Source organism: Thalassophryne amazonica, chromosome 3, assembly GCF_902500255.1.
Source record: "Thalassophryne amazonica chromosome 3, fThaAma1.1, whole genome shotgun sequence".
In the NCBI taxonomy this organism is placed as follows: domain Eukaryota; kingdom Metazoa; phylum Chordata; class Actinopteri; order Batrachoidiformes; family Batrachoididae; genus Thalassophryne; species Thalassophryne amazonica.
The window spans coordinates 148495734-148639912 of record NC_047105.1 but is presented as its reverse complement, the minus strand read 5'-3'; the positions used below and the strand labels follow the sequence as shown (position 1 = coordinate 148639912).

General features: G+C 42.6%; 1 protein-coding gene across 1 annotated transcript; it reads left to right on the top strand.

Annotated features, from left to right (window-relative positions):
- The first annotated feature begins 80829 nt into the window (after positions 1–80829).
- Positions 80830–140485, top strand: usp48 (ubiquitin specific peptidase 48). The gene is made up of 5 exons (XM_034167508.1): positions 80830–81183; positions 91610–91730; positions 106530–106671; positions 108560–108687; positions 140331–140485. The coding sequence occupies exons 1-5, from the start codon at positions 81056–81058 to the stop codon at positions 140457–140459; spliced, it is 648 nt and encodes a 215-aa protein (XP_034023399.1). The 5' UTR covers positions 80830–81055; the 3' UTR covers positions 140460–140485.
- The last annotated feature ends 3694 nt before the right edge of the window (positions 140486–144179 follow it).

Here is a 144179-nt window from a genome sequence, read left to right as displayed (position 1 = left end):
GGTGAGGAGCTCGGTCACTCGGGAGCAGCTTGGAGTCGAGCCGCTGCTCCTCCACATCGAAAGGAGTCAATTGAGGTGGCTCAGGCATCTTTTCTGGATGCCCCCTGGATGCCTTGCTGGAGAGGTGTTCCGGGCACGTCCCATTGGGAGGAGACCCCGGGGAAGACCCAGGACATGCTGGAGGGACTACATCTCTCGGCTGGCTTGGGAACGCCTTGGGGTTTCCCCGGAGGAGCTGGGGGAGGTGTGTGTGGATTGGGAGGTCTGGGCGGCTTTGCTTGAGCTGCTGCCCCCGTGACCCGACTCCGGATAAAGCGGAAGAAAATGGATGGATGGATGGATGGATGGATGGATGGATGGATGGATGGATGGATGGATGGATGGATGGATGGATGGATGGATGGATGGATGGATGGATGGATGGATGGATGGATGGAGAGTTCTGTAAGTTTTATCGTAGGTTCACTTCAGCTGTGAGAGACAGAATCTAAAAAATCACATTATCCGATTTTTAAATAATTCATTTGCATTTTATTGCATGAAATAAGTATTTGATCCACAAGAATCAGAATCAGAATCACCTTTATTGTCATTGTAATTTGCATTACAACGAGATTTGAGTGCAACTCCAAAAAGGTGCTTTCCGTGGTGCGAGTAATTTTTAGCCAAATAAAAGATAATGAATTTAAAGGTAAATTATTCAGAGTATATGTACAACTAATATAAACATAAGGTAAAATAAAATAAAATAAAATGAAATGTGGACTAAGTAATGTAAAACGAGAATTATATACAACTATGGAATCATATTGCACTGGAATATTGCACATGGTTTACAGATATTGCACAAGAAACTTGAAAGGTGCGGATTAGAGTGATTTGTTATTGTTCAGTGCAGTGATCGCTCTGGGGAGAAAGCTGTCTCTGAGTCTGTTTGTCCTAGTTTTGATTGACCTATACCGTCGGCCGGAGGGTAGTAGGTCAAACAGGTGGTTGCTGGGGTGGGATGTGTCTTTGCTGATGCTGGCAGCTCTGCTGAGGTAGCGAGAGCTGGCAATGTCTTCCAGGCTGGCAGAGAGCAGAGAGAAAACAGACCTTAATATTTGGTACAGAAACCTTTGTTTGAAACTATAGAGTTCAGATGTTTCCTTCTTTTTCCTGTTGTTCTTGTTCTTCTAGTTCTGGTTTTTGACCAAGTTTGCACACTGCAGCAGGGATTTTGGTCCACTCCTCCATACGGATCTTCTCCAGATCTTTCAGGTTTGGAGTTTCAGCTCCCTCCAAAGATTTTCTATTGAGTTCAGGTCTGGAGACTGGCCAGGCCACTCCAGGACCTTGAAATGCTTCTTGCGGAGCCCCTCCTTAGTTGCCCTAGCTGTGTGTTTGGGGTCATTGTCATGCTGGAAGACCCAGCGATGACCCATCTTCAATGCTCTTACTGAGGGACGGAGGTTGTTTGCCAAAATCTCACAATACATGACCCCATCCATCCTCCCTTCAATACGGTGCAGTCGTCCTGTCCCCTTTGCAGAAGAGCACCCCAGAGCATGATGTTTCCACCCCCATGCTTCACGGTTGGGATGGTTTTCTTGGGGTTGTTCTCATCCTCTAAACATGGTAAGTGGAGTTGATTCCAAAAAGCTCTATTCTGGTCTCATCTGACCACATGACCTTCTCCCATGCCTCCTCTGGATCATCCAGATGGTCACTGGTGAACTTCAAACAGGCCTGGACATGTGCTGGCCTGGACCTTGCTGCCCTGCAGGATTTTAAACCATGACAGCATCATATGTTACTAATGTAATCTTTGTGACTGTGGTCCCAGCTCTCTTCAGATCATTGACCAGGTCCTCCTGTGTAGTTCTGAGCTGTCTCAGAATCATCCTTAGCCCACAAAGTGAGATCTTGCATGGAATCCCAGACCGAGGGAGATTGACAGTCATCTTGTGTTTCTTCCACTTTCTAATAAATAATCATAACAGTTGTTGTTTTCTACCAAGCTGCTTGCCTGTTGTCCTTTAGTCCATCCCAGCCTTGTGCAGGTCTACAGTTTTGTCCCTGGTGTCCTTAGACAGCTCTTTGGTCTTGGCTATGGTGGACAGGTTGGAGTATGATTGATTGAGTTTGTGGACAGGTGTCTTTTATACAGGTAACAAGTAGTTCAAACAGGTGAAATTAAAGGTGCAGGTAAAGAGTGCAGAACAGGTCTGTGAGAGACAGAATTCTTGCTGGTTGGTAGGTGATCAAATACTTATTTCATGCATTAAAATGCAAATTAATTGTTTAACAATCAAACTGTAATTTTTCAGAATTTATTTTTTTTAGAGTTTTGTCTCTCACAGTTGAAGTGTACCTACAATAAATCTTACAGACCTCTCCATTCTTTGTTGGTGGGAAAACTTGTAAAATCAACAGTGAATCAAATAGTTATTTGCCGCACTGTACGTAAAACCCAAAGGATTCCCAAACTTTTGCCACTGTACCAGGTGATGGTGTATTTGAGTACAGGATCATAGTGAGGCAGGCTCTGCGTGAAAAAGGCCTCTTCAGCGTGACGGCTGGCATGCTCGTCTTGAAAACAAATGGATCTATCCGGTCCCTGGGTAAAATAAAGAGCAAGAAAGAAACATTAAGGATCTTTATGTGGTGTATAACAGCTCAAGATCACTCTCGCATTTGGTTTACCATCTTACAGAGGGTATGCATGCATGTTTGCGCATGTGCATGAATGTTTATGACTTCGATCACTGAGAAGCTGGGGAGAGCTGACATTTGCTGTTTGGTATGCTTATGTATCTTGGGTCAAGGATGAATGCTGTGGAAACAGAAAGTTGATCGGACTAATATTTTTGGAGAAATTAGGGATGGCAATGCACCATGAGAGTTCAGGTTTTAGGGTTTTAAATGTTATTGTGGGTGATGTTAGTTTAACAGTGTTGTTAGTGTTATTGATTTATTGTGTTTTTGTAGTTCAAATGGTTTAGTCAGTTTAGTTAAGTGTCATGTTGCTGTCACCATAAGTGAGATGTGTAGTGCGTTTGATGTCTTCTGCCACCATCTCTGTTTGTGGGTGTATAAAAATAAAAGCACCTGCTTGTGACAGAATTCAGAAAAGACAAAAAGCTCTGGCTCAATTTTAATTCTTCCACGCAGCTTGCCACAATATATTAAAAGATAAGTGGCCTGTGTATACACACACACACACACACACACACACACACACACACACACACACACACACTACAGATTATGGACACTGCTGTGTTCATTGGGACCTTCAAAGCAGCAAAAATGTTTCTGAATTTACCCCAGGTGGAGTCCAATCAAGCTGTAGAAACATCTGTAGGCTGATTTGTGGAAAAAGGAGGCACCTGAGCTCAATGTACATGGGATTTCTCAGTTTTTTTTTTGTTTTGTTTTTTTAATTTCAAAAATCTAAAAAAAAAAAATCACATTGTTGTTAGGGGGTATTGTGTGCAGAATGTTGAGGGGAAAATGAATTTCATCCATTTTGGAATAAGGTTGTAATAAAGTTGAATACTTTCTGGATGCACTGTATCTCTACAATCTGCACTAGAGGGTGATTCTAATCTTAGTGACAACTTCCTCAAACTGTCAGTTTTGTCCTGTTGAATATGAGTTTGTGTGCTAAAATGTTCTGTTTTGTCTTTTTTGTCTGATTTCATGTTTTTTCTCCTCTGGAATATCAGTAAATCCATTTAGAAAGAAAGAAAAAGAAGGACCTACCCTTCAATGATCTCAAACGGGGGAAGCTCCACTGGCTCCAAAGCTGTGTGCTGGTCATCATCTACTGCATCGCTGGTTCCTGCTCCTTCCTCAGGAACCTTCTCATTCTTCAGGACAGGACCGTCTTTCTCCTTGCTGTCTTTCTTATGTTTTAGCGTATGAGTTTGTTCAGCCATGGTGAAAGAAAACAGACAAACTGAGGTGGCAAATGAGAAAAGACAAGGCAAAAAGGAGGTAGAGTGATAAGGCGGGAAGGAGCCGTGGAGTACTGAGCAGAGTCAGGAGGTGTGTGTGTGTGTGTGTGTGTGTGTGTGTGTGTGTGTGTGTGTGTGTGTGTGTGTGTGTGTGTGTGTGTGTGTGTGTGTGTGTGTGTGTGTGTGTGTGTGTGTAGATTAGATAGAACTTTATTGAGTCCTTGGGAAGATTCCCTCAGGGAAATTGAGGTTCCAGCAGCACACAGGGTAAGAAGTACACAGTATTGGTGAAAAATTGTTGTTCCCCCACTCCTGTGGACTGGGTCAGGGTCATCCATCGCCTGCTCGCCTGTGTTGATAGAACAGGTTGTGTTTCTCTGAGTCCACAACATAACATCTGACTGTGTCCCAGACTAACTGAAGGCCACGTCTGTATTATGGATTTGTTTTACTAAGGCAGGGGTCCTTAAAACAGCTCTCTGAGTAGCTAAGACCAGAAGAATCTGTGTATTACGTTTGCTTGCATATCCGTCGGGGGTCTCCTCGACATGCATCTGTTAATGTGCTTCAACTGCAATTAAATCCTCTCTGCATCGTACATATGAGTCACTGTTGCTTTGCTTGTGCGCCTCATTTCTTGCTGACATCATCACGAAAATTCCACAACACATGGCGTCACGAACAACATCTCAAGATAACAAAGCTGGTATGTTGCTTAGATGTTATGGGCACGCCAGATGAGGTTAGTGTTGCGCCAGCTAGCGTGCCCATTAGCATCAGCCTACAAAACGCCAACTGTGGAGGACAGCTTTCGGGCTGTGGCTACATAGAGGAAGCCCCGTAATGCTTGGTGCCCGGTTCTGGTACCCCAGTCACACTCACCACTGCAAACTGTGAATCGGTTCTCCCACTTGGATTTACCTGATGTGAATTCTCTGAGCCCACGAGTGACTTCCACTCCTGTCTCCAGGCCAAAACACCGCACTTTAGTGATAGGGGATTCTATCACCTGCAAAGTCAGGTTACAAATGCCGGGTGATGTTAAATGTATTCCTGGGGCCAGAGCTCCCGACAATGCATCCCATCTTAGGGTGCTGACACTGCAGAAGGGAAGACAGACTAAGGAGCATAACATGAGATATGTCACATAATTCACGTCGGCACCAATGATGTCAGGATGAAGCACTCAGAGGTCACAAAAATGGACATAGAGAGGACTTGTGACCTTGCCAGAGAGATGTGTCAGCATCAATTTAGTCTCTGGTCCCCTCCCCTCTCGGGGTAATGATGAGGCGTTTAGCAGGCTGACATCGTTAAATAGGTGGCTGGTGCAATTTTGTAGACAGCAAGCCATTAGCTTTATTGATAACTGGCCTTTGTTCTCGGGCCGCCGTGGCTTGCTGATGCCGGACAGCCTCCACCCTACTGGGGAAGGCACCGCCATCTTAACTGCAAACATAAATAGAGAGGGTAACATTAGGAATTTATAGCAGGCCATGGAGCAGGTGATTAGAGACCTTGTAAGGTTTATGACAAATGTGGGTGTGGAATCCATGAGCTTAGTGGGGAAATCAGTGCAGAAAATCCACTATGGTGATAGTGCAGTTTATCTGCCAGGGAGGGAAATTCAACAAGTTGAGACTGTGGCCTGCTTCTGTAGATGTGTCCATAAAAATCATAGCGGGTGTCAGATCCCGCTTTTTAGATACACGGCACACGCTCACCCTCCGATGAGTGTGTTTGTGTAAAAAACCAGCTCTCCGTCTCTGGGGTCCGACCTTCGTTTCTCAACGGGTATTACCCGACAGGGCTGCACAAAGGCTGTTCAAGCTGGTGGCGAGGAGATTCGTCTAGCTGCTCACTGCCTCCATCCAGACGTCCACCCCGCTGAAGCTGATCTCGCACCCCGGTCGAATAGCCTTCTCAGGAACCAGGATACGAACCGGCCACGCCCGTTAATGGCAGCTCTCCTCTTATGGATCAGGGCTCTTGGAATGTTGTTACATTTTAAAATTTAGTGACTCGTACAGCAAGTCCCCAGGATGTGTTATTTTCAGTAAAAAACCAGACTAACCTTTTAGAGCCTTTTGATGTTGTACACCCAATAAACTTTAACTTTTACACCTTAAGAAGCATCAATAATCCAATGTCCGAGCCTTAACACTTTAACTGCATGCTTGGAAATTTATTGCAGGTTTTGCAAGTGCCAATAACATAATCAAAATAGGTTATATGGTGATAATTTCACAACAGTAATTCAAGTATAATTAGAATAATGATTGGCAGAGATTTTTGTTTTTAATTCAATAATTCTGACTGATCTTACTTTGACTGGGACTGGATTGACTTCTTAACAGTTTTTTCTAGGAGTGAGGGAAGGAGGTATTTGAGGTTAGGGTCCCCAACTCGATGAACTTGATTTCCTCTTCATCAGCTATTAATTGTTAGCTGACCACGATCCTTGTGTGATATTGTAATCCTTCAGGAAGTTAATCCACATAAGAATTTATTCCGTCTTCAATCAACCAAAAGTTGATCTAATCCATTCTGGTATGTTGTGATGTTCCTTGAGAGAGAAATCGTTGAACATTCCCCACTCAGACTTAAGGCCAGTGGTTATTCTCCATTGTTCTGCTACTCCGTGACTGGACGGCCTGAGTGGGAGTTGAAATCTCTCTCAAATGATCTTTTATGGCTCCAGTCCTCTCACTCCATGATTCCAACTGCTGCTCACAAGATGGTCAAGTCTTGTGATCTCCTCGTAGCAGGGGAGTAGTGGCAACAGCACCTCTCCCTGGAAGAATAACCCCGTTTACTGGTATTTCAACAAGTTATATATGTTCTTGACTCCAGTCGTCCTCAGATGAGCTTGGTTACCATGGGGACGCTGTTGACTCAAAACCTCCTCCCTTCTCCTTCTGCTTTACTGGAAATCCCCGCAGCCCCTACCAGTAACTTATTTCTCAAGTTCCTCTTTTCTGTTAACACTTCAGCTTTTCTGAGAATTCATTCTTTTAAATCATTTCTTTAGAATCACATTATCATATTCAATCATTTCATTACAACTCTCTTTCACATAAAAACAATTCATAGGATCATATACAAACATTTTCATTCCTTATTATTCATTTATTTTTTACCAACATCTTAATCATTTGATCAGTTGTTTAACATCAGCTTTTCTTGCCCTGCTTGCGACATCTTCTTCACTTCCTCTTTTTCTCTGACTCTGCACTCTTTATGAAAAACAACTCATATAATTATTCATTTCACTTATTTGTAACATACTTTTTCTAATCAACTCTTAATTTTAACACATTAATACTCCATTTGATCATACTTGTCATGTTAGAATCATTCTTAGACATATTCCCTCGTCTTCACCACCGAGTTCATTCCGTGGGCCTCCCCATTTACAATGGAAAAGTCAGGTATGGTCTCACTTACTCCTGGAAGGTACCAAACACTGTGCAGTTTAATCCAACAGCATGTATATTAATTCCATGGCACGTATTATATTCCAAGATGAAAACAAGCTGAAAGCAAGCTTAAAGTCATCTTTCCTGACACCCCCTCCATGACTTGAAGCTCCGATGATCTCTCTATACCTCCATAAAAACATTCTCGTCGTCGTCGACAGGATGAAGGGTGAGCACTTCTTTTTCATCCACCATCGGAGACAGAACAGGAGGAGCTGGAGTTGAACGACACTCATCCAGCACCACGTACTCTTCTCCGCCCACCTGTAGATTGCCATCGCCGTCAGAAACCTGCTCATCCAGTAGTGGTGATTCTGATGGTAATCCCAATGGAGACAGATTTGCCTCATATTCCTGAGATGATAATCCGTCAGGGAACGATGGTGCGAATGGTGAAGTGGGGGTGATGGGTGTATAACACGATGTAACTGGTGTAGATGGCGACGGTGATGTATCCTTCATTTGAGGTGAAGCTTCAGCAAGAATATCCTCAGGCTCGGGCTGTTGAAGGTGTTCATCCAGGAACACCTGCGTGAGGGCCTCCAAACACCAGTTCATGTCCTCGGTTTGCACCCCAACCTCCGCAGTGCGCTGTGGAGATGAACGTGGAACTGGTGGTAATGAAGGACCAATAGCCACGATCTGGCCATTGGCAAGATGAGCTGTGGAGAATCTTATTCCCGTAGGATACATCCACATTTTGGTAAACATGGGGCAATACATATATCCCTCTGGAGACACTATAGTGTCAGCTCGTATTTGATCAATCAAGAGAGAATGCCAGATCATGTCTGCCTCGATCTCAATTTTTAAGTATGCTTCTGATGGTACCTGGGGCAGAAAAGAAGTATCCTTCTGTCCCACTATTCCCTGTGCCACTTGAACAGGGAAGTTGTTGGCATAACACGTCGGGCACCACAGAGTCGGTGTTATCTCCCAGAAGTAGAGCGCTTGTTCCAGGGTGGCTTGACAATGAATACATCTTATATCCCCCTATAGTGCAAGAGGAAACATTAGTCTTTTAACTATTATATTGCAAGCAAGCAAAAGTGTTTGTTGGGATTATTCAGATGTATGCCAGAGCCGCCTCATGATGACCGTAGGAGAGTGGGACTGTGGTGACGTTACCATTCCCGCTGTAGCTGAAGGAGCCGTACGCGGAAAGCAAGCATCATAGGTCGTAAACCATAAGAGCAGAAGCAGTTGACTAACCATGGACAGCCAGTATAAAGCTGATAACATTCCCCATCCTAAGGCCCAAATTATGATAAGTCCAAGTTTGTAGAGCCAGGGTTTCTTGCGTTGTACGGCTCCAGTTAATGTAGCTATGTACGCCAATAGGGTCAAGGCCATCACAGCTTCGCACACAATGTCAGCTATCACTGCTGGGGCGTAAAAGATTGCTGTCATATCTATCACCGTCCAAATTGATGTGTACTGCCATATTCCCCAACAGTCAAACTGGAGAGTAAAGCGACCGAGGACGTGAGTGATGAATAAAGACAACCCTAAGTCACTCTAACCGTAGTGCAGATTGATAATCGCCAATCTGACACATCCATGTAGTAGCGTTACTATTCGCAGTGGTTGTCGTAAGTCCCAACGGCCGACACAGCAGTATAGCAGCCATACTAACAGTAGTGCAATAAACTCCACTCTACTCACTTTGAAGATGGTGTCATTTACGCCGCCAGTATTGTTGGACATTGTGCTCTCTTATTCTTTTTACTTATCTCCTTAAGTTTGTACGCTGTTATGTAGATGCTTCTTCTTCCTTCACTCCCCCAAGTCAGAATGAACAGGGCGTGTCTCGGCGTCGGGCTTTGTAGGCTTCATCGCTCCTCCCCTAATGGAGGAGGGGCTCCATATCACTGCGTTGCGTGCTCCTCCCACACAAGCGCAGGGTGGCTGCGAAACTTCCTTTTAACAAAACATATCCAATCACTGCAGCAATAATAAGTCCTGTTATGATTAACAGATAGGGCAAAAGATATCCAAACAAATGTCCAATCCAACCAGTCACCACTTCGAAACCTTCTTTAATGACTTCTCCAGTCTCTGCAGCAAAAGTGGTGATGATTCCTCCAGCTATTATTTGCGTTCTTTCCCACCAAGAACATTCATGCCGACCTCTTCCTTTTCCACAGCTCAACCAATGTTCTGCAGGCGATTCACACGAAGGCGTATCCTTCCTCAAGCATTATCAAAGCATCACCAACAAATGGCACTATGTGGCCTAGGACCTGCTTCCTTTTCGACATTCCATGTCCCAAGACAGCCTTGGCACATCCAACGTTGGGTGGAAAAGCTCTTATCCATACGCCAGCACCGTTCTTCTCCCAAACTGCTTGATGGTCGTAAGTGTCATACTCGCCGTCATAGTAAGCATCACAATATTCTTCCCAGCCAGGAACATTTTACAATTTTGGCAGGCAAGGCTTATCGTGCATGTGGTATTACGTCTATTACAAATCATTTTCCAGGGCCGTGGCGTAACATAAGGGTTTGGTCTCCAGAGTACACTGGACCAAGTAGCTCTGTCTCTGGAGTAGACCGTGGCGATGTATTGATATTTAATCAATCAATCAATTTTTTTATATAGCGCCAAATCACAACAAACAGTTGCCCCAAGGCGCTTTATATTGTAAGGCAAGGCCATACAATAATTATGTAAAACCCCAACGGTCAAAACGACCCCCTGTGAGCAAGCACTTGGCTACAGTGGGAAGGAAAAACTCCCTTTTAACAGAAGGAAACCTCCAGCAGAACCAGGCTCAGGGAGGGGCAGTCTTCTGCTGGGACTGGTTGGGGCTGAGGGAGAGAACCAGGAAAAAGACATGCTGTGGAGGGGAGCAGAGATCGATCACTAATGATTAAATGCAGAGTGGTGCATACAGAGCAAAAAGAGAAAGAAACAGTGCATCATGGGAACCCCCCAGCAGTCTACGTCTATAGCAGCATAACTAAGGGATGGTTCAGGGTCACCTGATCCAGCCCTAACTATAAGCTTTAGCAAAAAGGAAAGTTTTAAGCCTAATCTTAAAAGTAGAGAGGGTGTCTGTCTCCCTGATCTGAATTGGGAGCTGGTTCCACAGGAGAGGAGCCTGAAAGCTGAAGGCTCTGCCTCCCATTCTACTCTTACAAACCCTAGGAACTACAAGTAAGCCTGCAGTCTGAGAGCGAAGCGCTCTATTGGGGTGATATGGTACTACGAGGTCCCTAAGATAAGATGGGACCTGATTATTCAAAACCTTATAAGTAAGAAGAAGAATTTTAAATTCTATTCTAGAATTAACAGGAAGCCAATGAAGAGAGGCCAATATGGGTGAGATATGCTCTCTCCTTCTAGTCCCCGTCAGTACTCTAGCTGCAGCATTTTGAATTAACTGAAGGCTTTTTAGGGAACTTTTAGGACAACCTGATAATAATGAATTACAATAGTCCAGCCTAGAGGAAATAAATGCATGAATTAGTTTTTCAGCATCACTCTGAGACAAGACCTTTCTGATTTTAGAGATTTGCGTAAATGCAAAAAAGCAGTCCTACATATTTGTTTAATATGCGCTTTGAATGACATATCCTGATCAAAAATGACTCCAAGATTTCTCACAGTATTACTAGAGGTCAGGGTAATGCCATCCAGAGTAAGGATCTGGTTAGACACCATGTTTCTAAGATTTGTGGGGCCAAGTACAATAACTTCAGTTTTATCTGAGTTTAAAAGCAGGAAATTAGAGGTCATCCATGTCTTTATGTCTGTAAGACAATCCTGCAGTTTAGCTAATTGGTGTGTGTCCTCTGGCTTCATGGATAGATAAAGCTGGGTATCATCTGTGTAACAATGAAAATTTAAGTAATACTGTCTAATAATACTGCCTAAGGGAAGCATGTATAAAGTGAATAAAATTGGTCCTAGCACAGAACCTTGTGGAACTCCATAATTAACTTTAGTCTGTGAAGAAGATTCCCCATTTACATGAACAAATTGTAATCTATTAGACAAATATGATTCAAACCACCGCAGCGCAGTGCCTTTAATACCTATGGCATGCTCTAATCTCTGTAATAAAATTTTATGGTCAACAGTATCAAAAGCAGCACTGAGGTCTAACAGAACAAGCACAGAGATGAGTCCACTGTCCGAGGCCATAAGAAGATCATTTGTAACCTTCACTAATGCTGTTTCTGTACTATGATGAATTCTAAAACCTGACTGAAACTCTTCAAATAGACCATTCCTCTGCAGATGATCAGTTAGCTGTTTTACAACTACCCTTTCAAGAATTTTTGAGAGAAAAGGAAGGTTGGAGATTGGCCTATAATTAGCTCAGATAGCTGGGTCAAGTGATGGCTTTTTAAGTAATGGTTTAATTACTGCCACCTTAAAAGCCTGTGGTACATAGCCAACTAACAAAGATAGATTGATCATATTTAAGATCGAAGCATTAAATAATGGTAGGGCTTCCTTGAGCAGCCTGGTAGGAATGGGGTCTAATAAACATGTTGATGGTTTGGATGAAGTAACTAATGAAAATAACTCAGACAGAACAATCGGAGAGAAAGAGTCTAACCAAATACCGGCATCACTGAAAGCAGCCAAAGATAACGATACGTCTTTGGGATGGTTATGAGTAATTTTTTCTCTAATAGTTAAAATTTTGTTAGCAAAGAAAGTCATGAAGTCATTACTAGTTAAAGTTAATGGAATACTCAGCTCAATAGAGCTCTGACTCTTTGTCAGCCTGGCTACAGTGCTGAAAAGAAACCTGGGGTTGTTCTTATTTTCTTCAATTAGTGATGAGTAGAAAGATGTCCTAGCTTTACGGAGGGCTTTTTTATAGAGCAACAGACTCTTTTTCCAGGCTAAGTGAAGATCTTCTAAATTAGTGAGACGCCATTTCCTCTCCAACTTACGGGTTATCTGCTTTAAGCTACGAGTTTGTGAGTTATACCACGGAGTCAGACACTTCTGATTTAAAGCTGTCTTTTTCAGAGGAGCTACAGCATCCAAAGTTGTCTTCAATGAGGATGTAAAACTATTGACGAGATACTCTATCTCCCTTACATTGTTTAGGTAGCTACTCTGCACTGTGTTGGTATATGGCATTAGAGAACATAAAGAAGGAATCATATCCTTAAACCTAGTTACAGCGCTTTCTGAAAGACTTCTAGTGTAATGAAACTTATTCCCCACTGCTGGGTAGTCCATCAGAGTAAATGTAAATGTTATTAAGAAATGATCAGACAGAAGGGAGTTTTCAGGGAATACTGTTAAGTCTTCTATTTCCATACCATAAGTCAGAACAAGATCTAAGATATGATTAAAGTGGTGGGTGGACTCATTTACTTTTTGAGCAAAGCCAATAGAGTCTAATAATAGATTAAATGCAGTGTTGAGGCTGTCATTCTCAGCATCTGTGTGGATGTTAAAATCGCCCACTATAATTATCTTATCTGAGTTAAGCACTAAGTCAGACAAAAGGTCTGAAAATTCACAGAGAAACTCACAGTAACGACCAGGTGGATGATAGATAATAACAAATAAAACTGGTTTTTGGGACTTCCAATTTGGATGGACAAGACTAAGAGACAAGCTTTCAAATTAATTAAAGCTCTGTCTGGGTTTTTGATTAATTAATAAGCTGGAATGGAAGATTGCTGCTAATCCTCCGCCCCGGCCCGTGCTACGAGCATTCTGACAGTTAGTGTGACTCGGGGGTGTTGACTCATTTAAACTAACATATTCATCCTGCTGTAACCAGGTTTCTGTTAGGCAGAATAAATCAATATGTTGATCAATTATTATATCATTTACCAACAGGGACTTAGAAGAGAGAGACCTAATGTTTAATAGACCACATTTAACTGTTTTAGTCTGTGGTGCAGTTGAAGGTGCTATATTATTTTTTCTTTTTGAATTTTTATGCTTAAATAGATTTTTGCTGGTTATTGGTAGTCTGGGAGCAGGCACCGTCTCTACGGGGATGGGGTAATGAGGGGATGGCAGGGAGAGAGAAGCTGCAGAGAGGTGTGTAAGACTACAACTCTGCTTCCTGGTCCCAACCCTGGATAGTCACGGTTTGGAGGATTTAAGAAAATTGGCCAGATTTCTAGAAATGAGAGCTGCTCCATCCAAAGTGGGATGGATGCCGTCTCTCCTAACAAGACCAGGTTTTCCCCAGAAGCTTTGCCAATTATCTATGAAGCCCACCTCATATTTAACCCAATAATTATTACTTTGATCCAAACAGGGGAATACCCAATCTTCAACTTCATATTTCTCCATTCCCCAGCAGGTGACGTCCTTACTATGCCTAACTCCTTCCTGCCATGCTTGAAGGGTCCCCTTAATGGTTCGAATCTGTAAAAACTGTGTACAGTTATATACCCATCTTAGCCAATTCCTTGTCTTAATTTGGTCTATGGGACATCGGGGGGATTTACCAGAACCTTCAGCCAAATTATTATGGTATTCTGTCTCATGTAAGCTTCCATAAATTCTATTTGCCACGCATTGATCAATTTTGCTAAAATCTTGCTGAGGTACTGACCTTAGCTCATCAGGCTTTGGTAGTTTTTGCACATAGAATTTTGCTTTATGTGGACCCCGCAAACTATGCCCAGTCCACGTGTTTCCCTTTGGAAAATTCCCCTCAAAATGTATCAGTGGAATGCTCCAGACCCACGGAAAGGTGTCGTTAAGCCATTCATCATGTTTTGCCTCCTGTTTTTGTTTCCAAGTAATCCTGTCTATCAAATCGGAGACTGGTGCAAGCACCATGTAGTTTTGAAATTTACATCCAGTAGGTCGATTCCAATAACATCTATCTAATTTTGCTACTTTTTCTTTTACACAATAATCATGAATCTTCTTCCATCTTTTTTTTAGCCGCGTTATCAATACTTTTAACTTTTGGTTCTAATACTTGCTGGGTATCTTGTGTTGGCGATGTAGGGAGTGGTTTGGTTTTTCCCTGTGTTGGTGATATCTTTGTGGATCCCACCGATGCTGCTGGTGAGATGGTGGTTGGTTTGGAATATGGTATCCCTGCTACCATACCGGTAGTGTCGTTCAACGGAGGGACTATTGTAGATGTAGTATCCACTTTCGGCACTTTTCTGCGGGTGTTGTCACAGGTGAGGTTATAATTACCCCAATGTTTCCAGGTAGGCATTATCATTCTGCAAACATCATGTCTTGGTGATGCTGGAAAAACAGCTTCTTTCTCCCAATATCCTGCTTGATAGCCCAGCAGTACTCTGCATCCCCATGAGCAATACCAGGCTGGCTCGCCAGGTTCAGGTCTTATCCAAGTGCAGCCTACTTCTCTTCGCTCTCTTTGTTTTAACCGTAAGATGGTTGCCATGATAATCTCTTGATCCCTTACTTGTAGGTTTTGAAGGATGTCTGCTCCGGTGGTCAGGTTGCAATTGGTGGTGACAGTTGGAAATTCCCCACTGTCGTTCAAGTATTGCAGCCACTTATTCTTTAGCATCTGCTAGGTTAGGTTCTTCATCTTTGCCCATTTCTCTGTAGAATTCTGGTCCCATATCATGTAGATGTTTCTTGATTCAACTCCCCAACATGTCTGTTGGAAAGTTTTAGTTGTTGCGTACTGGACCCTGATATGGGTTAAGGTCCAGGGCGTACTACCATAGTGGTACAGGATAGCTAGAAGTACAGCAACGCCGACTAATAATGCTGTAATTCTGGCCATCCAACTCCAACATTGGAGGCACTTTTTCTTTTGCGGCTGGCTTTGTTGCTGCTGCTTTCTTCCAACATTTTCGTAGTAGAATTCACTTGGTACTGGTGGCAGCGGCTCCAGTCATTGCAGTAGTGGCATTTCTATGCCAAACTCCTCTTCTCTTGGTCTTTCGTTGGTTCTTTGAGGTTGCGTGGTGATCACGCTGTCTTCCTGTGGTTCTTCCATCTCGGAGATAGATGATCTTAGGTGCTGTTGTTTGTCTCGTGCTCCCAACAGAAACGCTTGATGCTCGTTGCTGAAGAAGGGTGACTAACAAGGGAGATGGCCATGGGAGTCTAATATCTAGTCCTTGCCACGCCCATTTCCAAGTGACAACTGTCACCTCCTTCATTTCAGGCGGTGGTCCCTGGGATGTGTAGAAACACTGTGAAGATGCAGGATTCAATTCTCTACGTAGGTGCAAGATATCCTCATAGGCGTCCCAATATGCCGCCCCACTGTAGACATACTGCGCCATCACAGAGTACAGAGGAGTCGATCTCCGAAATAATCCTCTTCCCGACTTTATGCCAAGTCGTATCAGTATAGCCCTTGGGGGTTGCCAAAGCCCCACTAGTACTCTGGTTCGCCATCCACTTCTAATAGGTGGCAGACTTCCACCTTTCTCGATGTCAAGGTACTGTACCGTCGTGTATGTGGATAAGAACATGGATTATAAAATAGTAGACAATATGACAACTGTGATTGATAACTTATTAGAATGTATAACTATTGAAATATGTGAAGAAAAAAGCAAAAATGTATTAGTCAGCTGTATATATAGAGCACCAGGATCTAGTATTGAAACATTCACTGACTGTATGGGAAAAATGTTCTCAAAAACTAATCAAAAAACTGTGTTCATTTGTGGTGACTTAAATATTGATCTGCTCAATCCAAATAAGCATAAAATAACAGATGAATTTATCAGTATAATGTACAGTATGAGTTTATATCCAAAAATCACCAGGCCAAGCAGAATTACATCCCATAGTGCCACCTTAATTGATAATATATTCAGCAATGATATTGAGAATAACACTGTGAGTGGATTATTAATCAATGACATTAGTGATCATCTACCAGTTTTCATCGTTTATAATAGAAACCATCGGCGGAATCAGCCAGAGGAGAAAATAAAATACAGGCGAGTGCGGACAGAGGAAAACATGAACACACTAAAGAAGGATTTACAGGAGCAAAACTGGGAAAAGGTATACAGTGAAAGTGATGTTGATAGTTGTTGGGTATTTTCTCCTCCAAACATTTTTAAAACCTTTAACAAGACAAACAGAGTCAAGAAACACCAGTGAGACAGAAAGTCAAATTTTACGCGCGGAGTGCAGTCAGGCTGTACACCAAGGCTACACTAAAGTCTGGCCTGCTTTTCCGCTCTTTTTATTAAGAGACGCCCTCATCACATAAACAAAAACTTGTCCTAAGGGTGGGGGTGATGACGCAAGACAAGTTTCTTCCCGTAACATAAACGCATACGTCAATAAGTGCAGCTGTAAGGAAGAACACTTTCTTTTACACAGGTCAGCACATCTCGTTCGTCTGTTGCAGTTATCAGCTGTTCTGCATCTGCCTGAAGTGTCCTGTCCTTCACACTCCTTCACACTAAGCACCACATCACAACAGTCAAAACGTTCTCTTACTCCCAGTCGTTAGAGGCTGCGAAAACAAAGTTATATTATAATAATAAGTACATCCAGCCCTTCATTCCCAGCTCAGATTGACCCCAGAGTGCTAAAACAAGGTTGAATAACACATACATTCTCGGGGTTAGGTGCAAACAGCACAACACCGTTTTCATAAGAAAGAAGACGAAGGTACAAATGTTTAACAGTGATAACATATATATATATATATAAAATCCTTAACAATAGTGCATATGAAACTTTTTTACAAATATTTACATCATTATATGATAAAAATTGTCCAATTAAACAAGACTACAGAAAACAAAAAATCCAAGCTCGACCATGGATGACGAAAGGGTTACGAAATGCATGTAATAAGAAAAATACACTGTATAGAGAATTCATAAAACTAAAGACTAAAGAGGCAGAAAATAGATATAAGAAATACAAAAATAGATTAACTAATATTATACGGGTATGTAGGAAGGAATATTATAGTAACATATTATATAATAACAAAAACAATATTAAAGGAATATGGGATATATTAAATAGCATTATCAAAAATGGTAATAAAAACAGAGTTACCCTCAGTATTTCATTGATAATAATGTCAAGAAGGAAAATAAGGATGAGGTAGTCAACGGTTTTAATAATTTTTTTGTAAATATTGGACCAAGCTTGGCAGAAAAAATTCCTGATTCCCAACCTGAGGATTGGGATAATAATCTCATAGAAAGAAATCCCTGTTCAATGTTCCTCACAGCAGTGGATGGAAATGAAATTATAGACATTGTGAATAATTGTAAATATAAAACATCTACCGATTTAAATTAAATTGATATGGTGGTGGTAAAACAGGTCATTGAATGGATTGTAGAACCATTAACATACATCTGTAACTTATCATTTCAAACCGGTAAATTTCCCAATCAAATGAAAATAGCTAAGGTTGTGCCGCTGTATAAGACTGGGGATAGACACCACTTCACAAATTATAGACCTGTTTCTTTGCTTCCACAATTTTCCAAATTATTAGAAAAGTTATTCAATAATAGATTAGACAAATTCATAAATAAACATAAATTACTTACTGATAGTCAATATGGATTCAGAGCACATAGTTCAACATCACTTGCATTAATAGAATCAGTTGAGGAGATAACAAACGCCATAGACCACAAATTACATTCAGTTGGAATATTTATAGACCTTAAAAAGGCTTTTGATACAATTAATCATGACATATTAATCAATAAACTTGAACAGTATGGGATTAGGGGGTTGGTGTTGCACTGGGTGAGAAGCTACTTAAGTAACAGAAAACAGTTTGTGAAGTTGGGGGAATATACATCATCATGCTTGGACAATGCTTGTGGCGTCCCACAGGGGTCAGTATTGGGTCCAAAACTGTTTCTAATTTATATAAATGATATTGTCAATGTTTCCAAAATATTAAAATTAGTATTATTTGCAGATGACACAAGCATTTTTTGTTCAGGGGGGGATTTGCAGGAGTTACTGAGGAGGATCAGTATAGAAATGGGAAAATTGAAAATATGGTTTGACAGAAATAAATTATCATTAAACTTAAGTAAAACAAAATACATGTTATTTGGCTATTGTAATACAGACATACAGGTTCAGTTACAAGTCGAGGGGGTAGATATTGAAAGGGTACATGAAAATAAGTTTCTGGGGGTGATAATAGATGATAAGATAAACTGGAAGACTCATATAAAACATATACAAAGTAAACTGTCAAGAAGCATTTCAGTTCTAAACAAAGCGAAACATATTCTGGACCACAACTCACTCCGCATTCTTTACTGCTCACTGGTTTTACCATATTTACAGTACTGTGCAGAGGTATGGGGTAATACTTATAAAGGTACAACACAATCACTATCAGTAATGCAGAAAAGAGCTATAAGAATTATTCATAATACTGGCTATAGAGATCATACAAATCCACTATTTTTACAATCCAAATTCTTAAAATTCACAAACTTGGTTCATTTTCAAACAGTACAAATTGTGTATAAAGCAATAAACAATTTACTTCCAGCAAATATTAAAAATATGTTTTTTAACAGATCAGGGGATTACAGTCTGAGGGGGAAATTTAATTTAAAGCATCAGTGGGCACGAACAACATTAAAAGGTTTCTGTATTTCTGTCTGTGGGGTGAGGATGTGGAACAGATTGGGAGTGGGACTCAAGCAATGTCCAAGCATGAACCAGTTCAAACAGCGGTACAAAAATATGGTTTTTTCTGGGTATAGGGAGGAGGAAGGGTAATGAGGGTTAGGGTGTTTTTGTTTTTTGCTTCGGCTTGTAAATATATAGTATTTTGTATGTAAGTAGGTATGTGTAGGTGTATATTTATGTTTGTGTATATATATGTGTATATATGTATATGTGTATGTATGTTGATGTGTATATGTATGTGTATGTGTATATATGTATATATATATATATTGATATCGGTTTAGGTGTGTAGGAATTTATGTGTATATGTGGCAAAGGGTATTACTGGTTGTGGGGAAGAAGGGGTAGGGATAAATAAGCTGATGCTTCACCCTACCCCTTTTCGGACATGTTGGGTACACAGTAGGAACTTTTTTGTTGTTGTCTTTACTGATCTATCTTGTAATTGTTGTTGTATCAAATGTTCGAAATAAACAGTTTTCATTCATTCATTCATTCATTCATTCATTCATTCATTCATTCGTGCATATTGGCAAAGTTTGGTTCTCAATCAAATAAAAAGTTGAACGTGCCTCTTGTAGTTGAAGTCTTTTAAACATATAGGGACTGCTGGTCCAAATCTGGAAAGATCCAAGCCAAATATCCACATACACTCCCTGTAATGGATCAACATAATTAGGTCCCCACCTTATTTTAAACCTGTAGCCCCGTTTCTGTACATGCACCACATTTAAGATGCAGGGATATGAGTCTGGACACCGGGGAATTGGGTAAAACTTCCATCCGACCCCAGGGCAATACCAGTGTTGTCCAACTTTGCTTCCAGAGGAGTGTATATTCCAGGCTCTGCAAGGTCAGCAGTCCTATAAACGCAACACTTTTGGTTTTGCTCCCATTTTGTATGAGATGGACTCAAAGATCTAAAACTTTTTCCACATACACAATATCACCATTTGCCTCAAATATTGCTCACAAACCAGTCTAAATCTGTGATAGTGAGCACTTCTCCTTTGCTGAGATAATCCATCCCACCTCACAGGTGTGCCATACCAAGATGCTGATTAGACACCATGATTAGTGCACAGGTGTGCCTTAGACTGCCCACAATAAAAGGCCACTCTGAAAGGTGCAGTTTTATCACACAGCACAATGCCACAGATGTCGCAAGATTTGAGGGAGCGTGCAATTGGCATGCTGACAGCAGGAATGTCAACCAGAGCTGTTGCTCGTGTATTGAATGTTCATTTCTCTACCATAAGCCGTCTCCAAAGGCGTTTCAGAGAATTTGGCAGTACATCCAACCAGCCTCACAACCGCAGACCACGTGTAACCACACCAGCCCAGGACCTCCACATCCAGCATGTCCACCTCCAAGATCATCTGAGACCAGCCACTCGGACAGCTGCTGGAACAATCGGTTTGCATAATCAAAGAATTTCTGCACAAACTGTCAGAAATCGTCTCAGGGAAGCTCATCTGCATGCTTGTCGTCCTCATCGGGGTCTCGACCTGACTCCAGTTCGCCGTCGTAACCGACTTGAGTGGGTAAATGCTCACATTCGCTGGCGTTTGGCACATTGGAGAGGTGTTCTCTTCACGGATGATGCGAAGGAGATGTGTTGCACTGCATGAGGCAAATGGTGGTCACACCAGATACTGACTGGTATCCCCCCCCCCCCCCCCAAATAAAACAAAACTGCACCTTTCAGAGTGGCCTTTTATTGTGGGCAGTCTAAGGCACACCTGTGCACTAATCATGGTGTCTAATCAGCATCTTGATATGGCACACCTGTGAGGTGGGATGGATTATCTCACCAAAGGAGAAGTGCTCACTATCACAGATTTAGACTGGTTTGTGAACAATATTTGAGGGAAATGGTGATATTGTGTATGTGGAAAAAGTTTTAGATCTTTGAGTTCATCTCATACAAAATGGGAGCAAAACCAAAAGTGTTGCGTTTATATTTTTGTTGAGTATATGAATCATTATCTACAAAGTATCCTCCTGTTCCCAGCAACCATTCTTTCTCTTTGTAATCCTTTTGTGGCCAGTTTAAACATATTTTCTTGTAGGGTAATTCCAAGTATGGTGTAAGTCCTCCATGCCCGGATCTTAGACTATTTACATTATTTTCATCCAGTTTGAAGGTCCGCAGCATGATTCAGAGTGAGCTGTCACTCCGCCATCGGTCTCCTTCTTTTTCTCCCAAGATGCACCACCATAGGGAATAGTCGTTGTCTCTTAAAGAGATGAGTGTAGATCGGAGATGGGTGCTTAAGTCCTGAATCCATTCCTTTCCACGCCCACTTCCACATTGTAACAATTATTCTGTCAGGTTTAGGGAGGGGTCCCTCAGGGATCCTCTGTACCTGATGTGGGGATACATAGTTCCATAGATCTTGCCAATGCTGCCAAAATGGTTTTCCAGAATACCTGGTTTGTGATAAGGCTAGATAAAGGGGAACTATAGGCTTCTCTTCTTGATCCTTAGGCTCAATTTGAAGCTGAATCTTTCTTGCTTGACAACAGTTCCAGACTCCTCTTTTGTACAGGTAGAAGAAGTCTTGATTTACAAAAATTGTTGGTATGGTTGGGGGTAGGCAGCTCATACAGGCCCGGTTGATGGATAACTCTCAAATTTAATGTCTGGTTATCTAATACGGGATATCTTGGGTCTTGCCGTCGTCTGTTCATTTGACGTCGCATGTTGGGGCTTGTCATCCAGATCAAGCACTGGTTAAGGTATAGTTCAACATAGACTCCTTGGAGTGGTTCAACGTAATTAATCCCCCATCTCAATGTGAATCTCAGGTCTTTGAGTTGTAGGTAAACCACATTTAATATCCAGGGGAAGGTATCTGGACATCTTGGAACCGATTGGGGTATTCTTCGGCGTCCTATTATGTACCAATGCCGCAGACTTTCCTCACTAAGCACTCGTTCAGCAAGTAATTTTTGTCCTGCTGTCTCTGTTAAGTCGGCATCTCTTTTATATTCATAATTTGAGACATAATATCCGTTAGATGCTAGTTCCCAGTCTTCTTCATCAAAATCTTTTTCTGGCCAATTTAAGTATAGTTTCTCAGCACCAATGCCACATTGTATATAGGGTCCAAGTCTTCCTCGATTATTAATAATGGGTACTCTATTTACATCTGGTCCTTGCGACATTTTGCAAACAGCCGCTTCTTTTTACTTCTTTCATATCCCACGGAAAACGGAGGGAAACATCCAGCGACTCTGAGACTTTCCTGATTTTTCCTCACCTTGAGTCGGTTGGTGTAACGACTGCTGCTGTTCCTCCAGGAGGTCAACATGTGCCCCGACAGAGTAAACCCCCACATAGGGGACCAACACCATCAGCACTGTGAGCCGCACCTTAATTGTTTGGTCCGGCCTACTAGGAGTGTCTGCTCTGCTAGCCACTCCCCCCAAAGATTGTATCCTCCTCTTTCTCACCCATTCTTCAGGTGTCACGTGGTACTCGGCTGACTTCTTCTTCGGTTTTGCTGCTTTATTTCCCCAGGCGTCTAGTCCAGTGGTAAAATAATGCATGAGGGTTTCTCTGCCCCCTTTGTCTTCTGGCACCTCTTCTGCATCTTCCAGTGGAATTTCTGGGTTTCTTAGAACTTCTTCTATCAATTTGGCCCAAATTGTCAGTTCCCAAGGGCCGATCCATCCTTCTTCTTGGGCTTTTTGCTGTTGATCATCGGTCAGTCCTCCCATCATGTCTGTATATCCGGGTCGCTCCGGATCTCTATACACTCTGAACACCAGTGGAATTTGCACTGTGTCTATTGGAGGGTCATAAGTTTGCCCATACTCTGGACCATGGGACCAACTTTAATGTATAGCTTCATGCAACAAAAACGGCTTTTGCTCACCACCTCCTGCAGCTTGGTCACTTCCTCCTGCTCTAGTTGTTTCTAACATCACATAGACACTTGGTGCCGTTGGACCCACGTCACCACTGCCTTGATTCCCTTCAGCTTGATCAAGTGCAACTGTTGCTGCAGGATTAGCCCAACAGGCTTCATCGGTGTGAAAGGTCCTCAGGGGGTCCAAAAACCTTCTCACTTGCCATCCTTCTGCTCTTGCCACATGCAGTAGTCTTCCCATATGAGTTCTTGCTTTACATACCAGGCAATACTCGATCGCATATCCATTCCAATAGCATGAACACACCTGCATATCCACATCGTCTCCACGTATGTCCCACTGGGTGTAAAAGACCATTCTTGGCAACTGGGCTAGTCGGCATAACCCACATACTAGTGCATCCAAAACCTTCACCGGCTTGTGAAGTATTTGCTTGAACTCATGTTTTGCCCCACTTGGAATTGGGGGTTTTCTAACCCCAGGTCTTGACCAATGGACCGTCAGCGGTACTTCTTCGCGGCAAATCACACAGTGATTCTCAACTTTTTTCCATTGTAATATCTCCATTTCATAAGATAAAAATCCTTTCTTTGCATGATATAATTTCTTCAGGGCTCTGCCTGCCCAGAGGTCATTTTTTGTTCTTCTTTAGGCAACCACCCCAATGACAGTGGCCATTCTGATGAAGGGTGGAAGATCTTGGGTGTTTTTGGCCATGTTTAGCTCCTGGTTTCATCTAGTTAGGAGTTGGCTTCAGCTGCTCCACTCCTTGGATTCCCTTCTTTCTTCAATTCTACTGTGTTGCTGTCCAGTATCTTCACTACTGTATCTGTGGTCTCATACTTAGGTTTAACAGCAGTGTTGGTTAGGTGATCTCGAGCTCTCACCCACACCTTCTGCCCAACCTTAAATGGGATCTTTGGTTCTGGTTCTCCATCTTTTTTAGTCTGACTCTGCCCCACTTCCGGTGTCGAAAATGGGCGTTGGTTCAGTTCTTGCGAAGGGGTGGGCCTGCCGGCACGATGGCGGTCATTCAGGGCCTGTCCAATTTCCAGGGCCTTAGTACTCCATTCCCTCGTGTTAGCATTTTTCCCAATCGACTTTTTCACCAGTCCAATAGCCCTTTCCACAACTCCATTTGCTTGAGGGGTGTATGGGGGCGAGTAAATTCTCATTACTCCATTTTGCTGGCACCACTGGTCGACCTGAACATTACGGAAATGTGTCCCATTGTCCGTTCTCAGCTCCCTAGGTATCCCCAGATTTGTGCACACTTGATCCAACATGCTGATTACACTGCTGCCGTTGGCTTTTCTCACAGGCTTAACAGTCACATAGCCCATGTCAGGAAAGATGACTTTAAGCTTGCTTTCAGCTTGTTTTCATCTTGGAATATAATACGTGCCATGGAATTAATATACATGCTGTTGGATTAAACTGCACAGTTTTTGGTACCTTCCAGGAGTAAGTGAGGTCATACCGGACTTTTCCATTGCAAATGGGGAGGCCCACGGAATGAACTCGGTGGTGAAGACGATGGAATATGTCTAAGAATGATTCTAACATGACAAGTATGATCAAATGAAGTATTAATGTGTTAAAATTAAGAGTTGATTAGAAAAAGTATGTTACAAATAAGTGAAATGAATGATTATATGAGTTGTTTTTCATAAAGAGTTCATAGTCAAAGAAAAAGAGGAAGTGAAGAAGATGTCGCAAGCAGGGCAAGAAAAGCTGATGTTAAACAACTGATCAAATGATTAAGATGTTGGTAAAAATTAAATGAATAATAAGGAATGAAAATGTTTGTATATGATCATATGAATTGTTTTTATGTAAAAGAGAGTTGTAATGAAATGATTGAATATGATTGATGTGATTTTGAAGAAATGATTTAAAAGAATGAATTCTCAGAAAAGCTGAAGTGTTAACAGAAAAGAGGAGCTTGAGAAATAAGTTACTGGTAAGGGCTGCAGGGATTTCCTGTAAAGTGGAAGGAGAAGGGAGGAGGTTTTGAGTCAACAGCGTCCCCATGGTAACCAAGATCATCTGAGGACAACAAGCGTCAAGCACATATATAAACGGTGAAACACCAGAACACGGGGTTATTCTTCTAGGGAGAGGTGCTGTTGCCACTACTCCCCTGCTACGAGAAGATCACAAGACTTGACCATCTTGTGAGCAGAAATTGGAATTGTGGAGTGAGAGGATTGGAGCCATAAAAGATCATTTGAGAGAGATTTCAACACCTACTCAGGCCGTCCAGTCACGGAGTAGCAGAACAACGGAGAGTAACCACTGGCCTTAAGTCTGAGTGGGGAATGTTCAACGATTTCTCTCTCAAGGAACATCACAGCATACCAGAATGGATTAGATCAACTTTTGGTTGATTGAAGATGGAATAAATTCTTATGTGGATTAACTTCCTGAAGGATTACAACATCACACAAGGATCATGGTCAGCTAACGATTAATAGCTGATGAAAAGGAAATAAAGTTCATCGAGCTGGGGACCCTAACCTCAAAAACCTCCTTCCCTCACTCCTAGAAAAAAAATTGTTAAGAAGTCAATCCAGTCCCAGTCAAAGTAAGATCAGTCAGAATTATTGAATTAAAAACAAAAATCTCTGCCAATCATTATTCTAATTATACTTGAATTACTATTGTGAAATTATCACCATATAATCTATGTTGATTATGTTATTGGCACTTGCAAAACCTGCAATAAATTTCCAAGCATGCAGTTAAAGTGTTAAGGCTCGGACATTGGATTATTGATGCTTCTTAAGGTGTAAAAGTTAAAGTTTATTGGGTGTACAACATCAAAAGGCTCTAAAAGGTTAGTCTGTTTTTTTACTGAAAATAACACATCCTGGGGACTCGCTGTACGAGTCACTAAATTCAAAATCTAGCAACATTCCAAGAGCCCTGATCCATAAGAGGAGAGCTGCCGTTAACGGGCGTGGCCGGTTCATATCCTGGTTCCAGAGAAGGCTATTCGACCGAGGTGTGAGATCAGCTTCAGCGGGGTGGACGTCCGGATGGAGGCAGTGAGCAGCTAGACGAATCTCCTCGCCACCAGCTTGAACAGCCTTTGTGCAGCCCTGCCGGGTAATACCCGTGGAGACACGAAGCTCAGACCCCAGAGACGGAGAGCTGGTTTAGTACACAAACACACTCATCGGAGGGTGAGCGTGTGCTGTGTATCTAAAAAGCGGGATCTGACACGTGGCGCCCCAACAGGGACCTGACAAAGTGTAGTCGGGTCCAAGGAAGAATCCTGGCCAAAGGAGAGTCTTTGCCGTTGGGTAGGTGGAAAGCCCCTGAGTGGATCACCAAAGGAGACAGTGTTGTGGAGAGTGTCGGCTGATGGCCTGTATAGGTCCAGTAACGGCTTGAAACATATCTGTCCTCCAGAGGTGTGAAAATTTCGAGGCGACCACCAGAAGGACGAAGTAAAGACAACAGGAGTAAGCATCCCAGGGAGCTGGGATCAAGGTCGAGAAGCAGACGTGTCACTGCTGGATCATCTGGACTGGGACGAGAAGCAGACGGGGATAGCCTGCTGGATCGTCACGAAACGACGAGGAAGGGAAGCAGGCGAGGGAGCCTGCTGGATCGGATCGTCAAGAGAGCAGGTATGAGAGTATACCGTGAGGTTCCTGAGGGGAGAAGCGGGAAAAGGAGCAGCTGATTTGGAGTTAACCTCTGGAATTAGCGCTGAATAGCCAAGTAGTCTGTCACTTATCCCTGACTCGAAGTGCTAAGAGATGCTTTAAGGGGCAGGCGACTCGAGACGACAAGGACCATAGCTGAAGTCAAGGAGACGACAGTGGTGGAATCGACAATCTCAGCAACCGAGAGAATAAAGGGAGGACAATCATTACGAAACAGTAAGTTTAGTATTAAGAACAAGTAGTGAAAATATGGCTGAAGGAGAGCCAGGACCCGTAGCAAACCCTGAATCCGAACATGAAGGGGCAAAAGAAGTGGATTTTCGGCCACACAGAGTGGTATTGTATGGACAAGGATATGATACTTGGGCAGAAACAGTTCAAAAATATGTCGTAGATCAAAGTGTGGAAACTGATGAAGAATGTTTCAAAGAAGATATGGCAGGAACTATACACACATTAGGGATATATTATCCAGGTAAGCATAAGGAGGGGCAGATCCTGGCCGTTTTGGGGAGCCCACCAGTCCCAAAGGACAAAATGGGGACCAGAGATTTGCTTGTATGGTGGTGTAAACTTCTCGAAGAAGAGTGGAAAAGAGGACAAATCACCACCTTAATAAGCCCCGAGAAAAGTTATGACTCTGTAGTAAAAATGACAGCTGGGTTGTTGGAAGTAGAGACAGTCCTGTTTGATGTTAAAGCAAAATCAGCGTCCGTATATGCTGAGTTTAAGTCCATGGCAGAACGGCTAAAAGGGTTAGGAAGAATGCTTAAGGAGCAATATCCTATAATGGAAGATATGAGTGGAAGTCAGATCCTCGATAATGAAGACGAGGGCAAGAGAGACTCCCAGGCTGAATCCGAACAAAGTGATGAGGAACACAAGCCAGAGGGAAGTGGAGATGAATCGATATCCCCGGGAGGTCTTAATCCTGGGGGAAAATGGTCAAGAATATAAAAGCCCGGACCAGCTTCACACAAGCTTTGACCCAGTGTGGCCAAATTTGCCCTTAGGAAGTGTGAGAGGAACAACCTCAACAGTTAGAAAACAGACAGAACGCCTGGTTGAGCAGGATAAAAGACGAAGAAGCCTTCAGGGAGTGTCTGGACAGATATTCCATCAATTGCCGTAACGTGGGCCCAGAAGCTTGGGACAGCTTAAAGCTGAAGAATGTGTTGCCGGACCGAGTTACCATATTAAAGAGGAAGGTCGTTCGCAGGAGATCTTTAGAAAATCTAAAGCAAAAACCCACCATGTATATGCTGAATCTGACTACATGGAGGAATTGGACCCTATGCCCGAAGAAACCAAAAAAATGGTGACCCAAGACGGAAGGCAGGCATATCATTATTTTGGCAGTCCTTGGGATATAGATGGAGATAGTCTCATTGTCTTCACAAATCCCAGACTGAAAATTGCCAACCGAAAATTTCGAGCAAAGCTCAAGAAGCGGGCAGGCAGAGTATACCAAGAAGAGCTTAAGAGTATAAAAGGGAGAGGTCTGGACAGAAAATCGATGGTGATAACAAGCGCACCACAAATGGCTTATCATGCACTCATACATGTGCCCTTTGAAAGCTACCCAGGGAGAGAAAATTCAATCGAATACATGGAGGAAATGCTGAAAACTCTGGGAACAGCTATTGATTTGGCCAAAGAACGCCAGCATCGGCGGATGGTGATATGTGTGGACGGATTACGATCTGGACATATGACATGGGAAGAGGCAGAAAAGGTTGCCATGGCAGCTGTGAACCTACACATGTGTACCCCAGGAGCATGGGGATCAATGAGAGAAATTGTGGTGGTCACTAGCAATGAGCAAGAGCAAGATCGAGTGAGAAGGGCACTTGAAGCGGTGAACCTAGGACCAAACAGAGCAGGTCCAAGGAAGGGTGCAGTTGGAGCTAGTGGAGTGGCAACTAGTCCCCCGCTAGTGATGCAGTCCATCCCCACGGTGACAAGTGATAAAAGATCAGTTCATGCTGTGGGAGTGCAGCAATTAAGGATTAGAACCCCATGACCAACATTAAAACGAGTTACAAGTGGGCTCAAGACTATCATACACCCCACAAGCTCCCAATCTCGGAGGAGAGAGCCTTTCCAGGCTCCTCCACCGGATAATGGAGAAGGGGATCCTATACTCATTCCTCTACCTGTCGGAAACACCAAAGCAACCGGGTCACCCCGAAGGTCAGAACAAAACAGGGACCCACAACCACAAGACCCACGTCCTTCCCATGAATCTGATATGGATGAGGACCAGGAAAGAGAGTCTGAAGAGGAGATCAATCCACAAGACTCGGAAGAGGATGAACCGCTATCTGTGGTAGGGGATAGAGAAGTCTCACACCCAGAACTATGAAATGGAGCATGGGGATCAATGAGAGAAATTGTGGTGGTCACTAGCAATGAGCAAGAGCAAGATCGAGTGAGAAGGGCACTTGAAGCGGTGAACCTAGGACCAAAATAGAGCAGGTCCAAGGAAGGGTGCAGTTGGAGCTAGTGGAGTGGCAACTAGTCCCCCGCTAGTGATGCAGTCCATCCCCACGGTGACAAGTGACAAAAGATCAGTTCATGCTGTGGGAGTGCAGCAATTAAGGATTAGAACCCCATGACCAACATTAAAACGAGTTACAAGTGGGCTCAAGACTATCATACACCCCACAAGCTCCCAATCTTGGAGGAGAGAGCCTTTCCAGGCTCCTCCACCGGATAATGGAGAAGGGGATCCTATACTCATTCCTCTACCTGTCGGAAACACCAAAGCAACCGGGTCACCCCGAAGGTCAGAACAAAACAGGGACCCACAACCACAAGACCCACGTCCTTCCCATGAATCTGATATGGATGAGGACCAGGAAAGAGAGTCTGAAGAGGAGATCAATCCACAAGACTCGGAAGAGGATGAACCGCTATCTGTGGTAGGGGATAGAGAAGTCTCACACCCAGAACTATGAAATGGACGCTACAGAGGATGAAAGAAAGAAGTTGGGGTGAATTGCAAGAGATGTCAGGGTCAACCCAGTGGAGACCCGAGATAAGCGACAAACCTATGCTCCAGAAGTTGGGCCAACTGGGTATGACATCCCAGAAGAGTGGATTGAGCGACAAGATGAAAAGAAAACTCTTGAGGTAACAGCAACTGTTGGAGAGTGGGCTAATATACTAATGTGGCCCTTCTATCCTACACTGACTGCCTGTAAAGAGTTAACAAATAACTTCAGAGTCGCCTATTTAGGCGTTGCCCATGATGTGATGTTGAGAAAACTAAAAACAGCGGCTTTATGCTGGTCACGGCAAGTGTTGAGAGAAACCAATGAAGAAAATCTGGATGATGAGGGAGAAACAATTCCACCATCGTCAGGATTACAAGCGAGTCTCCCAAATCAGGATTTTCCTGCTGGATCTAGAGAGCAAAGTCTGCCAGCAATTCAAGCTGTAATTCAAGCAGACGGCAGGGAATTCCGGGAATTCAAGAAATTAAAGATGCTGGTGAAAGAGAAAGAACCAAATGAGGACCTAAAGGACTATTTGAAAGAAGTGTGGCCCCTTATTGACAGAGCTTCTAACAGCGAAGAGGGTAAATCTATGTGGCTGGCCCAAGTTACCAGTCAACCCATCAGTCGGGGTGAACCAGCACGAAACCATTATGCCAGGTTAGTGTTGGAAGATCCCAATGATGAAGATTCCCATATTGCTCGAGCTAAAGCTGGACTAGACAAAGGTCAAACATTAGTTCAAGTTTGGCATGGGCTAAAACAGACGATTTTGCCACAACGCTATGTTAGGGCACTGAGAGAGGTCACTAAGGGAAGAAGAGGGGAGATAACCTTTGTGAAAATGCCCATAGACGGCACTACAGTCCCACAAATGGACGCGGTGGTAAAGAGCTGGGATTTGGAGCAGCAGTTCTATGAAGAAAAGAGAAAGAAGGAGAGCACACCGAGATCAGGACAAAAACCGGTGGGAGTGGAGAAAAGAAATTCAGTGCCTAAACCACCACCTCCTCAGCCACATCAAACACCACAGAGGAATAATCAAAGGCCTCCAGCTGGACAATGGAGCTCTCGGCCGAGAGGTCCACCACCTCCACCACCACAATTGCAACCTACACCTGCACCTCGTAGTGGTGGCTATCTCCCTAAAGAGGAGTATGACAAATTAACTCCACAACAAAGGAAAGCCCTCCAGGAAGTCCGCCAAGCCTCAGCGGCGGCTGGAGGGCAGAAGAAGTAATGGCTTTGGAGGCGCCGGTCACGCTAGACCATGCCTACTGGGAGGGGGACAATATCTACACTGATGTGGATGGAGAACCCTACCTGGTGGACATGGGAGCAGAGGTGTCCATGACCTGCAGAAGCCTCGAGACCAAAGGATACCTACTGATCCAGTATGCAAATGCGGCAATGGAGAAAATGGAAAGGGGTAGTTTGGATAAAAGGCCCCTTTAATTTGATAACAGTCAAGGATTTGAGAGAATTGCATCGGCCCAAAAGGCTTCGAAATCTAATAAGACGACGAGTGAAAAAAATACAGGCAAGAGTTGTACGAAAGGATATGACTCCAATTGGAAGGTGTCCGGTAAGCTGGTACAAAGAAGTGGATGTACCAGCTGTCACAGAAGAAAAGATTGAAGAAAGTGATTTCTCTGAAGCAGGGAAAGAAAAATTGAGGGAAATTATCTCCGAAGCTAAAGTAGCATGATTTAAAAATGATTGTGGAGATTTGGGGGCTAAATACATTCATGTCATCGAAGGAGGAGTACATCCACCGGTGCGACAATATCCCTTGAACCCTGGAGCGGTTGAGGAAATGGATAAAATAGTAAAAGAACTGGAAGCTTTGGGGATCATTCGAGTGGAACTGAATCCGGTTACTAACAGCCCCATCCAAGCAGTTAAGAAGCCAGAGTCGGCAGGAGGAGGCTGAAGACCAGTAATCAACTTCAAGGCTCTCAATCGACGAACAATAGCCAATAGAGCGAGTTTGATAAATCCCCAAGGAGCACTGAAAACGCACCAAATAAAGAAATACAAATCATGCATTGATCTGGCAAATGGATTCTTTTCCCTGCGATTAGCAAAACAGGCACAAGGGAAAACAGCATTCACACATAAGGGGAAAAGTTATGTGTGGCAAGGACTCCCACAGGGATACAGAAATTCACCAAATGTGTTCCAAGCAGCAGTAATGGAAATATTAAAAGATCTGGGAGTAACAGTCTACATCGATGATGTGTTTATCGCAGATGATGATGAAAATGAACACCTAATGCGGCTGCAAAAGGTGATTCAGAAGCTCACAGAAGCTGGATTAAAACTCAACCCGAAGAAATGTCAGTTTGGACAATTCAAGGTTAACTATTTGGGATTCCAGGTATCATCAGACCTGGGACTCTCAGAAGTATACCGAGAATAATTGAGTCAGATTAAACCACCGCAATCTGAGAATGACCTACAGAAAATATTGGGATTGTGTAACTATGTGAGAGATCACGTTCCACACTATCAGAGATACGCAAAGCCCCTTTATGCTCGTCTCAAGAAGAAACCTAATGGACAAGAGCAAAAGCAATGGATTTGGACAGCTACAGATCAGGATTGCTTGGAAAAGCTAAAGAAAGCCATTCAAGACGCAGTTAGGCTGGAGCCGCGTAGTCTGACTACTCGTCTGCTAGCTGAAATAAGCTGTGAAAAAGAGGATTCGGTGGTAAAAGTGAGCAACGAAGGAGGGGGTATGGTAACATTGTGGAGCTATACTCTGTCTTTGATTGAGAGAAAATATCCACCGGAAGAAAAAGAACTGGCAGTCCTGGCTAGATATTGGAGTGCTTTAAAAGAACTTGCACAAGGTCAGGGAATAAAAGTTATCACTCAAAGCCAAGTCCACCGGTTCCTAAGAAAAGGAACTGTTGAGAGTACTAAAGCCACAAATGCCAGATGCGGAAGGTGGGAGGACATCCTGCTAGACCCTGAGCTGAAAATTGGGCCAAAACAGTCAGCGACAAAGAAGTTGCCGAAGGAGAGGCAACTCCCTATGGAGCCATACGACTGGACTATGTACACTGATGGGTCGAAGAAGGGTACAGACAATATAGCTTATTGGGGCTATATTTTGAAGTATCAAGATAAGGAGAAATATCGTCAAAAAGGTCAAACGCCAGATAGTGCCCAAGCCGGAGAAGTTACAGCAATACTGGAAGGACTCTTGGAGTTAAACAAGAGGACAGTAAAAAGGGCTAAAGTGATTACAGACAGTCATTACTGCGCACAAGCCCTGAAAGAGGATTTATCCATTTGGGAAGAAAATGGATTCGAGGGAGCTAAGGGGAAGCCTGTAGCTCATATGGATTTGTGGAGGAAAATAGCCGAGTTGAGGCTAACAATGGACTTAGATGTGGTACATCAGAAGGTCCATGTAAAAGAAGGAGCACATTGGAGTGGGAACGAAGAAGTGGACCGCTATGTGCAGCTGAGAAAAGTCGTCGTTGTCGGGATCGAGAAGTGGGAACAGACACCCAAGGGAAGGGTAGTTCCAAAAGAGTCCGTGAAAGAGGTGGTGCTGGCCGTACATGAAGCGCTTGGCCATGTAGGCACCATTCCCACATGGAAGGAGCTGGAGAAGCTGCAACTTTGGATTCCGAGAAACCAAGTCTGCCGAGTCCTCAAAGACTGTGAAGTATGTGGTCGATACAATGCAGGATGACGAGGACAAAGGGTGGATGGTTTCACCATAAAGAGTACTGTTCCATGGGGATCAGTATGCATGGATGTTGCCGGGCCCATGGGGGTGACCAGTAAGAAAGGAGAAAAGTATCTGTTAGTGCTTGTGGACTCTATGTCGGGCTATGTGACTGTTAAGCCTGTGAGAAAAGCTAACAGCAGCAGTGTGATCAGCATGTTGGATCAAGTGTGTTCAAATCTGGGGATACCTAGGGAGCTGAGAACGGACAATGGGACACATTTCTGTAATGCTCAGGTCGACCAGCGGTGCCAGAGAAATGGAGTAATGAGAATTTACTCACGCCCATACACTCCTCAAGCAAATGGAGTTGTGGAAAGGGCTATTGGACTGGTGAAAAACTGGATTGGGAAAAATGCTAACACGATGGAATGGAGTACTAAGGCCCTGGAAATTGGACAGGCCCTGAATGACCGCCATCGTGCCGGCAGGCCCACCCCTTCGCAAGAACTGAACCAACGCCCATTTTCGACACCAGAAGTGGGGCGGAGTCAGACTAAAAGGGACAGAGAACCAGAACCAAAGATCCCATTTAAGGTTGGGCAGAAGGTGTGGGTGAGAGCACGAGATCACCTAACCAACACTGCTGTTAAACCTAAGTATGAGACCACAGATACAGTAGTGAAGATACTGGACAGCAACACAGTAGAATTGAAAAAGAAGGGAATCCAAGGAGTGGAGCAGCTGAAGCCAACTCCCAACTAGACGAAACCATGAGCTAAACATGGCCAAAAACACCCAAGATCTTCCACCCTTCGTCAGAATGGCCACTGTCAATGGGGTGGTTGCCTTAAGAAGAACAAGAAATGACCACTGTGTGATTTGCCACGAAGAAGTACCGCTGATGGTCCAATGGTCAGGACCTGGGGTTAGAAAACCCCCAATTCCAAGTGGGGCAAAACATGAGTTCAAGCAAATACTTCACAAGCCGGTGAAGGTTTTGGATGCACTTGTATGTGGGTTATGCCGACTAACCCAGTTGCCAAGAATGGTCTTTTACACCCAGTGGGATATACGTGGAGACTATGTGGATATGCAGGTGTGTTCATGCTATTGGAATGGATATGCGATCGAGTATTGCCTGGTGTGTGTAAAGCAAGAACTCATATGGGAAGACTACTGCATGTGGCAAGAGCAGAAGGATGGCAAGTGAGAAGGTTTTTGGACCCCCTGAGGACCTTTCACACCGATGAAGCCTGCTGGCCTAATCCTGCAGCAACAACTGCGCTTGATCAAGCTGAGGGGAATCAAGGCAGCGGTGACGTGAGTCCAACGGCCCCAAGTGTCTATTTGATGTTGGACACAACTAGAGCAGGAGGAAGTGACCAAGCTGCAGGAGGTGGTGAGCGAAAACCGTCTTTGTTGCATGAAGCTATACATCAAAGTTGGTCCCATGGTCCAGAGTATTGGCAAACTTATGATCCTCCAATAGATGCAGTGCAAATTCCACTGATGTTCAGAGTGTATAGAGATCTGGAGCGGTTAGGGTTAGGGTTAGGGTTTAGGGTTAGGATTAATGTTAGGAATTCCATCCCCAAGACGGGAATGGAAGATGCACGGGCACTCCCCCGACCAGAAAACCTCCAAAACTATGAATACAGTAGGCCCAAATTGGCATAATAAATCAAAAGACATGCCCCGTCGCGACGTTTCGATTTGACTTAATCTTCCTCAGGCATAAGGGCATGTAAAAGTCCATCAATAAGGACCACAAATTGTCCTAAATAACAGCAGCAAAATGGCAGTCACTAACTGAACAAGTCCAAACAAGCCCACACTTGGCATCAAAATGAGCAGGAAAGGGGAGAAGCTCCTTTTATAGTGGGCTAAACTCCACCTCCGCTTAAATTACAAAACTGTGCATAGAAGTAAAAATAAAATAAAACACAAAAACCTCTAAAACAAAAGGCAGAGGTTAGGGTTAGGGTTTAGGTTTAGGGTTAGGGCTAAAATAAAATAAAATAAAGAAACTTAGGTTGATGTGGGCCAAAAACAAAATTAAGCTTCAAGGTATCCCACCCACACAAAGCATAAGACAAAGCCCAAAAAAATTTTTTTTATGTTAGGTTTTTTGCTTAATTGCATTTCTTAATGTTTTGACCTTTGACCCTCTTTATTTTATACTACCCCATCTGGGCATATACAGCACACTGTGGTTAAGGTTAAGATAGGTTTCAGTTACATACTTGTTTTTAATAAACCTCCATCCCAACCAACACATCTCCAAATGGCTTTGTCATGCTGTGCAGAAAAGGAAAAAAAAAAAAAAAGAAGAAAAACAGAAACGTCAGGTCAGAAGGGTTAGGGTTAGGGTTAGGGTTAGGGGTTAGGGTTAGGGTTAGGGTTAGGATTAAAAATAGGATTCCGTTCCCACAACAGGAACAGAAGTGCACGGGCACTCCCTCAATCAAAAGACCCCCCAAAAATTGGAATAAATCAGAAGCCTAAGTAACCTCCTGTACTTGTCGCAACAAAAATTAGTTTGGCCAAAAAAAATTGAATTGAATAACATCCTCTGTTGTGCGATGTTTCGATCTGTCTTGATCTTCTTCAGGCGCAAGAGCATGTGCTGAGAGGTGTGAAAAAGGCATAAAAATTGTCCTTGTCCAGTGGTTGCAAATTGCAGTCAGTGCCTGGACAGGTACCATGCCACAAATTGGTGTAAAAATGAGCAGAAAAAGACAGAGGCTCCTTATATAAGGGTAAGACTCCGCCCCTGCATGAATCAGCAAAATCTGCAATGACTTTATTTTTTGTAAAAAAGAAACAAAGAAAAAAGAAAGAAAAAAGAAAAAAGAAAACCCAATAAAAAAAGAAAAAAGAAGAAAAAAATATATAAATAAAAAGAAAAAAATAAAGGAAAAATACACAAAAAATAAACAAAAAAAAGGGGAAGGGAATTTAGGGTTAGGGTTAGGGTTAGGGCTAATTGCATTTGGAGCTCTCTGGTGCTGGGCCCCAGCAGCAGGCCCAGACCCACAAGTTAGTGTTAGGGGACAGGGTTGGGGGGGGGGGGGGTTGGTGTTATGTTCTAGTTAGGGTTGGGTTAAGATTAGGGGAAAGGGTTGGGGCTAGGTGAGGTTAGGGGTAGGGGAAAGGGTTAAGTTGGGAATAGGGTTAGTTTAGGGTTGGGGAGGGGTTATGGTTAGTTTTAGGTTGGGGTTAAGGTTAAGGTTAGGGTTAGGGTTGAGGTTAGGGTCAGGGTTGAGGTTATGGTTAGGGTTAGGTTATGGTTAGGGTTAGGTTGTGGTTAGGGTTAGTTTAGGGTTAGCGGAAAGGGTTAAGGTTAAGGTTAGGGTTAGGGTTGAGGTTAGGGTCAGGGTTAAGATTATGGTTAGGGTTAGGTTATGGGTAGGGTTAGGTTGTGGTTAGGGTTAGTTTAGGGTTAGCGGAAAGGGTTAGGGTTAGGGTCAGGGTTAAGGTTAGGGTTATGGATGAGGTTAAGGTTAGGGTTAAGTTATGGTTAGGCTTAGCGGAAATGGTTAGGGTTAGGGTTTAATAAACATGAACAAATGCTTTTTTTCTTCATGTAAGTGGAACAAATGTTTTTTCTTCATGTTTTCCTTTATGTAACCAGGGTTTAATAAACATGAACAAATGTTTTTTTCTTCATGTTTTCTTTTATGTAACAAGGGTTTAATAAACATGAACAAATGCTTTTTTTCTTCATGTAAGTGGAACAAATGTTTTTTTCTTCATGTTTTCCTTTATGTAACAAGGGTTTAATAAACATGAACAAATGTTTTTTTCTTCATGTTTTCTTTTATGTAACAAGGGTTTAATAAACATGAACAAATGTTTTTTTTTTCTTCATGTAAGTGGAACAAATGTTTTTTCTTCATGGTTTCCTTGATGTAACCGGGGTTTAATAAACATGAACAAATGCTTTTTTCTTCGTGTAAGTGGAACAAATGTTTTTTATTCATGTTTTCTTTTATGTAACCGGGGTTTAATAAACATGAACAAATGCTTTTTTTCTTCATGTAAGTGGAACAAATGTTTTTTTCTTCATGTTTTCTTTTATGTAACAAGGGTTTAATAAACATGAACAAATGTTTTTTTCTTCATGTTTTCTTTTATGTAACCGGGGTTTAATAAACATGAACAAATGCTTTTTTCTTCGTGTAAGTGGAACAAATGTTTTTTATTCATGTTTTCCTTGATGTAAAGCTAGGGCTGTAATAAACATGACCAAATGCTTTTTTTTGTACATGTAAGTGGAACAAATGTTATTTCTTCATGTTTTCTTTTATGAAAAGTACGGCTTTAATAAATATGAACAAATGTTTTTTTTTCTTCATGTAAGTGGAACAAATGTTTTTTCTTGATGTTTTCCTTGATGTAAGTAGGGCTTTAACAAACATGAACAAATGCTTTTTTTTCTTCACGTAAGTGGACCAATTGTTTTTTCTTCATGTTTTCCTTTATGTAAGTAGGGCTTTAACAAACATGAACAAATGCTTTTTTTTCTTCATGTATGTGGAACAAATGTTTTTTCTTCATGTTTTCCTTGATGTAAGTAGGGTTTAATAAACATGAACAAATGCTTTTTTTATTCATGTTTTCCTTGATGTAAGTAGGGTTTAATAAACATGGACAAATGCTTTTTTTTCTCCATGTAAGTGGAACAAATGTTTTTTCTTCATGTTTTCCTTTATGTAACCAGGGTTTAATAAATCAATCAATCAATCAATCAACTTTTTTATATAGCGCCAAATCAATCAATCAATCAACTTTTTTTCTTATATAGCGCCAAATCACAACAAACAGTTGCCCCAAGGCGCTCTATATTGTAAGACAAAGCCATACAATAATTATGAAAAACCCCAACGGTCAAAACGACCCCCTATGAGCAAGCACTTGGCTACAGTGGGAAGGAAAAACTCCCTTTTAACAGGAAGAAACCTCCAGCAGAACCAGGCTCAGGGAGGGGCAGTCTTCTGCTGAGACTGGTTGGGGCTGAGGGAAAGAACCAGGAAAAAGACATGCTATGAAGGGGGGCAGAGATCGATCACTAATGATTAAATGCAGAGTGATGCATACAGAGCAAAAAGAGAAAGAAACAGTGCATCATGGGAACCCCCCCACAGTCTACGTCTAAAGCAGCATAACTAAGGGATGGTCCAGGGTCACCTGATCCAGCCCTAACTATAAGCCTTAGCGAAAAGGAAAGTTTTAAGCCTAATCTTAAAAGTAGAGAGGGTATCTGTCTCCCTGATCTGAATTGGGAGCTGGTTCCACAGGAGAGGAGCCTGAAAGCTGAAGGCTCTGCCTCCCATTCTACTCTTACAAACCCTAGGAACTACAAGTAAGCCTGCAGTCTGAGAGCGAAGCGCTCTAATGGGGTAATATGGTACTACGAGGTCCCTAAGATAAGATGGGACCTGATAAGTAAGAAGAAGAATTTTAAATTCTATTCTAGAATTAACAGGAAGCCAATGAAGAGAGGCCAACACGGGTGAGATATGCTCTCTCCTTCTAGTCCCCATCAGTACTCTAGCTGCAGCATTCTGAACCAACTGAAGGCTTTTTAGGGAACTTTTAGGACAACCTGATAATAATGAATTACAATAGTCCAGCCTAGAGGAAATAAATGCATGAATTAGTTTTTCAGCATCACTCTGAGACAAGACCTTTCTGATTTTAGAGATATTGCGTAAATGCAAAAAGGCAGTCCTACATATTTGTTTAATATGCGCTTTGAATGACATATCCTGATCAAAAATGACTCCAAGATTTCTCACAGTATTACTAGAGGTCAGGGTAATGCCATCCACAGTAAGGATCTGGTTAGACACCATGTTTCTAAGATTTGTGGGGCCAAGTACAATAACTTCAGTTTTATCTGAGTTTAAAAGCAGGAAATTAGAGGTCATCCATGTCTTTATGTCTGTAAGACAATCCTGCAGTTTAGCTAATTGGTGTGTATCCTCTGGCTTCATGGATAGATAAAGCTGGGTATCATCTGCGTAACAATGAAAATTTAAGCAATACCGTCTAATAATACTGCCTAAGGGAAGCATGTATAAAGTGAATACAATTGGTCCTAGCACAGAACCTTGTGGAACTCCATAATTAACTTTAGTCTGTGAAGAAGATTCCCCATTTACATGAACAAATTGTAATCTATTAGACAAATATGATTGAAACCACCGCAGCGCAGTGCCTTTAATACCTATGACATGCTCTAATCTCTGTAATAAAATTTTATGGTCAACAGTATCAAAAGCAGCACTGAGGTCCAACAAAACAAGCACAGAGATGAGTCCACTGTCCGAAGCCATAAGAAGATCATTTGTAACCTTCACTAATGCTGTTTCTGTACTATGATGAATTCTAAAACCTGACTGAAACTCTTCAAATAGACCATTCCTCTGCAGGTGATCAGTTAGCTGTTTTACAACTACCCTCTCAAGAATCTTTGAGAGAAAAGGAAGGTTGGAGATTGGCCTATAATTAGCTAAGATAGCTGGGTCAAGTGATGGCTTTTTAAGTAATGGTTTAATTACTGCCACCTTAAAGGCCTGTGGTACATAACCAACTAACAAAGATAGATTGATCATATTTAAGATTGAAGCATTGAATAATGGTAGGACTTCCTTGAGCAGCCTGGCAGGAATGGGGTCTAATAAACATGTTGATGGTTTGGATGAAGTAACTAATGAAAATAACTCAGACAGAACAATCGGAGAGAGTCTAACCAAATACCGGCATCACTGAAAGCAGCCAAAGATAACGATACATCTTTGGGATGGTTATGAGTAATTTTTTCTCTAATAGTCAAAATTTTGTTAGCAAAGAAAGTCATGAAGTCATTACTAGTTAAAGTTAATGGAATACTCAGCTCAATAGAGCTCTGACTCTTTGTCAGCCTGGCTACAGTGCTGAAAAGAAACCTGGGGTTGTTCTTATTTTCTTCAATTAGTGATGAGTAGAAAGATGTCCTAGCTTTACGGAGGGCTTTTTTATAGAGCAACAAACTCTTTTTCCAGGCTAAGTGAAGATCTTCTAAATTAGTGAGACGCCATTTCCTCTCCAACTTACGGGTTATCTGCTTTAAGCTACGAGTTTGTGAGTTATACCACGGAGTCAGACACTTCTGATTTAAAGCTCTCTTTTTCAGAGGAGCTACAGCATCCAAGGTTGTCTTCAATGAGGATGTAAAACTATTGACGAGATACTCTATCTCCCTTACAGAGTTTAGGTAGCTACTCTGCACTGTGTTGGTATATGGCATTAGAGAACATAAAGAAGGAATCATATCCTTAAACCTAGTTACAGCGCTTTCTGAAAGACTTCTAGTATAATGAAACTTATTCCCCACTGCTGGGTAGTCCATCAGGGTAAATGTAAATGTTATTAAAAAATGATCAGACAGAAGGGAGTTTTCAGGGAATACTGTTAAGTCTTCTATTTCCATACCATAAGTCAGAACAAGATCTAAGATATGATTAAAGTGGTGGGTGGACTCATTTACTTTTTGAACAAAGCCAATAGAGTCTAATAATAGATTAAATGCAGTGTTGAGGCTGTCATTCTCAGCATCTGTGTGGATGTTAAAATCGCCCACTATAATTATCTTATCTGAGCTAAGCACTAAGTCAGACAAAAGGTCTGAAAATTCACAGAGAAACTCACAGTAACGACCAGGTGGACGATAGATAATAACAAATAAAACTGGTTTTTGAGACTTCCAATTTGGATGGACAAGACTAAGAGACAAGCTTTCAAATGAATTAAAGCTCTGTCTGGGTTTTTGATTAATTAATAAGCTGGAATGGAAGATTGCTGCTAATCCTCCGCCCCGGCCCGTGCTACGAGCATTCTGACAGTTAGTGTGACTCGGGGGTGTTGACTCATTTAAACTAACATATTCATCCTGCTGTAACCAGGTTTCTGTAAGGCAGAATAAATCAATACGTTGATCAATTATTATATCATTTACCAACAGGGACTTAGAAGAGAGAGACCTAATGTTTAATAGACCACATTTAACTGTTTTAGTCTGTGGTGCAGTTGAAGGTGCTATATTATTTTTTCTTTTTGAATTTTTATGTTTAAATAGATTTTTGCTGATTATTGGTGGCCTGGGAGCAGGCACCGTCTCCACGGGGACGGGGCAACGAGGGGACGGCAGGGGGAGAGAAGCTGCAGAGAGGTGTATAAGACCACAGCTCTGCCTCCTGGTCCCAACGCTGGATAGTCACAGTTTGGAGGATCCAAGAAAATTGGCCAGATTTCTAGAAATGAGAGCTGCTCCATCCAAAGTGGGATGGATGCCGTCTCTCCTAACAAGACCAGGTTTTCCCCAGAAGCTTTGCCAATTATCAATGAAGCCCACCTCATTTCTTGGACACCACTCAGACAGCCAGCAATTCAAGGAGAACATGCGGCTAAACATGTCACTCCCAGTCTGATTGGGGAGGGGCCCAGAGAAAACAACAGAGTCCGACATTGTTTTTGCAAAGTTACACACCGATTTAATGTTAATTTTAGTGACCTCCGATTGGCGTAACCGAGTGTCATTACTGCCGACGTGAATTACAATCTTACCAAATTTACGCTTAGCCTTAGCCAGCAATTTCAAATGTCCTTCGATGTCGCCTGCTCTGGCCCCCGGAAGACAATTGACAATGGTTGCTGGTGTCGCTAACTTCACATTTCTCAAAACAGAGTCGCCAATAACCAGAGTTTGATCCTCGGCGAGTGTATCGTCGAGTGGGGAAAAACGGTTAGAGATATGAATGGGTTGACGGTGTACACGGGGCTTCTGTTTAGGGCTACGCTTCCTCCTCACAGTCACCCAGTCAGCCTGCTTTCCCGACTGCCCGGGATCTGCCAGGGGGGAACTAACGGCGGCTAAGCTACCTTGGTCCACACCGACTACAGGGGCCTGGCTAGCTGTAGAATTTTCCACGGTGCGGAGCCGAGTCTCCAATTCGCCCAGCCTGGCCTCCAAAGCTACGAATAAGCTGCACTTATTACAAGTACCGTTACTGCTAAAGGAGGCCGAGGAATAACTAAACATTTCACACCCAGAGCAGAAAAGTACGGGAGAGACAGGAGAAGCAGCCATGCTAAATCGGCTAAGAGCTAGTAGCTACGCAACCTAGCGGATTCCTAAAAACACACAAATTGAATAATGTGTAAATAATTTAGAGGTGATTCAGCAGAAGGAGTGCTTTAGTTAAGGCACCAAACAGGCCATAAAGCAGCACAGGTAACGCACAACAACAGCGAACGCACAACAACGGTGCTAAAATAAAATAAAAATCGACTAAACACGCTGTGGAGCAGCACAGGTAACGCACAACAGTGCTAAAAAAAAAAATAAAAAAAAATAAAAACGAAAGCGTTAGCAAGCTAGTTAGCTTGCCAACGCTGATGAAAGTTAGCTGATAAAAGTGCTCCGTCGCGATGTTTCGACCGTTAGAGGTCTTCCTTAGGCGTTGGAGCACAGTATAAAAGTAAAAAAAGTAAAAAGGTAAAAAAGTAAAAAAGTAAAAAAGTCTTGAAAAAGACTGTTAGTTCAAAGTCCAAAGCAGCAGGTAGCAGTCTCTTTGTAAACAGTCCCAACAGAGAGCCAAAATTCTAATGCAATCTCACTCCGAAGACAGGAAGTACCTCAAGGAACTCACAACAAACAGTCGCCCCAAGGTGCTTTATATTGTAAGGCAAGGCCATACAATAATTATGTAAAACCCCAACGGTCAAAACGACCCCCTGTGAGCAAGCACTTGGCTACAGTGGGAAGGAAAAACTCCCTTTTAACAGGAAGAAACCTCCAGCAGAACCAGGCTCAGGGAGGGGCAGTCTTCTGCTGGGACTGGTTGGGGCTGAGGGAGAGAACCAGGAAAAAGACATGCTGTGGAGGGGAGCAGAGATCGATCACTAATGATTAAATGCAGAGTGGTGCATACAGAGCAAAAAGAGAAAGAAACAGTGCATCATGGGAACCCCCCAGCAGTCTACGTCTATAGCAGCATAACTAAGGGATGGTTCAGGGTCACCTGATCCAGCCCTAACTATAAGCTTTAGCGAAAAGGAAAGTTTTAAGCCTAATCTTAAAAGTAGAGAGGGTGTCTGTCTCCCTGATCTGAATTGGGAGCTGGTTCCACAGGAGAGGAGCCTGAAAGCTGAAGGCTCTGCCTCCCATTCTACTCTTACAAACCCTAGGAACTACAAGTAAGCCTGCAGTCTGAGAGCGAAGCGCTCTATTGGGGTGATATGGTACTACGAGGTCCCTAAGATAAGATGGGACCTGATTATTCAAAACCTTATAAGTAAGAAGAAGAATTTTAAATTCTATTCTAGAATTAACAGGAAGCCAATGAAGAGAGGCCAATATGGGTGAGATATGCTCTCTCCTTCTAGTCCCCGTCAGCACTCTAGCTGCAGCATTTTGAATTAACTGAAGGCTTTTTAGGGAACTTTTAGGACAACCTGATAATAATGAATTACAATAGTCCAGCCTAGAGGAAATAAATGCATGAATTAGTTTTTCAGCATCACTCTGAGACAAGACCTTTCTGATTTTAGAGATATTGCGTAAATGCAAAAAAGCAGTCCTACATATTTGTTTAATATGCGCTTTGAATGACATATCCTGATCAAAAATGACTCCAAGATTTCTCACAGTATTACTAGAGGTCAGGGTAATGCCATCCAGAGTAAGGATCTGGTTAGACACCATGTTTCTAAGATTTGTGGGGCCAAGTACAATAACTTCAGTTTTATCTGAGTTTAAAAGCAGGAAATTAGAGGTCATCCATGTCTTTATGTCTGTAAGACAATCCTGCAATTTAGCTAATTGGTGTGTGTCCTCTGGCTTCATGGATAGATAAAGCTGGGTATCATCTGCGTAACAATGAAAATTTAAGCAATACCGTCTAATAATACTGCCTAAGGGAAGCATATATAAAGTGAATAAAATTGGTCCTAGCACAGAACCTTGTGGAACTCCATAATTAACTTTAGTCTGTGAAGAAGATTCCCCATTTACATGAACAAATTGTAATCTATTAGACAAATATGATTCAAACCACCGCAGTGCAGTGCCTTTAATACCTATGGCATGCTCTAATCTCTGTAATAAAATTTTATGGTCAACAGTATCAAAAGCAGCACTGAGGTCTAACAGAACAAGCACAGAGATGAGTCCACTGTCCGAGGCCATAAGAAGATCATTTGTAACCTTCACTAATGCTGTTTCTGTACTATGATGAATTCTAAAACCTGACTGAAACTCTTCAAATAGACCATTCCTCTGCAGATGATCAGTTAGCTGTTTTACAACTACCCTTTCAAGAATTTTTGAGAGAAAAGGAAGGTTGGAGATTGGCCTATAATTAGCTAAGATAGCTGGGTCAAGTGATGGCTTTTTAAGTAATGGTTTAATTACTGCCACCTTAAAAGCCTGTGGTACATAACCAACTAACAAAGATAGATTGATCATATTTAAGATCGAAGCATTAAATAATGGTAGGGCTTCCTTGAGCAGCCTGGTAGGAATGGGGTCTAATAAACATGTTGATGGTTTGGATGAAGTAACTAATGAAAATAACTCAGACAGAACAATCGGAGAGAAAGAGTCTAACCAAATACCGGCATCACTGAAAGCAGCCAAAGATAACGATACGTCTTTGGGATGGTTATGAGTAATTTTTTCTCTAATAGTTAAAATTTTGTTAGCAAAGAAAGTCATGAAGTCATTACTAGTTAAAGTTAATGGAATACTCAGCTCAATAGAGCTCTGACTCTTTGTCAGCCTGGCTACAGTGCTGAAAAGAAACCTGGGGTTGTTCTTATTTTCTTCAATTAGTGATGAGTAGAAAGATGTCCTAGCTTTACGGAGGGCTTTTTTATAGAGCAACAGACTCTTTTTCCAGGCTAAGTGAAGATCTTCTAAATTAGTGAGACGCCATTTCCTCTCCAACTTACGGGTTATCTGCTTTAAGCTACGAGTTTGAGAGTTATACCATGGAGTCAGACACTTCTGATTTAAAGCTCTCTTTTTCAGAGGAGCTACAGCATCCAAAGTTGTCTTCAATGAGGATGTAAAACTATTGACGAGATACTCTATCTCCCTTACAGAGTTTAGGTAGCTACTCTGCACTGTGTTGTTATATGGCATTAGAGAACATAAAGAAGGAATCATATCCTTAAACCTAGTTACAGCGCTTTCTGAAAGACTTCTAGTGTAATGAAACTTATTCCCCACTGCTGGGTAGTCCATCAGAGTAAATGTAAATGTTATTAAAAAATGATCAGACAGAAGGGAGTTTTCAGGGAATACTGTTAAGTCTTCTATTTCCATACCATAAGTCAGAACAAGATCTAAGATAAAACTGGTTTTTGGGACTTCCAATTTGGATGGACAAGACTAAGAGACAAGCTTTCAAATGAATTAAAGCTCTGTCTGGGTTTTTGATTAATTAATAAGCTGGAATGGAAGATTGCTGCTAATCCTCCCCCTCGGCCCGTGCTACGAGCGTTCTGACAGTTAGTGTGACTCGGGGGTGTTGACTCATTTAAACTAACATATTCATCCTGCTGTAACCAGGTTTCTGTTAGGCAGAATAAATCAATATGTTGATCAATTATTATATCATTTACCAACAGGGACTTAGAAGAGAGAGACCTAATGTTTAATAGACCACATTTAACTGTTTTAGTCTGTGGTGCAGTTGAAGGTGCTATATTATTTTTTCTTTTTGAATTTTTATGCTTAAATAGAATTTTGCTGGTTATTGGTAGTCTGGGAGCAGGCACCGTCTCTACGGGGACGGGGTAATGAGGGGATGGCAGGGGGAGAGAAGCTGCAGAGAGGTGTGTAAGACTACAACTCTGCTTCCTGGTCCCAACCCTGGATAGTCACGGTTTGGAGGATTTAAGAAAATTAGCCAGATTTCTAGAAATGAGAGCTGCTCCATCCAAAGTGGGATGGATGCCATCTCTCCTAACAAGACCAGGTTTTCCCCAGAAGCTTTGCCAATTATCTATGAAGCCCACCTCATTTTTTGGACACCACTCAGACAGCCAGCAATTCAAGGAGAACATGCGGCTAAACATGTCACTCCCGGTCTGATTGGGGAGGGGCCCAGAGAAAACTACAGAGTCCGACATTGTTTTTGCAAAGTTACACACCGATTTAATGTTAATTTTAGTGACCTCCGATTGGCGTAACCGGGTGTCATTACTGCCGACGTGAATTACAATCTTACCAAATTTACGCTTAGCCTTAGCCAGCAGTTTCAAATTTCCTTCAATGTCGCCTGCTCTGGCCCCCGGAAGACAATTGACTATGGTTGCTGGTGTCGCTAACTTCACATTTCTCAAAACAGAGTCACCAATAACCAGAGTTTGATCCTCGGCGGGTGTGTCGTCGAGTGGGGAAAAACGGTTAGAGATGTGAACGGGTTGGCGGTGTACACGGGGCTTCTGTTTAGGGCTACGCTTCCTCCTCACAGTCACCCAGTCAGCCTGCTTTCCCGGCTGCTCGGGATCTGCCAGGGGGGAACTAACGGCGGCTAAGCTACCTTGGTCCGCACCGACTACAGGGGCCTGGCTAGCTGTAGAATTTTCCACGGTGCGGAGCCGAGTCTCCAATTCACCCAACCTGGCCTCCAAAGCTACGAATAAGCTACACTTATTACAAGTATCGTTACTGCTAAAGGAGGCCGAGGAATAACTAAACATTTCACACCCAGAGCAGAAAAGTGCAGGAGAGACAGGAGAAGCCGCCATGCTAAATCGGCTAAGAGCTAGTAGCTACGCTAAGCTAGCGGATTCCTAAAAACACGCAAAGTGAATAATGTGTAAATAATTTAGAGGTGATTCAGCAGAAGGAGTGCTTTAGTTAAGGCACGTAAAGATTACACTGGGAAACAAATCGTAATCTAGATAACTAGATCAATCTAACTGCGCAGATTAAACAGCTAACAGAAAAACACCGCTGTGCTCCGGAACAGGAAGTGATACAATACCGCAGTGAGAGCCAACCACCAGACTGAATGAACAAATGCTTTTTTCTTCATGTTTTCCTTTATGTAAGTAGGGTTTAATAAACATGAACAAATGCTTTTTTCCTTCATGTAAGTGGAACAAATATTTTTTTGTTCATGTTTTCTTTTATGTAACCAGGGTTTAATAAACATGAAGAAATGCGTTTTTTCTTCATGTAAGTGGAACAAATGTTTTTTCTTCATGTTTTCCTTTATGTAACCGGGGTTTAATAAACATGAACAAATGTTTTTTCTTCATGTTTTCCTTTATGTAACCGGGGTTTAATAAACATGAACAAATGCTTTTTTCTTCGTGTAAGTGGAACAAATGTTTTTTATTCATGTTTTCCTTTATGTAAGTAGGGCTTTAACAAACATGAATAAATGTTTTTTTTTCCTTCATATAAGTGGAACAAATGTTTTATCTCCATGTTTTCCTTTATGTAAGTAGGGCTTTAATAAACATGAACAAATGCTTTTTTTTTCTTCATGTAAGTGGAACAAATGTTTTTTCTTCATGTTTTCCTTTATGTAAGTAGGGTTTAATAAACATGAACAAATGTTTTTTTTTCTTCTTGTAAGTGGAACAAATGTTTTTTCTCCATGTTTTCCTTTATGTAAGTAGGGTTTAATAAACATGAACAAATGTTTTTTTTCTTCTTGTAAGTGGAACAAATGTTTTTTCTCCATGTTTTCCTTTATGTAAGTAGGGTTTAATAAACATGAACAAATGCTTTTTTTTCTTCTTGTAAGTGGAACAAATGTTTTTTCTCCATGTTTTCCTTTATGTAAGTAGGGCTTTAATAAACATGAACAAATGCTTTTTTTTTTCTTCATGTAAGTGGAACAAATGTTTTTTCTCCATGTTTTCCTTTATGTAAGTAGGGCTTTAATAAACATGAATAAATTTTTTTTTTTTCCTTCATATAAGTGGAACAAATGTTTTATCTCCATGTTTTCCTTTATGTAAGTAGGGCTTTAATAAACATGAACAAATGCTTTTTTTTTCTTCATGTAAGTGGAACAAATGTTTTTTCTTCATGTTTTCCTTTATGTAAGTAGGGTTTAATAAACATGAACAAATGTTTTTTTTCTTCTTGTAAGTGGAACAAATGTTTTTTCTCCATGTTTTCCTTTATGTAAGTAGGGTTTAATAAACATGAACAAATGTTTTTTTTCTTCTTGTAAGTGGAACAAATGTTTTTTCTCCATGTTTTCCTTTATGTAAGTAGGGTTTAATAAACATGAACAAATGCTTTTTTTTCTTCTTGTAAGTGGAACAAATGTTTTTTCTCCATGTTTTCCTTTATGTAAGTAGGGCTTTAATAAACATGAACAAATGCTTTTTTTTTCTTCATGTAAGTGGAACAAATGTTTTTTCTCCATGTTTTCCTTTATGTAAGTAGGGCTTTAATAAACATGAACAAATGCTTTTTTTTCTTCATGTAAGTGGAACAAATGTTTTTTCTTCATGTTTTCCTTTATGTAACAAGGGTTTAATAAACATGAAGAAATGCTTTTTTTTTTCTTCTTGTAAGTGGAACAAATGTTTTTTCTCCATGTTTTCCTTTATGTAAGTAGGGTTTAATAAACATGAACAAATGTTTTTTTTCTTCTTGTAAGTGGAACAAATGTTTTTTTCTCCATGTTTTCCTTTATGTAAGTAGGGTTTAATAAACATGAACAAATGCTTTTTTTTCTTCTTGTAAGTGGAACAAATGTTTTTTTTTCATGTTTTCCTTCATGTAACCAGGGTTTAATAAACATGAACAAATGCTTTTTTTCTTCATGTAAGTGGAACAAATGTTTTTTCTTCATGTTTTCCTTCATGTAACCAGGGTTTAATAAACATGAACAAATGCTTTTTTTCTTCATGTAAGTGGAACAAATGTTTTTTCTTCATGTTTTCCTTTATGTAACCGGTGTTGTGTGGGCCGCTGAAGAGGAGGTACTGCTGGCCCACCACCACAAGATGGCGCCCTGCTTGAAGTGCGGGCTTCAAGCACGAGAGGGCATCGGCTTTGCTGGAGGTGACAGCTGTCATCAATCAACACAAGCTGTCACCCTTCACCACCACTACAAAGACCGGACTGCAACTCCATCTCCTCGCCGAGAAATCAACTACCATTCAGGTAATTTCTCTGCTGACTGAGACGTTGCGTCCTGTGGTTGTTCCCTTATCTGGGATTTTGGCGTTTGGTGTGACTGCGACGACTGCGCCTCACACTCCAAACAGATAAGTGGTTAATCAGGAGCTGCACGAGTGTGTAATTTGGAGGTGGAGGTTCTCCCTCCTAACTGTGTACAGATCGTGGACCACTGAGTGTGTGAACTCACACTCATCTGGACTGTCTCTGTTCTCTGCCAGCAGTACCGGGTCTGACTGCTGAAGACAGCGGCCACCTGGGGCGCAGGGCTTGGCGGTTCCGGTGTTCTTCAGCTCCGTTGGTGTTGGAAGCTGTGTGGGAATCCGGCTCTTCTCTCTCCAGGCGTCTTCTATCGTCGAGCCTGCCCACACGTCACCTGGTGTATGATTGACAGTCCACCATATTGTTATTGTCTGTACGTTGTTGTGTGATTCACAACATTAAATTGTTACTTTTTGGCTTATCCATTGTCTGTTCATTAACGCCCCCTGTTGTGGGTCCGTGTCACGACACTTTCACAACAGGATTTCTCGGCCAGCGTCATGGATCCCGAGGGGCGTCAACCATCGCTTGAACAGCCAATGGGAGAGCGAGGTGCACAGGCAGGAGGCGTGTTGGGTGAGCTGCAGCACATCTTAACCGCCTTTGCCGCTCGGTTGGACTTAGTTACCGAGCAGAGCAGTGTTCTCAATCGCAGGATAGAGGCTCTCACCGCCCAGGTGGAGGCGCATGATCAGGGCGCTGCTGCAGCACCTCCTCCTGCTGACCGTGTGCCAGAAACAGACATTCCGCTGGTCGTTCAACGACCCCCCCCCCCCCACCTTCCCCTCAAGCATACATAAGCCCTCCGGAGCCGTACGGAGGCTGTGTGGAGACGTGCGCGGACTTCTTGATGCAGTGCTCGCTCGTCTTTTCACAGCGTCCCGTCATGTACGCATCAGGCGCCAGCCGGGTGGCTTACGTTATAAACTTGCTTCGGGGAGATGCACGCGCCTGGGCTACGGCGCTTTGGGAGCAGAATTCACGGCTCCTAATGGTTTATACTGAGTTTGTGAGGGAGTTCCGACAGGTGTTCGACCACCCTCATAGAGGCGAGACCGCTTCAAGTGTGCTGCTGTCGATAAGACAGGGGTGTCGGAGCGCGGCAAAGTATGCAGTCGACTTCCGCATCGCGGCAGCGCGAGCCGGCTGGAATGCTGTTGTGCTCCGCGCCACCTTTGTAAACGGACTGTCTCTGGTCCTCAAGGAGCACCTGGTGGCGAAGGACGAGCCGCGGGATTTAGATGGGCTTATCGACCTGGTTATACGGTTAGACAACCGATTAACAGAACACCGACGGGAGTGAGACGAAGGGCGTGGTCAGGCACAAGCCGTCCCTCTTCCTCCCGGGTCTGAAAGGGAGCCGACTTCCCCACGCTCCACTGCCAGGGCTCTCCACGTGACAACAGCTCCCCCTGCTGACGTTGCTATGGAAACGAGCAGGGCCAAAAAACGATCAGATCAGAGACAAAGGAGGCTGATCTGTGGAGAGTGTTTTCTCTGCAGCTCTACTGAGCACACACAGAGAGAATGCCCCAAACGATCAAAACAGCAGCACTCGTCCTTAGAGACTGGGCTAAGGGTGGGTCACAATACCCACGCGGGGAGACCCCGTAAATCTGCACGAATCCCAGTCACGATCCTGAGCGAGGATTTAACCCTTCACGCCCCAGCACTGGTGGACACGGGGTCGGAGGGAAATCTGCTGGATAGCAGATGGGCAAAGGAGGTTGGGCTCCCTCTAGTGGCCTTACCGTCACCATTGTCGGTGCGGGCACTAGATGGCACCCTTCTTCCACTAATCACACACCAGACTCAGCCAGTGACATTGGTGGTGTCTGGGAATCACAGGGAGGAGATTGTGTTTTATGTAACACCTTCTACCTCCCGAGTGATTTTGGGTTTTCCATGGGTGTTAAAACACAATCCCCGGATTGATTGGCCGTCTGGGGTTGTGGTTCAGTGGAGCGAAACCTGCCACCGGGAGTGTTTAGGATCCTCGGTTCCACCCGGTGTGACAGCTAAGGAGGAGATTTTAGTCCCCCCCAATCTGGCGGCGGTGCCAGCCGAGTACCACAACCTCGCTGACGTCTTCAGCAAGGATCTGGCACTCACGCTGCCCCCGCACCGTCCGTACGATTGTGCCATTGATTTGATACCGGGCGCTGAGTACCCGTCCAGCAGGCTGTACAACCTCTCACGTCCGGAACGCGAATCAATGGAGACCTACATCCAGGACTCGTTAGCTGCCGGGTTGATCCGGAACTCCACCTCCCCGATGGGTGCTGGTTTCTTTTTTGTGGGCAAGAAGGACGGTGGACTCCGTCCATGCATTGATTACAGAGGGCTGAACGAGATCACGGTCCGTAATCGATACCCGTTACCTCTGTTGGATTCAGTGTTCACGCCCCTGCATGGAGCCCAAATTTTCACGAAATTGGATCTTAGGAATGCTTATCACCTGGTTCAGATCCGGGAGGGAGACGAGTGGAAGACGGCATTTAACACCCCGTTAGGTCACTTTGAGTACCTGGTCATGCCGTTCGGCCTCACCAATGCGCCCGCGACGTTCCAAGCATTGGTTAAAGACGTCTTGCGGGACTTCCTGCATCGGTTTGTCTTCGTATATCTAGACGATATACTCATTTTTTCTCCGGATCCTGAGACCCATGTTAAGCATGTACGTCAGGTCCTACAGCGGTTGTTGGAGAACCGGCTGTTTGTGAAGGGCGAGAAGTGTGAGTTCCACCGCACTTCTTTGTCCTTCTTGGGGTTCATAATCTCCTCCAACTTCGTTGCCCCTGATCCGGCCAAGGTTGCGGCGGTGAGAGATTGGCCCCAACCAACGAACCGTAGGAAACTACAACAGTTCCTCGGTTTTGCAAATTTCTACCGGAGGTTCATCAAGGGCTACAGTCAGGTAGTTAGCCCCCTGACAGCCCTGACCTCCACAAAAGTCCCCTTCACCTGGTCGGATCGGTGCAAAGCCGCGTTTAGGGAGTTGAAACGCCGGTTCTCAACTGCACCAGTTCTGGTGCAGCCCGATCCCAAGCGCCAGTTTGTTGTTGAAGTGGATGCCTCTGACTCAGGGATAGGAGCCGTGCTATCCCAGAGCGGGGAGTCCGACAAGGTTCTCCATCCATGTGCCTACTTTTCCCGCAGGTTGACCCCAGCTGAACAGAACTATGACGTCGGCAATCGGGAACTTCTTGCGGTGAAGGAGGCTCTTGAAGAGTGGAGACACCTGTTGGAGGGAGCATCGGTACCATTTACAGTTTTCACGGACCATCGGAACCTGGAGTACATCCAGACCGCGAAGCGTCTGAACCCCAGGCAAGCCCGCTGGTCGCTGTTCTTCGGGCGTTTTGACTTCCGGATCACCTACTGCCCCGGGACAAAGAACCAACGATCTGATGCCCTGTCCCGGGTGCACGAAGAGGAGGTCAAGACTGAGCTGTCAGACCCCCCTGACACCATCATCCCCGAGTCCACTGTCGTGGCCTCCCTTACCTGGGACATGGAGAAGACCGTCCGGGAGGCCCTGACACGGAGCCCGGACCCGGGGACCGGTCCGAAGAACAAACTGTACGTCCCACCAGAGGCCAGGGCTGCGGTCCTTGACTTCTGTCACGGTTCCAAGCTCTCCTGTCACCCAGGGGTGCGAAGAACCGTGGCAGTGGTCCGGCAGCGCTTCTGGTGGGCGTCTATGGAAGCCGACGTCCGGGAGTATGTCCAGGCCTGCACTACCTGCGCCAGGGGCAAAGCTGACCATCATAAGGCCCAAGGCCTCCTCCAGCCTCTGCCAGTGCCTCGTCGCCCCTGGACTCATATCGGCCTGGACTTTGTCACGGGCCTCCCGCCGTCCCAGGGAAACACCACCATCCTAACGATAGTGGACCGGTTTTCCAAGGCGGCCCACTTCGTGGCCCTCCCGAAGCTCCCGACGGCCCAGGAGACTGCAGACCTCCTGGTCCACCACGTCGTGCGTCTGCATGGGATTCCATCAGACATTGTCTCGGATCGTGGTCCTCAGTTCTCCTCCCAGGTCTGGAGGAGTTTCTGTGGGGAACTGGGGGCCACCGTCAGTCTCTCGTCTGGGTACCACCCCCAGACGAACGGGCAGGCAGAGCGGACAAACCAGGAACTGGAGCAGGCCCTCCATTGCATGACCTCCGCGCACCCGATGGCCTGGAGTGACCATCTGGCCTGGATCGAGTACGCTCATAACAGCCAAGTCTCGTCTGCCACCGGCCTCTCCCCATTTGAAGTGTGTTTGGGGTACCAGCCCCCATTGTTCCCGCTAGTGGAGGGAGAGGTCGGGGTGCCCTCGGTCCAGGCCCATCTGAGAAGGTGCCGTCGGGTGTGGCGTACCGCCCGCTCTGCCCTGCTCAAAGCCCGGACGAGGGCCAAGAACCATGCAGACCGCCGGCGTGCCCCAGCCCCTGCGTACCAGCCTGGGCAGGAGGTTTGGCTTTCTACAAAGGACATTCCCCTGCAAGTGGAATCCCAAAAGTTGAAGGACAGATACATCGGACCTTTCCCTATCCTCAAGGTCCTCAGTGCAGCTGCAGTGAAGCTGAAGCTGCCAGCTTCACTGCGGATCCACCCGGTTTTCCATGTGTCCCACATCAAACCTCACCACGTGTCACCCCTCTGTGCCCCCGGACCGGCGCCGCCTCCTGCCCGGATCATCGACGGGGAGCCGGCTTGGACCGTGTGCTGGCTCCTGGACGTCCGTCGGAAGGGCCGGGGGTTCCAGTATTTGGTGGACTGGGAGGGGTATGGACCCGAAGAACGCTCCTGGGTGAAGAGGAGCTTCATCCTGGACCCGGCCCTCCTGGCCGACTTCTACCTGCGGCACCCGGACAAGCCTGGTCGGGCGCCAGGAGGCGCCCGTTGGGGGGGGGTCCTGTTGTGTGGGCCGCTGAAGAGGAGGTACTGCTGGCCCACCACCACAAGATGGCGCCCTGCTTGAAGTGCGGGCTTCAAGCACGAGAGGGCGTCGGCTTTGCTGGAGGTGACAGCTGTCATCAATCAACACAAGCTGTCACCCATCACCACCACTACAAGGACCGGACTGCAACTCCACCTCCTCGCCGAGAAATCAACTACCATTCAGGTAATTTCTCTGCTGACTGACACGTTGTGTAACAATCTAATCTCATTTGCAGCCGTTGTCCTGTGGTTGTTCCCTTATCTGGGATTTTGGCGTTTGGTCTGACTGCGACGACTGCGCCTCACACTCCAAACAGATAAGTGGTTAATCAGGAGCTGCATGAGTGTGTAATTTGGAGGTGGAGGTTCTCCCTCCTAACTGTGTACAGATCGTGGACCACTGAGTGTGTGAACTCACACTCATCTGGACTGTCTCTGTTCTCTGCCAGCAGTACCGGGTCTGACTACTGAAGACAGCGGCCACCTGGGGCGCAGGGCTTGGCGGCTCCGGTGTTCTTCAGCTCCGTTGGTGTTGGAAGCTGTGTGGGAATCCGGCTCTTCTCTCTCCAGGCGTCTTCTATCGTCGAACCTGCCCACACGTCACCTGGTGTATGATTGACAGTCCACCATATTGTTATTGTCTGTACGTTGTTGTGCGATTCACAACATTAAATTGTTACTTTTTGGCTTATCCATTGTCCGTTCATTAACGCCCCCTGTTGTGGGTCCATGTCACGACACTTTCACAACAACCGGGGTTAATAAATATGAACAAATGCTTTTTTCTTTGTGTAAGTGGAACAAATGTTTTTTCTTCATGTTTTCCTTTATGTAAGTAGGTCTTTAATAAACATGAACAAATGCTTTTTTTTTCTTCATATAAGTGGAACAAATGTTTTTCTTCATGTTTTCCTTTATGTAAGTAGGTCTTTAATAAACATGAGCAAATGCTTTTTTTTTCTTCATATAAGTGGAACAAATGTTTTTTCTTCATGTTTTCCTTTATGTAAGTAGGTCTTTAATAAACATGAACAAATGCTTTTTTTTTCTTCATATAAGTGGAACAAATGTTTTTCTTCATGTTTTCCTTTATGTAAGTAGGTCTTTAATAAACATGAGCAAATGCTTTTTTTTTCTTCATATAAGTGGAACAAATGTTTTTCTTCATGTTTTCCTTTATGTGAGTAGGGCTTTAATAAACATCAATCAATCAATCAATTTTTTTATATAGCGCCAAATCACAACAAACAGTTGCCCCAAGGCACTTTATATTGTAAGGCAAGGCCATACAATAATTATGTAAAACCCCAATGGTCAAAACGACCCCCTGTGAGCAAGCACTTGGCTACAGTGGGAAGGAAAAACTCCTTTTTAACAGGAAGAAACCTCCAGCAGAACCAGGCTCAGGGAGGGGCAGTCTTCTGCTGGGACTGGTTGGGGCTGAGGGAGAGAACCAGGAAAAAGACATGCTGTGGAGGGGAGCAGAGATCGATCACTAATGATTAAATGCAGAGTGGTGAATACAGAGCAAAAAGAGAAAGAAACAGTGCATCATGGGAACCCCCCAGCAGTCTACGTCTATAGCAGCATAACTAAGGGATGGTTCAGGGTCACCTGATCCAGCCCTAACTATAAGCTTTAGCAAAAAGGAAAGTTTTAAGCCTAATCTTAAAAGTAGAGAGGGTGCCTGTCTCCCTGATCTGAATTGGGAGCTGGTTCCACAGGAGAGGAGCCTGAAAGCTGAAGGCTCTGCCTCCCATTCTACTCTTACAAACCCTAGGAACTACAAGTAAGGCTGCAGTCTGAGAGCGAAGCGCTCTATTGGGGTGATATGGTACTACGAGGTCCCTAAGATAAGATGGGACCTGATTATTCAAAACCTTATAAGTAAGAAGAAGAATTTAAATTCTATTCTAGAATTAACAGGAAGCCAATGAAGAGAGGCCAATATGGGTGAGATATGCTCTCTCCTTCTAGTCCCCGTCAGTACTCTAGCTGCAGCATTTTGAATTAACTGAAGGCTTTTTAGGGAACTTTTAGGACAACCTGATAATAATGAATTACAATAGTCCAGCCTAGAGGAAATAAATGCATGAATTAGTTTTTCAGCATCACTCTGAGACAAGACCTTTCTGATTTTAGAGATATTGCGTAAATGCAAAAAAGCAGTCCTACATATTTGTTTAATATGCGCTTTGAATGACATATCCTGATCAAAAATGACTCCAAGATTTCTCACAGTATTACTAGAGGTCAGGGTAATGCCATCCAGAGGAAGGATCTGGTCTTCAATGAGGATGTAAAACTATTGACGAGATACTCTATCTCACTTACAGAGTTTAGGTAGCTACTCTGCACTGTGTTGGTATATGGCATTAGAGAACATAAAGAAGGAATCATATCCTTAAACCTAGTTACAGCGCTTTCTGAAAGACTTCTAGTGTAATGAAACTTATTACCCACTGCTGGGTAGTCCATCAGAGTAAATGTAAATGTTATTAAGAAATGATTAGACAGAAGGGAGTTTTCAGGGAATACTGTTAAGTCTTCTATTTCCATACCATAAGTCAGAACAAGATCTAAGATATGATTAAAGTGGTGGGTGGACTCATTTAGTTTTTGAGCAAAGCCAATAGAGTCTAATAATAGATTAAATGCAGTGTTGAGGCTGTCATTCTCAGCATCTGTGTGGATGTTAAAATCGCCCACTATTATCTTATCTGAGCTAAGCACTAAGTCAGACAAAAGGTCTGAAAATTCACAGAGAAACTCACAGTAACGACCAGGTGGACGATAGATAATAACAAATAAAACTGGTTTTTGGGACTTCCAATTTGGATGGACAAGACTAAGAGTCAAGCTTTCAAATGAATTAAAGCTCTGTCTGGGTTTTTGATTAATTAATAAGCTGGAATGGAAGATTGCTGCTAATCCTCCGCACCGGCCCGTGCTACGAGCATTCTGACAGTTAGTGTGACTCGGGGGTGTTGACTCATTTAAACTAACATATTCATCCTGCTGTAACCATTTTTCTGTAAGGCAGAATAAATCAATATGTTGATCAATTATTATATCATTTACCAACAGGGACTTAGAAGAGAGAGACCTAATGTTTAATAGACCACATTTAACTGTTTTAGTCTGTGGTGCAGTTGAAGGTGCTATATTATTTTTTCTTTTTGAATTTTTATGCTTAAATAGATTTTTGCTGGTTATTGGTAGTCTGGGAGCAGGCACCGTCTCTACGGGGATGGGGTAATGAGGGGATGGCAGGGGGAGAGAAGCTGCAGAGAGGTGTGTAAGACTACAACTCTGCTTCCTGGTCCCAACCTTGGATAGTCACGGTTTGGAGGATTTAAGAAAATTGGCCAGATTTCTAGAAATGAGAGCTTCTCCATCCAAAGTGGGATGGATGCCGTCTCTCCTAACAAGACCAGGTTTTCCCCAGAAGCTTTGCCAATTATCTATGAAGCCCACCTCATTTTTTGGACACCACTCAGACAGCCAGCAATTCAAGGAGAACATGCAGCTAAACATGTCACTCCCGGTCTGATTGGGGAGGGGCCCAGAGAAAACTACAGAGTCCGACATTGTTTTTGCAAAGGTACACACCGATTTAATGTTAATTTTAGTGACCTCCAATTGGCGTAACCGGGTGTCATTACTGCCGACGTGAATTACAATCTTACCAAATTTACGCTTAGCCTTAGCCAGCAGTTTCAAATTTCCTTCAATGTCGCCTGCTCTAGTCCCGGGAAGACAATTGACTATGGTTGCTGGTGTCGCTAACTTCACATTTCGCAAAACAGAGTCGCCAATAACCAGAGTTTGATCCTCGGCGGGTGTGTCGTCGAGTGGGGAAAAACGGTTAGAGATGTGAACGGGTTGGCGGTGTACACGGGGCTTCTGTTTAGGGCTACGCTTCCTCCTCACAGTCACCCAGTCAGCCTGCTTTCCCGGCTGCTCGGGATCTGCCAGGGGGTAACTAACGGCGGCTAAGCTACCTTGGTCCGCACCGACTACAGGGGCCTGGCTAGCTGTAGAATTTTCCACGCTGCGGAGCCGAGTCTCCAATTCGCCCAGCCTGGCCTCCAAAGCTACGAATAAGCTACACTTATTACAAGTACCGTTACTGCTAAAGGAGGCCGAGGAATAACTAAACATTTCACACCCAGAGCAGAAAAGTGCGGGAGAGACAGGAGAAGCCGCCATGCTAAACCGGCTAAGAGCTAGTAGCTACGCTAAGCTAGCGGATTCCTAAAAACACGCAAAGTGAATAATGTGTAAATAATTTAGAGGTGATTCAGCAGAAGGCGTGCTTTAGTTAAGGCACGTAAAGATTACACTGGGAAACAAATCATAATCTAGATAACTAGATCAATCTAACTGCGCAGATTAAACAGCTAACAGATACAGAAAAACACCGCTGTGCTCCGGAACAGGAAGTGATACAATACCGCAGTGAGAGCCAACCACCATCGAACAAAGCCAATACGTCGAGGTCACCCCATTATCCACCCTGACGGACACAGGCCCTATCGAATTTTTTATCCCCGGAGACAGTGAGAGGTATTTAGACCTCAATAATACGCTACTTTATCTGCATTTGAAAATTACGAACGCAGATGGGACTGACTGGCTAATGATGCCCGTGTGGGGATAATAAATTACCCTCTCAACACGATTTTTTCGCAAGTCGAGGTGACTCTGGGAGACAGGTTAATTTCACAGTCCAGCGCAACCCACCCCTACAGAGCTATGATCGAGACGCTGCTGAACTTTTCACCCGATTCATTGAAATCTCACTTCACATCAGGACTGTTTTACAAGACAACGGTGTGTCATCACAATTCAACCGTAGTGGCTGCAGTGGGTCCAAATGAAGGCCTCGTGGCCAGAGTGTGCTTTAGCACTGGATCGAGAGAATTTCACGTTCAGAGGCCGCTGCACGCAGACATATTTTTTTGTGAGAGACTTCTTTTGAACAACGTGGATCTTAGAGTTAAATTAATTCAGGCCAGCGACGCTTTCTGCCTGATGGGCCTGGTCTCCACTTTCAAGTTGAAAATTCTGGGCATGTCCCTATTCATCAAGAAAGTGTCTGTGTCCCCTGCAGTGAGATTGGGTCACTCTCATGAAAGGGAACGCTTTGTACCCGTTATCACGAATCAACGTCAAGACTTACGTGATCCCCCACCATTCTAGGATATGCAATCAGGAGAACCTGTTTTTAGGAACCATGTCCAAATATGTGGTTCTGAGTATGGTGAATCATAATGCCTTCAGCGGCAGAAGAGATCTGTCGCCGTTTGAATTTGGACACTATGAGGTAGAGTACCTTGCACTCAGTCAAAACGGGAGACAGGTGCCAGCTAAAGTTTTCCAGCCTGAATTTAACAACAGACTCGGTGAGGGAGTTTTATAATCTGTACACAGCCACGGGGAGACACCTCAAGCACCTACCTCCCTGTATACATCGGGAGGATTTCGCCTCGGGTTACGCCCTGTACGTCTTCAATTTAAGCCCGGAGGAGGACAGTGGCGCTCTGAGCCCCATCTCCACAGGGGCCCTGCGACTTGAAATGAGATTCAGAGTCGCAACTCCTCACACCATCACACTGATCGTGTACGCCTGTTACGATTCTTTCCTGGAAATTAATTCCAAGCAGCAGGTCATCGTGGATTTTTACTGATGAACACCCTGGAATTGGAGGCTGTTATGAGAGGATTAATAGGAGACCTGTTCTGTGGTGTTTTGGCATCTGACAAGTTAATCCAGGTCAAACCGAATCCTCCTGTCTAATTTATTGTAAACACTCACCCGAGACATTTACCTGGGGAACACTGGTTGGCGATCACTGTTGAAACAGACTGTCGAGTCACATTTTTTTGACTCGTTTGGCCTTAACCCCAACTTTGAATACTATCCTAAAAGCATCCTGCAATATCTGGAGAATCAGCCCGGGATTAAAAACATTTTGTATCACAACAAACAGCTTCAACACGAACTATCGGACGTATGCGAAAACACTGAGTGTAATATCTGTATAACCGAGCTGCCAGGATGTCGTACCAAGATGTGTTGTCTTTATACAGCGAGAATTGTTGTGTGTTGGGGGGGTGTGGCTGGACATTTTGGTGTTCTTTTCTTTTCTTTGCTCTCCAGGTGGTATGCAAACTGATTTATTGTCTGTGGAGAAAGTGCTGGCAGAAGAGTCCTTCACCCTCATCAACATGATGTGCAGCACCTGTGGATGGTGCTCACGTGCAACCTTAAAGACTTTCAGCTGAAGGACCGCGCCTGGGTTTGACACATCGTGCCTGTGAAGGAGGAAGGGTGAGGGAAACATGCTGTCAGCACACATCAGAGGTGATTGATTATCTGAATAATTGTTAACAGTAACTTGGTATTTTGTTACGCAGTATATTTGAACTTTGATGAGAGTTGTGCAGCTCGCTTCTCACTGCCGTGGCATGCGGACTGATGATCCTCCACCTGTTGTGAGAAGCTGCTCATTTACATGAAGCTTGAATTCGGACCTGAATGTGTTGCTGATAGTGTGTGCCTTTTGAAGGATATTTGTTGTAGCTGCTGACTTACCTCACCTTTTCTATCCTTCGCAGAGTCGGTTTGTCGTGTCCACCTGGGGGGTGTTTGGCAGTGAACGTGGGTCCAGAAGCGCCGGGCTTCAATCCTTTTGGGTGCTGGAGAGCGTGCTGTCCTTCACTCCGCCAGACCGACGCAGTTTTTGTTTGTACATTTTGTTATGCACCAAAGGGGGAAAATAAATTGTTTTGTTATTGGAACCGCTTTCTGGTTGTTTTAGCGTTGGGTTCCGTCAGACGCAGGTCCACTCCTCAACCCACGTCGACACATAACAGTAATTCCCGGCCATTCCATAATGGACCCAGCGGCAGAGGCGGTTCCATTCGCCGAAAGAGTTCAAGAACACTTGGAGGAAATATGGGAGCAATTACAGCATCTCACAAACCAAATTAAACAAACAGATGTCAGCATTACGGAGCTTGCAGTGCAAGCCGTTCCGCTTCCTGCTGCTCCAGCTGCGGCACCATCGATACCGGTGCAGATAACTCCGTCACCCAGAGATTCGGCTTCCGAATTGATTATTTGTCGTCCGGAGCCTTATGCGGGAAACGTTGAAGCTTGTGCTCTGTTTTTGATGCAATGTTCTCTGGTTTTTGCTCATACCGTCGCCCAGCGGTTGCTGAATCACAGGCAGGGGAGGCGGAGTGCGGCCGATTATTCTGTGGATTTCCGAATTTTTCCTGCTGAGTCCGGTTGGAATGCCGCAGCATTAAGCGGAGTGTTTGTGGTTGGTTTAAATGATCCATTAAGGGACGAGCTAGTAGTCCGTGACGAGCCAAATGATTTAGATGAGCTAATATCGTTGGTGATTCGTCTAGATGATCGGATGAAGGAGCGTGGACGCGAGAGAGGGCAGCCATCAGAACGGGGTTTTTTGTCTCGGGGCTTTCCCCGACACAGATCTGGGCTGCCTCTTCTTCGCCCCACTGAGACTCCTCCGACGGGACCTCTGGCTCCTCTTGCAGATGAGCCCATGCAGCTCGGACGAGCTGAAGCTGCTATATTGCCCCGTTATAGAAGCGTCAAGAAAAATAGTGGTGACGTCTCTCCAGGTGTTCTGGGACAGGCGAAATAATACACACAAAAAAAAAAAAAAAAAATTGTATGGGCTAATGTTTTTTTTTCTGAAAGCGGTTAGAACTTGTTTGGGGATTCAGGGGCGTATCTGGTGGAGTGAACGACAGGCGGTTCGAAGCCCGTCCTGGACTCAGTTAATCGTTGGTTTTTATTATTTGTATTTAGGTATTTTCTGTTTGGGTCTGGGGTCATTTTGTTTTGTTGTTTTTTATTTCCCTACTTCCCTAACCCCAACCTCACTCGCCCCAAGACCGTTCGTCTTGTGGGTTGTGGGGTGGTGCAGGTTGGTCATGCTGAGCATTCTCAGAAGACCTCTGCACCTAGGGGGGGGGTTGTTAGGGGCATTTTTTCTGGTTTGGTTAGGGCCCGGTTCCACTCCAGCCTCGGTGGGCCTTTGTACCGTTCGTCATTGGTGTTGCCGGGGTGTGGTGCAGCGGGAACATACCTCAGTCAGAGGGGTGGGCCGATCTGTTGCCGTTCGCCATTTCGGTAGTTCCACCCCTCCCGATAGGCTGGGGTATGGTCGAGTTGGGGCACCGGACGTATTTCCGGTTTTCCGCTGCGCCTTGTGGTGTGGGGCCAGGTTAGTTTTTCCTGTTCCCTTCCCCGGCTTGATGTTTTGTGCCGTTCACCAAAATGAGCCGCCGAAAGGCTCTGGGAGGGACCTGGGGTCTTTCGGGGTGCTGGGGAAGGTAACAGGGTTTATCGGTTGTTTTATTTGCCCCCGGGGTTGTTTAATGTAGTCCTCCGGGGGTTGGACTTTTGGTTTTTTTTTTGTTTCCTTCCAGGTTCCACCTCCAGGGTTGATGGGACGGTCCTCTGGGGGGGAATTGGCTTGTGGGGCCGACTAGCCAAGGGTGGCCGGGTCTGGGGTTCCTGGGTTGTGGGGAGGGTGCCTCCTGTGGTTTGATGGTACAGTCCTCTGGGGAGCGCCGTTGCTCCATGTGTACCTGGGGACCTCTGTGGGATTCCGGCTTTGGCTATTCCTCCTGGAACCGGCGGTAAAGGCCTTCTGGGGGGGTGTTGGGCTCTACAAGTCGTTCTGGGGGAGTTGTTTGTTATTTTTCTTTCATGCATTTCTGTTTGTATTGTGTTTGTGGGGCTGTGTTGGGTTTTTGCATTTGGGAGTTTTTCTTTTCTTCCTGGGGTTGGATGGGACGGTCCCCTGGGGAGGTTTTGGGTGGGTTTTATGTTTTTCTTGTATGTTGGGTTGTACTAGGGACTGTTTTGGGGTTTTTGTTGATGCCAGCCGGCCTTCCAGCTGCGGTGCCCTGTCCTGCTGTCTGTGGTGGACCTTGGGAGCGTTACGCTGTCTGCTTCCTGACGAGGACCCCGGAGGGAGGTGCTGTTCTCGGACCTGGTCTGTTCGGTCGCCGGGAGGCTTCCCGTTAAAGGGGGGGTACTGTTGTGTGTTGGGGGGGGTGTGGCTGGACATTTTGGTGTTCTTTTCTTTTCTTTGCTCTCCAGGTGGTATGCAAACTGATTTATTGTCTGTGGAGAAGGTGCTGGCAGAAGAGTCCTTCACCCTCATCAACATGATGTGCAGCACCTGTGGATGGTGCTCACGTGCAACCTTAAAGACTTTCAGCTGAAGCAGATAATGAGATGGCGTTCTGCATTTAAGTCATGTGTGATTCAAGCAGAATTGCCAGGAACTCGACCTTGTGATGTTCGTTTGTGAGACACTGAGGACCGCGCCTGGGTTTGACACATCGTGCCTGTGAAGGAGGAAGGGTGAGGGACACATGCTGTCAGCACACATCAGAGGTGATTGATTATCCGAATAACTGTTAACAGTAACTTGGTATTTTGTTACGCAGTATATTTGAACTTTGATGAGAGTTGCGCAGCTCGCTTCTCACTGCCGTGGCATGCGGACTGATGATCCTCCACCTGTTGTGAGAAGCTGCTCATTTACATAAAGCTTGAATTCGGACCTGAATGTGTTGCTGATAGTGTGTGCCTTTTGAAGGATATAGGTGTTGCTGCTGACTTACCTCACCTTTTCTATCCTTCGCAGAGTCGTTTTGTCGTGTCCACCTGGGGGGTGTTTGGCGGTGAACGTGGGTCCGGGCTTCGATCCTTTTGGGCGCTGGAGAGCGTGCCGTCCTTCACTCCCCAGACCGACGCAGTTTTTGTTTGTACACTTTGTTATGCACCAAAGGGGGAAAATAAATTGTTTTGTTATTGGAACCGCTTTCTGGTTGTTTTAGCGCTGGGTTCCGTCAGACGCAGGTCCGCTCCTCAACCTGCTTCGACACATAAGAAGAATGTCATTATGAACGATATTTTGGTCTCTGAATTTGTGAAAAGATATCTTTATTGCTTTAAGAATAGATGCAATGCCTCCTTATTGTCATTGCACAGTTATACAGTGTACACCAGCACAACAAAATTGGGGCACGGCCCTCTCCTCAGTGCAACATACATACATATAACACACAACATACATTTAAAAAATAAATAAATAAATAAACTGTATATATAAAATTCTAAAATATATAAAATTATAATAATGCACTCTAAAAAATGTATTGCACGTGTGGTTGTAACTGCACCTGACCCGTAATTGAGTGACATAATGTCAATGTCAGATATTTCTGTTTAACAGGGCAATGGCCCTGTTATAGAAACTGTCCCTCAGTCTGTTTGTCCTTGCCCTCAGCAGATGGTTCGGGATGCTGAAAGCTGAAAGTTTGATTTTTTTTTTTTTTTTTTTTTGAACCAGCGTCCTCCTTTTATGGTGAGAAACCTTCCCAACACTAGAAGTCTTTTTTTTTCTTAAGTTTCTTCCTGGCCGGCAACTTGGTTGAAACGTGGTTTTCATCTGGCGAGCTGCTCCGTCCTTTTTTAAGCTTCTGAAACTGCGGGCTAGCGGGTTCTCTGAGTGAGTTTTCCAGGATTAGGGACAGATAAAATTTCTTTGCAGTCCCCTTCTCAGAGAGATTGCCCAAGAATTTCCATACAGGTGGTTGTCCAGGAATAACGGACGCTGGATCAGCGTGTGATCTCTTGTCCTGATCGACCTGGACTACCAAGATGGCGCTGGGAGGACCAGACTTGGTCTCTCTTGGTTCTTGGTCCCCATCTGAAAAGTACGGCGTCTCAGGACGTGGGTCCTGGGATGGTGCCGCTAGCAGGTTGTCTACACTCCGGTATAGGTCTTCCTCAGACGCCTTTGGCAGAGTTTGTGAAGACGCCGGGTTGGTAGTTGGAGCCATCCGGTTTACACACAGCATGTTAGCTTTCTTTTTGGCCTTTTCGTCCTCAAACTCCTGGAGGAGGCCTTTCATGATCTTACGGATTTCTTAGTGGAGGCTTGAGTCCACATCCTTACTTGAGTGCTTGGACCGGTCTCTTTCTCTGGAGTCTCGGTTCCAAGTGCTCTTATTGTTGCGTACAGGTGGTCCCTGATGTGGATATCTGGAACACTGCCATCCTTGGGATCGCTCACCTGGGTACTCACGTCTGTCATCGGTACTCATGTCTGTGATCTTCCCATGTGGTGGGCTTCTCCCACTGTCTGGGCTTGAATTTATTACCCTGATTTTCACCAGTTTCAGAGCCCTCTCTGGTTCCGAAGTCACTTTGGTTTTGTGGGGACCACTGCGGTTTTGCTTGTAATCCACCTCGATCCTTGGGTCGGCCTCTGACAGATGGTTTCATCTGTCGAGGGGAGGTAGCGGTAGAGCCAGTATGGTGTTTAAATGACCCCCCGGAGATGCCTTCAAGCTTGAAGGTAGGCCTAGGTGCTTCAAGGATGAGGATCATTTTGTCCTCCGCTTTACCCTCTCTCTTAATTTGTTTAGCGAAACCTTTCACAGCAAGGTCATGCAGGTACTGTCTGGGAGCCTCATTGGGATCTTCCAGGATTCCCAGATGATGACTCGTGGTAGGGTGGAGGTTCTCAAGGAACAGGGTTTTAAATGTAAGGTTTTCTTCCATACCTGGTTCATTTCGGGTGCCAAAATAGGTACAGAGGAGCCTGTTATAATATTGTTGGGGCGGTTCATGCCTGCTTTGTTTGACGGCCATAACGGCGGCTAGGACTGTCCGAACGGAATGATCCAAAAATTATTTTTCTAATGCTAAGCTAAGTTTAGAAAAGTCTTGTCGTACCTCTGCGGATTGACGCTCAACGAACCGGCTGACCTCGTGGCTGGAAGTCCGCTTGATGAGGTCGATGTAATGTTCACTGGTAGCATGAGTGAATACGCACGTATCGGGGGAGTCTCCTGGAGTTGGCTCAAAATGGTTAATGAGCCGTGCAATCTTGTCCATTTCTCTGTCATTAAGGACTGTGGTAGTAAGCATATGAGTGGGAAGCACAGACGGTGTCTCTCGATACCCATAATAAGGAGGTTGGAACTCCCGAGGATGCGACATGGGTCCTGACAGAGGTTCAGGGCACAATTCCTTGCAGTCTATGGTGGCAAACGTTTGCATTCCGTTTTCCCACATGACTCTTCAAATCAAAATCAAATCAAATCAATTTTATTTACATAGCGCCAAATCATAACAAACACTTGCCCCAAGGCACTTTATATTGTAAGGCAAAAGCCATACAATAATTACAGAAAAACCCCAATGGTCAAACGACCCCCTGTGAGCAAGCACTTGGCGACCGTGAGAAGGAAAAACTCCCTTTTAACAGGAAGAAACCTCCAGCAGAACCAGGCTCAGGGAGGGGCAGTCTTCTGCTCGGACTGGTTGGGGCTGAGGGAGAGAACCAGGAAAAAGACATGCTGTGGAAGAGAGCAGAGATCAATCACTAATGAGTAAATGCAGAGTGGTGCATACAGAGCAAAAAGAGAAAGAAACACTCAGTGCATCATGGGAACCCCCCAGCAGTCTAAGTCTATAGCAGCATATCTAAGTGATGGTTCAGGGTCACCTGATCCAGCCCTAACTATAAGCTTTAGCAAAAAGGAAAGTTTTAAGCCTAATCTTAAAATTAGAGAGGGTGTCTGTCTCCCTGATCCGAATTGGGAGCTGGTTCCACAGGAGAGGAGCCTGAAAGCTGAAGGCTCTGCCTCCCATTCTACTCTTAAAAACCCTAGGAACTACAAGTAAGCCTGCAGTCTGAGCGCGAAGCGCTCTATTGGGGTGATATGGTACTATGAGGTCCCTAAGATAAGATGGGACCTGATTATTCAAAACCTTATAAGTAAGAAGAAGAATTTTAAATTCTATTCTAGACTTAACAGGGAGCCAATGAAGAGAGGCCAATATGGGTGAAATATGCTCTCTCCTTCTAGTCCCTGTCAGTACTCTAGCTGCAGCATTTTGAATTAACTGAAGGCTTTTCAGGGAACTTTTAGGACAACCTGATAATAATGAATTACAATAGTTCAGCCTAGAGGAAATAAATGCATGAATTAGTTTTTCAGCATCACTCTGAGACAAGACCTTTCTAATTTTAGAGATATTGCGCAAATGCAAAAAAGCAGTCCTACATATTTGCTTAATATGAGCATTGAAGGACATATCCTGATCAAAAATGACTCCAATATTTCTCACAGTATTACAGGAGGTCAGGGTAATGCCATCCAGAGTAAGGATCTGGTTAGACACCATGTTTCTAAGATTTGTGGGGCCAAGTACAATAACTTCAGTTTTATCTGAATTTAAAAGCAGGAAATTAGAGGTCATCCATGTCTTTATGTCTCTAAGACATTCCTGCAGTTTAACTAATTGGTGTGTGTCCTCTGGCTTCATGGATAGATAAAGCTGGGTATCATCTGCGTAACAATAAAAATTTAAGCAATGCCGTCTAATAATACTGCCTAAGGGAAGCATGTATAAAGTGAATAAAATTGGTCCTAGCACAGAACCTTGTGGAACTCCATAATTAACCTTAGTCCGTGAAGAAGACTCCCCATTTACATGAACAAATTGTAATCTATTAGATAAATATGATTCAAACCACCGCAGCGCAGTGCCTTTAATACCTATGGCATGCTCTAATCTCTGTAATAAAATTTTATGTTCAACAGTATCAAAAGCAGCACTGAGGTCTAACAGAACAAGCACAGAGATGAGTCCACTGTCTGAGGCCATGAGAAGATCATTTGTAACCTTCACTAATGCTGTTTCTGTACTATGATGAATTCTAAAACCTGACTGAAACTCTTCAAATAGACCATTCCTCTGCAGATGATCAGTTAGCTGTTTTACAACTACCCTTTCAAGAATTTTTGAGAGAAAAGGAAGGTTGGAGATTGGCCTATAATTAGCTAAGATAGCTGGGTCAAGTGATGGCTTTTTAAGTAATGGTTTAATTACTGCCACCTTAAAAGCCTGTGGTACATAGCCAACTAATAAAGATAGATTGATCATATTTAAGATCGAAGCATTAATTAATGGTAGGGCTTCCTTGTACAGCCTGGTAGGAATGGGGTCTAATAGACATGTTGATGGTTGGAGGAAATAACTAATGAAAATAACTCAGACAGAACAATTGGAGAGAAAGAGTCTAACCAAATACCAGCATTACTGAAAGCAGCCAAAGATAACGATATGTCTTTGGGATGGTTATGAGTAATTTTTTCTCTAATAGTTAAAATTTTATTAGCAAAGAAAGTCATGAAGTCATTACTAGTTAAATTTAAAGGAATACTTGGCTCAATAGAGCTCTGACTCTTTGTCAGCCTGGCTACAGTGCTGAAAAGAAACCTGGGATTGTTCTTATTTTCTTGAATTAGTGATGAGTAGTAAGATGTCCTAGCTTTACGGAGGGCTTTTTTTTATAGAGCAACAGACTCTTTTTCCAGGCTAAGTGAAGATCTTCTAAATTAGTGAGACGCCATTTCCTCTCCAACGTACGGGTTATCTTTCTTTTTCAGAGGAGCTACAGCATCCAAAGTTGTGCTCAATGAGAATGTAAAACTATTGACGAGATAATCTATCTCACTCACAGAGTTTAGGTAGCTACTCTGCACTGTGTTGGTATTTGGCAATGGAGAACATAACAAAGAAGGAATCATATCCTTAAACCTAGTTACAGCGCTTTCCGAAAGACTTCTACTGTAATGAAACTTATTCCCCACTGCTGGGTAGTCCATTAATGTAAATGTAAATGTTATTAAGAAATGATCAGACAGAAGGGGGTTTTCAGGGAATACTGTTAAGTCTTCAATTTCCATACCATAAGTCAGAACAAGATCTAAAGTATGGTTAAAGTGGTGGGTGGACTCATTTACATTTTGAGCGAAGCCAATTGAGTCTAATAATAGATTAAATGCAGTGTTGAGGCTGTCATTCTCAGCATCTACAAGGTCTATTAGAAAAGTATCCGACCTTATTATTTTTTTTCAAAAACCATATGGATTTGAATCACGTGTGATTACATCAGACATGCTTGAACCCTCGTGGGCATGCGAGAGTTTTTTTTCACGCCTGTCGGTTACGTCATTCGCCTGTGGGCAGTCTTTGAGTGAGGAGTCGCCCACCCTCTCGTCGATTTTTTCATTGTTTAGGAATGGCTCAGAGACTGCTGCTTTGTTTGATCAAAATTTTTTCAAAACTGTAAGGTACAACTGAGTGGACACCATTCGATAAATTCAGCTGGTTTTCGGTAAAAATTTTAACGGCTGATGAGAGATTTTGGTCTGGTAGTGTCACCGTAAGGACGGCCCAAGGCGCCTGATGGCGATCTGCGCTTCGAGGCAGCAGCGTCTCGCCATTTCAAGTTGAAAACTCCACATTTCAGGCTCTGTTGACCCAGTAAGTCGTCAGAGAACAGAGAACTTTCAGAAGAAGTCAGCATGAGGAGTTTATTCGGACATTCCATTGTTAACAAACATTTTGTAATGAAAGAACGTGCAGGCAGAGTCGCATGTCAGGCCGGACCCGATCGCGGGGGGTCGCGACAGGAAAAACACCTCCGTTGGAAACCTTAAAGGACAAGTTGGAACATGCCCAAGCTGTTAAACAATTTCTCAGTTACTCACTTGTTGAAAGCCATCAAAAGCCGCCTGAATTTTACAAATGGTTTTCAACACGGAGGTGTTTTTCCTGTCGCAGCGCACACAGATTTGCCGAGTCGTCACGGAAACGGCTGAATTTCTCAAATAGTGTCCACTCGGATATTCCTCACAGGTCCAGAAAAAAGTTTGATAAAGCAACGCGCGCCATCTCGAGCAGCGTGTGAAACAAAGGAATTCAGCCGAGAGGGCGGGACCACATCTCACTCAAGGCCTGCCCACAGCAAAATGACGTCACCGACACGCGTGAAAAAACTCACGCATGCGCACGAGGGTTCAAGCATGATTGGTGTCAATCAAATCCATATAGTTTTTTTTTTTATAAAACTGCCGGTTAGTTTTATAAGATACCTCGTATGTGGATGTTAAAATCGCCCACTATAATTATCTTATCTGAGCTAAGCACTAAGTCAGACAAATGGTCTGAAAATTCACAGAGAAACTCACAGTAACGACCAGGTGGACGATAGATAACAACAAATAAAACTGGTTGTGTTGGGAAGGTGTCGTGACACGGACCCACAACAGGGGGCGTTAATGAACGGACAATGGATAAGCCAAAAGTAATTTAATGTTGTGAATCGCACAACGAAATACAGACAATAACAATAATGTGGATTGTCAATTATACACAAGGTGACATGTAGGCAGGCTCGAAGATAGAAGACGTCTGGCGAGAGAAGAGCCGGATCCCACACAGCTTCCACCACCAACGGATCTGAAGAACACCGGAGCCGCCAAGCCCTGTGCCCCAGGTGGCCACTGTCTTCAGCAGTCAGACCCGGTACTGCTGGCAGAAAACAGAAACAGTTAATGGTGGGTGTGTGAATACACACCCAGCAATCGTGTAAAGCTTAGTTCCTCCGGGAGGGAGAACCTCCACCTCCAGACACAGAATCACCCGTGCAGCTCCTGTCAGTCACTCTCCCTGGAAGGAGTGTGAGGCGAAGACGTCGCAAGTCACACTATCCGCCAATCCAGTTACAGACTGAGTCCACAGGATAACGGTTGCACACAGAATAACGTTTTAATCACTCGGAAATTTACAGCAGAGAACGATTACCTGGAACGGTAGCTGATTTCTTGGCGAGGAGGTGGAGTTGCAGTCCGGCTTATATGGTGATCAATCAATCAATCAATCAATCAATTTTTTTTATATAGCGCCAAATCACAACAAACAGTTGCCCCAAGGCGCTTTATATTGTAAGGCAAGGCCATACAATAATTATGTAAAACCCCAACGGTCAAAACGACCCCCTGTGAGCAAGCACTTGGCTACAGTGGGAAGGAAAAACTCCCTTTTAACAGGAAGAAACCTCCAGCAGAACCAGGCTCAGGGAGGGGCAGTCTTCTGCTGGGACTGGTTGGGGCTGAGGGAGAGAACCAGGAAAAAGACATGCTGTGGAGGGGAGCAGAGATCGATCACTAATGATTAAATGCAGAGTGGTGCATACAGAGCAAAAAGAAAAAGAAACAGTGCATCATGGGAACCCCCCAGCAGTCTACGTCTATAGCAGCATAACTAAGGGATGGTTCAGGGTCACCTGATCCAGCCCTAACTATAAGCTTTAGCAAAAAGGAAAGTTTTAAGCCTAATCTTAAAAGTAGAGAGGGTGTCTGTCTCCCTGATCTGAATTGGGAGCTGGTTCCACAGGAGAGGAGCCTGAAAGCTGAAGGCTCTGCCTCCCATTCTACTCTTACAAACCCTAGGAACTACAAGTAAGCCTGCAGTCTGAGAGCGAAGCGCTCTATTGGGGTAATATGGTACTACGAGGTCCCTAAGATAAGATGGGACCTGATTATTCAAAACCTTATAAGTAAGAAGAAGAATTTTAAATTCTATTCTAGAATTAACAGGAAGCCAATGAAGAGAGGCCAATATGGGTGAGATATGCTCTCTCCTTCCAGTCCCCGTCAGTACTCTAGCTGCAGCATTTTGAATTAACTGAAGGCTTGATGAGTTGAACGAGTGACAGTTGGTGCTGATAAGTAACAGCTGTCACTCCCAGTGGCTCCGACGCCCTCTCGTGCTTGAAGCCCGCACTCCAAGCAGGGCGCCATCTGGTGGTAGTGGGCCAGCAGTACCTCCTCTTCAGTGGCCCACACAACAGGTTTTTGGGACTTCCAATTTGGATGGACAAGACTAAGAGTCAAGCTTTCAAATGAATTAAAGCTCTGTCTGGGTTTTTGATTAATTAATAAGCTGGAGTGGAAGATTGGTGCTAATCCTCCCCCTCGGCCCGTGCTATGAGCGTTGTGGCAGTTAGTGTGACTCGGGGGTGTTGACTCATTTAAACTAACATATTCATCCTGCTGTAACCAGGTTTCTGTAAGGCAGAATAAATCAATATGTTGATCAATTATTATATCATTTACTAACAGGGACTTAGAAGAGAGAGACCTAATGTTTAATAGACCACATTTAACTGTTTTAGTCTGTGGTGCAGTTGAAGGTGCTATATTATTTTTTCTTTTTGAATTTTTATGCTTAAATAGATTTTTACTGGTTATTGGTGGTCTGGGAGCAGGCACCGTCTCTACGGGGATGGAGTATTGGGGGGATGGCAGGGGGAGAGAAGCTGCAGAGAGGTGTGTAAGACTACAACTCTGCTTCCTGGTCCCAACCCTGGATAGTCACGGTTTGGAGGGTTTAACAAAATTGGCCAGATTTCTAGAAATGAGAGCTGCTCCATCCAAAGTGGGATGGATGATGTCTCTCCTAACAAGACTAGGTTTTCCCCAGAAGCTTTGCCAATTATCTATGAAGCCCACCTCATTTTTTGGACACCACTCAGACAGCCAGCAATTCAAGGAGAACATGCGGCTAAACATGTCACTCCCCGTCCGATTGGGGAGGGGCCCAGAGAAAACTACAGAGTCCGACATTGTTTTTGCAAAGTTACACACCGATTCAATGTTAATTTTAGTGACCTCCAATTGGCGTAACCGGGTGTCATTACTACCTACGTGAATTACAATCTTACCAAATTTACGCTTAGCCTTAGCCAGCAGTTTCAAATTTCCTTCAATGTCGCCTGCTCTGGCCCCCGGAAGACATTTGACTATGGTTTTGACTATTGTTCCTCGGCGGGTGTGTTGCCGAGTGGGGAAAAACAGTTAGAGATGTGAACGGGTTGGTGGTGTACACGGGGCTTCTGTTTAGGACTACGCTTCCTCCTCACAGTCACCCAGCCGGCCTGCTTTCCCGGCTGCTCGGGATCTGCTGGGGTACAGCTAACGGCGGTTAAGCTACCTTGGTCCGCACCGACTACAGGGGCCTGGCTAGCTGTAGGATTTTCCAAGGTGTGGAGCCGAGTCTCCAGTTCGCCCAGCCTGGCCTCCAAAGCTACGAACAGGCTAAACTTATTACAAGAACCATTACTGCTAAAGGAGGCCGAGGAATAACTAAACATTTCACACCCAGAGCAGAAAAGTGCAGGAGAGACAGGAGAAACCACCATGCTAAACCGGCTAAGAGCTAGTAGCTGCGCTAAGCTAGCGGATTCCTAAAAACACACAAAGTGAATAAGGTTCAGGTTCTCCGGGTGGTTGGGAGTTTAATTGGAGTTCGCGCTTTAATGATTGCACTTCAGCACTGAGGCGCTCATTTTGTTCTTTCTGCCTTTTTAGAGAAAGAACTGATTTCTCCATGAGTGATTCCGCGTGTTTGAGCTTCAGGGCTGTGAAAGGGATTAGTGAGTTAACTGCAGGTGAAACCAGCAGTGGAGAATTCACACGAATGCAAAAGGAAAATGTTGAGGAGTGTTATTCGGTGTATTATGTACACACAAGTAGAACTTTTCTTTGTTTAGTTATTGTGAGGTAACACCAATATTCTCTGTTTAGAATTGCTATGGGTTACACTTTGGTAAAGCTTTAGCACTTTCACTTTAAAGAGAAATCCCTCCTGAACGAGATGTTCTTTTAATGAGGTAGGAGAGTTATATATTAAAAGAATTTTTTTTCTTTATTATTAAATGATTTCCTGATTAATCCTAATTAAATAGGATTGAAACTATAAAATTCATTAGCTAGTGGTGGAAACAAGATTAAATATAAGTGTGTACACTTGATTATTATCAAAACAGTAGAATAAAAGCGTAATATTTCCAATTAGAATTGGAGAAGTGACTTAAAAGAGTTAAAAAAATATTATGCAAGATAAAACTTGATAATAAATGTTTCAGTTAATAGTAGTTATTCTTTTAAGTGGTGGAGAACAGTTGAAAGTCGCTGGAAATTATTTGCATGCAATACAGGCTAGCTACCAGCAGTAGGCAGACTATCCGGTTACTGTAGCAAGCTGTTGGGGTAGTTAGTGGAAGCTAGGCTAACTCGTTAGGTGCTTTAGCTGCGGTGATTAGCACCTGGGTTAATTCAATTGTCGGAGCCTCGGTGGTTGAAAGCACCTAACGGCCTGTTAGCATGCTATTGCCTCTGGCTTTCCAATGGATGATTAGTGTTCAATCCAGGTTAAGGGGCCATTAGCACAGCTGTAGAAGCTAGCGCATGTTAGCGCTCTATTAGCAGGCCCGTACTGTCGAGTGTAGCACCGACAGCTGAGAATGACTCAACAAAATTACATGGAGTGATTAACATGCAGGTTTCATGCAGTTAGTGACCGTTAAAAGCAGCTTGGTTCACCAAGTAAGGCTTAATGAAACAAATTGTTATGATTTTCAACACAGCTTGCAACCGCTAAGCAGCTCGGAGCGGGAGCTCCAAGATGGTGACTGTTTCCATCGAGCGTGTGATGTCGCGCAGGTTGACGGCGGCGCGTCAAGATAAGATAAGATAAGAAAAGCCTTTATTCATCCCTCAATGGGGAAATTTCAGTGTCACATCGCAGCATAGAACAGTAGGAATAGAAGGGCATACAACAAAACAACAAGCATCTCTCAAAAACAAGAACCAAAAAAAGCACTGAGTGCCGGGTAAAGCTGAGGCTGCCATTGTTCAGTTCAATGCTGCACTGCCGGGATGATACGAGGTCTGTCCAAAAAGTAACGGACCTTTTATTTTTTCAAAAACTATATGGATTTGAATCACGTGTGATTACATCACACAAGCTTGAACCTTCGTGTGCATGCGTGAGTTTTTCCACACCTGTCGGTTGCGTCATTCGCCTGTGGGCAGGCTTTGAGTGAGGACTGGTCCACCCCTCCCATCGGATTTCTTTTGTCTGGGAAATGGTGAGAGACTGCCGCTTTGCTCCATGAAATTTTTTTCAGAAACTGTTACAGACAGCCAGTTGGAAACCATTCGATAGATTCAGTTGGATATCGGTAAAGATTCTGTCGGCGTCACGCGGATTATGGACTGTTAAAACCTTTTTAAAGGCGGCCCACAGCGGCGGAGGGCGCGCGGCGCGCCGAGCGGCCATCGACAGGCTGGATCGACCAGATCATTTCTAAACTGAACACTGTGTTGATCTGGGACATCGTGTGACTACCACAGAAATGGCAAGAGAGCTGGACATAGCACTTTTGCAGCACATTCCACTGTTACAGGAGATTTTGTAATGAAAGACGTGTGGAGGATTTCGCACGTCGGCACGAAGCAGCTCAGGACACACAGCAAAAAAAAAACCCACCTCCGTGTTGGAAACCATTCAGAAGATTCAGACGACTTTCGATGGCTTTCAGTCGAGTGAGTATCCGAGAAATTGTGTAACAGCTGGACATGCCACAACATGTCCTGTGAGACTTCCAAGACGGAGGTGTTTTTTTTCTGCGCGTCCTGAGCCGCTTCGTGCCGATGCACGAAATCCTCCGCACGTCTTTCATTACAAAATCTCCTGTAACAGTGGAATGTGCCGCAAAAGTGCTATGTCCAGCTCTGTTGCCATTTCTGTGGTAGTCACATGATGTCCCGGATCAATACAGCGTTCAGTTTAGAAATGATCTGGTCGTTCCAGCCTGTCGATGGCCGCTCGGTGCGCCGCGCGCCCTCCGCCGCTGTGGGCCGTCTTTAAAAAGGTTTTAACAGTCCTTAATCCGCGTGACGCCGACAGAATCTTCACCGATATCCATCTGAATCTACTGAATGTTTTCCAACTGGCTGTCTGTAACAGTTTCTGAAAAAAATTTCATGGAGCAAAGTGGCAGTCTCTCAGCAAGTTCTCAGACAAAAGAAATCCGATGAGGGGGGTGGACCAGTGCTCACTCAAAGCCTGCTCACAGGCGAATGACGCAACTTGCTTGTTTTTTTTTTTTCACAAAATGGCGGACACTGCGGTCCTTTGGAACAATACAGCACTTTTAAAACACAAGATGGTGGACTCTGGGGTCCCCCTCCCTTTTCTCTCAAACAAGCTTTTGATCAGGACGTCTCCTGGTAAGGGAAGCAACCACTGGCAATCCTTTTCTGGAATATAGGCTCAGTGTAACATCAGAATCTCAGCTCATGCAAATCGTGGCTGGACAATCAGAGCACAACGTGCTGACTGACTCACAAGGTTTGTGACTGGTTAAGTAGGTAATTTAACCAGTCCCTTGGAGTCACGAATATAGTGATTACAAAAATTGGAATCTCGCAATTCTGCAATATGTATTCGGGTGAACAGTTTAAACCTGGAGACTCTCAGAATTTAACTGTCACCGAGGCCTCATATTAAACATGAATTTCTCATGTGAAAAGAGCACAGCACTTTTTCTCTCTCTCTTATACCAACACACAGAGTTCAGAATAAAGAAAGATTAAGTTGCTCTGTACGCTTCCAACTTAATTGAGTGTGTTTTTTATATGATTCACAGAGATTCAGACCTGATAAATGTGCACGGGCACCGATAATCTGTAGCAGAACCAGAAGAATATAATATGTTTTAGGTTATTTGAAATTATCACTTGTAGATAATTTTACCTCAAATACTGGGGCACCACCTATCACTGCCTGATATTATAACAAGGTTATAATATCGCTGATTTTAGGGTCAGTCAATAGGAAATATTAAAATCAGTCTCAAACTTCAGGAGTAAGCTCTGCAGGTCAGATCCAACAACCTCTGTAAAACCATACAAAAATCACAGACAACTTCACACATTTAAGATGTTTATTTAACTCTGGCAGGAGTTAAATAAGAGGACATATCACAGTAAGCAACTTAATGATGACGAAATTCAATGAGCAATGATTATATGACCTTCAGATAATTTGGTTTCGTAGCGGGAGTTTTAGGAGTTAAATTATTTTCTAATCAGCAGGGAATTTACTTTGGTATTTATTAATGTGAGAGAAGATTAATGATTTTGTTGGATAGAGTTAAATAAAGCCACTCTGTTTATCTGACATCGTAGCCCAGTCTTACTTTGGAGGCACTGTGCAGATCGGTCTCCATTTGTCAGGTGCTGGAATTGTCTCCTTTTCAGTCGATGCTCCATCCATCATACAGCTGCTTCAGGGACCTTGACAAAGTGACTCTGCCAGTCAACCCGCCCAGTTTTGTTGGTTACCGGGGACGCTTTCAGTTGTTATGCTGCGACTTGTGGCGGCGGTTCAAATCGCTGTTGACGTCTCAGCTGACCCATGTGTTTTTATCTCTGTAGCGCTCCGTAGTCTGGGCCATCAGATTAAGGGTTTGAGCGTCTTTATTCTCTATCAAAATAATCAAAAATTCGTCTTCCGTCATCATCTTTTGGAAGCCGGGTCAAATCAAAACTCAATACAAAAATAGCTGACTTTCTGAGAAAAATGTTCACGAGAGGAATTTGGAGTTGAAGAAGTAAAAGGTTTTAACGTTTAACTTCCTTTGACAAAAGTGGAGCAAAAGTTATGTGTCGAAAAAAAGGAAAAGTAATTTCTTGTTGGCGTGCACAAACAAGAAAGAAGTTTTAAACAGCATGTGGTTTCAAACAAAGAGCCGTAAATCTTGTAGGACAGCGAGGCAGCGTCTCAAGACCCAGGAAAACAAAAAGCGTAGGAGCGCAGAGCAAAAGAGAAGAGAGAAAAGAGACCGAGTTCCCGGGGGCACAGGCTTTTAAAGGTTAAAAGCTCCACCATCAACAAATTCTCGGTACTGTAGTTTTTTCTGAGTTTCTTTGTCTGGTTTTATTTATAGAAATCAGCGTCTGCTCCTAAATTCCCACCTCAAAACCAAACAAGTCCTGTAGGATAACTCTTGTAAATGGTTTTCCGTGGAAATGCACACACAACACAATTATATATGAAAGAAAGCACATTAGGTAAACTTTTCACAATAAACAGAGTATAACATACCAGATATATTACTTTCATGGATGAGGTTAAATGGTCATGTTTTCTTTTCCTTTTTTCTGTTACAACAATACCATGCACTTTTTAAAACGTGGTGACAATTTAAATCTGCACGAGTTGGTTACATGCCCTTCCTCAATTTGTCCAACAGGGGTCACTCTTGTTCCATGGACTGGATTTTGGATTTCATCACAAAATGTGAACGAGGTCAATACTGGGTCGATTTTAATCAGAGAAACTGGACTGTGATCAAGAAGTTGATGGCAATTCTTCAGTGAGCTGTTTTTTTTCTTGAGTCTAGTTGGAAAGACATATTTTTAGGACTTTTGGGAAGAAAGTATGTCTTTCTGTGGTCTGTTTTTTATGGAAGAGGAGCTGGCACATCTGTTTTGGAATCTTGATAAGGAGATTCGCAGCTCCTTGAGGAATGCACTTTGGGGAGTCTTAAATCCTGGAAAGGGTGGGGATTTATGACACCGAGCCATCCTGTGTCGGCTCAGACGGTCTCCCTTTGACACCTGGAGATATACCAGGCCTTGCTCTGTTGAGTTTTTCCATTTTAAAGAAATTTCATGACCTCTGCTTGATGCAAACATAAGACGTTGAATGGTGGGCACAGCTTTCCGTTACATATACCACTGTCCCAGCTTTTTTGAAACGTGTTGCAGGCATCCATTTCAAAATGAGCAAATATTTACACAAAAACAATAAGGTTTATCAGTTTGAACATTAAATATCTTGTCTTTGTGGTGTATTCAACTGAATATAGGTTGACGAGGATTTGAAAATCATTGTAAGTGTAATTTTTGCCATTTTTGGCCATTTCCACTACTTACATTTGAACAAACTCGTCCTAGGGATTTCATCCAATCATCTTCAAATTTGGTCAACATCATTATGACCCAATGGTGATCAAAAGTTATCAAAAGAATGTAATTAGGTCAAAAGGCGTGGCTGCTAGGGTTCGTCAAACTTTGGGGAGCTTTTGGAGGGCGCCGTTTCACTTCAAACAACTGTCATGCCCACATACTTCATCGTAGATCCTTCAAACTTGCTGAACATGATGGCGACTCTGTCCTGAACGTCTGCATATATTAACTTCTCACCTCTGCCATAGCACCCCCCCCCCCCAGTAGTAACAGGAAATGTCCTGTTTTTACTTTAACAGGTACTGATGTCACATAGTTAACCCCATCAACTTCATTCCACTTCTAAAACATGCAGAACAAGTTGGTGAACATAGGCGATGATCACCGTTAAGTTACGAGTAATGGCGTCCGTGTGGCGGCGTGCTGAATCTCACCCATTCGCCATGAAAATATGTTCTTCCTTTTGACGGCCTTAATTTTGTCATATCATCATGAAAATTTATACACAGGTCAAGCATGACAACCTCTTACAATTCATAGGTGTGTCGCCCATGGGTGAGGCAAAATGCCTCAATAGCGCCCCCTTGAAACTTTCAAAAACCCCTCCCCATAGGGTTTTTTGGAGTAGGGAGATGAAAATTGGTACACATGTATGCATGAAGAAGAATTGAGAGTTACGGACATGGCCGCCGCACGAATAGTGAAATGAGAGCTATACGGACATGGCCGCCGCGCGAATAGTGAAATGAGAGTTACGGACACGGCCCCCGCGCGAATAGTGAAATGAGAGCTATACGGACACGGCCGCTGCACGAATAGTGAAATGAGAGCTATACGGACATGGCCGCCGCACGAATAGTGAAATGAGAGCTATACGGACATGGCCGCCGCGCGAATAGTGAAATGAGAGTTACGGACACGGCCCCCGCGCGAATAGTGAAATGAGAGCTATACGGACACGGCCGCTGCGCGAATAGTGAAATGAGAGTTACGTGCAAATAGGGTCGGCCTTGTTTTTAATGTGATGTGTTGGAACCATCGATGTCTATGTGAACACAGGGTGAGCTCATGTGAACCATCTTCACCTGTACTGGACACAGTTCTGAGCCAAACCACATCAGATCCTTGAGACTAAATGCTGCAAAGTGAAACTGTTTCGAACGGATTGTCATCCGTCTGGATGTGATGCGTTTTTTTATGCACGGCGCGTCAGCGTGTGATGGATCAGCGCGTGCAAGCAGTCAGTGGCTGCATGAAGTTTTCTGCCGACGGGGTGGCCCCGCCCGGCGCGTGACGTCATCGTGTGATGTCATCGTGATTGGGCCTATTATTTATTTTATAATATTTATTTTGTAATGGCTTGTAAAGGCTTTCACTTCTTCTTATAAGCATCTGTAAAATTATGTTTATTATGGATTTAAACATTTTTTTTACTAACGCTGTTACTGACCGACCGAGCGTCTGTTTACGTTTTTTATCTCGACCTTTGAACTAACGTGGTCGCGCATGAGCATTGAATCTTTTGTTCTTCAGTCTGCAAACGATTTTAACGACGAAGTCGATACCCACTCCTGCCCAGGTAGCGGCGGTAATGAACCAACTGGTTACCGATCGCCAGTTAAGCCTACGGAAGAAGAAGAAACAGCAGCAGCAACAGAGCAGCTACGTCACTTGTTGAAGAACAGTAGTTTCTTTTCAAAGTGACGTGAAACCGCGAAGAAAATGTATGAAATAATCTCAAACCGGGTTTAGTGAAAACCTGAGATTTGACGTATGCGCGTTGAGCTAGCTGTAGCATGACGTCAGATGACTGAGCCGGCGAAAGCTAACGTTAGCCTGAGCTGTTAGCTGGAGGATTATGGCGCCTCGTTTACAGCTGGACAAAGCTGCGTGGATCTGGACCGAGTCCGTGAGACCCGAGGACATTAACCGGGACCACATCGAGCAGGCCTACCGCATCAGACTGCCGGCCTGCGCCGGCTGCAGGTACACAACTGCAGACACACAAACACAACAGACAACTAGGGCTGTCACGATTAGGAATGTCTGGAGACGATTAATTGTCAGACAAATAATTGCGATTGACGAATATATTGTCTATTTTTTCTTTTTTTTCCCCTTCTTTATATTCTACTATCGTAGTATGATCAGCTTTACTGATACACATTCTGTGCTGAACACGTTAATGAATAAGAGCAATTTAATGATGTTTTTAGCATCAAGAAATAGTATCTTCTCCAATCCTTAAGTGGATTTATTGTGATCAGTCTTCTGCAACAGGGCAAACATTGAACCTAACTCACGTTCACCAAATGCACCAGCTGCTGTTGGACCGTGGTGGGTCTCAAATTGGGTTTCAAATTTGTTGTGTTAGCGCTTTTGACGATGGATGGGCATTGATAAGATTTTATCGGTTTCGCTTCTTGATCTGATTCCTTATTGATTCCCTTATCAAGACCTCTTGTGAAGGATTTATGGCCCAGTCACACGGCACACGACGATTCCTGAACGAAGGAAAAAAAGTAAAAAAAGCCACAATTCGTTGAGAAAATGTGGACGAAAGAGCTTTTATCACCAAACAGCCTGCGAAGCAAGAGCGCAAAAGGGACAGAAGAGGAACTTAACAAAACCGAAGCTAACGATCTCAACGCTTTAAACGAAATGCGCATGGACCCACAGCTGGAGCAGTGTGTGTCTGCATCTGTGAGTTCCAGGACTCTGTGCTGGGACAGAGCTCATAGCACCTGAGTCCTGAAGAAACTGCAAACAGACGCTGTGGAGATCTGTGTGCAGGTCGGTGGACCACCTGCTCTGGTTCCTTGTCCAGAACAAAAGAGGGATCATCTCCTTCATCATCAGAATCCACACTGTCTGACGACACGCTGCACACTCCATCTTGCCCCAATAAAAAAATAAATAAATAAAGAATGGTGTGCCGTGGTGGCGACCCCTGTTGTATTATGTTCTAAGCCATATATATTGATTTATAACAGAAAACTGTCAAAAGGGGTAATACAACCCCTGGCAAAAATGATGGAATCACCGGCCTCGGAGGATGTTCATTCAGTTGTTTAATTTTGTAGAAAAAAAGCAGATCACAGACATGACACAAAACTAAAGTCATTTCAAATGGCAACTTTCTGGCTTTAAGAAACACTATAAGAAATCAGGAAAAATAATTGTGGCAGTCAGTAACGGTTACTTTTTTAGACCAAGCAGAGGGAAAAAAATATGGAATCACTCAATTCTGAGGAAAAAATGATGGAATCATGAAAAACAAAAGAACGCTCCAACACATCACTAGTATTTTGTTGCACCACCTCTGGCTTTTCTAACAGCTTGCAGTCTCTGAGGCATGGACTTAATGAGTGACAAACAGTACTCTTCATCAATCTGGCTCCAACTTTCTCTGATTGCTGTTGCCAGATCAGCTTTGCAGGTTGGAGCCTTGTCATGGACCATTTTCTTCAACTTCCACCAAAGATTTCCAATTGGATTAAGATCCGGACTATTTGCAGGCCATGACATTGACCCTATGTGTCTTTTTGCAAGGAATGTTTTCACAGTTTTTGCTCTATGGCAAGATGCATTATCATCTTGAAAAATGATTTCATCATCCCCAAACATCTTTTCAATTGATGGGATAAGAAAAGTGTCCAAAATATCAACGTAAACTTGTGCATTTATTGACGATGTAATGACAGCCATCTCCCCAGTGCCTTTACCTGACATGCAGCCCCATATCATCAATGACTGTGGAAATTGACATGTTCTCTTCAGGCAGTCATCTTTATAAATCTCATTGGAACGGCACCAAACAAAAGTTCCAGCATCATCAAATTGCCCAATGCAGATTCGAGAATCATCACGCAATATGACTTTCATCCAGTCATCCACAGTCCATGATTGCTTTTCCTTAGCCCATTGTAACCTTGTTTTTTTCTGTTTAGGTGTTAATGATGTGTCAGGAAAGATGACTTTAAGCTTGGTTTCAGCTTGTTTTCATCTTGGAATATAATACGTGCCATGGGATTAATATACATGCTGTTGGATTAAACTGCACAGTGTTTAGTACCTTCCCGGAGTAAGTGAGGTCATACCGGACTTTTCCATTGCAAATGGGGAGGCCCACGGAATGAACTCAGTGGTGAAGACGATGGAATATGTCTAAGAATGATTCTAACATGACAAGTATGATCAAATGAAGTATTAATGTGTTAAAAATTAAGAGTTGATTAGAAAAAGTATGTTACAAATAATTGAAATGAATGATTATATGAGTTGTTTTTCATAAAGAGTGCAGAGTCAGAGAAAAAAGAGGAAGTGAAGATGATGTCGCAAGCAGGGCAAGAAAAGCTGATGTTAAACAACTGATCAAATGATTAAAATGTTAGTAAGATATTAAATGAATAATAAGGAATGAAAATGTTTGTATATGATCATATGAATTGTTTTTATGTGAAAGAAAGTTGTAATGAAATGATTGAATATGATCGATGTGATTCTAAAGAAATGATTAAAGAATGAATTCTCAGAAAGCTGAAGTGTTAACAGAAAAGAGAGACTTGAGCAATAAGTTACTGGTAAGGAGCTGCAGAAGATTTCCAGTAAGGGAAAGAGAAGGGAGGAGGTTTTGAGTCAACAGCGTCCCCATGGTAACCAAGATCATCTGAAGACAACAAGAGTCAAGCACATATATAAACTGTGAAACACCAGGAAACGGGGTTATTATTCAAGGGAGAGGTGCTGTTTCCACTTCTCCCCTGCTACGAGATCACAAGACTTGACCATCTTGTGAGCAGCAATTGGAACCGTGGAGTGAGAGGATTGGAGCCATAAGAGATCATTTGAGAGAGTTTTCAACTCCCACTCAGGCCGTCCAGTCACGGAGTAGCAGAGCATTGGAGAATAATCACTGGCCTTAAGTCTGAGTGGGGAATGTTCAACGTTTTCTCTCTCAAGGAACATCACTGCATACCAGAATGGATTAGATCAACTTTTGGTTGATTGAAGACGGAATAAACTCTTATGTGGATTAATTTCCTGAAGGATTACAACATCACACAAGGATCGTGGTCAGCTAACGACTAATACCTGATGAAGAGGAAATCAAGTTCATCGAACTGGGGACTTTAACCTCAAAAACCTCCTTCCCTCACTCCTAGAAAAATTGTTAAGAAGTCAATCCAGTCCCAGTCAAAGTAAGATCAGACAGTATTATTGAATCAAAAACAAAAATCTCTGCCAATCATTATTCTAATTATACTTGAATTACTGTTGTGAAATTATCATCATATAACCTATTTTGATTATGTTGTCGGCACTTGCAAAACCTGCAGTAAATTTCCAAGCATGCAGTTAAAGTGTCAAGGCTCGGACATTGGATTATTGATGCTTCTTAAGGTGTAAAAGTTAGTTTATTGGGTGTACAATATCAAAAAGTGCTCTAAAAGGTTAGTCTGGTTTTTAATGAAAATAACACATCCTGGGGACTCGCTGTACGAGTCACTAAATTTAAAATCTAGCAACATTCCAAGAGCCCTGATCCATAAGAGGAGAGCTGCCGTTAACAGGCGTGGCCGGTTCGTATCCTGGTTCCAGAGAAGGCTATTCGACCGGGGTGCGAGATCAGCGTCAGCGGGGTGGACGTCCGGATGGAGGCAGTGAGCGGCTAGACGAATCTCCTCGCCACCAGCTTAAACAGCCTTTGTGCAGCCCTGCCGGGTAATACCCGTGGAGACACGAAGGTCGGACCCCAGAGACGGAGAGCTGGTTTTGTACACAAACACACTCGTCGGAGGGTGAGCGTGTGCCGTGTATCTAAAAAAAAAAAAAGCGGGATCTGACAGACGGCTTTCGTTGAGCTTTTCTGTATGTAAATCCCATTTCCTTTAGGCGATTTCTTACAGTTCGGCCACAGACGTTGACTCCAGTTTCCTCCCATTCGTTCCTCACTTGTTTTGTTGTGCATTTTCGATTTTTGAGACATATTGTTTTTAAGTTTTCTGTCTTGACGCTTTGATGTCTTCCTTGGTCTACCAGTATGTTTGCCTTTAACAACCTTCCCATGTTGTTTGTATTTGGTCCAGAGTTTAGACACAGCTGACTGTGAACAGCCAAGATCTTTTGCAACACTGCGTGATGATTTACCCTCTTTTAAGAGTTTGATAATCCTCTCCTTTGTTTCAATTGACACCTCTCGTGTTGGAGCCATGACTCATGTCAGTCCACTTGGTGCAACAGCTCTCCAAGGTGTGATCACTCCTTTTTAGATGCAGACTAACGAACAGATCTGATTTGATGCAGGTGTTAGTTTTGGGGATGAAAATTTACAGGGTGATTCCATAATTTATTCCTCAGAATTGAGTGAGTCCATATTTTTTTTTTTTCCCTCTGCTTGGTCTAAAAAAGTAACCGTTACTGACTGCCACAATTTTTTTTTCTTGATTTCTTATAGTGTTTCTTAAAGCCAGAAAGTTGCCATTTGAAATGACTTTAGTTTTGTGTCATGTCTGTGATCTGCTTTTTTTCTACAAAATTAAACAACTGAGTGAACATCCTCCGAGGGCCGGTGATTCCTAATTATTGCCAGGGGTTGTAAATATAAGTGTAAAGATGATTGAATATATCAGAGCAGTAAACTGATCAGTGCGTGTGGATGCGCATTGACTCCCCGTGTGCGGTTATTTCACCAGCTGATGACTGATCCACAACGTGAATTCTGCCTTCCAGAACAGCTCTTTATATAATCTTTTAATTATCTACCCGTTGCCACATGTACAGATGGACTGGATTGTCATTCCTACACTCATGTTATATTTAATAAAAAATAATAAGCGCATGCAGCAGCTGCTGCTACCGCTAATGCTGCATTCAAGTACCATCGGAAATTACACAACTCTTTTGTTTCAAATTCAGCAGTTGCTTGTGGCAAAATAATTCATTGTATCCACACAAAGATTAATTCTGGCCAATGTAAGGTGCCTGAGCCCAGTCAAGCTGACTGTCCACCCAGATAAAAAAAAAAAAAAAAAAATCCAAGCAAACAGGCTGAGTTTGCCCTGTAATTTCTGACGGTACATGAAGCAGCAGCAGCCTCAGTGCTCACAAACCGGCTTCTGCATGGTGTGAAAACATTCAGCTGCTTGAACGAAGTCAAATTAAACAATAACGTTACAAAAACTAAACAAACGATTAAAACATCAAGCACGACAGCAAAATGAAACACGGACGAATTGAGGTTTTCGTTGCCCTTCGTTCAAATTTTTCAACAGTTTAAAAATCCTGACGAATCGCCAGCTGCAGGAACGAAGCTGCGCGAAGGTTAAATGATGCCAACGAAAGTTCAGATTTCTTGTTTTGTTAGGGCTTCCTTGCCCTTCATAATTGCTGTGTAACTGGGCAATTACAGGTTTTCTATGTCAACATTTTAAATTGGTCATTAATGTCTGGACATAAATAAAAATAAAATCTGTAGTTTTTTGTCAAAAGCATTTCCTTTCAGACATTTTGGCATGAATGTCTCTCCGTACCTCTGAGCTGAGCTCAGCTGGCTGCTGCACATCAGCGCAGGACGTCTCATTTTGGGAAGAAAAAACCTTTTTATTGATTGCAGTTTGTATTACAACATTTAGAAAGAGGTGTCATTTGATCTAAATGGTGTTTCACTTCGAATTTATTAATTCTGACTGGACTCTATCGTTCTAACTTGACTAGGCAGAGAGCCGCGCAGCATTTGGAGCTGTGTGAACAGAACGGAGGACAATTCTTGTTTCTTTCTCCCAACAAGACAGGAGTCCCAGTTAGTGAGTTTAATCTGCACAAAAGTGACTCACGATTGACACATTCAGGGATGAAAGTGGTAAAAAACAAAAAAAGCTGAAACCCAAAATTACCCCCCAACACCACCTGCACGAAATGTTTGAATTCTAGAAGCTGTGAAATGCAATCTGGGACTATTCTAGACAATAAACTGCTGTGAGTGCAGCATCCATTTAGTGAGGGGAAAAAACCCAACTTTCCTTATTCAAATTCATTCCAGTAGTATTCTGCTCTTACTAGGATGCAGCAGTTTTCTAGTTTGGCAGATAGTCTTGGAGGAAATCACTGAAAAAATGAACAAATTGAAAATATGCTTTGACCAAAACAAATTGTTATTAATCTTAAATAAAGCAGGGATGAAGTGGAGATGTAAGAGTCACTAGGTGTTCACAGGAAACACTTATTTATTTCTGTATGTATTTTTTCATGTTCATTGTTAGTTGGTTTTATATTTTCTGTTGTGTTTTAATCAGGTTCTTTTTGTCTCTTACTCTAAAATTGTATTGTAGCATTATTAGTTATTATTACTATTATTGTTGTTGTTGCTGTTATTATTATTATTAATATATAAACAAAAATTAATAAAAAATTACAGTTTTTAATACATTTGCAAGGTTCTAGCTAGCGCAGACTTGCTTTATGGCCTGTTACGATATAATTTTGGACCGTTACGCTTATTTTGGACCGTTACACTTATTTTCAATACAGCATAACGGGTCTGTAATCAACCGTTTCTGCAGTGCGACTCCAGTTTGAAGCGTGAATCAATGAAGCAATGCTTTGATTCAATGGCTCGTGGCTCTTTGATTCGCTGCTCTTCAGAAGCGGCAAGTCTGCTTCTTAACCCCTCTCAAAGCCATTAAAATATCACGAGTCACTTTTGTGTGTATTAAAGTCACTAACTGGGACTGTTGTCTTGTTGCTGTCAAGAAACGAGAGTCGTCCTCCGTTCCATTTGCACAGCTCTAAACGCTGCGCGGCTCTCTGCTGAGACAGAGTCCATTCGGAATGAATAACTTAAAAACAAATTGCGCTTTAAATAAAATGACACCTCTTTACAAACGTTGCAATACAGACAATAAACTACAATTGACTAAAAGTTTTTTCCTCCCATAATGAGACGTCCTGCATTCTTTATGAACCTGACGTGCATCGCAGTGAGCTGTAGAGCTCAGCTCAGATATGGAAAGACATTCTTGCCAATAATAATGTCTGAAAGGAAATGCTTTTGACAAAAACTAAGATTTTATTTCTGTTCATGTCCAGAGATCAAGGATCCACCATGTAGAGTTTATTATGTCCAGAGTTTAAGGATCCAGTAACCAGTTTCATATTTATTTACTTTAAAACTCAATAAAATGTTGTTCATTTTCAATTTAATCAGCTTATAAAGCGGTGGTGGCCAAGTGGTGAATGCCGCTTGGTTTCAGTTCAGAAGGTTCCGGGTACAAATCCCACCCCTGCCCACATTTCTCCATGTAATGTGGAATTGCGTCAGGAAGGGCATCCGGCATAAAACCTGTGCCAATTCAACATGCAGATCCACCTTGGATTGCTGTGGTGACCCTGAGTGCAAACAAGGGAGCAGCCAAAGGGACTTAGTATAAAGCGTCAAATTACAACAATGGCCATCTCAAGGTGCCTCACACAGAACAGTTCAACATAAAAAATTAAAATAAATAAATAAAAAAATTCAAATACTTAATTAAAAGCAGAAGCAAAAGAATAAATAAAAACATAAAATAAAAACTACTCATGAGAAAGAGAATAAAATAGGTTTTAAGTCTTGACTTAAAATGTCCACGGACTCCGACTGCCTCACTGTCTTGACTTAAAATGTCCACGGACTCCGACTGCCTCACTGAGGGCCATGTACTGGCTAACCCAGAATGACATTGCCCACTTAACAACCTTCCCCAGCCTTCTGGACATGATGAAGGGATTTGGGCTGTCGTACCTGGCTTTTCCCCTTTGACATAGAAAACCTGTAAAGCCTACTTTTAGTATGCAGAAAATTCACAAGAAGTATCGATAAGCGGAATCAATAATGGTATCGATAAAATCTTATCAATGCCCTTCCCTAGGTTCTAATCAAATTAGCAGCAAAAGCCAGAACTTTTCAAAGCAGCACACATAAGGGGAATCAATAATGGTATCGATAAAATCTTATCAATACCCATCCCTAGGTTCTAATCAAATTAGCGGCAAAAGCCAGAACTTTTCAAAGCAGCACACAGAGTAAATATAAAGTCTTCCATTCTGACCTGTGATGTGGATTCATCATCACAGTCTGAAAACTGGTATACACAAAAAGACGCCCTGGTTTTGGAAGACAATGTCTGGAAATGTGTTAATTCCTCATCAATGAAACTGCTTGTGAATAACACAGGCTTTTAAAGAAGTCCCTCAATGTTGTAATATGGTGCTCCAGGTGTGTTTTTCAGCCTGAGCTGAAGAAAGCCACCTGTAGAACAACTTATTTTAAAAAGCTGAAACCCTTCAGCAGTTATTTTATTCCACTTATTCACAATCAACATTCACCACAGCCCTCCATCCCATCGTCGCTTTAGCACTCTGCTCGCAACAAAAATAAATCACATTAATGATCCACAAAGACATAAAAGAGGTGTGTGTTAAATTGCACTCTTAACAACAGCATTACTCATTATGAGCGGCTGATGTTACAGAGGCGGTGCTATGACATCATCGTTTCAGAAACACACAGAGACACACATCCAATGTTTTCAGATGTATCCACACTGGGACACGTTTTCAAAGTATCGTGTTCGGCCATGGAAAACCACACAAGTTATCATTTTTCAGCTGAGAGCTTGATTGAGAGAAGATGCACGTCACACAGTGGCATTACCAGGATCCTTTGAGTAAACTCAGCCTCTTCAACATCTTTGTTGGTTAGTCATGAAAGTTGCAAATGAGTCTTTAGCTTTATCGTAAACGTGCATGCTTAATTATGCCACATTACGAGTACTTGTGATGTGACTGTGACACACGCGCACATCGTGATGGCGATGTTCATACAACACATCGCACAGCCCTAATGAGCAGGAACATTTCTGCGGGCATTTGTTGTTCATTTGGATGTGACGTGGCTATGACGTCTCCATTTTCTTTGTCTAATATGGACATGCAGTGTAAACGGGCGTGATAAGGAACATTATTATCACTTTACCGGGGCGTTGCTAGGCTGGTATCGTAGATTTATGTCAACGCTACCTGGCTATACCCACCTGCTGTGTGTAAACAAATGACGTCATAGCGCGTGCAGCCCAAGAACTGTCCACGGGGGGGGGTGGACTGTCCACAGAGGAAAAGATGAAAAGGCGAGAGGTGTGTGTTGGTCCCACTGTGGATATTCCAGATGATTTTCTCATGGATAGTATGACAATGAACAGCAGCTAAAGCAACCAGCTTGATGAGGACGCACTGGTGAATTTGGAGAGCAGCGTGTGCGCCAGCCGACACGACAAAAGTTAAGTGAGCCAACTTTTATGTATGCGTTACGTGTTGTGTATCTCAGTAAAAAGTGATAATAATACAAATAACATGCTGTTGTTGTGCGGTATGCATTTTCTGAGTCCCTCTGTTCACGCCCAGTCCACCCAAAATGACAGATATTCGCCCTCGTCTAACTCAGGCGTGAACGGAGGGCCTCTGAAAAATGCATACCGCACGACAACAGCATGTTATTGTATTATTATACTCACCACTTGTTGACAGTGAAACATTTTGTGTGTGTGTGTCACATTCAAAACATTGGTTGTCTGGTCCAGTCAGGTTGTAGAATTTAGCATTTTTTTTGAACGACTATCGTGAAATATCTTCAGACTTGGTGTGTACTTATGTTGTCTTTGTGGTCATTGATTTAACATCCAAAAACCTCGTTTGTCCTCACGGATAAACTCCTCTTACTTGACGCACATGATGCACTGTTTCTTTCTCTTTTTGCTCTGTATGCACCACTGTGCATTTAATCATTAGTGATCGATCTCTGCTCCCCTCCACAGCATGTCTTTTTCCTGTTCTCTCCCTCAGCCCCAACCAGTCCCAGCAGAAGACTGCCCCTCCCTGAGCCTGGTTCTGCTGGAGGTTTCTTCCTGTTAAAAGAGAGTTTTTCCTTCCCACTGTAGCCAAGTGCTTGCTCACAGGGGGTCGTTTTGACCGTTGGGGTTTTACATAATTATTGTATGGCCTTGCCTTACAATATAAAGCGCCTTGGGGCAACTGTTTGTTGTGATTTGGCGCTATATAAAAAAATTGATTGATTGATTGATTGACTTGTGGAAACTTATCTCTAGCAGCAGTCTATTTGTAATAAAGTTGGAACACAGAAATATAAGCTTTTAGATGAACATGATGTACAGCCGTCATTACTGATCACAGTTGGCAGGGATGCAGCAGCAAGAATATTATATCAAATATTATATCAATTGTAGCTTTTTATATGAACTTTTTTTGCACTTTGAAATGTGGTTAATTTCACAACCTTCCACAGAGAAAATAGTTTTACTTTTCGCCACCGCTTCAGTAAACTAAGGGTGAACATGACTTTATTTTTTTCTTTTTTCAACAGGAGGAATTGTAAAGGGAATCCAAATTGCCTCGTGGGTATCGGTGAACAGGCATGGCTCAGGGAGATCGATGAAAACACTTTCCACAATATTGACGACCCAAACTCAGAGCGTCGAGACAAGGTTTGTGTTGGTGTTCACTCCCTGGACATTACAGCCGCCCACACATGGTGAGATGGTGCCATACATCGGGTGGTTGGCTCTCACTGCAGTATTGTATCACTTCCTGTTCCGGAGCACAGTGGTGTTTTGCTGTATCTGTTAGCTGTTTAATCTGCGCAGTTAGATCTAGTTATCTAGATCTGTTTGTTTCCCAGTGTAATCTTCACGTGCCTTAACTAAAGCACTCCCTCTGCTGAATCACCTCTAAATTATTTACACATTATTCACTTTGCGTGTTTTTAGGAATCTGCTAGCTTAGCACAGCTACTAGCTCTTAGCCGATTTAGGATGGCGGCTTCTCCTGTCTCTCCCGCACTTTTCTGCTCTGGGTGTGAAATGTTTAGTTATTCCTCGGCCTCCTTTAGCAGTAATGGTACTTGTAATAAGTGTAGCTTATTCGTAGCTTTGGAGGCCAGGCTGGGCGAATTGAAGACTCGGCTCCGCACCGTGGAAAATTCTACAGCTAGCCAGGCCCCTGTAGTCGGTGCGGACCAAGGTAGCTTAGCCGCCGTTAGTTTCCCCTCTGGCAGATCCCGAGCAGCCGGGAAAGCAGGCCGACTGGGTGACTGTGAGGAGGAAGCGTAGTTCTAAACAGAAGCCCCGTGTACACCGCCAACCTGTTCACATTTCGAACCATTTTTTTCCCCACTCGGCAACACACCCGCCGAGGATCAAACTCTGGTTATTGGCGACTCTGTTTTGAGAAATGTGAAGTTAGCGACACCAGCAACCATAGTCAATTGTCTTCCGGGGGCCAGAGCAGGCGACATTGAAGGAAATTTGAAACTGCTGGCTAAGGCTAAGCGTAAATTTGGTAAGATTGTAATTCACGTCGGCAGTAATGACACCCGGTTACGCCAATCGGAGGTCACTAAAATTAACATTGAATCGGTGTGTAACTTTGCAAAAACAATGTCGGACTCTGTAGTTTTCTCTGGGCCCCTCCCCAATCGGACCGGGAGTGACATGTTTAGCCGCATGTTCTCCTTGAATTGCTGGCTGTCTGAGTGGTGTCCAAAAAATGAGGTGGGCTTCATAGATAATTGGCAAAGCTTCTGGGGAAAACCTGGTCTTGTTAGGAGAGACGGCATCCATCCCACTTTGGATGGAGCAGCTCTCATTTCTAGAAATCTGGCCAATTTTCTTAAATCCTCCAAACCGTTACTATCCAGGGTTGGGACCAGGAAGCAGAGTTGTAGTCTTACACACCTCTCTGCAGCTTCTCTCCCCCTGCCATCCCCTCATTACCCCATCCCCGTAGAGACGGTGTCCTGCTCCCAGACCACCAATAACCAGCAAAAATCTATTTAAACATAAAAATTCAAAAAGAAAAATAATATAGCACCTTCAACTGCACCACAGACTAAAACAGTTAAATGTGGTCTATTAAACATTAGGTCTCTCTCTTCTAAGTCCCTGTTGGTAAATGATATAATAATTGATCAACATATTGATTTATTCTGCTTTACAGAAACCTGGTTACAGCAGGATGAATATGTTAGTTTAAATGAGTCAACACCCCCGAGTCACACTAACTGTCAGAACGCTCGTAGCACGGGCCGAGGCGGAGGATTAGCAGCAATCTTCCATTCCAGCTTATTAATTAATCAAAAACCCAGACAGAGCTTTAATTCATTTGAAAGCTTGACTCTTAGTCTTGTCCATCCAAATTGGAAGTCCCAAAAACCAGTTTTATTTGTTATTATCTATCGTCCACCTGGTCGTTACTGTGAGTTTCTCTGTGAATTTTCAGACCTTTTGTCTGACTTAGTGCTTAGCTCAGATAAGATAATTATAGTGGGCGATTTTAACATCCACACAGATGCTGAGAATGACAGCCTCAACACTGCATTTAATCTATTATTAGACTGTATTGGCTTTGCTCAAAATGTAAATGAGTCCACCCACCACTTTAATCATATCTTAGATCTTGTTCTGACTTATGGTATGGAAATAGAAGACTTAACAGTATTCCCTGAAAACTCCCTTCTGTCTAATCATTTCTTAATAACATTTACATTTACTCTGATGGACTACCCAGCAGTGGGGAATAGGTTTCATTACAGTAGAAGTCTTTCAGAAAGCGCTGTAACTAGGTTTAAGGATATGATTCCTTCTTTATGTTCTCTAATGCCATATACCAACACAGTGCAGAGTAGCTACCTAAACTCTGTAAGTGAGATAGAGTATCTCGTCAATAGTTTTACATCCTCATTGAAGACAACTTTGGATGCTGTAGCTCCTCTGAAAAAGAGAGCTTTAAATCAGAAGTGCCTGACTCTGTGGTATAACTCACAAACTCGTAGCTTAAAGCAGATAACCCGTAAGTTGGAGAGGAAATGGCGTCTCACTAATTTAGAAGATCTTCACTTAGCCTGGAAAAAGAGTCTGTTGCTCTATAAAAAAGCCCTCTGTAAAGCTAGGACATCTTTCTACTCATCACTAATTGAAGAATATAAGAACAACCCCAGGTTTCTTTTCAGCACTGTAGCCAGGCTAACAAAGAGTCAGAGCTCTATTGAGCTGAGTATTCCATTAACTTTAACTAGTAATGACTTCATGACTTTCTTTGCTAACAAAATTTTAACTATTAGAGAAAAAATTACTCATAACCATCCCAAAGATGTATCGTTATCTTTGGCTGCTTTCAGTGATGCCGGTATTTGGTTAGACTCTTTCTCTCCGATTGTTCTGTCTGAGTTATTTCATTAGTTACTTCATCCAAACCATCAACATGTCTATTAGACCCCATTCCTACCAGGCTGCTCAAGGAAGCCCTACCATTATTTAATGCTTCGATCTTAAATATGATCAATCTATCTTTGTTAGTTGGCTATGTACCACAGGCTTTTAAGGTGGCAGTAATTAAACCATTACTTAAAAAGCCATCACTTGACCCAGCTATCTTAGCTAATTATAGGCCAATCTCCAACCTTCCTTTTCTCTCAAAAATTCTTGAAAGGGTAGTTGTAAAACAGCTAACTGATCATCTGCAGAGGAATGGTCTATTTGAAGAGTTTCAGTCAGGTTTTAGAATTCATCATAGTACAGAAACAGCATTAGTGAAGGTTACAAATGATCTTCTTATGGCCTCGGACAGTGGACTCATCTCTGTGCTTGTTCTGTTAGACCTCAGTGCTGCTTTTGATACTGTTGACCATAAAATTTTATTACAGAGATTAGAGCATGCCATAGGTATTAAAGGCACTGCGCTGCGGTGGTTTGAATCATATTTGTCTAATAGATTACAATTTGTTCATGTAAATGGGGAATCTTCTTCACAGACTAAAGTTAATTATGGAGTTCCACAAGGTTCTGTGCTAGGACCAATTTTATTCACTTTATACATGCTTCCCTTAGGCAGTATTATTAGACGGTATTGCTTAAATTTTCATTGTTACGCAGATGATACCCAGCTTTATCTATCCATGAAGCCAGAGGACACACACCAATTAGCTAAACTGCAGGATTGTCTTACAGACATAAAGACATGGATGACCTCTAATTTCCTGCTTTTAAACTCAGATAAAACTGAAGTTATTGTACTTGGCCCCACAAATCTTAGAAACATGGTGTCTAACCAGATCCTTACTCTGGATGGCATTACCCTGACCTCTAGTAATACTGTGAGAAATCTTGGAGTCATTTTTGATCAGGATATGTCATTCAAAGCGCATATTAAACAAATATGTAGGACTGCTTTTTTGCATTTACGCAATATCTCTAAAATTAGAAAGGTCTTGTCTCAGAGTGATGCTGAAAAACTAATTCATGCATTTATTTCCTCTAGGCTGGACTATTGTAATTCATTATTATCAGGTTGTCCTAAAAGTTCCCTAACAAGCCTTCAGTTAATTCAAAATGCTGCAGCTAGAGTAGTAACGAGGACTGGAAGGAGAGAGCATATCTCACCCATATTGGCCTCTCTTCATTGGCTTCCTGTTAATTCTAGAATAGAATTTAAAATTCTTCTTCTTACTTATAAGGTTTTGAATAATCAGGTCCCATCTTATCTTAGGGACCTCGTAGTACCATATCACCCCAATAGAGCGCTTCGCTCTCAGACTGCAGGCTTACTTGTAGTTCCTAGGGTTTGTAAGAGTAGAATGGGAGGCAGAGCCTTCAGCTTTCAGGCTCCTCTCCTGTGGAACCAGCTCCCAATTCAGATCAGGGAGACAGACACCCTCTCTACTTTTAAGATTAGGCTTAAAACTTTCCTTTTTGCTAAAGCTTATAGTTAGGGCTGGATCAGGTGACCCTGAACCATCCCTTAGTTATGCTGCTATAGACGTAGACTGCTGGGGGGTTCCCATGATGCACTGTTTCTTTCTCTTTTTGCTCTGTATGCACCACTCTGCATTTAATCATTAGTGATTGATCTCTGCTCCCCTCCACAGCATGTCTTTTTCCTGGTTCTCTCCCTCAGCCCCAACCAGTCCCAGCAGAAGACTGCCCCTCCCTGAGCCTGGTTCTGCTGGAGGTTTCTTCCTGTTAAAAGGGAGTTTTTCCTTCCCACTGTAGCCAAGTGCTTGCTCACAGGGGGTCGTTTTGACCGTTGGGGTTTTACATAATTATTGTATGGCCTTGCCTTACAATATAAAGCGCCTTGGGGCAACTGTTTGTTGTGATTTGGCGCTATATAAAAAAAAATTGATTGATTGATTGATTAATACTACTGTATCTTCAAGAAATCAGATGCAGATGAACTGCGGAGTGGACCAGGCTTCAACCTTAACTTAAATTTTTTTTTTCCTTAACTAATTTTTAATTTTTCAGAACAGTATAAGTACAGAACCAAAATTCTACACAATGTACAACAGGGCTGCAGCTATCGATTATTTTAGTAATCGAGTATTCTATTGATTATTCTGGCGATTAATCGAGTAATCAGATAAAAAGTACTTCTGCATTTTTAAACAACATCAATAGCCCAGGGTTCTCCCTAAGCAATGGCACAATGTCACTGCACCAAAGTGTTGGCATTTTGCTGAAATGGCGATGGGATGTGGCTTTCTGTTTTGTTTTCTCCAACTTGTAAAATGTAACAATGTTTAAGTTTTGTTTTTTCTTTATAAAGGTTTATGGACTGGGTGCCTGCGTGATTTTTTTTTTTTTTTTTTAATCCCTCTGTGATTCAGCAGATGCATTTCAGCTGGAGGTTGAACATGCAAGCCTTGTAGTTTTTTTTTTTTTTTTAAGTTATTGTGTTTGTGAAGTGTTTGTGTGTTGCACAAAGATGCAAAATTAAAAAGTCAAACACTCAGTGTGAGTCTGAGGTAAACACAGAAGAAAGAGTGGACATCTGCTGTTTGTCAGTGTAGCCGGGGACAGAGCTGTGACTGGCCTGGTCTGAGAGCCCCTCACACTGGGCAGAGAGAGACAGCAGCCGGCCACCGGGTCAATGGTCCCTCCCCACGTAAAGCAGATCGTGTGTTTTTTTAAAAATAGACAAACACACTGCTTCGCTTTAAATGCACAGTAAGTCTATTTCAGATGATCTGCGTGGACCATCTTTCTCTTAAAAGCCTTTATTTTATTCTGTGTCTCGTTGGAAAGCGGTAGCTATTGTTGCTAATTTGATTAGCTGTTATGCTCCAGTCTTCTTCTGTTTTTTTTTTTTGCCTGCGGACATTGCAGCGCCACACACAGGCTTGGCATATGTACTACTCATTAACGAAGCTTTGAGTCACAGAATTTGCCTCGAACATTTTTTGTAATCGAATTATTCGAGTTACTCGACTAATCGTTTCAGCCCTAATGTACAACAACAATAACAAAAAAACGCAAATAAGTAAACACGTGCCCTAAAAGTCTCTATATCAGGGATGAGAATCACCCGCTGATCCGCGGCTTCCCAACTTTTGGGGTTCATTTTGGCACCTGTCTATCATTTCAAATCCAGTGAGGGGAAAAACTGAGTTGGGATGTGATGTGTTTGTGACAGATCTCACATTAGCCACGCGGTGTTGCTGTTACACTGAGCAGCGTGGTGTGCACAAGAGGTTTGCCGGGTGTCGCATACCAACTGTCCCTCCATAAAAATTGGTCCGCCTGCCTTCTGATGACACTGTACTGTTGTCTGTTCTCCACGGTTCAGACTCAGACCACGGAGCTGTTTTATCAGATTTTCATTTGTTGGTGTGATAACAACTTTTTGGATTTAAATGTGTCCAAACTAAAGAAATGATCTTTGACTTCAGACGTAACAGGGATGTGGCCAAGGAGAGCATCATACACAATGAAGAAGTGGAACTTGTCACATCATATAAGTTTTTGGGGACTATTTTTGAAGACAAGCTGAAGTTTGATGTGAACACAGACACCATTGTGAAGCGAGGACAGCAAAGAATTTATCTTCTCTGTAAACTGAACTCTTTTTCTATCAGGCCTGCAATCCTTTGTTGTTTTTATCAGTCTTTTATTGAGTCTTTTGTGTTGTTTATTTATCTGCTGGTTTCACAGCCTCTCAGTGAAAGACACAAACAGCCTGAACAACATAAAATTTGTTCAAAGATTATCGGAGTGAAACAAAGATTTACACTCTTTTTGTAATCAACAGATCCTCCAGAAGGCTGAAATCATCTTGTCCATGTCAGGTCATGTTCTCTTAGGAGAGTTTTCCCTGCTTCCTTTAGGAATCCGTTATGCGTAACCCATGTATAGAACCAACCGGTTTTTAAAGTCGTTTATACCTTCGGCAATTCGATTTTTAAATGCTCCATAGGTCTGCCATGTTTTTATTTATTTCTTTATTCTTGCTATTCATTTTAACTTCTTAAGTCTGTTTCATTTGTTTTTTATTAGTTTTATTGTTGTTATATATTGTTATTTTATTTAATTTTTTTCTTAAACGGACTGGTCAAATGAAATTGCCCGTTGTGGGATTAATAAAGTTGTTGATTGATTGATTCACTGCACATGCGTCATTTTGGACCACAGCAGCTCGTCTGAGACCGAGTCTCGACACCCAAAGCCATCAAAGGGAATAATGTGAGTATTAACCATCAGATGACAGGGTGAAACCTCTTATGTCATTCCAAAGCAGAGGTCTCAAACTGATTCCAGAAAGTGCCAAGAGGGTGCAGGCTTTTCCATCAGGTGATTTCACTGATTAATATCACTTTGAGCAGATGGAATCAGTTAATCAGTGATATCACCTGATGGAGTGGTTGGAGTGGAGTGGCTCTCAGCCCTTTCTGGAATCAGTTTGAGACCTCGGTTCTGAAGTCAGTTTTAAGTAGAAACAAGGCAATAGTCGGTGAGTCGCTACTGTCTGTTTGAAATGACGGAGGTGCAGTGAAAGCAGCAGCAGCTTCTCCAATCTTTCTTATGAACTGATGCCGAATTTATGTGGAAATGATTGTGTACAAAAGCTTCAGATATCTATCGCTGAGACAGATGATGATGACTGGAGGCAGTTTGAAGCAGAAACGAGGTGATAATCAGTGAACTGCGGCTGATGCACAGTAATGACGCATGAGCAGTGAAGGCAGGGGGGACCGTTTTTTAGGGGACACTGTTTGGTCGGCGACACTGGGAGTGTTAAGTAGAGAAGGAACTGCTAGGTTAAGGGCTAAGCACATTGTTCTGCAGTTCGTTTGCTTCTGTAAATGTTTATAAAGCTACTCACGAAACAAAGGCCTGGGTAGGTTATGACAGGGTAGAGGTACCCAAAGCAGCAAAACTTTACTTTTACTGAAAACATCTCTTACACAAGATCCCATGTCGTGGTCTGATTAGGCCCCCTGTCTGATTGGTCCCCCTATGTCTAAAGGCGTGTGCGGTGAAGCTAATGGGGCCGATCAGACGGGGGGACGAATCAGACCACAACACTGGCACCCAGTGATCTTCTCTGCCATTTTGGTACCCTCTGGAGCTCTTTCCTGTTTGCCCCGTGCAGCTGGCAAACCACGTCCAGAGGCAGTATGTGAGGATGCTCTCCATGGCAGGATTCCAGTGCCTTCTTTACCAAGTGTGTGGTGTTCCTGTCCCAGGTCAGCTTCTCCTCTCTGTGGACTCCCAGAAAACAGAAGTCCCTGACCCTGTCCACACAGGTCCCCCCAGTGATAACGGGCTGAAAGTCTGTTTGGTTTCTGCTGAAGTCTGTGATTCACGCCTTGGTTTTGGATGTGTTCAGGAGCAGGTTATTTTCTATACACCACACCATCAGCTGTTCCACCTCCTCCCAGTAGATGGACTCATCTCCTCCAGTGATACAGCTGACTGGCTGTTGCTGGTGTGGACGGGGTGCAGTCAGAGGTGTAGAGGGTGAAGAGCAACGGGCTCAGCACACAGCCCTGAGGGGAACCGATGCTGAGTGTGAGAGCTGTGGATATGTGGGGGCCAATCCTGACTCTCTGTGAGCCACCTAACAGGAAGTCCTTAATCCAAAGACATGTGGACTGAGGTAGACTGAGGTTCAGGCAGCTTCCTCACTGGGCCATGGGGAAGGCTGGTGTTGAACGCTGAACTATAATGCACAAAGAGAAGATGGGTGTAGTTACCCTGTTGGTCCAGGTGGGTCAGTGTGGTGTCGAGAGCAGCGGTCACGGCGTCCTCTGTTGACCTGTTGGCCTCGTAAGTAAATTGGTTTGGGTCTGAAGTGGGGTTTAGGAATGACATGATGTTACTTCTAACTCGTTTTTTCAAAAACACTTTTTTTTTTTTTTTTTTTTTTTTTTTTTTTTTTTTATATAGCGCCAAATCACAACAAACAGTTGCCCCAAGGCGCTTTATATTGTAAGGCAAGGCCATACAATAATTACGTAAAAACCCCAACGGTCAAAACGACCCCCTGTGAGCAAGCACTTGGCTACAGTGGGAAGGAAAAAACTCCCTTTTAACAGGAAGAAACCTCCAGCAGAACCAGGCTCAGGGAGGGGCAGTCTTCTGCTGGGACTGGTTGGGCTGAGGGAGAGAACCAGGAAAAGACATGCTGTGGAGGGGAGCAGAGATCAATCACTAATGATTAAATGCAGAGTGGTGCATACAGAGCAAAAAGAGAAAGAAGAAACAGTGCATCATGGGAACCCCCCAGCAGTCTACGTCTATAGCAGCATACCTAAGGGATGGTTCAGGGTCACCTGATCCAGCCCTAACTATAAGCTTTAGCAAAAAGGAAAGTTTTAAGCCTAATCTTAAAAGTAGAGAGGGTGTCTGTCTCCCTGATCTGAATTGGGAGCTGGTTCCACAGGAGAGGAGCCTGAAAGCTGAAGGCTCTGCCTCCCATTCTACTCTTACAAACCCAAGGACTACAAGTAAGCCTGCAGTCTGAGAGCGAAGCGCTCTATTGGGGTGATATGGTACTACGAGGTCCCTAAGATAAGATGGGACCTGATTATTCAAAACCTTATAAGTAAGAAGAAGAATTTCAAATTCTATTCTAGAATAACAGGAAGCCAATGAAGAGAGGCCAATATGGGTGAGATATGCTCTCTCCTTCTAGTCCCCGTCAGTACTCTAGCTGCAGCATTTTGAATTAACTGAAGGCTTTTTAGGGAACTTTTAGGACAACCTGATAATAATGAATTACAATAGTCCAGCCTAGAGGAAATAAATGCATGAATTAGTTTTTCAGCATCACTCTGAGACAAGACCTTTCTGATTTTAGAGATATTGCGTAAATGCAAAAAGGCAGTCCTACATATTTGTTTAATATGCGCTTTGAATGACATATCCTGATCAAAAATGACTCCAAGATTTCTCACAGTATTACTAGAGATCAGGGTAATGCCATCCAGAGTAACGATCTGGTTAGACCACCATGCTTCTAAGATTTGTGGGGCCAAGTACAATAACTTCAGTTTTATCTGAGTTTAAAAGCAGGAAATTAGAGGTCATCCATGTCTTTATGTCTGTAAGACAATCCTGCAGTTTAGCTAATTGGTGTGTATCCTCTGGCTTCATGGATAGATAAAGCTGGGTATCATCTGCGTAACAATGAAAATTTAAGCAATACCGTCTAATAATACTGCCTAAGGAAGCATGTATAAAGTGAAATAAAATTGGTCCTAGCCCAGAACCTTGTGGAACTCCATAATTAACTTTAGTCTGTGAAGAAGATTCCCCATTTACATGAACAAACTGTAATCTATTAGACAAATATGATTCAAACCACCGCAGCGCAGTGCCTTTAATACTATGACATGCTCTAATCTCTGTAATAAAATTTTATGGTCAACAGTATCAAAAGCAGCACTGAGGTCCAACAGAACAAGCACAGAGATAAGTCCACTGTCCGAAGCCATAAGAAGATCATTGTAACCTTCACTAATGCTGTTTCTGTACTATGATGAATTCTAAAACCTGACTGAAACTCTTCAAATAGACCATTCCTCTGCAGGTGATCAGTTAGCTATTTTACAACTACCCTCTCAAGATTCTTGAGAGAAAAGGAAGGTTGGAGATTGGCCTATAATTAGCTAAGATAGCTGGGTCAAGTGATGGCTTTTTAAGTATGGTTTAAGTACTGCCACCTTAAAGGCCTGTGGTACATAACCAACTAACAAGATAGATTGATCATATTTAAGATTGAAGCATTAAATAATGGTAGGACTTCCTTGAGCAGCCTGGCAGGAATGGGGTCTAATAAACATGTTGATGGTTTGGATGAAGTAACTAATGAAAATAACTCAGACAGAACAATCGGAGAGAAAGAGTCTAACCAAATACCGGCATCACTGAAAGCAGCCAAAGATAACGATACATCTTTGGGATGGTTATGAGTAATTTTTCTGTAATAGTCAAAATTTTGTTAGCAAAGAAAGTCATGAAGTCATTACTAGTTAAAGTTAATGGAATACTCAGCTCAATAGAGCTCTGACTCTTTGTCAGCCTGGCTACAGTGCTGAAAAGAAACCTGAGGTTATTCTTATTTTCTTCAATTAGTGATGAGTAGAAAGATGTCCTAGCTTTACGGAGGGCTTTTTTATAGAGCAACAAACTCTTTTTCCAGGCTAAGTGAAGATCTTCTAAATTAGTGAGAAGCCATTTCCTCTCCAACTTACGGGTTATCTGCTTTAAGCTACGAGTTTGTGAGTTATACCACGGAGTCAGACACTTCTGATTTAAAGCTCTCTTTTTCAGAGGAGCTACAGCATCCAAAGTTGTCTTCAAAGAGGATGTAAAACTATTGACGAGATACTCTAACTCCCTTACAGAGTTTAGGTAGCTACTCTGCTCTGTGTTGGTATATGACATTAGAGAACATAAAGAAGGAATCATATCCTTAAACCTAGTTACAGCGCTTTCTGAAAGACTTCTAGTGTAATGAAACTTATTCCCCACTGCTGGGTAGTCCATCAAGGTAAATGTAAATGTTATTAAAAAATGATCAGACAGAAGGGAGTTTTCAGGGAATACTGTTAAGTCTTCTATTTCCATACCATAAGTCAGAACAAGATCTAAGATATGATTAAAGTGGTGGGTGGACTCATTTACTTTTTGAGCAAAGCCGATAGAGTCTAATAATAGATTAAATGCAGTGTTGAGGCTGTCATTCTCAGCATCTGTGTGGATGTTAAAATCGCCCACTATAATTATCTTATCTGAGCTAAGCACTAAGTCAGACAAAAGGTCTGAAAATTCACAGAGAACTCACAGTAACGACCAGGTGGACGATAGATAATAACAAATAAAACTGGTTTTTGGGACTTCCAATTTGGATGGACAAGACTAAGAGACAAGCTTTCAAATGAATTAAAGCTCTGTCTAGGTTTTTGATTAATTAATAAGCTGGAATGGAAGATTGCTGCTAATCCTCCGCCACGGCCCGTGCTACGAGCATTCTGACAGTTAGTGTGACTCGGAGGTGTTGACTCATTTAAACTAACATATTCATCCTGCTGTAACCAGGTTTCTGTTAGGCAGAATAAATCAATATGTTGATCAATTATTATATCATTTACCAACAGGGACTTAGAAGAGAGAGACCTAATGTTTAATAGACCACATTTAACTGTTTTAGTCTGTGGTGCAATTGAAGGTGCTATATTATTTTTTTCTTTTTGAATTTTTATGCTTAAATAGATTTTTGCTGGTTATTGGTGGTCTGGGAGCAGGCACCGTCTCTACGGGGATGGGATAATGAGGGGATGGCAGGGGGAGAGAAGCTGCAGAGACGTGTATAAGACCACAGCTCTGCCTCCTGGTCCCAACGCTGGACAGTCACAGTTTGGAGGATCCAAGAAAATTGGCCAGATTTCTAGAAATGAGAGCTGCTCCATCTAAAGTGGGATGGATGCCGTCTCTCCTAACAAGACCAGGTTTTCCCCAGAAGCTTTGCCAATTATCAATGAAGCCCACCTCATTTTTTGGACACCACTCAGACAGCCAGCAATTCAAGGAGAACATGCGGCTAAACATGTCACTCCCGGTCTGATTGGGGAGGGGCCCAGAGAAAACAACAGAGTCCGACATTGTTTTTGCAAAGTTACACACCGATTTAATGTTAATTTTAGTGACCTCCGATTGGCGTAACCGAGTGTCATTACTGCCGACGTGAATTACAATCTTACCAAATTTACGCTTAGCCTTAGCCAGCAATTTCAAATGTCCTTCGATGTCGCCTTCTCTGGCCCCCGGAAGACAATTGACAATGGTTGCTGGTGTCGCTAACTTCACATTTCTCAAAACAGAGTCGCCATTAACCAGAGTTTGATCCTCGGCGAGTGTATCGTCGAGTGGGGAAAAACGGTTAGAGATGTGAAAGGGTTGACGGTGTACACGGGGCTTCTGTTTAGGGCTACGCTTCCTCCTCACAGTCACCCAGTCAGCCTGCTTTCCCGACTGCCCGGGATCTGCCAGGGGGGAACTAACGGCGGCTAAGCTACCTTGGTCCGCACCGACTACAGGGGCCTGGCTAGCTGTAGAATTTTCCACGTTGCGGAGCCGAGTCTCCAATTCGGCCAGCCTGGCCTCCAAAGCTGCGAATAAGCTGCACTTATTACAAGTACCGTTACTGCTACAAGGAGGCCGAGGAGAATAACTAAACATTTCACACCCAGAGCAGAAAAGTACGGGAGAGACAGGAGAAGCCGCCATGCTAAATCGGCTAAGAGCTAGTAGCTATGCACCTAGCGGATTCCTAAAAACAACAAAGTGAATAATGTGTAAATAATTTAGAGGTGATTCAGCAGAAGGAGTGCCCCAATCAAGGCACCCAAACAGGCCATGAAGCAGCACAGGCAACGCACGACAACGGTGCTAAAATAAAATAAAAATCGACTAAACACGCTGTGGAGCAGCACAGATAACGCACGACAACAGTGCTAAAACAAATAATAATAAAAAAAATAAATAAAAACAAAAGCGTTAGCAAGCTAGTTAGCTTGCCAACGCTGATGAAAGTTAGCTGATAAAAGTGCTCCGTCGCGATGTTTCGACCGTTAGAGGTCTTCCTTAGGCGTTGGAGCACAGTAAAAAAGTAAAAAAAAAAAAAAAGTAAAAAGGTAAAAAAGTAAAAAAGTCTCTGTGTAAACAGTCCCAACAGAGAGCCAAAATTCTGATGTGCAGAAAATACAAATAAGTAAACCTGTGGCCCGAAAAGTCTCTATATCAGGGATGAGAATCACCCGCCGATCGGCGGCTTCCGAACTTTCAGGCTTGCGACTCCGACGAGGGCGGTTGCATCTCCTCCACTCTCGCTTATCTCTGCTCTCTGCTTCAAGTCCCTACTTCACCAGACTGTGAATTCCTCAAATATATTGGATTCTGGATCTATTTGACTACTGTTGGATTAACCATGGAATTGATCAGGTGGTCTCTGAACACTATTGACACCATTTTTTCGACAAGAAGGTCAGGACTGGGAGATCCTACCTGCCCAGATGGAACGTATCCTGCGGGCTATGTTCTCAACTCCTGGGAGTCTTGGCGTGTTTCATGCTTGGCGCCTTTCTCCATTGAGGAAGTTGAGTATTTATTAATTTTTGGTCTCATGGTAGCAGGGCTGGTACTTTTTGGCTTATGTGCTGCCCTGATCAACTGGAAAATTGGCAAGACGGCGGGCATCAGAACCACGGCCCCTCGCTTGTCCGTCATGATTAACGAGGTTGGCAAGGCAGTGCATTCTCAGACTGCGATGACTCTTGAACTCAGACGCATATTGGATGACATCTTGGAGCATATTCGTGCCTTGCAGTTGATTTCAGAGGCCGGGTGATATTCTTAATACATAATTGGGAATATTCTTAATTCATAATTGGGATTTGGTTGTTCAAGTGGAACTGTTAAAAAGTGTTTTTCACTGCTCAACCACAACACTCCACTCCACTCCAACAACCACTTATCAAGCCTGAAGGTCAAATTGCCCGACTGTTTTCCCTCCAGAGGAATTTCTTCGGTCTGGGGAACATTTGGCTGTTTCTTATCTCAACTCACAAAGACAATAAAATGCTTTTCACAGGACTGAAGCATGCTCCATCCCCTTCTATCCCCATCAAACACTCCCCACTCAGGCGTCTGCTCACGTCATTCATTTCCCCTTCTGCATTCTTCCCCCCAAGCTGATGGCGGCGATATCTCAGGATTGCTGCGTGGCCTTCACCCACTTGCCTCAATTCGGATAACGGACTTCTTGAACCTTACTTAAAAACTTGCGGTAAACAAGTAATAATTGTGGACTAATTGCAGTCTGAGGTAACTGGAGTGTAAACATAATTTCTCCACTGTGAGATCCATAAAGTATATCTCATCTCATCTCAAACCAACAGCTGGAGGTACTTGAGAAACATTGGTGAATGTCTTTTTTCCTATTCTCAGAACACATTTGTTGGATTGACCAACTTGGGTGCAACATGCTACGTCAACACATTCCTTCAAGTGTGGTTCCACAACCTTGACCTGCGTGCAAGCCTGTACCAGTACCACAGCGCCCGGGCACAGGAACACAACACAGACTCCGGTACAGAGCACATCATGCTGTGGATGTCTGTGTGTTTGAGGACGTGTGCTCCTGTCTCTGTGGACATTTGTCTGTCTGTGTGTTTGAGGATGTGTGCTGTCTCTGTGGACATTTGTCTGTTTGTGTGTTTGAGGACGTGTGCTCCTGTCTCTGTGGACATTTGTCTGTCTGTGTGTTTGAGGATGTGTGCTACTGTCTCTGTGGACATTTGTCTGTGTGTTTGAGGACGTGTGCTACTGCCTCTGTGGATATTTGTGTGTTGTGTTTGAGGACGTGTGCTCCTGTCTCTGTGGATATTTGTCTGTCTGTGTGTGTGAAGACGTGTGCTCTGTCTGTGTGAATATTTGTATGTCTGTGTGTGTGAGGACATGTGCTCCTGTCTCTGTGGATTTGTCTGTCTGTGTGTGTGAGGACGTGTGCTCCTGTCTCTGTGGATATTGTCTGTCTGTGTGTGTGAGGACGTGTGCTCCGTCTCTGGACATTTGTCTGTCTGTGTGTGTGAGGACGTGCGCCCTTGTCTCTGTGGATATTTGTCTGTCTGTGTGTGTGAGGATGTGTGCTCTTGTCTCTGTGGATATTTGTCTGTCTGTGTGTTTGAGGACGTGTGCTCTTGTCTCTGGGATATTTGTCTGTCTGTGTGTGTGAGGACGTGTGCTCTTGTCTCTGTGGATTTGTCTGTCTGTGTGTGTGAGGACGTGTGCTCTTGTCTCTGTGGTATTTGTCTGTCTGTGTTGAGGACGTGTGCTCTTGTCTCTGTGGATATTTGTCTGTCTGTGTTGTGAGGACGTGTGCTCTTGTCTCTGTAGATATTTGTCTGTCTGTGTTGAGGACGTGTGCCCTTGTCTCTGTGGATATTTGTCTGTCTGTGTGTGTGAGGATGTGTGCCCTTGTCTCTGTGGATATTTGTCTGTCTGTGTTTGAGGACGTGTGCTCTTGTCTCTGTGGATATTTGTCTGTCTGTGTGTGTGAGGACGTGTGCTCTTGTCTCTGTGGATATTTGTCTGTCTGTGTGTGTGAGGACGTGTGCTCTTGTCTCTGTGTGATTTGTCTGTCTGTGTGTGTGAGGACGTGTGCTCTTGTCTCTGTGGATATTTGTCTGTCTGTGTGTTTGAGGACGTGTGCCCTTGTCTCTGTGGATATTTGTCTGTCTGTGTGTGTGAGGACGTGTGCTCTTGTCTCTGTGGATATTTGTCTGTCTGTGTTTGAGGACGTGTGCTCTTGTCTCTGTGGATATTTGTCTGTCTGTGTGTGAGGACGTGTGCTCTTGTCTCTGTAGATATTTGTCTGTCTGTGTGTTTGAGGACGTGTGCCCTTGTCTCTGTGGATATTTGTCTGTCTGTGTGTGTGAGGATGTGTGCTCTTGTCTCTGTGGATATTTGTCTGTCTGTGTGTTTGAGGACGTGTGCTCTTGTCTCGTGGATATTTGTCTGTCTGTGTGTGTGAGGACGTGTGCTTTGTCTCTGTGGATATTTGTCTGTCTGTGTGTGAGGACGTGTGCTCTTGTCTCTGTGGATATTTGTCTGTCTGTGTGTGTGAGGACGTGTGCTCTTGTCTCTGTGGATATTTGTCTGTCTGTGTGTGTGAGGACGTGTGCTCTTGTCTCTGTGGATATTTGTCTGTCTGTGTGTGTGAGGACGTGTGCTCTTGTCTCTGTGGATATTTGTCTGTCTGTGTTGAGGACGTGTGCTCTTGTCTCTGTGGATATTTGTCTGTGTGTGTGAGGACGTGTGCTCTTGTCTCTGTGGATATTTGTCTGTCTGTGTGTTGAGGACGTGTGCTCTTGTCTCTGTGGATATTTGTCTGTCTGTGTTTGAGGACGTGTGCTCTTGTCTCTGTGGACCATCCTGTCGTTTCTCATGTTGATTTTTAAGGTTTCTTTCTCTTTCAGACTATGAGCCTCAGTCCGTCTGTGAACACCTGCAGTATCTGTTCGCTCTGCTGCAGAACAGCAGCAGGAAGTACATCGACCCCTCAGCGCTGGTCAAAGCTTTGGGACTGGACACGGGGCAGCAGCAGGTAAAGCCACTCAGAATTCAGTGTGTGTTCACAGCACTTTAGACATTCTGCAAGAACAGCTGGGTTTGACCACTGATCTCTATATAACACTGGATAGCTAATTGTTTTTGAAGCAAACCGGCCATCGTACTTCCACTCGCATGTGCTGCTCCTTTTCTATTCATCTTTAACCAGGTAACTTTATTCTTTGTGATTTTGTTAAAAAATACCTTCATGAGGAGCTAAAAACTGCACAAATCACCAGTTCAAAGGCTGTGGATGAACATCTCACCTGTGAGTATGATTGATATGGGAGGTAATGAACAATAATTTGAAGAGTTCTATCCCTTATTCCAGCATATAGACATTAATAATAATAATAATAATTATAAGTGACTTGTGTGTCACCACATGTTGAGTTTTGTGTGGGACATACTATTTTAAGACATTTATTTGGTCTACTTGTGCATTTGTTTTGGAGCTGGGGGTGTTCTTGCTATGAGCTTTATTACTAATATTAGACTGAAGCTGTGTGTAATAAATATTATTATCGTATATCTATAAATGATATGCCAAAAACCATACCATACAACATTTATCATTATAGGTATATTATAAATCATCCATATTATAAAAACGATTTTATAATATACCTACAAATGATAAATGTTTTGGAGTGTTTGAGGACAAGTTGGGACATGCCTATCTCGGCTTTCAGTGGCTTACCAGTTGAGTGCGTATAAGAGAAATTGTGGAGAGCTGGGCACTCAAAAATGGAGGTCTTCTTTGTCTCGCTCCATCAGCGAATCCGTCATGACGCGTGAAGCCTCCGCGCGGCTTTCCATGAGAAAATCTCTTGTTAAAAGTGAAATCTGCCGGAAAATCGCTGATGTCCAGCTCTTGTGATAACCAGAGAAGTTGCGCACGATGGTCCTGGAGCCATACAGCGATCCGTTTAGAAATTAAATGGTGGTTTCTGCCTGTCGATCGCGGCTCGGAGCACGGCGCGCCGTGCGCCATTGTGGGCCGTCCTTAAAGCTGTAGTAACACTCCGTAATCTCTGTGAAGCCCATTAAAATTTTCACCGAAAGCCATGTGAATTTTCCGAATGGTTTCCAGCTGCCTGTCTCTAACAGTTTCTGAAAAAATTCTGATGGAACAAAGCCCAAATCATTCCACCATTTCCTCGCAGTGAAAAAACGACGAGAGGGGTGGACCAGTGCTCACTCAAAGCCTGCCCACAGGCGAATGACGGAACCGACAGGCGTGAAAAAACTCACGCATGCGCACGAAGGTTCAAGCTTGGCTGACGTAAAAACATATGAATCAAATCCATATATTTTTGCATATAAAAAAAGGTCAGATACTTTTCTCACAGACCTCGTATAGGTATATTATAAAATCATTATCAAGTTGTTCACCAATGAGTATGGCTTTTTACACCCTTCAGAAAACCATACAACATTATCATTATAGGTATATTATAAAATCGTTATCAAGTTGTTCACCAATGATATGGCTTTTTACACCCTTCAGAAAACCATACAACATTCATCATTTATAGGTATATTATAAAATCGTTATCAAGTTGTTCACCAATGATATGGCTTTTTACACCCTTCAGAAAACCATTCATCATTTATAGGTATATTATAAAATCGTTATCAAGTTGTTCACCAATGATATGGCTTTTTACACCCTTCAGAAAACCATTCATCATTTATAGGTATATTATAAAATCGTTATCAAGTTGTCACCAATGAGTATGGCTTTTTACACCCTTCAGAAAACATTATCATTTATAGGTATATTATAAATCGTTATCAAGTTGTTCACCAATGATATGGCTTTTTACACCCTTCAGAAAACCATACAACATTATCATTTATAGGTATATTATAAATCGTTATCAAGTTGTTCACCAATGAATAGGCTTTTTACACCCTTCACAAAACCATACAACATTTATCATTTATAGGTATATTATAATATCGTTATCAAGTTGTTCACCAATGAATATGGCTTTTTACACCCTTCAAAAACCATACAACATTCATCATTTATAGGTTATTATAAAATCGTTATCAAGTTGTTCACCAATGATATGGCTTTTTACACCCTTCACAAAACCATACAATCATTTATAGGTATATTATAAATCGTTATCAAGTTGTTCACCAATGAGTATGGCTTTTTACCCTTCAGAAAACCATCATCATTATAGGTATATTATAAAATCGTTATCAAGTTGTTCACCAATGAGTATGGCTTTTTACACCCTTCAGAAAACCATACAACATCATCATTATAGGTATATTAAAAATCGTTATCAAGTTGTTCACCAATGAGTATGGCTTTTTACACCCTTCAGAAAAAACCATTCATCATTTATAGGTATATTATAAAATCGTTATCAAGTTGTTCACCAATGAGTATGGCTTTTTACGCCCTTCAGAAAACCATACAACATTCATCATTATAGGTATATTATAAAATCGTTATCAAGTTGTTCACCAATGAGTATGGCTTTTTACGCCCTTCAGAAAACCATACAACATTCATCATTTATAGGTATATTATAAAATCGTTATCAAGTTGTTCACCAATGAGTATGGCTTTTTACGCCCTTCAGAAAACCATACAACATTATCATTTATAGGTATATTATAAAATCGTTATCAAGTTGTTCACCAATGAGTATGGCTTTTTACACCCTTCAAAACCATACAACATTATCATTTATAGGTATATATAAATTCGTTATCAAGTTGTTCACCAATGAGTATGGCTTTTTACACCCTTCAAAACCAATACAACATTCATCATTTATAGGTATATTATAAAATTATCAAGTTGTTCACCAATGAGTATGGCTTTTTACACCCTTCAGAAAACCATACACATTATCATTTATAGGTATATTATAAAATGTTAAGTTGTTCACCAATGAGTATAGCTTTTTACACCCTTCAGAAAACCATACAACATTCATCATTATAGGTATATTATAAAATCGTTATCAAGTTGTTCACCACATGAGTATGGCTTTTTTGTGCAGCCTGCCGGGTAATACCCGTGGAGACACGAAGGTCGGACCCCAGAGACGGAGAGCTGGTTTTGTACAAACACACTCGTCGGAGGGTGAGCGTGTGCCGTGTATCTAAAAAAAAAAAAGCGGGATCTGACAGACGGCTTTCGTTGAGCTTTTCTGTATGTAAATCCCATTTCCTTTAGGCGATTTCTTACAGTTCGGCCACAGACGTTGACTCCAGTTTCCTCCCATTCGTTCCTCACTTGTTTTGTTGTGCATTTTCGATTTTTGAGACATATTGTTTTAAGTTTTCTGTCTTGACGCTTTGATGTCTTCCTTGGTCTACCAGTATGTTTGCCTTTAACAACCTTCCCATGTTGTTTGTATTTGGTCCAGAGTTTAGACACAGCTGACTGTGAACAGCCAAGATCTTTTGCAACACTGCATGATGATTTACCCTCTTTTAAGAGTTTGATAATCCTCTCCTTTGTTTCAATTGACACCTCTCGTGTTGGAGCCATGACTCATGTCAGTCCACTTGGTGCAACAGCTCTCCAAGGTGTGATCACTCCTTTTTAGATGCAGACTAACGAACAGATCTGATTTGATGCAGGTGTTAGTTTTGGGGATGAAAATTTACAGGGTGATTCCATAATTTATTCCTCAGAATTGAGTGAGTCCATATTTTTTTTTTTCCCTCTGCTTGGTCTAAAAAAGTAACCGTTACTGACTGCCACAATTTTTTTTTCTTGATTTCTTATAGTGTTTCTTAAAGCCAGAAAGTTGCCATTTGAAATGACTTTAGTTTTGTGTCATGTCTGTGATCTGCTTTTTTTCTACAAAATTAAACAACTGAGTGAACATCCTCCGAGGCCGGTGATTCCATAATTATTGCCAGGGGTTGTAAATATAAGTGTAAAGATGATTGAATATATCAGAGCAGTAAACTGATCAGTGCGTGTGGATGCGCATTGACTCCCCGTGTGCGGTTATTTCCACCAGCTGATGACTGATCCACAACGTGAATTCTGCCTTCCAGAACAGCTCTTTATATAATCTTTTAAATTATCTACCCGTTGCCACATGTACAGAAGGACTGGATTGTCATTCCTACACTCATGTTATATTTAATAAAAAATAATAAGCGCATGCAGCAGCTGCTGCTACCGCTAATGCTGCATTCAAGTACCATCGGAAATTACACAACTCTTTTGTTTCAAATTCAGCAGTTGCTTGTGGCAAAATAATTCATTGTATCCACACAAAGATTAATTCTGGCCAATGTAAGGTGCCTGAGCCCAGTCAAGCTGACTGTCCACCCAGATAAAAAAAAAAAAAAAAAATCCAAGCAAACAGGCTGAGTTTGCCCTGTAATTTCTGACGGTACATGAAGCAGCAGCAGCCTCAGTGCTCACAAACCGGCTTCTGCATGGTGTGAAAACATTCAGCTGCTTGAACGAAGTCAAATTAAACAATAACGTTACAAAAACTAAACAAACGATTAAAAACATCAAGCACGACAGCAAAATGAAACACGGACGAATTGAGGTTTTCGTTGCCCTTCGTTCAAATTTTTCAACAGTTTAAAAATCCTGACGAATCGCCAGCTGCAGGAACGAAGCTGCGCGAAGGTTAAATGATGCCAACGAAAGTTCAGATTTCTTGTTTTGTTAGGGCTTCCTTGCCCTTCATAATTGCTGTGTAACTGGGCAATTACAGGTTTTCTATGTCAACATTTTAAATTGGTCATTAATGTCTGGACATAAATAAAAATAAAATCTGTAGTTTTTGTCAAAAGCATTTCCTTTCAGACATTTTGGCATGAATGTCTCTCCGTACCTCTGAGCTGAGCTCAGCTGGCTGCTGCACATCAGCGCAGGACGTCTCATTTTGGGAAGAAAAAAACCTTTTTATTGATTGCAGTTTGTATTACAACATTTAGAAAGAGGTGTCATTTGATCTAAATGGTGTTTCACTTCGAATTTATTAATTCTGACTGGACTCTATCGTTCTAACTTGACTAGGCAGAGAGCCGCGCAGCATTTGGAGCTGTGTGAACAGAACGGAGGACAATTCTTGTTTCTTTCTCCCAACAAGACAGGAGTCCCAGTTAGTGAGTTTAATCTGCACAAAAGTGACTCACGATTGACACATTCAGGGATGAAAGTGGTAAAAAACAAAAAAAGCTGAAACCCAAAATTACCCCCCAACACCACCTGCACGAAAATGTTTGAATTCTAGAAGCTGTGAAATGCAATCTGGGACTATTCTAGACAATAAACTGCTGTGAGTGCAGCATCCATTTAGTGAGGGGAAAAAACCCAACTTTCCTTATTCAAATTCATTCCAGTAGTATTCTGCTCTTACTAGGATGCAGCAGTTTTCTAGTTTGGCAGATAGTCTTGGAGGAAATCACTGAAAAAATGAACAAATTGAAAATATGCTTTGACCAAAACAAATTGTTATTAATCTTAAATAAAGCAGGGATGAAGTGGAGATGTAAGAGTCACTAGGTGTTCACAGGAAACACTTATTATTTCTGTATGTATTTTTTCATGTTCATTGTTAGTTGGTTTTATATTTTCTGTTGTGTTTTAATCAGGTTCTTTTTGTCTCTTACTCTAAAATTGTATTGTAGCATTATTAGTTATTACTATTATTGTTGTTGTTGCTGTTATTATTAATATATAAACAAAAATTAATAAAAAATTACAGTTTTTAATACATTTGCAAGGTTCTAGCTAGCGCAGACTTGCTTTATGGCCTGTTACGATATAATTTTGGACCGTTACGCTTATTTTGGACCGTTACACTTATTTTCAATACAGCATAACGGGTCTGTAATCAACCGTTTCTGCAGTGCGACTCCAGTTTGAAGCGTGAATCAATGAAGCAATGCTTTGATTCAATGGCTCGTGGCTCTTTGATTCGCTGCTCTTCAGAAGCGGCAAGTCTGCTTCTTAACCCCTCTCAAAGCCATTAAAATATCACGAGTCACTTTTGTGTGTATTAAAGTCACTAACTGGGACTGTTGTCTTGTTGCTGTCAAGAAACGAGAGTCGTCCTCCGTTCCATTTGCACAGCTCTAAACGCTGCGCGGCTCTCTGCTGAGACAGAGTCCATTCGGAATGAATAACTTAAAAACAAATTGCGCTTTAAATAAAATGACACCTCTTTACAAACGTTGCAATACAGACAAAAACTACAATTGACTAAAAGTTTTTTCCTCCCATAATGAGACGTCCTGCATTCTTTATGAACCTGACGTGCATCGCAGTGAGCTGTAGAGCTCAGCTCAGATATGGAAAGACATTCTTGCCAATAATAATGTCTGAAAGGAAATGCTTTTGACAAAAACTAAGATTTTATTTCTGTTCATGTCCAGAGATCAAGGATCCACCATGTAGAGTTTATTATGTCCAGAGTTTAAGGATCCAGTAACCAGTTTCATATTTATTTACTTTAAAACTCAATAAAATGTTGTTCATTTTCAATTTAATCAGCTTATAAAGCGGTGGTGGCCAAGTGGTGAATGCGCTTGGTTTCAGTTCAGAAGGTTCCGGGTACAAATCCCACCCCTGCCACATTTCTCCATGTAATGTGGAATTGCGTCAGGAAGGGCATCCGGCATAAAACCTGTGCCAATTCAACATGCAGATCCACCTTGGATTTGCTGTGGTGACCCTGAGTGCAAACAAGGGAGCAGCCAAAGGGACTTAGTATAAAGCGTCAAATTACAACAATGGCCATCTCAAGGTGCCTCACACAGAACAGTTCAACATAAAAAATTAAAATAAATAAATAAAAAAATTCAAATACTTAATTAAAAGCAGAAGCAAAAGAATAAATAAAAACATAAAATAAAAACTACTCATGAGAAAGAGAATAAAAATAGGTTTTAAGTCTTGACTTAAAATGTCCACGGACTCCGACTGCCTCACTGTCTTGACTTAAAATGTCCACGGACTCCGACTGCCTCACTGAGGGCCATGTACTGGCTAACCCAGAATGACATTGCCCACTTAACAACCTTCCCCAGCCTTCTGGACATGATGAAGGGATTTGGGCTGTCGTACCTGGCTTTTCCCCTTTGACATAGAAAACCTGTAAAGCCTACTTTTAGTATGCAGAAAATTCACAAGAAGTATCGATAAGCGGAATCAATAATGGTATCGATAAAATCTTATCAATGCCCTTCCCTAGGTTCTAATCAAATTAGCAGCAAAAGCCAGAACTTTTCAAAGCAGCACACATAAGGGGAATCATAATGGTATCGATAAAATCTTATCAATACCCATCCCTAGGTTCTAATCAAATTAGCGGCAAAAGCCAGAACTTTTCAAAGCAGCACACAGAGTAAATATAAAGTCTTCCATTCTGACCTGTGATGTGGATTCATCATCACAGTCTGAAAACTGGTATACACAAAAAGACGCCCTGGTTTTGGAAGACAATGTCTGGAAATGTGTTAATTCCTCATCAATGAAACTGCTTGTGAATAAACACAGGCTTTTTAAAGAAGTCCCTCAATGTTGTAATATGGTGCTCCAGGTGTGTTTTTCAGCCTGAGCTGAAGAAAGCCACCTGTAGAACAACTTATTTTAAAAAGCTGAAACCCTTCAGCAGTTATTTTATTCCACTTATTCACAATCAACATTCACCACAGCCCTCCATCCCATCGTCGCTTTAGCACTCTGCTCGCAACAAAAATAAATCACATTAATGATCCACAAAGACATAAAAGAGGTGTGTGTTAAATTGCACTCTTAACAACAGCATTACTCATTATGAGCGGCTGATGTTACAGAGGCGGTGCTATGACATCATCGTTTCAGAAACACACAGAGACACACATCCAATGTTTTCAGATGTATCCACACTGGGACACGTTTTCAAAGTATCGTGTTCGGCCATGGAAAACCACACAAGTTATCATTTTTCAGCTGAGAGCTTGATTGAGAGAAGATGCACGTCACACAGTGGCATTACCAGGATCCTTTGAGTAAACTCAGCCTCTTCAACATCTTTTGTTGGTTAGTCATGAAAGTTGCAAATGAGTCTTTAGCTTTATCGTAAACGTGCATGCTTAATTATGCCACATTACGAGTACTGTGATGTGACTGTGACACACGCGCACATCGTGATGGCGATGTTCATACAACACATCGCACAGCCCTAATGAGCAGGAACATTTCTGCGGGCATTTGTTGTTCATTTGGATGTGACGTGGCTATGACGTCTCCATTTTCTTTGTCTAATATGGACATGCAGTGTAAACGGGCGTGATAAGGAACATTATTATCACTTTACCGGGGCGTTGCTAGGCTGGTATCGTAGATTTATGTCAACGCTACCTGGCTATACCCACCTGCTGTGTGTAAACAAATGACGTCATAGCGCGTGCAGCCCAAGAACTGTCCACGGGGGGGGGTGGACTGTCCACAGAGGAAAAGATGAAAAGGCGAGAGGTGTGTGTTGGTCCCACTGTGGATATTCCAGATGATTTTCTCATGGATAGTATGACAATGAACAGCAGCTAAAGCAACCAGCTTGATGAGGACGCACTGGTGAATTTGGAGAGCAGCGTGTGCGCCAGCCGACACGACAAAAGTTAAGTGAGCCAACTTTTTATGTATGCGTTACGTGTTGTGTATCTCAGTAAAAAGTGATAATAATACAAATAACATGCTGTTGTTGTGCGGTATGCATTTTCTGAGTCCCTCTGTTCACGCCCAGTCACCCAAAATGACAGATATTCGCCCTCGTCTAACTCAGGCGTGAACGGAGGGCCTCTGAAAAATGCATACCGCACGACAACAGCATGTTATTGTATTATTATACTCACCACTTGTTGACAGTGAAACATTTTGTGTGTGTGTGTCACATTCAAAACATTGGTTGTCTGGTCCAGTCAGGTTGTAGAATTTAGCATTTTTTTTGAACGACTATCGTGAAATATCTTCAGACTTGGTGTGTACTTATGTTGTCTTTGTGGTCATTGATTTAACATCCAAAAACCTCGTTTGTCCTCACGGATAAACTCCTCTTACTTGACGCACATGATGCACTGTTTCTTTCTCTTTTTGCTCTGTATGCACCACTGTGCATTTAATCATTAGTGATCGATCTCTGCTCCCCTCCACAGCATGTCTTTTTCCTGGTTCTCTCCCTCAGCCCCAACCAGTCCCAGCAGAAGACTGCCCCTCCCTGAGCCTGGTTCTGCTGGAGGTTTCTTCCTGTTAAAAGAGAGTTTTTCCTTCCCACTGTAGCCAAGTGCTTGCTCACAGGGGGTCGTTTTGACCGTTGGGGTTTTACATAATTATTGTATGGCCTTGCCTTACAATATAAAGCGCCTTGGGGCAACTGTTTGTTGTGATTTGGCGCTATATAAAAAAATTGATTGATTGATTGATTGACTTGTGGAAACTTATCTCTAGCAGCAGTCTATTTGTAATAAAGTTGGAACACAGAAATATAAGCTTTTAGATGAACATGATGTACAGCACGTCATTACTGATCACAGTTGGCAGGGATGCAGCAGCAAGAAATATTATATCAAATATTATATCAATTGTAGCTTTTTATATGAACTTTTTTTGCACTTTGAAATGTGGTTAATTTCACAACCTTCCACAGAGAAAATAGTTTTACTTTTCGCCACCGCTTCAGTAAACTAAGGGTGAACATGACTTTATTTTTTCTTTTTTCAACAGGAGGAATTGTAAAGGGAATCCAAATTGCCTCGTGGGTATCGGTGAACAGGCATGGCTCAGGGAGATCGATGAAAACACTTTCCACAATATTGACGACCCAAACTCAGAGCGTCGAGACAAGGTTTGTGTTGGTGTTCACTCCCTGGACATTACAGCCGCCCACACATGGTGAGATGGTGCCATACATCGGGTGGTTGGCTCTCACTGCAGGTATTGTATCACGTCCTGTTCCGGAGCACAGCTGGTGTTTGCTGTATCTGTTAGCTGTTTAATCTGCGCAGTTAGATTGATCTAGTTATCTAGATTACGATTTGTTTCCCAGTGTAATCTTCACGTGCCTTAACTAAGCACTCCCTCTGCTGAATCACCTCTAAATTATTTACACATTATTCACTTTGCGTGTTTTAGGAATCTGCTAGCTTAGCGCAGCTACTATCTCTTAGCCGATTTAGGCATGGCGGCTTCTCCTGTCTCTCCCGCACTTTTCTGCTCTGGGTGTGAAATTGTTTAGTTATTCCCTCGGCCTCCTTTATAGCAGTAATGGTACTTGTAATAAGTGTGAGCTTATTCGATAGCTTTGGAGGCCAGGCTGGCGAATTGAGACTCGTCTCCGCACCTGTGGAAAATTCTACAGCTAGCCAGGCCCCTGTAGTCGGTGCGGACCAAGGTAGCTTAGCCGCCGTTAGTTCCCCCTGGCAGATCCCGAGCAGCCGGGAAAGCAGGCCGACTGGGTGACTGTGAGGAGGAAGCGTAGTCCTAAACAGAAGCCCGTGTACACCGCCAACCCGTTCACATCTCTAACCGTTTTTCCCCACTCGACGACACACCCGCCGAGGATCAAACTCTGGTTATTGGCGACTCTGTTTTGAGAAATGTGAAGTTAGCGACACCAGCAACCATAGTCAATTGTCTTCCGGGGGCCAGAGCAGGCGACATGGAAGGAAATTTGAAACTGCTGGCTAAGGCTAAGCGTAAATTTGGTAAGATTGTAATTCACGTCGGCAGTAATGACACCCGGTTACGCCAATCGGGAGGTCACTAAAATTAACATTGAATCGGTGTGTAACTTTGCAAAAACAATGTCGGACTCTGTAGTTTTCTCTGGGCCCCTCCCCAATCGGACCGGGAGTGACATGTTTAGCCGCATGTTCTCCTTGAATTGCTGGCTGTCTGAGTGGTGTCCAAAAAATGAGGTGGGCTTCATAGATAATTGGCAAAGCTTCTGGGGAAAACCTGGTCTTGTTAGGAGAGACGGCATCCATCCCACTTTGGATGGAGCAGCTCTCATTTCTAGAATCTGGCCAATTTTCTTAAATCCTCCAAACCGTGACTATCCAGGGTTGGGACCAGGAAGCAGAGTTGTAGTCTTACACACCTCTCTGCAGCTTCTCCTCCCCCTGCCATCCCTCATTACCCCATCCCCGTAGAGACGGTGCCTGCTCCCAGACTACCAATAACCAGCAAAAATCTATTTAAACATAAAAATTCAAAAAGAAAAAATAATATAGCACCTTCAACTGCACCACAGACTAAAACAGTTAAATGTGGTCTATTAAACATTAGGTCTCTCTCTTCTAAGTCCCTGTTGGTAAATGATATATAATTGATCAACATATTGATTATTCTGCCTTACAGAAACCTGGTTACAGCAGGATGAATATGTTAGTTTAAATGAGTCAACACCCCCGAGTCACACTAACTGTCAGAACTGCTCGTAGCACGGGCCGAGGCGGAGGATTAGCAGCAATCTTCCATTCCAGCTTATTAATTAATCAAAAACCCAGACAGAGCTTTAATTCATTTGAAAGCTTGACTCTTAGTCTTGTCCATCCAAATTGGAAGTCCCAAAAACCAGTTTTATTTGTTATTATCTATCGTCCACCTGGTCGTTACTGTGAGTTTCTCTGTGAATTTTCAGACCTTTTGTCTGACTTAGTGCTTAGCTCAGATAAGATAATTATAGTGGGCGATTTTAACATCCACACAGATGCTGAGAATGACAGCCTCAACACTGCATTTAATCTATTATTAGACTCTATTGGCTTTGCTCAAAAGTAAATGAGTCCACCCACCACTTTAATCATATCTTAGATCTTGTTCTGACTTATGGTATGGAAATAGAAGACTTAACAGTATTCCCTGAAAACTCCCTTCTGTCTGATCATTTCTTAATAACATTTACATTTACTCTGATGGACTACCCAGCAGTGGGGAATAAGTTTCATTACACTAGAAGTCTTTCAGAAAGCGCTGTAACTAGGTTTAAGGATATGATTCCTTCTTTATGTTCTCTAATGCCATATACCAACACAGTGCAGAGTAGCTACCTAAACTCTGTAAGTGAGATAGAGTATCTCGTCAATAGTTTTACATCCTCATTGAAGACAACTTTGGATGCTGTAGCTCCTCTGAAAAAGAGAGCTTTAAATCAGAAGTGCCTGACTCCGTGGTATAACTCACAACTCGTAGCTTAAAGCAGATAACCCGTAAGTTGGAGAGGAAATGGCGTCTCACTAATTTAGAAGATCTTCACTTAGCCTGGAAAAAGAGTCTGTTGCTCTATAAAAAAGCCCTCCGTAAAGCTAGGACATCTTTCTACTCATCACTAATTGAAGAAAATAAGAACAACCCCAGGTTTCTTTTCAGCACTGTAGCCAGGCTGACAAAGAGTCAGAGCTCTATTGAGCTGAGTATTCCATTAACTTTAACTAGTAATGACTTCATGACTTTCTTTGCTAACAAAATTTTAACTATTAGAGAAAAATTACTCATAACCATCCCAAAGACGTATCGTTATCTTTGGCTGCTTTCAGTGATGCCGGTATTTGGGTTAGACTCTTTCTCTCCGATTGTTCTGTCTGAGTTATTTTCATTAGTTACTTCATCCAAACCATCAACATGTTTATTAGACCCCATTCTACCAGGCTGCTCAAGGAAAGCCCTACCATATTTAATGCTTCGATCTTAAATATGATCAATCTATCTTTGTTAGTTGGCTATGTACCACAGGCTTTTAAGGTGGCAGTAATTAAACCATTACTTAAAAAGCCATCACTTGACCCAGCTATCTTAGCTAATTATAGGCCAATCTCCAACCTTCCTTTTCTCTCAAAATTCTTGAAAGGGTAGTTGTAAAAACAGCTAACTGATCATCTGCAGAGGAATTGGTCTATTTGAAGAGTTTCAGTCAGGTTTAGAATTCATCATAGTACAGAAACAGCATTAGTGAAGGTTACAAATGATCTTCTTATGGCCTCGGACAGTGGACTCATCTCTGTGCTTGTTCTGTTAGACCTCAGTGCTGCTTTTGATACTGTTGACCATAAAATTTTATTACAGAGATTAGAGCATGCCATAGGTATTAAAGGCACTGCGCTGCGGTGGTTTGAATCATATTTGTCTAATAGATTACAATTTGTTCATGTAAATGGGGAATCTTCTTCACAGACTAAAGTTAATTATGGAGTTCCACAAGGTTCTGTGCTAGGACCAATTTTATTCACTTTATACATGCTTCCCTTAGGCAGTATTATTAGACGGTATTGCTTAAATTTTCATTGTTACGCAGATGATACCCAGCTTTATCTATCCATGAAGCCAGAGGACACACACCAATTAGCTAAACTGCAGGATTGTCTTACAGACATAAAGACATGGATGACTCTAATTTCCTGCTTTTAAACTCAGATAAAACTGAAGTTATTGTACTTGGCCCCACAAATCTTAGAAACATGGTGTCTAACCAGATCCTTACTCTGGATGGCATTACCCTGACCTCTAGTAATACTGTGAGAAATCTTGGAGTCATTTTTGATCAGGATATGTCATTCAAAGCGCATATTAAACAAATATGTAGGACTGCTTTTTTGCATTTACGCAATATCTCTAAAATTCAGAAAGGTCTTGTCTCAGAGTGATGCTGAAAAACTAATTCATGCATTTATTTCCTCTAGGCTGGACTATTGTAATTCATTATTATCAGGTTGTCCTAAAAGTTCCCTAAAAAGCCTTCAGTTAATTCAAAATGCTGCAGCTAGAGTACTGACGGGGACTAGGAAGGAGAGAGCATATCTCACCCATATTGGCCTCTCTTCATTGGCTTCCTGTTAATTCTAGAATAGAATTTAAAATTCTTCTTCTTACTTATAAGGTTTTGAATAATCAGGTCCCGTCTTATCTTAGGGACCTCGTAGTACCATATCACCCCAATAGAGCGCTTCGCTCTCAGACTGCAGGCTACTTGTAGTTCCTAGGGTTTGTAAGAGTAGAATGGGAGGCAGAGCCTTCAGCTTTCAGGCTCCTCTCCTGTGGAACCAGCTCCCAATTCAGATCAGGGAGACAGACACCCTCTCTACTTTTAAGATTAGGCTTAAAACTTTCCTTTTTGCTAAAGCTTATAGTTAGGGCTGGATCAGGTGACCCTGAACCACCCTTAGTTATGCTGCTATAGACGTAGACTGCTGGGGGGTTCCCATGATGCACTGTTTCTTTCTCTTTTTGCTCTGTATGCACCACTCTGCATTTAATCATTAGTGATCGATCTCTGCTCCCCTCCACAGCATGTCTTTTTCCTGGTTCTCTCCCTCAGCCCCAACCAGTCCCAGCAGAAGACTGCCCCTCCCTGAGCCTGGTTCTGCTGGAGGTTTCTTCCTGTTAAAAGGGAGTTTTTCCTTCCCACTGTAGCCAAGTGCTTGCTCACAGGGGGTCGTTTTGACCGTTGGGGTTTTACATAATTATTGTATGGCCTTGCCTTACAATATAAAGTGCCTTGGGGCAACTGTTTGTTGTGATTTGGCGCTATATAAAAAAATTGATTGATTGATTGATTAATACTACTGTATCTTCAAGAAATCAGATGCAGATGAACTGCGGAGTGGACGGCTTCAACCTTAACTTAAATTTTTTTTTTCCTTAACTAATTTTTAATTTTTCAGAACAGATAAGTACAGAACCAAAATTCTACACAATGTACAACAGGCTGCAGCTATCGATTATTTTAGTAATCGAGTATTCTATGATTATTCTGTTTGGCGATAATCGAGTAATCAGAGATAAAAGTACTTCTGCATTTTAAACAACATCAATAGCCCAGGGTTCTCCCTAAGCAATGCACAATGTCACTGCACCAAGTGTTGGCATTTTGCTGAAATGGCGATGGGATGTGGCTTTCTGTTTTGTTTTCTCCAACTTGTAAAATGTAACAATGTTTAAGTTTTGTTTTTTCTTTATAAAGGTTTATGGACTGGGTGCCTGCGTGATTTTTTTTTTTTTTTTTAATCCCTCTGTGATTCAGCAGATGCATTTCAGCTGGAGGTTGAACATGCAAGCCTTGTAGTTTTTTTTTTTTTAAAGTTATTGTGTTTGTGAAGTGTTGTGTGTTGCACAAAGATGCAAAAATTAAAAAGTCAAACACTCAGTGTGAGTCTGAGGTAAACACAGAAGAAAGAGTGGACATCTGCTGTTTGTCAGTGTAGCCGGGGACAGAGCTGTGACTGGCCTGGTCTGAGAGCCCCTCACACTGGGCAGAGAGAGACAGCAGCCGGCCACCGGGTCAATGGTCCCTCCCCACGTAAAGCAGATCGTGTGTTTTTTTAAAAATAGACAAACACACTGCTTCGCTTTAAATGCACAGTAAGTCTATTTCAGATGATCTGCGTGGACCATCTTTCTCTTAAAAGCCTTTATTTTATTCTGTGTCTCGTTGGAAAGCGGTAGCTATTGTTGCTAATTTGATTAGCGTTATGCTCCAGTCTTCTTCTGTTTTTTTTTTTGCCTGCGGACATTGCAGCGCCACACACAGGCTTGGCATATGTACTACATCATTAAACGAAGCTTTGAGTCACAGAATTTGCCTCGAACATTTTTTGTAATCGAATTATTCGAGTTACTCGACTAATCGTTTCAGCCCTAATGTACAACAACAATAACAAAAAACGCAAATAGTAAACACGTGCCCTAAAAGTCTCTATATCAGGGATGAGAATCACCCGCTGATCCGCGGCTTCCCAACTTTTGGGGTTCATTTTGGCACCTGTCTATCATTTCAAATCCAGTGAGGGGAAAAACTGAGTTGGGATGTGATGTGTTTGTGACAGATCTCACATTAGCCACGCGGTGTTGCTGTTACACTGAGCAGCGTGGTGTGCACAAGAGGTTTGCCGGTGTCGCATACCAAACTGTCCCTCCATAAAAATTGGTCCGCCTGCCTTCTGATGACACTGTACTGTTGTCTGTTCTCCACGGTTCAGACTCAGACCACGGAGCTGTTTTATCAGATTTCATTTGTTGGTGTGATAACAACTTTTTGGATTTAAATGTGTCCAAAACTAAAGAAATGATCTTTGACTTCAGACGTAACAGGGATGTGGCCAAGGAGAGCATCATACACAATGAAGAAGTGGAACTTGTCACATCATATAAGTTTTTGGGGACTATTTTTGAAGACAAGCTGAAGTTTGATGTGAACACAGACACCATTGTGAAGCGAGGACAGCAAAGAATTATCTTCTCTGTAAACTGAACTCTTTTCTATCAGGCCTGCAATCCTTTGTTGTTTTTATCAGTCTTTTATTGAGTCTTTTGTGTGTTTATTTATCTGCTGGTTTCACAGCCTCTCAGTGAAAGACACAACAGCCTGAACAACATAAAATTTGTTCAAGATTATCGGAGTGAAACAAAGATTTACACTTTTTGTAATCAACAGATCCTCCAGAAGGCTGAAATCATCTTGTCCATGTCAGGTCATGTTCTCTTAGGAGAGTTTTCCCTGCTTCCTTTAGGAATCCGTTATGCGTAACCCATGTATAGAACCAACCGGTTTTTAAAGTCGTTTATACCTTCGGCAATTCGATTTTTAAATGCTCCATAGGTCTGCCATGTTTTTATTTATTTCTTTATTCTTGCTATTCATTTTAACTTCTTAAGTCTGTTTCATTTGTTTTTTATTAGTTTATTGTTGTTATATATTGTTATTTTATTTAATTTTTTTCTTAAACGGACTGGTCAAATGAAATTGCCCGTTGTGGGATTAATAAAGTTGTTGATTGATTGATTCACTGCACATGCGTCATTTTGGACCACAGCAGCTCGTCTGAGACCGAGTCTCGACACCCAAAGCCATCAAAGGGAATAATGTGAGTATTAACCATCAGATGACAGGGTGAAACCTCTTATGTCATTCCAAAGCAGAGGTCTCAAACTGATTCCAGAAAGTGCCAAGAGGGTGCAGGCTTTTCCATCAGGTGATTTCACTGATTAATATCACTTTGAGCAGATGGAATCAGTTAATCAGTGATCACCTGATGGAGTGGTTGGAGTGGAGTGGCTCTCAGCCCTTTCTGGAATCAGTTTGAGACCTCGGTTCTGAAGTCAGTTTTAAGTAGAAACAAGGCAATAGTCGGTGAGTCGCTACTGTCTGTTTGAAATGACGGAGGTGCAGTGAAAGCAGCAGCAGCTTCTCCAATCTTTTCTTATGAACTGATGCCGAATTTATGTGGAAATGATTGTTGTACAAAAGCTTCAGATATCTATCGCTGAGACAGATGATGATGACTGGAGGCAGTTTGAAGCAGAAACGAGGTGATAATCAGTGAACTGCGGCTGATGCACAGTAATGACGCATGAGCAGTGAAGGCAGGGGGGACCGTTTTTAGGGGACACTGTTTGGTCGGCGACACTGGGAGTGTTAAGTAGAAGAAGGAACTGCTAGGTTAAGGGCTAAGCACATTGTTCTGCAGTTCGTTTGCTTCTGTAAATGTTCATAAAGCTACTCAACGAAACAAAGGCTGGGTAGGTTATGACAGGGTAGAGGTACCCAAAGCAGCAAAACTTTACTTTTACTGAAAACATCTCTTACACAAGATCCCATGTCGTGGTCTGATTAGGCCCCCTGTCTGATTGGTCCCCCTTGTCTAAAGGCGTGTGCGGTGAAGCTAATGGGGCCGATCAGACGGGGGGACGAATCAGACCACAACACTGGCACCCAGTGATCTTCTCTGCCATTTTGGTACCCCTCTGGAGCTCTTTCCTGTTTGCCCCGTGCAGCTGGCAAACCACGTCCAGAGGCAGTATGTGAGGATGCTCTCCATGGCAGGATTCCAGTGCCTTCTTTACCAAGTGTGTGGTGTTCCTGTCCCAGGTCAGCTTCTCCTCTCTGTGGACTCCCAGAAAACAGAAGTCCCTGACCCTGTCCACACAGGTCCCCCCAGTGATAACGGGCTGAAAGTCTGTTTGGTTTCTGCTGAAGTCTGTGATTCACGCCTTGGTTTTGGATGTGTTCAGGAGCAGGTTATTTTCTATACACCACACCATCAGCTGTTCCACCTCCTCCCAGTAGATGGACTCATCTCCTCCAGTGATACAGCTGACTGGCTGTTGCTGGTGTGGACGGGGTGCAGTCAGAGGTGTAGAGGGTGAAGAGCAACGGGCTCAGCACACAGCCCTGAGGGGAACCGATGCTGAGTGTGAGAGCTGTGGATATGTGGGGGCCAATCCTGACTCTCTGTGAGCCACCTAACAGGAAGTCCTTAATCCAAAGACATGTGGACTGAGGTAGACTGAGGTTCAGCAGCTTCCTCACTGGGCCATGGGGAAGGCTGGTGTTGAACGCTGAACTATAATGCACAAAGAGAAGATGGGTGTAGTTACCCTGTTGGTCCAGGTGGGTCAGTGTGGTGTCGAGAGCAGCGGTCACGGCGTCCTCTGTTGACCTGTTGGCCTCGTAAGTAAATTGGTTTGGGTCTGAAGTGGGGTTTAGGAATGACATGATGTTACTTCTAACTCGTTTTTCAAAACACTTTTTTTTTTTATATAGCGCCAAATCACAACAAACAGTTGCCCCAAGGCGCTTTATATTGTAAGGCAAGGCCATACAATAATTACGTAAAAACCCCAACGGTCAAAACGACCCCCTGTGAGCAAGCACTTGGCTACAGTGGGAAGGAAAAACTCCCTTTTAACAGGAAGAAACCTCCAGCAGAACCAGGCTCAGGGAGGGGCAGTCTTCTGCTGGGACTGGTTGGGGCTGAGGGAGAGAACCAGGAAAAGACATGCTGTGGAGGGGAGCAGAGATCAATCACTAATGATTAAGAGAGTGGTGCATACAGAGCAAAAAGAGAAAGAAACAGTGCATCATGGGAACCCCCCAGCAGTCTACGTCTATAGCAGCATACCTAAGGGATGGTTCAGGGTCACCTGATCCAGCCCTAACTATAAGCTTTAGCAAAAAGGAAAGTTTTAAGCCTAATCTTAAAAGTAGAGAGGGTGTCTGTCTCCCTGATCTGAATTGGGAGCTGGTTCCACAGGAGAGGAGCCTGAAAGCTGAAGGCTCTGCCTCCCATTCTACTCTTACAAACCCAAGGAACTACAAGTAAGCCTGCAGTCTGAGAGCGAAGCGCTCTATTGGGGTGATATGGTACTACGAGGTCCCTAAGATAAGATGGGACCTGATTATTCAAAACCTTATAAGTAAGAAGAAGAATTTCAAATTCTATTCTAGAATTAACAGGAAGCCAATGAAGAGAGGCCAATATGGGTGAGATATGCTCTCTCCTTCTAGTCCCCGTCAGTACTCTAGCTGCAGCATTTTGAATTAACTGAAGGCTTTTTAGGGAACTTTTAGGACAACCTGATAATAATGAATTACAATAGTCCAGCCTAGAGGAAATAAATGCATGAATTAGTTTTTCAGCATCACTCTGAGGACAAGACCTTTCTGATTTAGAGATATTGCGTAAATGCAAAAAGGCAGTCCTACATATTTGTTTAATATGCGCTTTGAATGACATATCCTGATCAAAAATGACTCCAAGATTTCTCACAGTATTACTAGAGATCAGGGTAATGCCATCCAGAGTAACGATCTGGTTAGACACCATGCTTCTAAGATTTGTGGGGCCAAGTACAATAACTTCAGTTTTATCTGAGTTTAAAAGCAGGAAATTAGAGGTCATCCATGTCTTTATGTCTGTAAGACAATCCTGCAGTTTAGCTAATTGGTGTGTATCCTCTGGCTTCATGGATAGATAAAGCTGGGTATCATCTGCGTAACAATGAAAATTTAAGCAATACCGTCTAATAATACTGCCTAAGGGAAGCATGTATAAAGTGAATAAAATTGGTCCTAGCACAGAACCTTGTGGAACTCCATAATTAACTTTAGTCTGTGAAGAAGATTCCCCATTTACATGAATCATATTGTAATCTATGAGACAAATATGATTCAAACCACCGCAGCGCAGTGCCTTAATACCTATGACATGCTCTAATCTCTGTAATAAAATTTTATGGTCAACAGTATCAAAAGCAGCACTGAGGTCCAACAGAACAAGCACAGAGATAAGTCCACTGTCCGAAGCCATAAGAAGATCATTTGTAACCTTCACTAATGCTGTTTCTGTACTATGATGAATTCTAAAACCTGACTGAAACTCTTCAAATAGACCATTCCTCTGCAGGTGATCAGTTAGCTATTTTACAACTACCCTCTCAAGAATCTTTGAGAGAAAAGGAAGGTTGGAGATTGGCCTATAATTAGCTAAGATAGCTGGGTCAAGTGATGGCTTTTTAAGTAATGGTTTAAGTACTGCCACCTTAAAGGCCTGTGGTACATAACCAACTAACAAAGATAGATTGATCATATTTAAGATTGAAGCATTAAATAATGGTAGGACTTCCTTGAGCAGCCTGGCAGGAATGGGGTCTAATAAACATGTTGATGGTTTGGATGAAGTAACTAATGAAAATAACTCAGACAGAACAATCGGAGAGAAAGAGTCTAACCAAATACCGGCATCACTGAAAGCAGCCAAAGATAACGATACATCTTTGGGATGGTTATGAGTAATTTTTTCTGTAATAGTCAAAATTTTGTTAGCAAAGAAAGTCATGAAGTCATTACTAGTTAAAGTTAATGGAATACTCAGCTCAATAGAGCTCTGACTCTTTGTCAGCCTGGCTACAGTGCTGAAAAGAAACCTGAGGTTATTCTTATTTTCTTCAATTAGTGATGAGTAGAAAGATGTCCTAGCTTTACGGAGGGCCTTTTTTATAGAGCAACAAACTCTTTTTCCAGGCTAAGTGAAGATCTTCTAATTAGTGAGAACCATTTCCTCTCCAACTTACGGGTTATCTGCTTTAAGCTACGAGTTTGTGAGTTATACCACGGAGTCAGACACTTCTGATTTAAAGCTCTCTTTTCAGAGGAGCTACAGCATCCAAAGTTGTCTTCAAAGAGGATGTAAAACTATTGACGAGATACTCTAACTCCCTTACAGAGTTTAGGTAGCTACTCTGCTCTGTGTTGGTATATGACATTAGAGAACATAAAGAAGGAATCATATCCTTAAACCTAGTTACAGCGCTTTCTGAAAGACTTCTAGTGTAATGAAACTTATTCCCCACTGCTGGGTAGTCCATCAAGGTAAATGTAAATGTTATTAAAAAATGATCAGACAGAAGGGAGTTTTCAGGGAATACTGTTAAGTCTTCTATTTCCATACCATAAGTCAGAACAAGATCTAAGATATGATTAAAGTGGTGGGTGGACTCATTTACTTTTTGAGCAAAGCCGATAGAGTCTAATAATAGATTAAATGCAGTGTTGAGGCTGTCATTCTCAGCATCTGTTGGATGTTAAAATCGCCCACGATAATTATCTTATCTGAGCTAAGCACTAAGTCAGACAAAAGGTCTGAAAATTCACAGAGAAACTCACAGTAACGACCAGGTGGACGATAGATAATAACAATAAAACTGGTTTTTGGGACTTCCAATTTGGATGGACAAGACTAAGAGACAAGCTTTCAAATGAATTAAAGCTCTGTCTAGGTTTTGATTAATTAATAAGCTGGAATGGAAGATTGCTGCTAATCCTCCGCCACGGCCCGTGCTACGAGCATTCTGACAGTTAGTGTGACTCGGAGGTGTTGACTCATTTAAACTAACATATTCATCCTGCTGTAACCAGGTTTCTGTTAGGCAGAATAAATCATATGTTGATCATTATTATATCATTTACCAACAGGGACTTAGAAGAGAGAGACCTAATGTTAATAGACCACATTTAACTGTTTTAGTCTGTGGTGCAATTGAAGGTGCTATATTATTTTTTCTTTTTGAATTTTTATGCTTAAATAGATTTTTGCTGGTTATTGGTGGTCTGGGAGCAGGCACCGTCTCTACGGGGATGGGATAATGAGGGGATGGCAGGGGGAGAGAAGCTGCAGAGACGTGTATAAGACCACAGCTCTGCCTCCTGGTCCCAACGCTGGACAGTCACAGTTTGGAGGATCCAAGAAAATTGGCCAGATTTCTAGAAATGAGAGCTGCTCCATCTAAAGTGGGATGGATGCCGTCTCTCCTAACAAGACCAGGTTTTTCCCAGAAGCTTTGCCAATTATCAATGAAGCCCACCTCATTTTTTGGACACCACTCAGACAGCCAGCAATTCAAGGAGAAACATGCGGCTAAACATGTCACTCCCGGTCTGATTGGGGAGGGGCCCAGAGAAAACAACAGAGTCCGACATTGTTTTTGCAAAGTTACACACCGATTTAATGTTAATTTTAGGTGACCTCCGATTGGCGTAACCGAGTGTCATTACTGCCGACGTGAATTACAATCTTACCAAATTTACGCTTAGCCTTAGCCAGCAATTTCAAATGTCCTTCGATGTCGCCTTCTCTGGCCCCCGGAAGACAATTGACAATGGTTGCTGGTGTCGCTAACTTCACATTTCTCAAAACAGAGTCGCCATTAACCAGAGTTTGATCCTCGGCGAGTGTATCGTCGAGTGGGGAAAAACGGTTAGAGATGTGAACGGGTTGACGGTGTACACGGGGCTTCTGTTTAGGGCTACGCTTCCTCCTCACAGTCACCCAGTCAGCCTGCTTTCCCCGACTGCCCGGGATCTGCCAGGGGGGAACTAACGGCGGCTAAGCTACCTTGGTCCGCACCGACTACAGGGGCCTGGCTAGCTGTAGAATTTTCCACGGTGCGGAGCCGAGTCTCCAATTCGGCCAGCCTGGCCTCCAAAGCTGCGAATAAGCTGCACTTATTACAAGTACCGTTACTGCTAAAGGAGGCCGAGGAATAACTAAACATTTCACACCCAGAGCAGAAAAGTACGGGAGAGACAGGAGAAGCCGCCATGCTAAATCGGCTAAGAGCTAGTAGCTATGCAACCTAGCGGATTCCTAAAAACACACAAAGTGAATAATGTGTAAATAATTTAGAGGTGATTCAGCAGAAGGAGTGCCCCAATCAAGGCACCAAACAGGCCATGAAGCAGCACAGGCAACGCACGACAACGGTGCTAAAATAAAATAAAAATCGACTAAACACGCTGTGGAGCAGCACAGATAACGCACGACAACAGTGCTAAAAAAAATAATAATAAAAAAAAATAAATAAAAACAAAAGCGTTAGCAAGCTAGTTAGCTTGCCAACGCTGATGAAAGTTAGCTGATAAAAGTGCTCCGTCGCGATGTTTCGACCGTTAGAGGTCTTCCTTAGGCGTTGGAGCACAGTAAAAAAGTAAAAAAAAAAAAAAGTAAAAAGGTAAAAAAGTAAAAAAGTCTCTGTGTAAACAGTCCCAACAGAGAGCCAAAATTCTGATGTGCAGAAAATACAAATAAGTAAACATGTGCCCGAAAAGTCTCTATATCAGGGATGAGAATCACCCGCCGATCGGCGGCTTCCGAACTTTCAGGCTTGCGACTCCGACGAGGGCGGTTGCATCTCCTCCACTCTCGCTTATCTCTGCTCTCTGCTTCAAGTCCCTACTTCACCAGACTGTGAATTCCTCAAATTATATTGGATTCTGGATCTATTTGACTACTGTTGGATTAACCATGGAATTGATCAGGTGGTCTCTGAACACTATTGACACCATTTTTTCGACAAGAAGGTCAGGACTGGGAGATCCTACCTGCCCAGATGGAACGTATCCTGCGGGCTATGTTCTCAACTCCTGGGAGTCTTGGCGTGTTTCATGCTTGGCGCCTTTCTCCATTGAGGAAGTTGAGTATTTATTAATTTTTGGTCTCATGGTAGCAGGGCTGGTACTTTTTGGCTTATGTGCTGCCCTGATCAACTGGAAAATTGGCAAGACGGCGGCATCAAGAACCACGGCCCCTCGCTTGTCCGTCATGATTAACGAGGTTGGCAAGGCAGTGCATTCTCAGACTGCGATGACTCTTGAACTCAGACGCATATTGGATGACATCTTGGAGCATATTCGTGCCTTGCAGTTGATTTCAGAGGCCGGTGAATATTCTTAATTCATAATTGGGAATATTCTTAATTCATAATTGGGATTTGGTTGTTCAAGTGGAACTGTTAAAAGTGTTTTTCACTGCTCAACCACAACACTCCACTCCACTCCAACAACCACTTATCAAGCCTGAAGGTCAAATTGCCCGACTGTTTTCCCTCCAGAGGAATTTCTTCGGTCTGGGGAACATTTGGCTGTTTCTTATCTCAACTCACAAAGACAATAAAATGCTTTTCACAGGACTGAAGCATGCTCCATCCCCTTCTATCCCCATCAAACACTCCCCACTCAGGCGTCTGCTCACGTCATTCATTTCCCCTTCTGCATTCTTCCCCCCAAGCTGATGGCGGCGATATCTCAGGATTGCTGCGTGGCCTTCACCCACTTGCCTCAATTCGGATAACGGACTTCTTGAACCTTACTTAAAAACTTGCGGTAAACAAGTAATAATTGTGGACTAATTGCAGTCTGAGGTAACTGGAGTGTAAACATAATTTCTCCACTGTGAGATCCATAAAGTATATCTCATCTCATCTCAAACCAACAGCTGGAGGTACTTGAGAAACATTGGTGAATGTCTTTTTTTCCTATTCTCAGAACACATTTGTTGGATTGACCAACTTGGGTGCAACATGCTACGTCAACACATTCCTTCAAGTGTGGTTCCACAACCTTGACCTGCGTGCAAGCCTGTACCAGTACCACAGCGCCCGGGCACAGGAACACAACACAGACTCCGGTACAGAGCACATCATGCTGTGGATGTCTGTGTGTTTGAGGACGTGTGCTCCTGTCTCTGTGGACATTTGTCTGTCTGTGTGTTTGAGGATGTGTGCTACTGTCTCTGTGGACATTTGTCTGTTTGTGTGTTTGAGGACGTGTGCTCCTGTCTCTGTGGACATTTGTCTGTCTGTGTGTTTGAGGATGTGTGCTACTGTCTCTGTGGACATTTGTCTGTGTGTTTGAGGACGTGTGCTACTGCCTCTGTGGATATTTGTTTGTCTGTGTGTTTGAGGACGTGTGCTCCTGTCTCTGTGGATATTTGTCTGTCTGTGTGTGTGAAGACGTGTGCTCCTGTCTGTGTGAATATTTGTATGTCTGTGTGTGTGAGGACATGTGCTCCTGTCTCTGTGGATATTTGTCTGTCTGTGTGTGTGAGGACGTGTGCTCCTGTCTCTGTGGATATTTGTCTGTCTGTGTGTGTGAGGACGTGTGCTCCCGTCTCTGGACATTTGTCTGTCTGTGTGTGTGAGGACGTGCGCCCTTGTCTCTGTGGATATTTGTCTGTCTGTGTGTGTGAGGATGTGTGCTCTTGTCTCTGTGGATATTTGTCTGTCTGTGTGTTTGAGGACGTGTGCTCTTGTCTCTGTGGATATTTGTCTGTCTGTGTGTGTGAGGACGTGTGCTCTTGTCTCTGTGGATATTTGTCTGTCTGTGTGTGTGAGGACGTGTGCTCTTGTCTCTGTGGATATTTGTCTGTCTGTGTTTGAGGACGTGTGCTCTTGTCTCTGTGGATATTTGTCTGTCTGTGTGTGTGAGGACGTGTGCTCTTGTCTCTGTAGATATTTGTCTGTCTGTGTGTTTGAGGACGTGTGCCCTTGTCTCTGTGGATATTTGTCTGTCTGTGTGTGTGAGGATGTGTGCCCTTGTCTCTGTGGATATTTGTCTGTCTGTGTGTTTGAGGACGTGTGCTCTTGTCTCTGTGGATATTTGTCTGTCTGTGTGTGTGAGGACGTGTGCTCTTGTCTCTGTGGATATTTGTCTGTCTGTGTGTGTGAGGACGTGTGCTCTTGTCTCTGTGGATATTTGTCTGTCTGTGTGTGTGAGGACGTGTGCTCTTGTCTCTGTGGATATTTGTCTGTCTGTGTGTTTGAGGACGTGTGCCCTTGTCTCTGTGGATATTTGTCTGTCTGTGTGTGTGAGGACGTGTGCTCTTGTCTCTGTGGATATTTGTCTGTCTGTGTTTGAGGACGTGTGCTCTTGTCTCTGTGGATATTTGTCTGTCTGTGTGTGTGAGGACGTGTGCTCTTGTCTCTGTAGATATTTGTCTGTCTGTGTGTTTGAGGACGTGTGCCCTTGTCTCTGTGGATATTTGTCTGTCTGTGTGTGTGAGGATGTGTGCTCTTGTCTCTGTGGATATTTGTCTGTCTGTGTGTTTGAGGACGTGTGCTCTTGTCTCTGTGGATATTTGTCTGTCTGTGTGTGTGAGGACGTGTGCTCTTGTCTCTGTGGATATTTGTCTGTCTGTGTGTGTGAGGACGTGTGCTCTTGTCTCTGTGGATATTTGTCTGTCTGTGTGTGTGAGGACGTGTGCTCTTGTCTCTGTGGATATTTGTCTGTCTGTGTGTGTGAGGACGTGTGCTCTTGTCTCTGTGGATATTTGTCTGTCTGTGTGTGTGAGGACGTGTGCTCTTGTCTCTGTGGATATTTGTCTGTCTGTGTTTGAGGACGTGTGCTCTTGTCTCTGTGGATATTTGTCTGTGTGTGTGAGGACGTGTGCTCTTGTCTCTGTGGATATTTGTCTGTCTGTGTGTTTGAGGACGTGTGCTCTTGTCTCTGTGGATATTTGTCTGTCTGTGTGTTTGAGGACGTGTGCTCTTGTCTCTGTGGACCATCCTGTCGTTTCTCATGTTGATTTTTAAGGTTTCTTTCTCTTCCAGACTATGAGCCTCAGTCCGTCTGTGAACACCTGCAGTATCTGTTCGCTCTGCTGCAGAACAGCAGCAGGAAGTACATCGACCCCTCAGCGCTGGTCAAAGCTTTGGGACTGGACACGGGGCAGCAGCAGGTAAAGCCACTCAGAATTCAGTGTGTGTTCACAGCACTTTAGACATTCTGCAAGAACAGCTGGGTTTGACCACTGATCTCTATATAACACTGGATAGCTAATTGTTTTTGAAGCAAACCGGCCATCGTACTTCCACTCGCATGTGCTGCTCCTTTTCTATTCATCTTTAACCAGGTAACTTTATTCTTTGTGATTTGTTAAAAATACCTTCATGAGGAGCTAAAAACTGCACAAATCACCAGTTCAAAGGCTGTGGATGAACATCTCACCTGTGAGTATGATTGATATGGGAGGTAATGAACAATAATTTGAAGAGTTCTATCCCTTATTCCAGCATATAGACATTAATAATAATAATAATAATTATAAGTGACTTGTGTGTCACCACATGTTGAGTTTTGTGTGGGACATACTATTTTAAGACATTTATTTGGTCTACTTGTGCATTTGTTTTGGAGCTGGGGGTGTTCTTGCTATGAGCTTTATTACTAATATTAGACTGAAGCTGTGTGTAATAAATATTATTATCGTATATCTATAAATGATATGCCAAAAACCATACCATACAACATTTATCATTTATAGGTATATTATAAAATCATCCATATTATAAAAACGATTTTATAATATACCTACAAATGATAAATGTTTTGGAGTGTTTGAGGACAAGTTGGGACATGCCTATCTCGGCTTTCAGTGGCTTACCAGTTGAGTGCGTATAAGAGAAATTGTGGAGAGCTGGGCACTCAAAATGGAGGTCTTCTTTGTCTCGCTCCATCAGCGAATCCGTCATGACGCGTGAAGCCTCCGCGCGGCTTTCCATGAGAAAATCTCTTGTTAAAAGTGAAATCTGCCGGAAAATCGCTGATGTCCAGCTCTTGTGATAACCAGAGAAGTTGCGCACGATGGTCCTGGAGCCATACAGCGATCCGTTTAGAAATTAAATGGTGGTTTCTGCCTGTCGATCGCGGCTCGGAGCACGGCGCGCCGTGCGCCATTGTGGGCCGTCCTTAAAGCTGTAGTAACACTCCGTAATCTCTGTGAAGCCCATTAAAATTTTCACCGAAAGCCATGTGAATTTTCCGAATGGTTTCCAGCTGCCTGTCTCTAACAGTTTCTGAAAAAATTCTGATGGAACAAAGCCCAAATCATTCCACCATTTCCTCGCAGTGAAAAAACGACGAGAGGGGTGGACCAGTGCTCACTCAAAGCCTGCCCACAGGCGAATGACGGAACCGACAGGCGTGAAAAAACTCACGCATGCGCACGAAGGTTCAAGCTTGGCTGACGTAAAAACATATGAATCAAATCCATATATTTTTTGCATATAATAAAAAGGTCAGATACTTTTCTCACAGACCTCGTATAGGTATATTATAAAATCATTATCAAGTTGTTCACCAATGAGTATGGCTTTTTACACCCTTCAGAAAACCATACAACATTTATCATTTATAGGTATATTATAAAATCGTTATCAAGTTGTTCACCAATGAATATGGCTTTTTACACCCTTCAGAAAACCATACAACATTCATCATTTATAGGTATATTATAAAATCGTTATCAAGTTGTTCACCAATGAGTATGGCTTTTTACACCCTTCAGAAAACCATTCATCATTTATAGGTATATTATAAAATCGTTATCAAGTTGTTCACCAATGAATATGGCTTTTTACACCCTTCAGAAAACCATTCATCATTTATAGGTATATTATAAAATCGTTATCAAGTTGTTCACCAATGAGTATGGCTTTTTACACCCTTCAGAAAACCATTCATCATTTATAGGTATATTATAAAATCGTTATCAAGTTCACCAATGAGTATGGCTTTTTACACCCTTCAGAAAACCATACAACATTTATCATTTATAGGTATATTATAAAATCGTTATCAAGTTGTTCACCAATGAATATGGCTTTTTACACCCTTCACAAAACCATACAACATTTATCATTTATAGGTATATTATAATATCGTTATCAAGTTGTTCACCAATGAATATGGCTTTTTACACCCTTCAGAAAACCATACAACATTCATCATTTATAGGTATATTATAAAATCGTTATCAAGTTGTTCACCAATGAATATGGCTTTTTACACCCTTCACAAAACCATACAACATTTATCATTTATAGGTACATTATAATATCGTTATCAAGTTGTTCACCAATGAGTATGGCTTTTTACACCCTTCAGAAAACCATTCATCATTTATAGGTATATTATAAAATCGTTATCAAGTTGTTCACCAATGAATATGGCTTTTTACACCCTTCAGAAAACCATACAACATTCATCATTTATAGGTATATTATAAAATCGTTATCAAGTTGTTCACCAATGAGTATGGCTTTTTACACCCTTCAGAAAACCATTCATCATTTATAGGTATATTATAAAATCGTTATCAAGTTGTTCACCAATGAGTATGGCTTTTTACACCCTTCAGAAAACCATACAACATTCATCATTATAGGTATATTATAAAATCGTTATCAAGTTGTTCACCAATGAGTATGGCTTTTTACACCCTTCAGAAAACCATACAACATTCATCATTTATAGGTATATTATAAAATCGTTATCAAGTTGTTCACCAATGAGTATGGCTTTTTACGCCCTTCAGAAAACCATACAACATTCATCATTTATAGGTATATTATAAAATCGTTATCAAGTTGTTCACCAATGAGTATGGCTTTTTACGCCCTTCAGAAAACCATACAACATTTATCATTTATAGGTATATTATAAATCGTTATCAAGTTGTTCACCAATGAGTATGGCTTTTTACACCCTTCCCAAAACCATATAACATTCATCATTTATAGGTATATTATAAAATCGTTATCAAGTTGTTCACCAATGAGTATGGCTTTTTACACCCTTCAGAAAACCATACAACATTTATCATTTATAGGTATATTATAAAATTGTTAAGTTGTTCACCAATGAGTATAGCTTTTTACACCCTTCAGAAAACCATACAACATTCATCATTTATAGGTATATTATAAAATCGTTATCAAGTTGTTCACCAATGAGTATGGCTTTTTACACCCTTCAGAAAACCATACAACATTAACATTTATAGGTATATTATAAAATCGTTATCAAGTTGTTCACCAATAGGGATGGGTATTGATGAGATTTTATCAATATCAATGCCATTATCGATTCTGCTTATCAATCTAATTCCTTATCGATACCTCTTGTGAATTTTGTACTAAAAGTAGGCTTTACCGGTTTTCTATGTATTTCTTAAAGTAAATAAATATGAAATTGGTCACTGTATCCTTGATCTCTGGACATAAATAAAAATAAACAAAACAGTGTTTCGGTTTGAAGTTATTAATTCCGACTGGACTCTATCATTCAGCTTGACTCGTCAGAGAGCCGCGCAGCGTTTGGAGCTGTGTGAACAGAACGGAGGACGATTCTCGTTTCTTTCTCCCAATAAGACAGGAGTCCCAGTTAGTGACTTTAATCCGCACAAAAGTGACTCACGATTGACATATTCAGGGATGAAAGTGGTGAAAAACAAAAAAAGCTGAAACCTAAAATTACCCCCCAACACCACCTGCACAAAATGTTTGAATTCTAGAAGCTGTGAAATGCAATCTGGGACTATTCTAGACAATAAACTGCAGTGAGTGCAGCATCCCTTTAGTGAGAAAAAACCCAACTTTCCTTATTCAAATTCATTTCAGTAGTATTCTGCTCTTACTAGATGCAGCAGTTTTCTAGTTTGGCAGATAGTTCTGGAGGAAATCACTGAAAAAATGAACACATTGAAAATATGGTTTGACTGAAACACTTATTTATTTCTGTATGTATGTATTTATTTATTTTTGTATGTTCATTGTTAGTTGGTTTTATATTTTTTCTGTTGTGTTTCTATTCAGGTTCTTTTTGTCTCTTTCTCTAAAATTGTATATAATAATCATTAGATTATTAATATATAAACAAACAAAAAAATTACAATTTCTAATACATTTGACTCTGTTACGACAAGAAACGCTTATTATACAGAAAATTTTATTATACAAATAATGAATGTTTATGAGGTCAGTGGTACAAATATTTCATGAGGTGAAATTCATCGAGTTGAATGGTACGGTCCAGCTTTCACCGAATGAAATATTCATTCCAATGAAAGAATGAATTAACATTCATTATTTGCTTTATATAATAACTGTGAAAGTAGAACCTTATCGGAAAAGGGGCTGACATTTTGGTGTTTGTCACTGGTGCTTTGACATCAACAGTCCAACACAAACTTTAAATAGGAGTCCAAAGTTGTTCTCAGTAGTCCGTGATGCCATGCACCGGCTTTGTGTACAGACTGCCGTCTACTTTCCTCGCTCCATTGAAAAATCACATCAGAAATTTGTCCATCTTTTTATCCTAACTTCATCCTAACAGCTCTTCATGCCTCCAGACGGCTGACGGCGTAGTGGACTTGTTTTTTTGTGTTAGAAGAATTAGCACCGTCAGTTAGCTCCTTCAAATCATCGTCCGTCAGCAAAACTAACTCCGCCATGTTTAGCTAAATGCCGCCACCACTAGTGTGTGTCCGCAAACCACGTGCGCGGTGGTCACAACGTGCAGTGGTGCAAAGTGTATGAAACCAAATTTGCACAGAAAATGCAGCACAACACAAATAGGACAAATAAACAATGTCACGTGACATACAAAGCACCAATCAAATGACAAGGATCCACTCAGCCATTACGTAACGGAGTGTGTCAGCTCGGCACGGACGGCAGATGGACTGCACACATAGTGTGAATGCAGCACATCAAGCAGAGTGCACTTCCTTCATGTTTTCTTTTTCTTTTACATTCAGGATGCTCAGGAGTTTTCCAAGCTCTTCCTGTCTCTTTTGGAGGACACACTGTCAAAGCAGAAGAGCCCCAACCTGCAGAATGTGATCCAGCAGCAGTTTTGTGGGCGCTTCTCTTACGTGACTATGTAAGTCCAGCATGTTCACACTGACACCGTCTTCATGCTTTGAGTTTGAAGTGCAGCTTGAACAAAACACCAGTTGTTCCAGAGCTCTGTCGGGCTTTGAATCATCGAGGCAAAAAGACGAAAGCAAGTTCTTCTCCTCCCTTCTTTCCACTTGGGGTTACCACAGCAGATCAGACACGCACATCCAAAATGCAGACGGCGTGCTGGAGAAGGGCTGTGCCCGAAACCTCACACTTGGTGTCAATAAAGATTTTTGCATGGGAGCTTTCAGGCTGTGCAGATCTTTGCTCTGTTTCAAAATTTGCCACAGCAGATCTGACATGGACCTGCATGTTCATTTGGCACAGGTTTTACACCAGACACCTCCCCACCTCAGCTTGATATTACACTACCACTGCCCACTATTAATAAATAAATAAATATACACACACACACACACACACACACACACACACACATACACACACATACACACTGCCAAAATGTCTCTCCTCCTTCCTGCTCCAGTTAGGGGGCGCCACAGCAGATCATCCATCTCAATCTCATCCCGACTTCTGTCTCTCTAACCACTTGCACTTCATGTCCTTCCTCAGCACATCCATAAACCTCTTTGTCTTCCCTCTTCTCCTCCTGCTTGGTAGCTCCATCCTCAGCATCCTTCTCCCTATATACCCTGAGTCCCTCTCCACATGTCCAAACCATCTCAATCTCACCTTTCTGAATTTGACTCCAAACTGTCCTACCTGTGCTCTCCCTCTTTGTAATCCTCTCATCCTTGTCACCCCTAAAGAAAATCAGAATGTCTTCACCTTTATATCCCGTCTTTTTGTTAGCACCACCATCTCTAAGCCGTCCAACACACAGAGCATCCAAATGGTATTCACAACCTTTCATTTTTCCTACATACTATGTTACAGCCTTATTCCAGAATAGAATAACTTACTTTTTCCCCCTCAAAATTCTACTCACAACACCCCATAATGACAACATAAAAAAAATGTTTTTTTTTTTTTTTTTGCAAATTTATTAAAAAATAAAAAAACTAAGAAATCACGTGTCCATAAGTATTCACATCCTTTGCTTGCTTCTGGCATCTCTAGTTGCCCAGCCTATATTTGAAATTATATTACTCCACCTTTCTTCATTAATTTCAATTTGTAAATCCCTTTGCCAGGTCAATCTTAAGCCATTACAAAGTGCACCTTGATAACCCAAAAGTTTCTTATAAAACATTGATGCCGTCTGTTGAGTACCTGGCCTATTCAACTGTATCTGATTTAAACCAAACACTGAGCCCACGCTACTCCTAATCTGTAAAGTCCCCTTTATCAACCAAATTAAATGTTTCTCTTATCATGTTAAAGGACATAAAGTTATCCTCTCTATATAGATGTTCTATTTTGTGCACCCCTTGTTCAAGCCATTTCCGCCACAGAAAGCGAGATTTTCCAATATGCACTAACGGGTTATTCCATACCGAAGAATAGATCTGTTTGTATGGAGAGATTCGTAATATTTTATGTGTCTTTGCCCATGCCCACTGTGAATGTTGTATGATTGGATTATGTTGTGTTGAATTTGTAGATTTTTGGGAAAGCAATTGAATAATATTAAATGGGGCCGCAATTTCCTTTTCCAGTTTAATCCACCCTACCTCCGGTTGCTCATTTTTTCCAATGATTAGATAATTTATTCATTTCAAATGCAAGATTATATAATTCGAGGTCCGGAAGAGCCAGCCCTCCACATTCCCTCAAAGCTGTGAGTTTTGCTATTCCAATTCTTGCTTTTTTACCATTCCAAAGAAAATCCCTAATTAATAAATTATATCATTTAAAAAAAATGTTACCTATTGTTATTGGTATCATCATTGATATATAATTAAATTGAGGAGCAACCAACATTTTAATAGTATTAATTTTTCCCCACAAAGTAAAATTCAGCAATTTCCACTTATCTAAATTAATTTTAATTTTTGTAATAACGGCTCTAAATTTATTGAAATTATGTTTGTCAGTTCTGAACATAACCTAATTCCCAGATACTTCATTCCGACTGGAACCCACCTAAACTGGAATGGAGAAAGAAGAGGTTGGAGACATCCCTTTGACACTGGCATAGCTTCTGACTTTTGCCAATTTATTTTATAGCCTGATAACTCTGAAAATTTGTCAATTATGCATAAAACCTTTGGAACTGAAGAGGAAGGGTCTCTTATAAAGAGCAAAATATCATCAGCATACAGAAACATTTTATGCTCTTCTGAACCGTAGATTACTCCCCTGATGCTTTTATCGTTTCTAACAGCGGCCGCTAATGGTTCTAAAAATAATATGAATAATAGGGCGCTGAGAGGATCCCTTGCTTTGTCCCTCTCCTTATCTAAAGAATGGTGATACCAATCCATTTGTTAAAACTGCTGCCTTTGGATCAGAATAAATAACACTCACCCATATAATTAATCCCTCGCCAAACCCAAATGCTCTAAGAGTATATTTAAGAAAGCTCCATTCTACTCTATCAAAGGCTTTATGAGACATCCAATGATAAAGCCACTGTTGGGAGTGCTATTATTCTAGCTCCCCACATAAGATGTAAGAGCCTTCTGACATTGTCAGATGAAGTTCCTTCCCTTCACAAAGCCAACGTGATCCGAGTGAATCAGGCTTGGCAATATCTTTCCATTCTTAGGGCAATAACCTTAGTCAGTATTTTGCAATCAACATTAATCAAACTCCTGGCCTAAAGCTACCTGGATCTGTAGGCTCTTTATCCTTTTTGTAAATAAGTGAATCAGAGCCTCGTTAAATGTGTCAGGCATCTTTCCCGATGAAAAGGACTCTTGGTAAACCTCAGTTAGAACAGGAGCCAGCTATCCATTAGCTTTTTATAATATTCAGATGGAAACCCATCTAATCCAGGTGATTTTCCTACTTTCATTAAGGATATGGCCTTTTTCACCTCCTCCACTGTTATAGGACTGTCTAAACCTTTCTGCTGGTCTTCTGTCAATCTTGGCAGATGAAATTTAGAAAAGAATTTGTCACACCTGTGTTTATCATATACTACCTCTGACTCATAAGGTTTCTTATAAAATGTCAAAAAGACCTTGTTTATGTCACTAGTACTGGTCTTAAGTACCCTGGTCTCATCTTTAATAGCAGGTATTGTATAACTAGCCTCTTTCTTTTTAAGCTGCCTGGCTAACAGCCTACCTGTTTTCTCTCCACTTTCATAAAAATTACTGTTTAGTCTAAATAGGGCATATTCAACGTTTTATTATATATTTCATTCATCTGTAATTTTAGGTCACAAACGTGTTTCAGTGTAGCATCTGAATAGTGCGCTGATAGCTTCCTCTCCAGTTCCTTGAGTTCTGTTTCCAATGTTATCTTTTTGAATGTTCCCTTTTTTGTCTGCTGGCATAAGCAATAATCTGCCCTCTCATATAAGCTTTTGATGCCTCCCAAACGGTTCCAATCTTTTCTGTTGAGCCAAATATTAATTTTGAAAAAAATATTCAACTCATCTTCCACCAACTTAAGAAATTCAGGGCTTTGCAACAAAGACACATTAATCTCCATCTACCCCTTCTACCAAGATCTGGCTCCAAAATCACTCCCAGGTGCACAGGAGCATGATCAGTTAAAGCTATTGGTCCCATTATACAATCTGATACATTCCCAACCAAATTATTACTTATTAAAAAGTACTCAATTCTGGA

What these genes read in the sequence shown, in the direction of transcription:
- usp48 (XM_034167508.1), top strand. Translation starts at nt 81,056, where the DNA reads ATGGCGCCTCGTTTACAGCTGGACAAAGCTGCGTGGATCTGGACCGAG. An exon ending in GGAACACAACACAGACTCCG is followed by an intron (nt 106,672 to 108,559) that starts GTACAGAGCACA and finishes TTTCTCTTTCAG; the next exon opens with ACTATGAGCCTCAGTCCGTC. An exon ending in TGGACACGGGGCAGCAGCAG is followed by an intron (nt 108,688 to 140,330) that starts GTAAAGCCACTC and finishes TTTTACATTCAG; the next exon opens with GATGCTCAGGAGTTTTCCAA.